Below are 143,733 nucleotides of genomic sequence, written 5' to 3'. Positions count from 1 at the left end.
GCTTAGTCCCAGTTTTGCTGTTAGTGGAGTTACAGTAGAGCATCACATGTGCATTGAGCACAGTAGTGGTCTCTGAGTTGTCTCAGTTTTCACTGTCAACATTAGTCATGACTCAGGTATAAACAATCTGGCATGTTTCCTGTCTGCACTTCTCCAAGCAGAGTCTTCTGCTTGCATGCCTCAAACCAGACTGTAACTGCATTTGCTGTGCTCTGAAATCCAGCCAGGCTTGCTATGGATGAATCAAACCCCGCAGTGCTCGGCGCGGCTGGGTTTCAGATGCTGCTGTGAGTGTGTGTAGGAAGGGCGAGTGAGTGCAGTGCTCCAGATCTACTACAGGAGGAGACTCAGGCTCCAGCAGGATGGGGAGCAGTCTTGCATTTATTGTTACTATTTGTTACTAATATTGTAGATCAATATATCTTATCTAATAAATATATAATTGTATCTAATGATTACCTATTAATTGTTATATTCTATATAAATACAAAGAGGAACTTCGGGGGGTTTTTAGCTCTGTTGTAAAACATTCAGCGGATCCCCATCTTGATGTGACCTTGCTCTCCAGTGGCTTTCTCTTAAAAAAAGAGCTCACTGAGTGGCCGTGGACAGGCCATCCCTGTGTTGGAGAAGCGCAGAGAAGGAGCAGCTTTCTTCTTTGATCTCACTTCTGCTGGAGTCTGTAGCAAAATTTTGGAGGACGTTGTGAACCAGGATCAGTCCCTCTAAAAATACTCCCAAGGCACTTGGAGAAAGCACTTGTGAGTAGGTGAGAAGCAGCCCATACGTGCCTGTGGCGGGGAAAGGAACACACCCTTAATAGCGGTTGCTTCATTTGAAACACGTTCCTTTTGGTGCATGTTATCAATAAGAAAGAAATTTCTGCAGCAGTAGTGTAACATGTAGTGCTGCTTGTTGCAGCAATAAGTTTTGGTCTGTTACTATAAAAAATGTGCCACTTTTTGTAAGAGAAGATCCAAAAGCCCTTTGCCTTGCTGCCTGTGAAAACCTGAAGGGTGTTTCATGTGTGTCTTGAGGATCTCTGAGCATATCTTTCCAGCAGAGTCTGGCTGAGTAATTGTGTCATTTGGATGAACTCCTGACTGTGTACATTAGTGTCACGCTAGCCCTGACCACTGGAGGTGGCAGTGAAAGCAGAGGTACAACCTGTAAGTTAAAAGTGTTTTAAAGCTGCCAGTGCCTGTCATAACGTACATAACCTTCGGGGATCCTGGAGAGGATTTTTGAGCATAGGAAGAAGATGACTGGGCACTCTGGGGGTCAGGTTTGCATCCCCTGGCATGTGGCGTGTGCCTATGGTGGTAGCACAGCCAGGCAAGAGGGGACAGTGGTGCACATCTCCGTTCCAGGCAGAGAACTGCTCCAATGTGTCCTTAAGCCTGAGGCCGACCAGGTAGGGAAAAAGAAATCCTGTGCTAAGGCCCCGAGACAGCCCCTGCACTGCTCTGCAGTTGTGGTGCATCTGGTCCATGCACAGCTGTGCACTCAGGGACATGATAAATGGAGAGGAGGGAGATGGTGACCTCCAAACAGCTGCTGTGGTGGCAACAGGGAGTGGTTTAGGTGCTCTTGGTTTTGATAGAGGAGTAGGTGATGCCGAAAGAGCATTTGAATAGCAAAACAAGTAGCAAGCTCTGGCTGAAAATGGGTATTTTTGAGGGTTTCATAAGCTGGCTACAAAAGAAATAAACACCAAAAGAAGTCATTTATAGGGGTGGTGAGTTTCTAGGCTGTAGAAGAATGGCTCCAAGCAGCACCCCTGGGTTAGAAGCACTGTGTAGCGCAGCGTTTATGGATGGAGCCATGTGATCATTCCAGTACGCTGGTTTGCTTCAGGCTCATAGAGGCTCAGCTCCATACCTGCTTCTTGCCCCTCTCTGCTTGTTTGGCTGTGCTCTCCTTGCTCAGGGCTTCCTGCATAGCAAACATTATTTAAAAAAAAAAAAAACAACAAACAAACCCAAACCAACAAACAACTAGTAGATTTAGCTGGTAGATTACCCCTGCAAATTGCAGTCCCTCTGTGCCTCTTTCTGATATCCGGCTTCTGCAACGTATCGCTTGTCTCCCAGCAAATACACAGCCATGCCCATAAGGTCTCTGGCCAGTCATAGATATGTGTTAAAAATGTTGCTTCCCCTCCTAAAAACCTCTGTGTTGTTACTGTGCTCTGGCATGTGTCAGTGGGACAGAGCACTGGGCTTAGGTGTCATGTCCTCTCTGGTGGCCGTCTGAAACGCGTGCGGGCAGACTTAGCAGCAGTAACATCAATGTAACGAGCTCTGAGTGATGTACGGCATTGATAGCACAATAGCTGCTGGAAAATTACAGAGGCCCTTTCCAAGACCCCTTCCCAACTCCCTGAGCACCAAGGTGATGCCATACCAACCACCTCCTGGCTATTGAAAGCCTCCCTTAAAACGTGCTGCTTTTGTGCTGCTTTCAAACCCCAGAATTTTGCAATAAATGATGATTTCAAAATGCATCAGTTCTTCCCTTCCTCCCCCGCGCCCGTGTCTGTGTCCTTGCCTGGTGTCGGCATAGTATCTGCTTGGGCAGAGGCTCCTGGGTCACGTTGAGTGTTACAGCATGCTCATGTTTTGTGGCATCGCTGTGACTGTCCAGCACCAGGTCTGTTTTGGGGGAGAAACCACCCTCTTTTGTGCAGCCCCATCAGTTACTATCAATCATTTTGCTTTGCTTTTCAGGAGGCTGTAGCAGGATTAGTCTTGCTGGCACCATCTGACACAGCTGTGCTCTTCCTCAAACATTCAGCTTTGAGATCTCTAAAAGGAGGGACAATCCCCAGTGTCACCTCTCAGGAAACACTGCCATTCAAAGAGTTCATGTAATTAGCTGTGGTTTTCTTTTTGGATAGCACCTCATCTATTTGAGGGAAGGAGCCAGCCGTCCCGTTTGCTTCACCAAGACTAGCCCGGGCATTGTGTAAAGACCTTGGTGTGTGTCCTGGCACTTTGCCTGGCTCTTCCCACTGGTGGGAGCTTCAGCTGGGATGGCAGTGCAGACCCAGATAACGTTTTTGCTGGGGTTTACGTATTCGCTGGTGTATTTGCTGGGGTTTACGTACCAGTGCTGTGTCAGACACCTCTATGAAATGCACGGAACTTCCGTTTTTTTTCCAGGACACTGAACTCCTGGGGGCCCCATTAAATTGTTTGGAGATTTGGGTACTGGATACATCTTAAAATTAGTCTGTGGATGGATTTTATTCCAGGCAATTGGAAGTGGGGGAAGGGGGAGCTTTGCATTCCTGTGAGTGACTTTGGTGGATTTTTTTTCTTACTTGTTCAAAAGGATGACTGATAGTATGGCTAGATTCATACACGCTGCCGGCCTGTGCGTCATTCCTGTGTGAATTACTGGGGGTGATGGTGTTCCTCTGCTGCTCCTTGTCCGAGCAGAAGAATACTCTTCTTGAGAGCCTCTGCCTCTTTGGCAGAGGCTCTGTGCCAAATTGCGCTCTGGACCTTCAGCACAGCACTGGTTAACTCAGTGAGCTGTGATTCATAGGAGGTCCAGGAGGGTGTTCCCCACTTCGAAAAGGTTGATGTCATTCTGTTGGACACCACTTGCTCTTTGCCCTCTGCAGGGTAGAAGCGTACTCAGCTCTTTGCCTTTGTTGGACTGAAGGGATTGAATAAAATTTGTCTGACTTCATGAGTCAAAATATGTTTGGTTTAACCTTAAAACTGATTTGCCTGCAAGGAGCTGTTGTCAGACAGTAACGCTTGGTGTTGCTTGTTATTCGTGAGCCACCATGTAGAGCATCTAGCTTATTGCTCAAAATGACTATTAGTATAAATGGTTAGTAGAGAGTTTTGAAGAGTATGTGTTGACTCATGGAGACAGCAATATTTAGCACTTTTTTTTTTTTTTATATACCTTCAAAGCAATTTACAGCTAATGATCCTCCTGACTTCCCTTTGAGCAGAAAAATAGTGCGTAGAGTCTTTGGGATGGGGATTGGGGCTTGTTTGGTTTTGTAGCACTGAAGCTGTGATTGGGAAAGAACTGTTGATCTGGGAAAACCTTCTTGCTGTAAAAATCCTGCCTAGTAATCATACAGAGAAACCACTTTACATGAATAGCTAAAAAATGCTGGAGAAGGTATTAGGACTGGGACATTTCTAGTGCTAACAGTTAAACCGTATCCGGGCTTTCTCAAATTTATGAAAAGCATTTTTATCTGTCTCAGGGGGGTTTCTTTTGTTGTTTAAAGTTCCATGAATCTACATGGGAGATCTAAAAATTGGATGAGGACTGTGTGACTGAGGCATTTCTGAGTTAAGTTGTAACTTGAAGCATAAGAAAATAAAGGTTCTTTTGGCTTGTTGCATTAGTAGGATATATTTGAACCAGTGTGTTGCATGTCATTAAACATGTGGTGAATCACATCTGACATACATGCCAAAAAGAGTCTGAGATAATGGGACCAAAATGTCATGCAGCAACAATATTCGCGTAACGGAGTAATTTCCTGGATTATAATCACCAGGGAATGTAAAATTAAATTTGAAAATGTATCCCCATTTCTATCTTGCCCCTTGTAAAGTAAAACCCTTGGAAATTGTTAACCCTTTGGTCGCTCCTACGTTAAACTTCTTGTTGGGTCTCAAGTGCCTTTTTTCCTACCCCAACTTCACCTGCCGAAGGGCAAAGTGAGTCTGTGCACCATCCATCTGTAACATCACTACATCCATGCTGCTTGTGCTGGAGGTTCCCCATAGAGATATGGATGTCTTCTGCTTTGTTCTTCACGTCTGCCAGCTGCTCTTCAGGTCTTCTGAAATGGTGACCGTTTTGAGTAACACTACTGCTGCATATAATGTAATGGATAGAAAAAGATTCTCTGGGCTTGTTTTGGGTTTATAGAATGTATTCAACTAATAGGCGTTGTGTGTAGTTAGAAATATTGCATACGGTTATGTGCGTAGCAAATCAGTGCTGACACAAACGTTGTTCTCCAGGGATCTTTTGCACCTTAAGAGAAAGTATAATCTAGTGTAATTATGGTAACCTATCCTAAAACTGTGGTAATTAAACTTAAGAGATTGCTAAAGTTGTAGGGTAGGGTAGGATTTTCTGAAAGCCAGCTTCCAAGTGCGCTCAGTCTATCCTTAGTCCATGTTTTCAGCGTTGACTTCGGCTTCTAGCTAACCCTCTTTAACTTCCATCATGTTAGTCAAGTGGCTAATTCACTGGGAACTCTTACGAGCCCCAGTCTGTTTACACAGTCCGTATTGAATTAGAATGGAAAAGCACTGTGGGATTTGGGGGCGGGGGGGAAGGCAGAATGTGGATTTGCGATCTTTTCCTTTCTTGTAGTCTTATTGAAGGAGGAAGCCTGGAGTGTATTCATGTATGTGTAGATACAAACAGCTAACGAAAATATAGCAAAAACCATATTTTATCATTGCTGCCTTGGACAATGTGTTGAGCCTTCAGAGCTGAGGTGGGCATGCCTGTCGGTTGGGGTAAGAATTGGGCAGGAGCAAGGGGACGTTGCAGCTCCTGTGCATTCAGCCTGAGAGAGGAAAGCCTGGAACCCCTGTCCGGGGCTCCACTGGTAGAGGAAAGGTGCTCCTGCAGGGCAGGATTTGGCAGCAGCAAGGCTGGCCTTTTGGCCACTTCAGCTGAATTCAGGAGGACTGTAAGAGGCTGAGGGCAAAGCTGTTTCTTACTTATTCTCTCTTTCCCTTCTCTCTAAACCCTTGTATCCCTTTGCAGCTGCCTATTCCTTTCTCTCCCTGTTTCCCTTGTCAGCAACCCAAAAACCAGTTGAGGTGCAGCCCAACATCTGTTTTTATCTGCCTACAAATCACCCTTCTTCCTCTCTGGAAAACTCTGTGCCATCATCCATGCAGTGATGTGCATATATATGTGTGTGTGTGTGTATATGCATGCGCGCACACACAAAATAAACTTGCAGCCCCACCATAAAATGCTGCATTAAAATCATGCATGTAACATCATCAAAGCTCTGGTTTAAGCAGGGCAGATGGAAAATGCCCTGCTGACCTAATGCCCATTAAAAAATATATATCTGTAGCTGGTGTCAATGGGCTGCTTGCTTCTTTTTCTTTCTTTCCTTTTCTTATCATTTCTGTGCTTTCTCTTCATAAGAACTTCAGTGCTGCATTAAAGAGATTACATGTGCGTTTCATCTTTACCTTTTTTTCCCCCCAATTTTGCTTCTTCCCAGCAAGCCTCAGGGTTTTTTGTTGTTTTTTATTTTATTTTAAAGTGATTGATTTATAGCTCTCCTACCTGCTGGGAAAGATTGGCCCACTACTGAGCATTTTCAGACAGCCCTTCTTTTGAATCACTCGGGACTGGAAGGAAACAGAGGGCCAAGTTCAAAGGTATTTCTTTCCTGGTTCTATTTACACCCTAAGGAAACAGTGATGGTGTGTGCTGGTTTTGTATAGCTTAATATGTCGTGTGTGTATGTGCCTATCTTGAAATGAGGTTGTCCAAGGAGGAAAGACTTTTTTTTTTTTCTCTCCCCCCCCACTAATACTCTCTTGATGTCTTACTTCAGAGCTGAATGAAATCTCATGGCCCTTTTTTCCCCCCACTCTTTCTCTCATAGTATGCTTTTGGTGGATTTTTGCTCTGTGGTTTTGGGGATGGTGATGGTGTTTTTGTTTACGCAAGCCTCAGGCAGTGCTGTAGTTCCTCTGAAACATGAGGCATGGATCCCATCTGAAGCCGCTTTCAGTGGGTCAAATAATTTGTGGTTCTCTTCCCACTTTGCTGCCACAGTCTTTGTCTGCATGTCTGGAGCAGGAGATACGAGGCAAGCAGCAGTGATGAGCCACCATGCCAAGAAGTGAACGGGGAAGGATGCCTTTCACTTCGGTTCACTGCAAGCTCGATGGACCACAGGGACTGTCCCATTGCTCAGCTCTTGAAGCCCTGAAAAGATATCTCGGGGCAGTCTGGAAAGAGATGTTTTTCAGTTCCCGCTATCTGATACCAACACTAAATTGTTTCACCTTCAAAGGGAAAACTTGATGTGCCAAGATGGCTGTTCTTCATCCTTTCTAAGGGATGAATCAGCCGGCACTGAATTTCCTCAGTCAGGTCTTCGGCTTTTATCTGTTGGTCTGAAAACACCAACCTCAGCAGTTAGGCTGATTTATTCCACAAAAGGAGTAAAATCTGTCTATTCTTGTTTTTAATTCTAGATCTTATTCTTTCAAAACTGAATTCAAACAAGTGACGAGAAGAAAACAGAGAGGCCTTTCTAAACTTGCCTTCCTAGACCTAATATTAAGGCTTCTTTTCTCACTTGCTCACACAACAGCTAAGACTGAGTCCCACGGACATCACCCTTGAACTCTTCTATTTAGTGCCACCTTTCATCATTAGGAAATGGCTGGAGATGCCATGTTTGAACCTTGGCAAGTGACAAAAGAGAACAGTGAAGGTTTAGACACCAGCCCCACTCTGAAGATGAATCAAACATGGGGTGACCCATCCTGTCTCATCTCTTCTGTCCCTTCTTGCCCAGGGGTGGTTTGGATGCAGTTAACGGATATGAACCACCAGTATTTGGAGAGGAGGGGTTTGGGAGCCAATTTCAGCAGCCGGATCCAATTTCTCAGCAGTGCTGTGTGCAATTGGGCTGTGTTTCATCATATTTGCTTTATTTTAATAAGTGTTACAAGAGGACTGCTTAGTGATTGAGTGAGGATTTTCCATTACAGGGTCTGCAGCTTTTTCACGCTCCCTGGCTGTCTTTCCTTCTCTTGCAGTACCTCGCATGGGATAACTTTGCTTTAGAAATGAATTTTTTTGAAAGGAGAGTGGATGCCCGTGGCCTGCATGAGCGGGATGGAATTTTAAGGGTTTCTTGTTTGTTCCCTCTCTGCCTCTGATTTTTACCCTTTAACTTACTGTTGTGAGGCCACAGGAGATACCAAGGGAGTTGAGTGCATTGGGTCATATCAGGCCTGATTCCTCCCCCAGCCAGAAGCAGTCCTCCTGTGCAGGGACTGCCACTCAGGAGCATTTCTAGAGGCCACATAAATCAGGAGCTATGTGAGCAGTTTGTCTGATTTCTTCTGCCCGAGCTTCCTTCACCCCCTTGACATTTTGGTGGGGGCAGAGAAGGCAAAAGGCATTGGAGAAGCAGCAGATCACTTCCACAAAACAGAGAAATCATGAAGAGGAACATGTGGGAGAAAAGACAAAAGTAATCAAATAATTCAGTTTTTCTTCTTGGGTTCCTCTTTCAGGTGTGGAGCATGCAGTAAGTCTTGATCTAGTTCCCTGAATATTACAAAATTCTTGAGACAGGAGTTGCTTCAGGAAACATTTCATGAGCAAGCATTTCCCCATCAGAAGGCAGCTGATGAAGCTCTTCACATAAATGTGTGATTTGCCAATGCTTTTGTCAGGAAAGAGGCCGAAGCCTAGGCTGGACTTGGGAGAGGTCTGATGAATGCTCCTCTGCAGTGTGGTTTCAGGTCTCTGCCATCCCCAACCTTATCCATGGGACTATTGTCTCTCCCCTTCTGCCTTTCTTATTTGGGTTTTGGGGTCGGGTGACTTCACATAATAGCATCAGCTTTTGCTGTAGAACGTGGGTTTTCCTAAACCTCAGAAACTGTTACGCAACTAAACTTTCATATAAAGCCTCAGGAGAAACAACCCTGTACCATTCCAGTCTGGGTAATCGTAGTGCTTAAGGCAGAGTATTGCAGGTGATAACACAGCGGGGGAATGCTGGTGGGAAGGAGGAGGGAATCCTTGGGAGCTGGCTTGTGTGTCACCTTTGGATCCTGAGTAGTTACATGAAGGGTTTGGCTACAGGGCTAGGTTGAAGAATAGCCAAAGACTAAATGTGCCTGGAGGTCTTAGCTCCCACCCATGTCTGGGGGTGCTGAATTTCTAAAGTATTCATCAAAGAGTGGGGGGGACAAGCTTGAGAGCATAGCCTGTGTTTAACTGATGCTGCAGCAACAGCAGGTTGGTGGTAGCAACAGCAGGTGCAACATCCCTCCGATAAGGCAGCGAGGGAGCTTGCGAGCACCCAGCCTGCCCTCCACACTGGCCTGGCTGCCCACGGCAGTGCTGAGCCCAGCGTGGTTGTCCTGCTGGTGCTAAAAGCAACACAGGCTTCTTCCGCCTGTCCTCCGAAAGGAGATATCCCCCAGCGAGCATCCTGCTGTTGCATGTTGAGACCTTCTGAGAGCATGGCCTAGTTGCTGTAATTCCACTGAATTCTGGTGCAGGGAATGACTTCGGGACTATGAAGGTAATTTTCCATGCTGTTTGGGACAGAGAATACATTAACTGTGCTTTACAAAGCAAGCAAAACAACCAGCCTGCAAATGACTGAGCAGCTGGTTAACAGTTGGAGCTAAGACGCGTTTCAGCAGTGAGGCTGTAGCAGTGTTGCCTTTCCCTGATGTCTTGGGTTCCCCAGCGTGGCCGGACTGCCAGGCTGCAGTCGACAGCCGGAGCTTTTCAGCAGGCTTGTTGCCTGCCCTCCTTCGTTGTGTAGCGAGGTCCGTGCTGAAAAGCAGGCTCGGTGCTGGTGAGTTGCCAAGGAAAGAGGTGCCACATTGCTCTGAGTTCGTAGTGGGGTGTTTGGTTATTTCTTTTTCTAGAGAGAAATTTTCACAAATGTTATAAAATCAGGAGACAAAATAAATTAATGCAAGCTGGTCACAAAATCAGTGGCTCTTGAAATTATATCATGAAGGATTTTTTTTTTTTCCCTTGAAAGGAGCACACGTGTTTGGCAAACAAATACTGAATATTAGTGTCGTGCTGCGTTTTGATGACTGGTTGGTTGGAGCCTGTTTTGCAGTGTGGAGGACAGAGGGGGAAGGAGGAGGGTTTGTTGGAGTGGGTGCGAGCAAGAGTAAGCCCTGGGCGCGTTGCTGCAGACCTGGCTGTGTGGTACACAGTGTTACAGGTTATTAGTGTAAGTGACAGAGGTGATGCGCCTTTTAACTCTTGTAAAACTTCTCTTAGTGCACACGAGATGAGTGGAGACAACTTCTGTGCCTGTGCCACACGATCGATCCCAAATTTTGGGACTCTCCTGGCGCTAAAATTTCCTGAGCTGTTCCTGAGTGTTCTCAGTGGTGACTACACTCAGGGGTTTACAGGATTTCCAGCTCCGTGGGGCTGGAGAAGCAGCATGGGCTGCCCAAATGATGGGATTTTTTCGGAAACAGTGAGACTTAACACTTCTGTAACACTTTACCTGGTGAGGTCCACAGAAGGAAATGAGAGGGGCCAGGGCCCGCACAGGTTGCAGGTATGGGTATAAAGAGGCTAACACTTTCCTTCCACCCTCCCTGTGGCCTTTCGGGAAGTAGTTTAGCAAGATGATCATCCACGAGACCAGCAGAGTTCTGGAGTTTAAAGCAGGAGGGGGAGACAGCATAGAAAGGGAACATGAATCATAGGAAATAAGAGAAAAACTGAACTAATGAGACGTATGGGATGTTACAGACTTAAGCTCAGGTCTTGCTTTCCTTCTGTTGACCTAGATAGTGGTGAGAGCAGCCACCTTCTGAGATGACTCGTGGTTTTGTGCTTCTGCCTTTCTGTGGCTTGTTCATGGGGTTGTGTTTCACTAGTTTGGATGTAATCTTTTGGGAGAGTAGCTATTCCATTTTTTGCTTTTGAAGGGGAATCAATTATATGTAAGAAACTCTTCGAAAATAATTTCTTCAGATACTTTTTAATGGAGCAAAATTGCCTAATGATAGATTTCTGACATACCAGAAGGCAACATGAAATAATCGATTGACCTCATGAGAGGCAACGAAGACGCGTTCCCCTAGGGAGATGTTTTTTATGTGTATAAACGAGCCTTTGCTTTTTCAAGAGAGATCCCTCCTACTCACCAGAAACGGGAGGAGAAGAAATGCAGTTTTTTTAAAAAAAAAAAAAAAAATTAGACAAATACCCTTCAGTGAAAAACTGTTTTAAGGAGCAGTTCTCCTTCTTTTCTGCATTTCTCAAGTATTGCTCAAGCATCATTGTTACAGTTTGTTCATCTGGACGTGCTATGAAGTCGCCCCAGGGGGAATCCAGGCACCAGGGAGACAAAGAGGCCGATGCCTACGATGACTTCAGCCTGCGCTGGGAATAGTGAGTACGCCTGGATTAAAATGCATAGGAGGAAACAGGAGGATGCAACCTCCAAGCATACTGTGTCACGCTTTAAGGTGTTCTGATGGCAAACATTTCTGCTGGTAAAAAAATAAATGAATGGGAGGTTTTGCCAATTCTTTTTTGTTTGTTTTGTTTTCCTTGGCAGTTTATTCTTCAGCATAGTAATAATCTGACTGGGTGAAATATGGTCCCTTTGTGGTTTGGGAGCATAAGGGTGTTCCAAGCAGATGCCATCCAAGCTTTGCATGGTCCAGATCAAACTCAGTTTTGGAAGTAGGGACTGGTTTGTTCTGCATTCCTTGATGTGTAAAATGAGAAGTGGAAGAAACAAAATGTGTCCTCCTTTGTGGCACGCTCTGTGGCAAAAGTCTGCAAAGGCATGGATTGTGCTAGCCTGATCGTATTTACAAGTGTGTCAGTTGTTATTTTTTTAATGCATAGTCAGGTCTTAATTTACTTCCAAAGATCCTTTTCACTCTCTTCCACTGCATATTTCCAAAAGAAGCACTGCTTCTTTTGAACTGGGATATTAAATAATTTGTGAATGATCCAGTAATCATCTCCTCTTTGTATTCTGTGGGTGAAATGAAAATGCAGAGACGTTTGCATCCCACTAAATCCCAGTCTTTTCCAGCAGAGTCATGTGAGGGTGTGCTCACCCTCTGTCCCCTGCCCCTCATATTGGCATCCTTTCCTGGAGCTCCTTGGCGCTGGCAGCTCCTATCCTGGCCCAGGGACCCTCGTTGCAAGGGTCAGTTGATGGAAAGTTGGGACAGGCTGGATTCAGAGCAGTGCTCTGGAGCTGCTGCACTGAAATAAACAAACCCCCACACACATAGGCTGGCAGATTAAACACAAATGGGGAAATGTGGCACAAAGGAATCGCATGTTGTTACATCAGATCTATCTGCCAAGTCTGTGGCCTCTTCAGGACAATAATATACCTGGAAATTGGAGAGCCTTATATTCAGGTAGTCTTGCAGAATACAGGTAGCAGAAGTCTTGCAAAGAGACTGAGGGCAGAGCTCTGGCAGTCCCTCGGACTCTTGCAGAGCTCCAGCAGTCACTCGGACCCACCTTTGCTGCAAGTCTGGTTGGAGTTTGTGGGAATTAATGCCCCAAAAAGCGGTGACTGCTCCCCTCTGTCTCCTCTGTGCTGGAGTACTTGACGTGGGAAGAAAGATCTCATGTTGTGGAGGGTGACGGTGTTTGGGTTTGTGGGTTGCAGTCACCGGGGAGCGTTTCTAACCCAGCTATGGAAACCCAACTCTGTGTGACAAGGGGGAAGGATTGCATTGTGTGCCCAACTTCTGGCAGGAACAAAGGTCCTTTGTGGCCGTGCCAAATTCTCCCAACAGCAAAACTGTTACTGTGCACAGAGGGCAGTGGCTCTGCCTTGTGACAAATCACAGCAGCCAGGGGTGCTTCGGGGAGGAAGAGGAAGCTCATTCAGTCTCGTGATCCCTGGGGCAAAATGCATTTGTTTGCTTGCCTAATAGGTGCCTGTAGGGACACTTAATAAACTGTACACACCCACCTGAAATCCCAGCGTACCGCATGGCAAGAAAGGCCTTTTCCCCATAAGTAAGCACAGTTTTGAAAGGCTTTCTAACTCTTTTTTTTTTTTTTCCCCTTCAAATTGTATGTACAATCTGTGATTTCCCCCCCCCCCAAGGAAGAGAAGTATTTGATTGGGAGCATATTTGCTGGATGACAGAAGAAATTAGAACAGTGTTACTTTGTGAATAACTTGAGCTCCAAACAACTATTAATTTCGAGCTTCAGATGGTGTAGACATCTGGAATATCAGTGATGCTTCAGCTGGCTTCTGGTTTCCAATGATGGACAATAGTTGGTGGGTTTTGGTCTTATGTTAGATGCCTTAAATGCCCAGTAAGCTAGGGGAAGTGTTTTGTGACCTGCAGTGAAGGGAGAGCATGCTGATGTTTCAAAGTATCTTGCTGGACTTGGACTGTTTACTGTCTCTTTCCCTCTTCTGCTGAATGTGTGGTAGGTCCTCCGTCACACAGTTTATAGGATTATACTAAAGCAAAGTGTTTTGTATGGGTGTGAGGTCTAAGTGCTTACTAAGAGAAGGAAAGATAATACAATATGCTTTGAAAACAAAGTGCTGAGATAAAATTTGAAGCCAATAAGGGGAAAATGATGTGCAGAGGTGATCTAAATGGGAATTGTGGGAGATGAAGTACAGCAGATGTAATGAAACAACTTCAACAGGCACAGCATGTCATTAGGATGAAAGAAAACAGAATACCTGAGCATCTTTTAGAGGGTCACTTTTTCAGTATTTGACCTCAGAGCTGGCCGAGGAACTGATGAAGGGATAATGTGATGCATGCTAGGAATGCTCAGTTTGTATTGCCAGCAGCAGGAAAAAATATGCTCTTGACTGAAGGAGGTGTGGGTCAACACTTCCAGGGCATCCAGGGCCAGAGAGAGAGGAGAGTAAGTACATTGATGGTGCCCACAGATTTTGGATGAGATGGGGTTGTCACGAGGAGGTGTTCATGACATGGGAACCCTCCTTAAAATACGAGATTTTTCCAGAATTTAGTTGAAAAAATGGAAAAGGGAAGAGTTCTTGAGCTGTAGCATTCAAGCAAAGGAAGACCAGGAGGAATCAGTGCGGCTTTGCTCGTAATGTGTTTTGCTGCAGAGAAAGGTAACTTTTAGCTTGTGTAGGGACAGAGGGAGGTTTGGCATTGTCAGAAGCAGACAGGCTTCTCTGCTGTGTACGGGCAGCTGGCCTGATGAGTGATTTCTGAGGGAAGGCAGGTAGTTCAGACCTTTGATCTTCAGACTTTTGCTTTTTCCCATGAGCCTGCTGGTGAGACTTGTGGTGGTGGTGTGACTTCGGTGCTTGTTTGCAGGGACCTAATCTAAGAGTACCAGCTCCTTTAGCAGGGACTGTTAAGTATTTTTCAATTTGCGAGCTGGGAGGATAACCTGAATGTACTGGAGGATGGAGCAGTAGCCTGTAGCATGGAAAACCTGGATGCACTTTCCAGCCCTGCTGATAGACCTTGGGTAAGGCATGATTTTTGCACTGTCGCTACCCCATCCCTTTTGGTGGCAGCAATTTGTAAATTGACTTGGCTGTTTAACGAAGCCTTGGCCGCACTCTCTTCATGCCTTAAATGCCCATCTGAGCAATGGGGATAATAGCAGTGCCTTAATTCCCAGGCCTGCTGTGAGGATAGGTGTCTTAACAGCTGTAAAGTCTCTGAAAACTGGGCTAGTGGAATCCTCTGATCGCCGCAGGTCATTAACTATCTAACGCAAACTCCTACACGAGGGGAAAGGGCCAGAAAAGACACCCATGTTACATAGTTGGCAGAAGTCATGTCACTGCTTGTAGAGAAGAAAAGCCTCCAAATGTCAAACTACGTTTTTCATGGTCAGATACAAGGCCCCTTTTGAAACAGTCTTTCCTTTAAGCAAGCAGAGCACAACGAAATTTAATGTAAAATGCAGCAAGATCAGAGTGAATGTTATTTATACCAAGATACTTGCAAAGCCCCTCAGCAGAACAAAATCTGTTTGTCAGCAGGGCCAGAGGGAGCCAAGGAGGTCAGACCCATGTGAAGCACTGCATAGGCAAGTACTCTTCTGAGCACCTCATTTGTCTTAACCAGCAGCAGCCACCTTTCCTGTGTGCTGGGACAGCAGAGATGTGGCCTGCTGACCTGATAAAGCTGCTTTTTGTCTCTGTCTTGGTTGGGAGAGTGGGCATCAGCTATCGTTAGGAAGAAATTGTGTCAGGTTTGAGGGAGGAGGTATATTTTACATGCAATACAGAGGTTCATCTGTATCACAGGAGTCTCCTGGAGATCTAGGTTGGGAAACACATGTGCGTCGTCTACCAGCAGTTTAAGGTCATTCATCTGAATTTGGCTAGCGAGCAGGAGACCCGACCTGGCTGTGGGCACAGGCAGTGTGGGTGTCTGCAGTGTGCTCCCCCAAGGTGGCAGTGGTACATGCATGGAGGTCTGTTTGCAACCCTAGACAAAAGCGTGGCATTTTGATGTGGGGCGCCTGAGGTTTGCCTCCCTGGTTCATCAGGGTATTCAGCCATGTGAGTTAGGCCAACGGCTGACTGTTCATGTGCTTAAAATTGGAGTTGTCCTGAAGTGCCTTGGACATCGGATTTGTTTGCTATCCTCTTCTTGAGTTTGGAGGACACTGGGTGTTCAGGTCCTCTGAAAATCCATCTGGCAGTTTCCAGGGGTGGTTTGGTTTCGAAGGAGGTGTGTTGAAATTCCTGCTTCTGGAAATGTTGAGGTGAATGTTTCCGTTGCATCACTGTCCAAGTATTCAGTGTGGTGGGCTCCAAGACACTGCTTTGTACCCCAGACCCTTCTTTTAGGCTCCTTTCGAAAGTGTCTGGCACCATAGCTCGAGAGTGTCCATTCAGGGAGTGACTATTTTTAGGAGTTACAATTATAAGCCAGACCTAATGTTTTAAAAGGGGAAATTATTGTGTACTGAAGCTTTTTCCTGGCAGAGCAAAGGTTCAGACTGCATAAGCAGTGTTTATCTGGATGGCTTGAAGCAGTAGCCATTGAGTTTACTGGAGCATAGATGAGTGGAGGGAGAAATGGGGGCAAGAGAGAATAGCAGCGTTTGAGGGGCATGATTAAAACAATCCTGTGGGAGGAAGATGTTACACTAGTCTGCTTGCAGTGTTTTATTATCCTCTCATCTGTACTCCTCATCGAGGAACGTGAAGATGGAACAGAGAAGCCCTTGGGGTGGGGGGGGTGGAAGGAAAGAGGTACAGTGACTCATCAGCGTTATAAATCACAAACCATCTGCGTTTTTCTAACAGATTGTGAATGAGTCAAAGGGGGAGATGTGCCGCTATAGACACACACACATTACTAATGTTTTGTGTTAATTACTGAGCTTTCTTTGGGAGCTCCGTAGACTCCTTCAGTGCTGCTGTTGTGTTGGATGAGGCTGATGCAAAGTCTGCTCCCCATATTGGACAAATAGAGTTGGCCAGGCATCCCATAAGTCTGTGTGTATTGCCTGTTGTGTTCAGATGTGACATCCTGGTGACATAGATTTCTTGTCCTTTCTCTTTCCTTCAAATCTAAACCCTTGTAAGAAGTGGTCACCAAATCATCTCCTGGTGTCAGCCTTCGCTCCTTCCCCTCCATCGAGTTCTCTGGGCTCTCTTGTTTTGTGCTGTGATGTGTGCCATGTACTGCCTGAGCCAAGAGGTACAGGGCTTTAGGGGCTACTTCTTGAGAAGTTAAAGATTTTTTTTTTTCCTTGCAGAAAGTTAAAGCTTACTTCTACTCTGCAGCCATGCAAGAGAGATCCCCAAAATGCACATGTAATTTTTATTTTGTTTTCCCTTTTGCAGTTCACCTGCAAAAGTGTTTGTGAGTGCCTTGATGATTTTACTTGAAAAAATTGATGCTCTGGTGCCAAAAAATTGGCACGGTGGTTCCCAGAGCTGAAAATTTGCCAAGGAAGACAAGCAGTGTGATAAGTACTAAACCAGGAAAACTTCTGTGCTGTTCCTTAAGTTTTGTAAGCACATGGAATAAAGAAATCAAATGTCTTGATTCTGTTATAACCCATCTTCTTCCTGTCTTGGAGGCATTTAACTGGTAGTGTCCCTATAATAACAAAAAATCTGAAGAGAGAATAAATAATAATATATAAAATACGTAGTAATATAGGAAACGTTACAGCTGTACCTGATATAGGTGGCAGTGTCATGGAATGATGACGTGAAGGAGAAAGGGGACCAGATGTTGCTGTTAAGATGTTTGATCTTAACAAATGGGAAACAATTACTAAAAGTTGCTTTAGCAAAAAATGCTTCTTTTAACATCCTTCCCTTCCTAGAAGAGGTCACTCTTTAAAAGCACACCTGAAAAGAAATGAAGCTGAATAATCAAACAGAATAAACCGGTTTTTTCCTGTGTAAAATCAAAGGTGGCTATATCCAGGTTTTACCCACGTAGCTGAAGACAGTGTCTACAGATAACTTTTGGTTTGTGTCTGTGAGTCTCTTGTCCTCCCACCACATGGTGCTGGATAAAAACTCAATATGAAGAATTACTTAAATCCAATGACTTTAATCCAGTCCAATGATGAGGATTCAGTGAGCTGCACAGACAAGTAATTAAACTAATTAGAATGAATGTTTTTATAGTGTTTCTAGTTTCTAGTTTTTCTCTCTTAAGAAATCTGTTGGTCTTTATTTCTCTCTTATGAACATGCAAGTACCCACCCTAGGAGTAAACACACCACTGATTAAAGGAGATAATTTTGACAGGGTACGTGACTAATCTTTGGATCTCGCTGCCCCTTGGAAGCCATTGGTGGAGGGTGTTGGACAGAGGTTCAGCCCCGCTGTGGGTGTTGAGAACATCTGCTGGTGTAGCTGGCTGTGACTTGTACGTGTGGTTCATACATCTTCTTGCTTGGAAAGGCCAGTTTATAATTTTCTTTCCCAAAGGAGAGAGCGGGGCCCTAGGAGTGCACCCACTAACACCTTTGGGTTTTGAGTGGGCACAGTCATAGGTGCCACTGGGACCTTGGGTCCCTTTCTGCCCCTGAGCATCTGCAGCTCCGGTGGAGGGCACCAGCTAAGCCCTGTGTTCAGCAGGACACCAGATCAGGTGCCTCTGGCAGGAGCCCACACTACAAGTGGAAAAACTTTTCCCCAACTGTGCCAACTTGAGAAACTGGTGGGGCCTGCAGCCCTTACGTGCCAATCACGGTTGCCCACGTGCCCTGTTTAGTGTGCAAGCTGTGGGTTGCTAGCCCTTTTTCCAGAGGAGACAGCAGTGTCCGGAAAGCAAGGAAACCTGGATTTTGTCCCCATCTCATTACAGTGGTGCTCTCCCTCCTGCTCATTGCTTGCTTGGTCCACGCAGGTGCGTGACCTCCTGCAGAGGGACTGTCTCCAGGTGGACCTGAGATTAAGGCCACTGTCTTGGGTGGGACAAGTGACCATTGCTACAATATAAATATTTGCTCAGGGCATGAGGTGATGTTTTTAATCCTGGGTAGATCATTCTGTTATTTTGGGGGGGAGGGGGTGTGTGTATGTGTAAAATTAGGCCTAATCTGGATTTTAGCAATTGAATTTAAGCATGCATTTAAAAAGGGGGGGTGGGGAAGGGTGGAATACAAGCCAGCAATTGTAGATGAGTACTTAAAACAGAAAATTCACAGCACACAATGTTCAGCTTCTCCTTTTCTGGGAAGGGTTTGTCCACAATGTGCAGCACAGAAAACCCACCATTTTTCCCGTGTCTTTGACTTTGCAGCAGCATGGATGAGAACATTTTAGTTCAAAAGAATAGCCCATGAGCAGTGTACTCTGAAATATGCCTGCTGTACGGTACTGCCTGACACAGCCTATTCTGGTAAAGCCTACAGAGGTGTGGGTTTTTTGTTTGGTTTTTTTTCCCCAGGATACCTGTGTTTTCAGAACAAGTTGCTGTGTCTCTACACAGTGGTCACATCGCAGCTGAGCTGTTACTGTAAAGCGATGGCTGTCACAGGGGTTGTCTTAGGCACCCAGTTTTCCAGGGTTTTCTGCTACTGTTGGTGCCTTTTGAAACCTTGTTTCGTCCTACCCTCAGCCCATCTCCACCAACAACCTTCATTTTTGTTTTATCTATGTATTTTTACAGTGTCTCAGTGGCCGTGCTGTAGGGTTGCAAAGCAGAGGCAGGATATGCGGTGGGTTTGCTTCTGCCCCCGTTCACAGACTGTTGACACCCAGTTTCACAGGACTCATTGTTGGGGGAGTCAGGAGTCCTGGAGGGCTTTGGTTTGCAGCTCGCCTTTGAAAGGTATGAGCCTCTGGTCTTTAGAAGAAAGAATATCAATTTCTCCTTCTCTGTAGACAACAATTCATGGCCATGGCACCCTGCTGCAAATGTCTACGTGGGGTTTTGTTTCTAAAATGTCTACACTGACATATGCGAATTGAAAACATATAGCACTTTCAAATTTATATTTTTATATGTCTGCAAAAATTATTGCTGTAACAATCTGTATGCCTCCCCATTAATTGTGTTTTATTCAGTTTACAGAGAACTGCAGAAGTGTCAGAGCTCTAGGCTGCTGTGACTTAAATGCTGTTTTAAAACCTCTGCTCTATAGTTCACAAAACCTGCCTTTCTTTCTGTGGTTTTCTCTTATAAATCATTACCGTTCCAATCCATCATGCAGGAATTATTTGCCCTGGTTTGCTTCTGCTTATTCTCCTGCATATAATTAAGCAATGTTTTTAAGTGTTTTATCACAGTGGAGAGCAACAGCACTTTTGCTGTGCAAGCTGATGTGCTTTTTGATATTGCTGTAGCAGCTGCGTGCTAAAAACAGTTGTAAGGAAGGAAAAACATCACCCTAGGCATATTCTTTTTTTGCACCATGAAATGTGTATCTCACCTCTCATCCTTGGATTTGTAGGAGAATGATATTACCACAACATTAATGAATGGGAGTTCAGGGTCTCCGGTAGGAAGCAGAATGATAGCTCTGCTCTGTGCTGCGTGTGTTCGCATCGCTGCAGCTTTCGTGGGCGAGGAGTAGATAGTCATGGAGGGGTTATGGTGCTGTCAAGTAATACCAATTCATTTCTGCTCTGCTCTATGGGCATGATTTCTGGGCAGCCATGCAAGTTGGAGTCTAGTGTTAAAAGCAGAGATGCTCATAGGGAACATGTGCTTTTGAGTCCTGGGGGAGCCAGGGCCCCCCAAGCTTGGAAGGTTACAAGAGGGAGAGGACTATCATTGAAGCTAGCCAGAAATGAACAGATCTGCTGAGGCTCATCATGGTGTGGTTGGTCGCACGTCCTGGAAGGATTGGCAAATTCTTCAGCTTGGGGAGAAAATCGGTGCAGGTGGTGTCTCTGCTTTAAAAGGAACCTGCGGTGTTTGCAAGGCAGTGGGCAGCAGGGCCTGGCTGGCATCTGAGAGCAGAATGTGGCATCTGAGTTGAGGTTTGCTGAGATCCACTTGCTGCATGATAAAGTGGGATAGCATCCCCAGAAAAATGAGGGACTGAAAAATGTCCAACAAGTCCTTTGTAGTGAGCTCTGGCTGGTCCTGTGCATCTCCTGTTACTCCAGCTGGGGAAGGGGCATGGGAAACCCGTAAGAAGGAGTTTGTGCCTTTGTGATACTAAACATCATGTTCAGACATGGGAGATGGTTTTTTGGGGGTCAGGGTGGTTGTTTATTTTTAAATTGCAAGGGCGTAATTTGCTGTTGCTTGTCCTGTGTAGCAGAGGGATGCTGTTCGTGGAGACTGAGCTCCTGAGCAACAAAACAATAAAATGCTTCCAGCCTCTTTAAACAGCAGCTAGCCCTTGCAAGTGAAACCCCCTATATTTCTGCACTGATTTGCAGGTATCCTCGCAGTGGTGGTTTTCCTGCTGTTCATTTTTAGGTGAGGCCAGGTGCTGGGAACTCTCTGCTAGCACAGAGCAGAGCAAACAATGCAGTGAGATGAAAAACAGGCAGATTTATTGGCAAATCAGACAAAGTCACTAAAGTGTCTGTCTGTGTGGTTTTGTTTTTAAAAAACTAAAAAAGCAAGGCGTATCTGTGAGAACTACAGATCCATTTGCACTGGGTGGGGGGTTCAGCCTGTTTCAGCCTCTGCTGTATTACTTTCTCACAGCCCTCGGCTGGAAGCAAGATGCAGCACGGAGTGGTGATGTATCTGGTGCACTTTTCCCTTTCTGCCGAAGTTACACTTTTCCCTGCTTTTTAATTTGACATCCCTTCAAATTTGGTTGTCTTTGAAGAGCCTTTTTCAGACTCACTTATGTTTTGGGGTATGAGAGAGGACATCTTGCCCCATCTCTCCACTGCCCTACCACCTCCCCAGCCATGGCTCGTGAGGTTTTGGTCGATGCTTTGTGCGACCAGGCTGTGTCCCAGCTGCCATGCAAAATACCTGCTCTGCCACCACTTCGGAGGAGCCGATGTGGGAGCAACACTGCAGAAAAGGAGTTCAGTCTCTACCCAAATATTTGCTTTTTTTGGGAAAAGGGGTTATAAAACTAGTTATGTGCACAAGGGAAAGATGGGAGAGAATGAAAAGATTTCAATGTTCAGCAAGAGAAAGCTTTTTGATTTACTTTCTTCCATCATATTGCTTGAAATCAACAGTTATCTTTGGCTGCTGGAAGCTGGCATTGCTACACAGGCAAACATTTTCCAGTGCCAGCCAGGCCTAAAAGCATGGTTTATTTTCCTTGTGCGGTTCTCCACCATTTCCCCAGTCTGGGGCCAGGTGACCAGGTAGGAAACGTGGTGTTTCCTCAGTCATGCACAGAGTTGCCAAATTAGGTCCCACTTCATTCTCACATTGGATGGTCTGGAGCCATTTTAAGAGGGGTTTGAAAGATCAGAGGGCTGTGGCTGGGTTGTTTTGTTAATTAAACAAATTTCAGAAATTAAACAAAACCAGACTAGGGCCTCACTCATAACTGCTGTGACACACTTTTGGGGAGATAGGTTTCAAAGAACATTGCTTCTGACCTGTATGCTCCCATCCTGGATGGCTTTGCTGAAGCAAAGCAAATCAAAAGCTCTTGTTACTGTACACGGGCTCTCTGTGGTTTGGTTGGACCTCATTCATGACTGCAGCTGTTTACTTGGGGCCAAGTGCTTTTGTGTTTTACCTGTTTGCCTTTTGCTGTTTTGTGTGTTTGCTCATTAAAAAAAAAAAAAAGTGGGTTTTTTGGGGTTTTTTTTTCCTCAACCTCTGATAGCATAGAAAAACAAGCAGATGTGGCAGGTGAGCTGGAGGGGCGAGGGCTGCCTTCTGCCCCCATATCTGGGGGGACTGGCTGCTTGCTGGGCAGCCACCAGCAGCACCCCTACACCCCATGCTTGTAGGCACCCCACAGCAGCAGCAGCCCAAAAAGGAGGTCAGTTGTTTAGGGTCCTGTCCATTACGAAACAAAGAGTGAACCAGGGTGGCTTTAGGGATAGAGGTTGACCTGTCCATGGTGTAGCCCTGTTCATCGAGCGTCAGATGAGAATTTTGTCCCTGGAAGGGATGCCTGTGCTGCAGACATGGCTAGAGTGATAAAGTGTAGCTCGGATTCTCATCAGGTTTTGCTGGTAGCTAAGCCTTGGCTGTTGCTGAGGGGTATCTTCTCTGCCCCCTCCCAAGTTTTGGTAACTGTTGCTGGCTGGAAGAAAGGCCATCTGCAGGTGAAATCTAGAGGTTTGTGGGGCCAGGCTTGCGTCTTCCCCTGCCCACTGAGCTCCAGTGGAGCAACAGCCCAGGAGAGCTGCCTTGCTCCCAAAGAGGAGGAGCTGAAGCAGCATCATTTAGCAGCTTTGTCAGGAGCAACACCGTGTATTTAAAGCCATCTGCTGTGGCTTTGGTGTGCTGGGCAGGGGAAGACGCAAGTGTCTGAAAGGTGTGAGGTGCTCCTGGTGCTTTCTTTGATGTCCTCAGATGAAATGTGGCAGCCCCGGCGAACATAAGTGATGCAGCTCCCGGAGGTGTGCCATGGGGGGGTCCGTGCTCCTTAACCAACTGTATATTGATTTATCCCAAATGACATCCTTACCAAGGTCCTGGAGAGGCCACGGCTTGGAGATACTGATAAACTCTTCTCGCTTATGCAGGTGTTGGGCCTCGTTTCCTCCCCCTCTTTCAGGGTGCAGGTTGAAGGGACAAAGATGGTCTCTGGCTGGTCATGAGCCCCCCAAATTGCACATTGTGGACTGAAACTTATTTTGTTACCGACCTCTAAAAAGAAGCACTTGACTTGGGCGTGATTCCCATGGTGGATAGTGATTCTCATGTGGCAAAAAAACCCTATTTGAAGTGTAGAGTTAGCAAACCAGCAATTAGACATGCAGAAAACCACTCTGTGGAATAGAAGGTGGAAGAAAAGCAACAATCTGTACAATTTTCTAGTAAAACTCCAGCAGACAGAATTTTTCATCTGTCCACTTATTTATGTATGTTTTGGAGGGATCTTGGCCCTTCCTCCGTATCAGAGCATCCTTGCTGGGGTCTGATCCTCATGAGAGGTGGGAGCTCAGCACAGCAACTCAGTGCAGCAGAGAGCTCACTGAGCTTCCAGAGACTGGGGAATTGAAACCATTTAGTCTGACTTTTAAGAAACATTGAATTGATTCAAAGTTGTAACCTAGATGTTTCTCATTCTCCACTCTTTCTCTTCCATCCCATTCCTTTATCTCTTTGTTCTTAGCTCTTTCTTCCTTTGTGTCTGGGAGTATTCAGTGAAATATAAATAAGCCTTACTCTGTCTTTGATGTCTTTTGAATTTTCTTCCTTTTGCTGATGTTGCCACATGAATTTTGCAGAAGGTCATACATCAGAAAAGGAGCAGGCCATTAGGTGCAGCTGTGTGGCCTGGGAGGGAGAGCGAGCCGCCGAGGAGCATCACAGGAGCCATGGCTCCATCCTCATCTCTACCACCCTGTCCCAGGGCACTGCCTTGCGCCTCCCTTCCCTCGTCTATGAAAGTCAATGTCACGAGCGCGGTAGGATCTGCAGGGCAGAGTGAGGTGACCCAATCACCTTCGCCCTGTTTCCAACAGCAGCCAGAGCTCATTCTGCCCCTATCTTTCACCTTTTAGCCTGTTTCAGCCAAACTGGGTACAAGGGAAGAAACTTCAAAGATAATTTATTTTCTGCAAGCACCATTAAAAATGGGTGGCCAGGAAGATGGGCAGTTGCATGTTTGTCTCTATAGCTTCTGATCCTGTCTGCAGTGGGATGCAACAAGCCACAGATCGCAGTCAAAATACTCTGCGGGAGGACGATTGTGAGGTTAAGAAGTGAATTTTGAAGGAATATGTGGAAATAATAGAGACTATTCAGTATAATCCGGTTTAAAGGTCAGTCAGCACAAATCTGTAGAAAACCAGGCATCATTTCTCGCACTGTTCATCTGCTTATTTATTATTAAAAGGGAGAAGGAAAAAAGGAAACAGGAGAGGAGTTGTAGACTCAGATGTGCTAATGCTTTGGGGAATGACAATGTTGGTGATTCCAGGTTAGAGGGAAAAGGTACTGTGTCATCCTAAGGCAGAGCCGTAAGCCTGTGGGCAGCCCCATTTCGGTTTCACGGAGCTGAGCAAAGATGGTCCATTTCCCAGGGGAGCACCCGGAGCTTAAATATGCCTTGAAATTCAGCCAGGTGCTCCAGTGCTTCACTGAATCGGAGCGAGTGAGCGGGAGCATCCCTGGTCTCTGTTGGGGCTGGGAGGTGCGGAGGCGGCGATGGCTGTGAATGCAGGCAGCGTGCAGTTATGCTGGGGCATCTGCAATACAACAAATAGCATCTCTGCACAGCATCTTCTCCTTGGTGCACGTTTAGCATTTCACAGCTGGCATTTCTTGAGAGCCTTATCTGTGAAGGTGGTCATGGAGAATCCACGTATGAAGTGCTTCGTGTATGGATAATTGCTTCACGCTGGGGTTTGAGTACATGGAGCTGGAAGTTGCTCTCCCTGCTCTTATCCCCAGCTGGAGCTGCTTCCTCTGACAGTATATGGAAACTCAAAATGATATATACAGGAGTGGTATGATCAGTGATGGACAGAGTAGCAGAAATATGCTCTAGAGACCTGCAAAGTATTCATCAGCTGCAAACGGAACTGGGAAGTTAGCAGCTGTTTTTACAGCAACTATTTCTGGCTCTCGTGACAATGCACAAAGTGAGAGGAGCAGGTTCAGGGACAGCAGTGAGGTGGTTATAAACGGTCTGCTAATGTTGGGTGTGTTCAGGTGTAACTGCAGTGGGATTTCAACTCATTTGATCTTCATGTCTGCTGGGTACTGGAGGCAGTTCATCATTTCCAGGCTTCACAATGAGAATATGTTGTATTTGGTTAGACTTAAGATCACAGAACCACAGAATAGTTTGGGTTGGAAGGGACCTTTAAAGATCACCTAGTCCACCCCCCCTGCCCTGCCATGACTAGGGACATCTTTCATTAAATCTCTAGTTCAGATTCTCCATTTAATACACTTCTACAAAAATCAGTGCAGGTCCTACCCACTCTGCAAATGTCCCCTTTCCATCCTCCTCTAGTTTGTAGACCCCGGTGCCTCCCTCACCCCATCCCAAGGAGTCCTTGACTGTAAAAGATGAGTTTTCTGTCAGGAAAAGTATTATGGAAATTCTGTTTGGAAGTATTACGAATCGAGAGCCCATCTGATCAGGAAGAATAGCAAATTGGATTCAAGGATTGAGTAGAAAAAGTATCTTGTCAAATAGGAGAGTGACCTTTTTTTCAATTAATGAAACTGTTTTGACAACTAAATTCCCCTCCTTCCCTCCACCCACTCCCAATGAGTGCAAGTAGATCCTAAGACAGCTGGTGTAGTTTTTGTTTGTGATCGTCCTGAGTGATGTTCACCTCAGATCCCTTTAAAAACATGTTTTACAGAATTCATGCATTTGAGAACTTCCAAAACTGCTTCAACATATGAGTCATGCTTAAAAATGGATTTTTTTCAATTCTGTAGGGAGTAAAGTGCACAAATTTGGGCTTGATGAGAGTATCAGCAAGGTCACAGGAAAGGACCCTGTTTAAAAGGTATCTAAGGGCTTCTGTGACCTTTGCTAGCTACCTCTGTCAATATTGAGTGAAAAGTGGTGTTTTAAGGAATTTTTTGTTCCAGAAAAGATTTGATAGGCCTCCATAGATCTGCTGCAGTTTCTTTGAACCCACCTCTCATCAAGATGCAGACCTTTGAAAGTCTGATTGGCATTAACTCTTCTTTCTGCCTTTACTTTTATAATCAAGGCAGGCCCTATAGCTTTATTTAGATATCACCCATCATTAGTAACCACAATCATTTAATAGACATATTTACAAGGTAAGTAACAGTGGGAAGTAATTAAATTTAACACGAATTGCACTCAATTTCAAATCTGCAGGCTTCAAAATAATAATTAATAGAAACTGCAGCTTCTATAAAAAGATACGGTATTTATAGCAGTATATTCTTTCTTTTCCAGCTAAACACATTTGAGTCTAGTGGAGATTAAAATCCCTTGTCTGTTCATCCTATTTGTTTCAAAGCCATTTTCTACCTGTGGCACATTTCATTGTGAATTATCCACTGTTTTATTCTTTGTAGGAAGATTTTTGGCTCTTAAATTGACGAGGGGGGCAGGGGGGAGGAGGAGTTCAACCTTGTCCAAAATGGCCTTGTAAATGCATGTATCTTGAGCTGTGGCTTTCTGCTAAATTTGTGTTTTATAGATCAGTGCCTAATGATGTGTGCTTTGTTTCACAGGTGTCATGCAGATGACAGGTCTGCTGGTGGAGCTGATGGTCACAGCCAGGGTGGAAATTCTTCATTAAACAGAACAGAGTGAAATAATCAAGGAAGGTTGGAGCTATTTGCAAGATCATCTGAGTTGATTGCTCACCCTGTGAAAAAAGTCACCATTTGGGACTACAGCCCGCTGCCAGCGGCTGCCATGGCTAGCAAAAGAAAGTCAACGACTCCCTGTATGGTGCGAACTTCTGAAGTTATGGAGCAGGAAGGTGCCGAGGGCGTAGAGGCTCCTAAAGAGAAGGGGGCTGGTGTGCTGCAGCAGGACTCTAAAAAAAATTGGCCTTCAGAAAATTCAGTCAAAGACTGTGAAGTGGTTGAGGCAAAGCCGCCAGCTGAAAATCAGTCTAAGAAACCTCAGGGTGGTTATGAGTGTAAATACTGCCCTTACTCAACGCAAAACTTAAACGAATTTACAGAGCATGTTGACACTCAGCATCCAAATGTCATTCTCAACCCCCTGTATGTCTGTGCTGAATGCAACTTCACAACCAAAAAATACGATTCTTTGTCTGACCACAACACAAAATACCACCCAGGAGAGACTAACTTTAAACTGAAATTAATTAAACGCAATAATCAGACTGTTCTAGAGCAGTCCATTGAGACCACTGCTAACGATGTCACTGTCACAAGCAGTGGGCTAGAAAATGCAGAGTGTGATGATTCACTACCTGGGGGAATTAGTGCAAGTCAAACACCAATGATGAAATTGGGAAAGCCTAAAGGGGAAACCAAGAAGGGTCCCAAAAAGCCAGAAGAGGGAGTTATGGAAAACCACGTGGATGGCACTCTCCCCCGCATCGTAACTGAAGCCACTGAAGCTATTGCTTGTATAAATGGAGACCTTCTCCATGATGTGTTAGCCCATGTTATGCCCTCTGTACAGCTGCCACCAAATATTAACCTTGTCCCCAAGGTCCCGGTGCCTCTGAACAGTACCAAATACAACTCTGCACTGGATACTAATGCAACCATGATCAACTCTTTTAATAAATTTCCTTACCCAACACAAGCAGAGCTGTCGTGGTTGACAGCAGCATCAAAACATCCAGAAGAACAAATCCGAATCTGGTTTGCCACACAACGTTTGAAGCATGGTATAAGTTGGTCTCCTGAAGAAGTGGAGGAGGCAAGAAAGAAGATGTTCAATGGTACTATCCAGGCAGTTCCCCAAACCATCACTGTCCTGCCAGCTCCTTTGACAACTGCAAAAATGCCCCAGCCCATCATTCAGACAGCTTTGCCTTGTCAGATACTGGGCCAGACCGGTCTGGTTTTGACTCCCGTGTCAAACGGTTCAACTGTTTCCTGTTCACCAATTACACTTGCTGTTGCCCCGAACCAGGGGCAAAAGAGGACCATACAGACCTTATCAAGTGCCCCAGAGGCCAAGCGTCCTCACATAGTTCAGGTACCTGAGATTCCTGCCAAGTTGACTTCTGTACCACTGACGCCAGCCAGTGAGCGAAAAAAGACAAAGGAGCAGATAGCAGAGCTGAAGGCCAGTTTCATGGCTAGCCAGTTTCCCAATGATGCAGAAATCTACCGGTTGATAGAGGCAACAGGTCTCTCCAGGAGCGAGATCAAGAAGTGGTTCAGTGACCACAGATACAGAAGTCAAAGGGGCATTGTACACATCCCTGGCGATGCTTTAGGGAAAGATCACATAGCACCTTCAGTTGTTCGGCATGGCCGTTCGTTTCACCCGTACACAGATTTTACTCCGCAGAGATTCAAAGAGAAAACCCAAGAGCAGCTTAGGGCCCTTGAGGAGAGTTTCCTAAGATGCTCTTTTCCTACCCAAGGAGAATTGGACAGGCTTCGAGTGGAGACTAAGCTGAGTAGGAGAGAGATAGATTCATGGTTCTCTGAGCGGAGAAAGATAAGGGACAGCATGGAGCAAGCTGTCTTGGACTCGATGGGATCATACAGAAAAAATAAAGAACAAGGAACTCCTAATGGTACAATAAGCCAGACAGAACTGCTTGGTAACTCTCAGCTCCCTGGTGCGTTATCTGGTTCCTCCACCACATTTAAGAAAACACAAGAGCAGATTCATCTACTGAAAAGCACATTTGCAAGGACCCAGTGGCCATCGCCCCAGGAGTATGATCAGTTAGCATCTCAGACTGGGCTCACAAGAACTGAAATAGTTCGCTGGTTCAAGGAAAACAGGTCTTCACTAAGAACGGGGTCACTTAAATGGATTGACCAGTACCAACAGCAGTACGTTGTTGATGGTCATAATGAGCAAAGCCAGAAAAAGGGATCAAAACACATCGAAAGTCCAAAGAATGGTAATGAGGCATCTCGGCAGCATTACCAGGAGCATAAAAAACTGAATGAAGAGAACGGGGGGAAGCTAGTGGTGAGAGCAAAGAGAGACTGTGAACCCCTGAAAGACTCTTTGTTGGGGAATCAAGCGGAGGGTACGGGCAGGTTGGAGTGCAACAGCCACGATGGCCATGGCAGCGAGGAGAACGAGGAGCCGGCGGAGGTCAACTGGGTGGAGGTGACGGTGGGCGAAGATGATGCTGCATCAGACTGTACGGACAGCTGGAGCCAAACGGCACCTGAAGGCCAGGCAGAGCTGGCAGACTTTGACTCTGAAAGTATATCTGGAGACAATTCCCACGTATAGACAGGTAATGCTGATGGTGCCCTGTTTCTCTGAGCCTGCCTCTGTTTGGGTGCTCTTCCAGCATCCTGTAGCCCCTCTTCAGTATAAATCCCTGGAGCCTACCCCTGCTGGATCCTTGTGCCTGCTGGATGCCTGAACAAAAGGGAGACCCATCCTGCTTGTAAATTAAAGCAACTGCATGGTAGGGGAGGGGTTAGTGCCATTTGCCTTCTTTCTTGTCTCCTTGTGGGTCAAGTTCTGGATACGGGAGCGTTGCAGGGGCAGGGGGGGAGTGTTTGGCAATAAGTGATTAAACCTTAAACTTTCTGCCTTTAAAAGACCTATGTAACCTCTGCAGTGCTTGATTTAAAACATATCGGCTGAGCCACGCAAAGAAATAGTAGGTAACACTAGTTGCTAATATCCCCCTTGCTAACAGATGATTGATCTCTAGTGAATAGAGGCTGTGCCTGTTTTTGCACCTTGGGTCCTTCCTTTGCAGCATCCTGCCCTGCTCAGAAAAAAAAAAGTCACTGGGGGAAGGGTCCAGGACAGAGATGCTTCTTTATGGAAGAGCAAGCAAAAACAAACAAACAAAAATGTTGTGGGGACTGAAGTGGCTCATGCAAATGTGCTCCTTTCCTCTTGCAGGTGAGAACTCTTTCCAGTCTCGCTTTGTTCTGCTTGCTCACTATAGAGGTTTAGGAAATGCCCCAGACTAAGCTGTGCAGGTGTTTTAGCAGCTCTTCTTCACAGGATCCTGAATTTAAAAGCAAGCGGCAGGGCCTTTTTTTAAGGCGGTCTTATACGATCTTTCACAACATGAAAGGACGTGTTATTTGGAGACCTGGAACCCATTTCTGATCACAGTTACACAGGTATAAAGCTTGAACAAGCACTGTCAGCATTTTTTGACTTGCATGTTGAATTGTGTTCACCGGAGCCTTTAACGTTCTGTGCTCGGTGTAACTGAGATCAGACTCTGTCTCTCTCAAGTTAGAGTCTCTCTCTAGAACTTACCCACAGAAAGCGCAGCACCATGCATTAACAATCGCAGTGAGAGAACACATATTTTAGAGTTAGTAGTTTTCTGGTGTCTAATAAGTATAATATACTTAAGCATTTTTTTGCACAAAAAAAGAGGAAATACAAAAGCCAGGACTTACAGAAGTCTTTCCATGCTTGCACTGAAGACTTTTTACTCTTGCAGATGGCAGTACTTGAACTACTATCTGCTGCAGAGGTGCAGTTTTTCTTAGCAAGCCCTGCTGGCTGGCCTAGAGCCCTCCACTTTCTTCTTGCGCAATACGTGTCCAGAAGTGTCTTGGACATTTTTTCTGAGTTGAAAAGGGAAACCATGCAGTGATTTTTATTTTGAACTACAAATTGTGTTAGGTAATTTTGAGAAATGTTATCACGGCATCTGTATTGCAAAGTATCTTAAAGCTCCAGACTGCAATGCAAGGCGCTGTCCTGCGTTATGCTTGTAGAAGTTGGTAATTAGGGCTGCAAGGAGCAGGTTGTGTTACCGGTGTGGCAAAGGCTGAGATTAAAGGAGGAAGTATATGGGAATATCAGTTGCAGGCACGCTGGGGTGCCACATAAGAAAGGAGAGTCAGGATCTGACTGCTTTTTAAAATCAAATGCACGATGAATAAATGCATTGTCGGATTTTTTTTTTTCAGGGTTGTTATTCCAGATCATTTCCCCCCTGGGAAAGTTCATACTGAGGAGAGGGAGCAGACCAGGGGCTAGGAGAGGGAATAGGGAGGAGAGCAGGGGGTTGCCTGAAACCACTATCTCTTACAAACCTCTTCTACCATGAAACCAAGCTCTGCAACAACCATCTTCCAGCAGCATAGGTTTGGTGCCTGCATTTTTGTGTTTGTGAGCAGTGTAGGGTATGTTAGGGTGAGCCTTTTCCCTTTGTGTCCTGGCACAGATGCTGACCATAAAGCTCCAGGGCTGTGGAGGTGTTTGAGTGTTATCAGAGAGGAATTTTAATAAGAACTTTGATCTCAGTTGAACTTGCACTGGCTTATGCTTTTGATGAGGAGCTTTCCAGTAGCTGGTTATAAAGCACACCTACTGAGAAGAGATGTACTGGAAGCAGGGCTTTTGCTGTGAAGACCTTGCAGTAGGATCAGAGGACCATTTTGCCCTCTGCTCTTTGCCCATTTCTCAGCGTGTTGGACTGGAGACTTGACAAAAGCCCAGAGTCTTTTTCTCTTTCCTTTACTCTCCCTGTAAGTCTCAGCCCAGAAATGCAAGTGCCTGATTTCCGGTGCCTGCATGGAGGCATTGTCACAGGCATTGTGACACGAAAGCTGGAAGCTTTATACCCCACACTGATGGGACCTGTTGAAAAATCCCAGCTACTGCTCCTTTTTACTTATCACTTGCACTCTTATCTTTGTGAAGCCTATCTTACATAATTCTTAACTAAAACTTCAGTGTTAAATTAACAAAGTGTTGTTATCTTAGGGGACATCCAGGGTATGACTCAAAAGCAAAGGCTGTGTAAGACCTGACAGAGAGCTTGTTTCTGCCTGTTGTCATATAAAAGTCTGATTTTTTCCTAACATCATACTCCTCGGTACCTTAGAGGGGTTGTGTCACTGTCCTGGCCACACGTAAGAGGTGGACTGAAGAGCTGACAAGGAACTTCCCCTTTTTGACACTCACACAGCCAGAGTCATGTGAAATTTTCACTGCTGAACCCTACATCAGGCATAAACATGCCCCTTTGATACTTACGATGTTGCTGTTTTCTAAACTTGCTGTGTGTAGTTTAAAGTGAACATTTCTTGGTGATCGATCTCCATACTCCTGTTGTCTGAATTTGTGTTCAGCTTCTGTAAAACCTGAGCCCTTCCAGACCATCTCAGTCACTTTCTGTTCCCATGTGTAGCTTTAGGAGTTTCTGAAATTATTAGTGAGTATTTGTGTTACAGCCTAGACAGACCTTATGCCTTAGAAAATTGAGTTGATCTGTGTTCGGCAGATTCTGCTCCTGCTGCAGCCAGCAGGAGTTTCACAAGTGCCTGGCCTCGGCGAGAGCAGGATTCACTCCAGGCTCTGAAATACCATCCCTGGGCTAAGAAAATGCTCTGTTGCCAATCCATATCTGAAGCTTTTGGCAAAACTGCATTAATTGCATGGAGCAGGTCAGGTTCCCCGAACAGTGAGGCTGGGATACCTGTCCCCATAAGGTACCAGGACCTTCAAGGTGTTGAGTGGCTGCTGTAGGGTGCACTGAAGCCATCACTGAAAATGCTCCAGATTCTGTGTAATGAAGGCTCTTGTAGCAAGGCCCAAGTGCTCTATCAAGAGAGTGCTTTAGTTCCCTTTCCATCAATGGAGATATTCCTGCCTTCCAAGAGATATTTCTGCTTTCCAACAGCACAGGGCAAAATTAGGTCTGTTGTCCCTATTTGCACAAGCCTGACAAACAGCAACTGGTCCTAAATTAAATACAGCAAATTGCAGCTCAGACGTGAGAGCAGGACCAGAGCGTGCCAGAGTGGTTGGCAGCTACTGCTGGATTTCATCACAGCATTGTCTCCCCATGTGGTTTTCCCAAGATCAGTATTTCCTCAGCCCCAGAGCTTTTGGTTTTTTGCTCAGAAGTGTACTTTTTTCCCCCTACCACCACCTTCACCACCGTAAACTTTCTTTTTTAGAGTTGGTTCATGACCTCCATTTTAAGCCCAAACCCTGCAAGATATAGGCACCAAAGTCCATGGCTCACGGTGGGAGCAAGGCAGGTGGACACCAGGATGTTTCCCATCCCTGGAAGCATTCAAGGTCAGGTTGGACAGGGCTCCGAGTAACCTGATCTAGTTAAAAATGTCCCTGCTCACTGCAGGGGGGTTGGACTAGATGACCTTTAAAGGTCCCTTTGAACCCAAAGATTCTATGATGACACCCCTGAAGATGTGTGCCCTCGTTCTTGATGGCTGTGTCCATTACTCTGTGGAGATGTGCCAAAGGAAAACCATGTCTGGGAGTTGCAAGCCAGAAGAAGAAGAAAAAAAAAAAAGTCCAAAGGAAGTCACCCCCTGCTTCTGCTGTATGCATTGTACTGGACATCGGAGGCGGTCTGGGTCCTCGTGGTGTCTCCAACCCCTTTTGCACTGCTGCAGCAGCTGAGATCACTCCGTTGCTAGTGGCCCAATGCGTTCTTCAGTGTCTGAAACTGGTAAAAGTGAATAGCACTGGGGTTTACTTCCATTTCTGTCCAAGTTCTTACTTTTCTTGTGGTTTAGGGCTTCATCCATAAAGCTAGCTATAGTGCTCGCTACTGGTGTTGGGCTCCAAGGCTCCCTGAAGTCAGTGTGGGATTGACCAGTGTTTTTTGCAGAACTTGCGTCACTGTAAAGCACGTCAGGGAGTGGGGCCGAAGTACGGGGGACTTGCCATTTCCCTTGAAACCACTGAGGTGCGTTGGAGACCCAAGCTGTAACACAATGAGGAGGAAGCAAAACCCAACGCAGCATTTAAAATTTTCCAGTGAGCGAGGAGGAGCAGGGGGCTATTTGAGGAAAGATCACAAGGACCAAAGGGAGGACTTTTGCCTTTGGTGTTGGTGCAAGCCTGTGCCCTTTTACTGGGCTCGACCGCATTGCTTTTTCATTGCAGGTGCCAGATAGAGTTCACTGCTTTTGTGGGAAGTAACAGACCTAGTAGCAACATTCATAAAAGGTGTGAAATAAGGGGTTAGCTGAGGTTTTGGTAAGCGCTGCTGCAGGGTGGGTGCAGGAAAGCCGCCTCGTGCTGCTGCCTGCAGCTCCAGCCTGAGTGGGTGCTTGCACTTCTTGCACATTTACACCTCATTGGGGAAAAACATGCTGAACACAGTCCCTGTTGTAGAGCCCTTGCTCTGTGCCAGGAACTGGGGATATGTGTAGGCGAGTGAGTATTTAAGGGTTGTTTTTTGGGGGGGGTTGTTTCTTTTAATCTCTGGTCCATGGTGCAGCCTTTATGTAGGTGCAGGAATTGTAGCAGAGGCCGTGTTATTTGACAGCTTAAATAGTTGCTCATAGTGCCTTCCAAAATAATATGCTGCTTTTATAATTTTTGCAGGGGTGCTCCTCAGCTGCACTGTCCTGACGGTGAAGGGGAAATGCTCTCTGAAAATAGAAGAAAAGTCTCTATTTTCCTGCCTGGGGTGAGATAGCGTGTTGCGACTCCAAGTCTCAAACCGCGCTTGCGGAGGCACAGCGAGAAATACTCTTGTGGAGCATCATCATGAGATCGTTTGTAGTGCCAAAGTCCTACTACTGGATTAAAAAAAGAAAAAGAAAGAGAAAAGGGTCCTTGTACATAGGTTTCTCCTTAGCTTCTCTCCCACCCTCTTTCCTGCCCAGCCTCTTCCTTTACTGGAACAGATTTGTACAACGTGGAAATTTTGTTAACTTTTTAACAGGTGCAAGTTACTCTTGCATGTAATGCCATTGCAAAATTTGGGGGTTGGTTTGGGGGAGGGAAGTGTCTTTTGTGAGGGAGGGAGAGGAGATTTTTTTTTTTTTTTTTTTTTGTTCTGAAGCATTTGAAGACAGATTTGCAGTCTCTTGGAGTCTTGTTGGCGCGGATCAACATCTGAGCCCAGATCCCCACCCCGGTTTACATTTCAGCCCATTTAAATGTGTTATGGGGTTGGGGAGGGTTGTTCTGGAGTGGTTGGGGTTTGGTTTTGGGTTTTTTTTTCTTGTTGTTTTGACTTTTTTGTTTTGTTTTATGGCCACCTGCTACTGATTGAAGTATTTAAATCTCTGCTTTTCTGTGCTCCTACAAGGCGAGTCTTCTCCAGCTCCTGTACTTCACTCTTCACAAGCCAGTCCCAGCTGTGGGTCTCTGAAGATCTGGCTAGAACACCTTTTTGTTGTTGTTGTTGGGGGGGGGGTTAGCACTTTTTGTTTAAACATGCAGTACAACCCCCAGAGGAGTTGGAGCAAGGAAATTAAGACGCTTCATAATTCGAACTTGTTTGTGTTTCTTTGGCTGGTACAACCATGGACACCATAACCAAGAGTCTGCCCTTCAGCTTTAGGTGTTGTAGCGCACAACAGAAATTTCTGATTAACTCTTGCCACTAAATTTTTAGATCAGTCCTAGGTTCCCGAGTGCACTTTTTGCAAATACTGCTCAGTTGGATTTGTGTGGAGGTGTCTGTCCGTGCACGTGTGAGGAGGAGGAGGAGGGAGAGCGGGAGCGTGGATGCGTAGGCGAGGGCGTGCGAGAGCCGTCTGGTGCATTCCTCTGACGAGCTGAGTTCAGAAAACTTACCCACCTTTCAGTACGCTGCAAAAATACGATGCTAGGGAGTTTGAATAAATCCAACTTTTCTAACTTGTTGCTCATTTGTTGTAACTCAATAAAACAAAGGCTAAACATTTTGGTAACCTTTTTCTTGTGTCTCTTTTTCCCCCCCCCGCCCCCTTCCATTTAAAATACAAACTCAGCCCCCACCAGCTCTCCTTGGTGCACAAGAGCTCAGTGTCTGTAGAGCTGCAATTAGGGTTTTAACTGGTTTTGCACTAATCGGCTTGGCAAACACCAACTGGATTAAAGTGAACTCGGTGAAGTACAGATGTTTATTTCGCCGCTGTTAGACAGCTCTTCCCTGCGCGAGGGTGTCAGATAGCGCCTGGGAACGGGGATTTGGGGGGAACCTTTATTTTGGTTGCAAACACAACCTGCATGAATGAATGAATGAAAGAAACTGTCCCCATGACTCACCCATACAGAGTTATTTTTATTAATCATCAGCACAACATTTTAAGTGCCAAGGGAGGTTGGCAGTGGGCGGCGGTGAGCACTCAGAGACTTTCCTTACAATGAAGTTATCTGGTTTGTTGCCGGAAGGGAATGACTGGATGGGGCAGCACTTGCGTTTGCCCTGTTTGCACATCACGGGCCAAGGGCAAGAGGTTGGGAACCAACTGCAGCTCCTCCATGGGCAAAGGCAGCCTGACAGCGAGCATGCACGTGTCCCATCGCACACGATGCTGAGCATCGTACTCCTGCCAGCGTGGAGGCCAACGCTGGCACAGTTACTTCCGTACCCCCACGCGGGTTGTCAAATGGATGGATGCAAGCGTCAGGTGGCCAAAATGAAAATGCCTCTGAGGATGCTCCTCCAGGACTCCAAAGTTCTAACTGAAACTAATTGCCACTTCTGTCTGCTTTGCTTACATGAAAGGATGCTAATATTTTAATTGCCCTTTGTGCATAGTTTTTAACAGCCACTTGGCGGCTTAATACTCCGGTTTGCGTCTCTCCTGTCTGATGTGCGCGTAAGTCTGCGTGTCTGGAGCGCTGACCTACTTTGCTTAACCAGCAGCGCTCCCAGGCAGCTTGGCAGGAGCTTTAGGAGCAACAAGACCCACCTGGGTTTTTGGTATTTGTACAGCCCCAGAACGGTGGGATCAGTGGCCGGGACCAGGGCTCTTTAAGATCTCTGCAATTCAAATAAAACAATAGCAGCGGCCCTGGAGTCTGTCATCGCGCGGATAACGAAGCTGAAGCTCTCCCGCAGCAAACAAACGGGCTTGCAAAAGACTGGCATGGCCTTTGCCGGCGTCGGGTGGGTTTGTGCGAGGAGGTTGTGGTGCGGTAGCGACCCTTCAGACGCCGGGTTTTGGCAGGGAAAGCCAAGCCGGTGGCCCCTTTTTTTTAGCTTAAAGCAACCCAGGTCCCCATGAAGATTGCTTCAGTGTGGCTGCCAGAATGGGTTCACAAACTGGGCATTGCAAGCAGGCTTTGTTTTTAATTAATACCGACGCAGTGACTGCGTTTCTAGGAGAGTCCAAGCAGCGAGGCACAATCGGGACGTTGTTTGTACGCGGCGGCCATTAGGGACGGCCTTGGCCGTGGGGCTTCGTTGCACACGGATGAAAATAGGCGGCTGATACCGCGTTTCCACACGCGCAGCCGAGCCTCCGGGCTAGGCTGGAGCCTGGCGCTTGCACCACGCTGCGGGGCTGAGCGCCGGGCCCCGCGCTGGCGAAGCCCCGCAGTGAGGAGCTGGCTGGGGACAGGCTTCCCTGGGCAGGGTCCCCCGGGACCAGCGGTGCCTGGTGCTCGGGTTTTGATTGGCATCTTTCACAATGTGCTTTAACCTAAGTCTCTTGAAATGTTCTAATCAGAAGAAATCTAGTTAATGCAAAAACACACACTAAAAAAAAAAAAAAAAAAAAAAAAATCATTTTTTTGCACTTGTGCAATACTTTTTTTTTTTTTTTTTTTTTTAATGTGGCTTGTAGAAAAACCCATCACTTGGAAACCAGGAATGACTTGAAGTAGGTGGCCTCTACTTTTTTAGAAGAGAATGAGTTTTCATTACATATACACTTTACTTCTCCTGCCTGGTCCGTAAGATGCTGGGAAGGGTGCTGCTCAGTAAGTCAGCTGGCGTTCGCTCCTCACTGCTGTTGGAGATCTGGGGACTCCAAGTGCATATCGACACAGGTACAACTTGGGACGGGTCAGACAGAAGCTTTATTAAATGTGGTCATGGCGAGAGACCACTCAGCATAGAATAATGGCATCACATAATGGCTTGGGTCAGAATGAACCATCAAGGATCATCTTATCCAACCCCACTGCCATGGGCAAGGACATATTTCACTCGATCAGGTTGCTCAAAGCCCCATCCAACCTGACCTTGGGAAATTTTAGGGCAGAAACTTCAGTGTACACGAACCTCTCTGCAATCTAAATTACTTGCTTTTCACAAATCCTATTTTTTGTTCGTTTAAGAAAAAAAAGCTCTTCACTTTTCAACTGCGGCGCTGTGGTGGCACCATTTCTAATCTCAAATCTCCAATGTTGACCTTTGGAAATTCCATTTAATGCGTTGCTTTGAGTGGTGCAGGGAGTCTGCGTCTGCAGGGTGAAGCCCAGCAGTTGCAAGGATCACTCTCAGAAGAAGGGATGTCCCAGCTCCACGTGGACCATCACAGGCTGGGGGGAAGTGCTGGGTTATGCAAGAAATCTGATTATGAGCATAATGATAATTATGTGATGATAACTTAATATCTAGAGAAATACACAGGTAAAACCGCAGCCAAGATAGATAAGTAATATTTATGCATTATATTTGCCATTAGCAGAAATTCAACCACTGAAACTTTCCCTATCATTGTTAGGTTGTAAAAAGACACATCCTGAAATCCTTATTAGCTCATAGGAGGGGGGAAAAGAATTAGTCACGAAGGCACGTAAGGTAACATTGTAGGGAAGTCTGTTCGGCATCCTGATAGCAAGGAAAGAGCACACCAGTAATGGAAAGGAACTTTTTTAATCATCTCCTGAAGAAAAAGCAGAGACCTGAGACCATTTAAATCAGTGAAAGGGAGGACTTCTGTGCTTCATGTCATCAGTAACTCATGGAAAGCAGTTATGAATGGGGCCTGTGGCTCTTGAGCACAATTCTGAAAATATTCGTAATACAGCAGGAAAAGGGAATGCACTGAGGGCAAGAGAATGTGAGATACCCAGCGAAGGAATGAAAAAGCAGCATTAAAACCAAGTGTTATGCAGCTGAACCATATCCCAATCAGATTATTGCAAGCTCTAGCGAAGATGGAGGTAAGAGCTGAGTGAGCAGGTAATTATCAGACCTAATCACCCAGCACATCCTAAGCACAGTCAGCAAAAGCAGGGTTTTTCCCTTGTTTTCTTATTTCCATCAGACCTGATGCTCCAAAATGGTAGTTCTAATTATATTACAATACTTATAATTTAAGTGTACCGTGAAAACCACACAGCCAGCAAATTGGCTTGGGCACGGTAAATGGGACACCTGTGAAGCTTCTTCGGTACACAAACTTGCCCTCTCCTTGCTCGCTCTTTTCACTTTCGTAAAAGTCTAGATCATCCCAGTGCAATAGACCGCGTAAAATTTAGTGTGCAGCTATCTTAATCTAAAAAATCATTGGTTTTGAAACACATCTATGAGACAGTTAAAGGAGTAATAGAATTAACCCGAGTTTACGGGCAGAAAAACTGAGACACGTAGGTAGTTATTCACAAGACTGCAGAATAAACATGCAAAAGGCAAGAGCTGGAGTCCAGCTTGGCCTTGCCTTGACTTCTCAGCAAGGAAGCGTCGTTTCAAATCACTGCTGTTTCATTGGCATTTCTTATTCTTTCACACAAAGCCTTTCCCTTTCCAAGAGGCAAAGACACAAGGGCAGAAATGAGCGGGCCAGGGCTGGGGCTCCTCAGGGACCTGCATCCCACACGACCCACTGGGATCACAGAATCACAGAATCATTAAGGTTGGAAAGGACCTTTAAGATCATCAGGTCCAACCATCAACTCAACACGACCGTGCCCACTAAACCATGTCCCGAAGTGCCACGTCTACACATTTTTTGAACACCTCCAGGGATGGTGACTCCACCACCACTCTGGGCAGCCTGTGCCAATGCTTGACTACTCTCTCACTAAAGAAATTTTTCCTAATATCCAATCTAAACCTCCCCTGGCGCAACTTGAGACCATTTCCTCTCCTCATATTGCTGGTTGCTTGGGAGAAGAGACCGACACCCTCGTCGCCACAACCCCCTTTCAGGTAGTTGTAGAGAGCAATAAGGTCTCCCCTCAGCCTCCTCTTCTCCACACTGAACAACCCCAGTTCCCTCAGCCGCTCCTCATAAGACTTGTGCTCCAGACCCCTCACCAGCTTCGTTGCCCTTCTCTGGACACGCTCCAGCACCTCAACATCCTTCTTGTAGCGAGGGGCCCAAAACTGAACACAGGATTCAAGCTGCGGCCTCACCAGTGCCGAGTACAGGGGCAAGATCACTCCCCTGCTCCTGCTGGCCACACTGTTGCTGATACAGGCCAGGACGCTGTTGGCCACCTTGGCCACCTGGGCACACAGCAGCACCCCCAGGTCCTTTTCCACCAGGCAACTTTCCAGCCGCTCCTCCCCAAGCCTGTAGCGTTGCATGGGGTTGTTGTGACCCAGGTGCAGGACCCGGCACTTGGCCTTGTCAAACCTCATAAAACTGACCTCAGACCCGATCCTGTCCCTCTTCCCCGGCGCAGCTCTCCAGGCAAAGCTTTTGCCTTTCTGCCTTAATTCCCCCCACCTTTAAGTCTCTCCCTAAACATCTTCCCTGTCTCCCATTTCCAGTGACCCTCCTTTTGGGGTGCCTGTGGGAGGTGCCGGGTGCTCCCCCCAGCCCGGCTGGTGTTTCTGGCCACTGCTGCAGCTGCTCTGTTTCTTCCCATGGAAGGGGAATTTGTTGTCCCTTTAAAGTAGGAGCTCCTGGTGTGCCCCGGGGTGCTTTATAACACATTAGCATGCACGTGTGATTAAATCCCTCTTGGTATTAAGAGCATCACTATCTCCTCAGCTTGAGAGTAACAACAGGGCCGTTCAGCCTTCCCGAACCACTCATGCAATGTCACTAATACCAAAAGGCATTTTGCCACATGGTGGCATCTAATATATATCTGTACCTAAAGGTTTTGCTTTTTTGTCGTCCTCTAACCCCAGCGGTCCCTCTCGTCTCGGCGCTGGTGCTGTCAGCTAATGCTGGTGAATGATGATGCAGTTCTCCGGCGTGGTGGAAATACTTGACTTGGCCTCCATGCGCTCCCAAGACATGCATTAAACAGCAGCATCGTGTCTTATCGCCCAACTGTTAAACCTCTTCATAAAGGGACCTTCCCCAGCACCTATTGATTGTAGTCAGGGTTTCACACAAATTCAGGCTTATTTGGCTGCTTTCTGATGGTCTGTTGCCTACAGCTGTGCTCCAGGTTCTCCCAAGGCACTTCTGAACACTTACCGTCACTTGGGTTGGCCATAGCTTCAATCATTGAGCCCCATGGGCTGCCGCCTCACCCGAAGGGCCATGTTCCCCCCATGCTCTTCCCCAAAACTGCCTCTGGGTGAGGGGGGGATGCTGAGCAGGGGCTGGCCTGGCAGGGAGGTTCCCTGCAACCAGGAATTTAAATCAGCGCTAAGATTTGATTGATTGAGGTAGTTATTAATTATTACTGGTGACATGTTTGGAGATAGAGGTAGGCCCTGCACACACTAAGAGTGAGGGACGCGTCTGGAGCAGCTATGACAGAAATAGGATGCCAGTGGTTTTGGCACCATCAGCCCCAACATGCAGAGGGAGAGCAGGAGGACCCCAGACTGAGGAAGCACAGCTCCAAACCCGCTCTCCAGCCCAAATTCAGCTACCACCAGGCTTCAACCACAGCTGAGCCAACAGCAGGCAGAGAGCACCCAGGTCCGGGTGGGAGGTCTGTGGGTTTGACCCACTCTCCAGGATGCTGACAGAGGCCAGGTGAAGAGCCCAGAGCCAGGAGCACAAGCCAAGCCCTCTCCCCACATCCGAAGGGCAGCATGCTCTAAGGCTCCCTATTAGGCATTTAAACAAAAGGAATTTTAAGCTTTTTTCTTTTTAATGCCAGCATTTGAATGTGGGGGGATGGAAATTTTAACATGAAGCCACATGCTGAAGGTCATGGAAAGGCAAGGCAGACATTGTCTTCAGAAAATATTAAAAGGAAAACCAACCCTGCTGTGTCAGAGCACAAAAATGAATACTTCTTTTGATTGGAAAGAAAGTTTCTCCATGCCCGGTTGCGGTGCAGCGTTGCACAACGGAGACTGCTGCGGCTGGGAGCAAAGAGAATTAATTACTTTGCTTTTTGAAGCATGGGCTGCTCTGCTGTGCCAGCTCCAAGAACGATAAGCGCTCACCCAAAGAGCAGGGTTTTGTCCTGCAGCACGGGAGTTTTGCCTGCCTAAATCACAGGAGGCTGCTGAGGTTTTGGTTTGTTTTCTTCATACTTGGCCTCCGCTTGAACCTGGGCTGCACCGCTCTCTTTTTGGACTCACAGACACCAATTTTGTGCCGTCTGAGGGAATGACACTGGACAGAACGTCAGCGTTGGCCACGAAGCGCCGCAGTGCAATTGCATTAAGCACCGTCCCAGAGGGCCGGCTGCCGTCACCGCGGCACGTTACAGCTCCGCCGCACAGACGGGGTTTTGCCAAACGCAAATTTATCTCCGAACCACCTCCTCCCTGCGGACTTCGCTCCCGAGGGCGTTTCAGCACCTAGACAAAGATGAAGCACACCTCTCCCCGAGCGAGCAGGCAGTGGGGTGATGGCACTGAAGGATGTTTTTGGTGCTTCGGCCTCAGCTGGGCAGCAGCAAGTGGTGCCGCAGAACAGGCTTATTGATTATGTGTTTGGCCTTTCAGGGGTCTGAGTTGTTTTCTTGAGTTTCTTACCCCCCTTATTCATTTAGAAGGAGATTTTTTCATACAAGTGCCTTGGGAACTGAAGTCAAACAGGTTGCTGAAGCTTTCCTCCTCTGCTCACAAATAACTTCCAGGTGGCCCTTGGCAGGAAAGAAATGGTTTTGCTCAGTGAAAACACTACCCACCTGCACTGGTTTTGGCTGGGATAGAGTTACGTTTCTTCATAGTAGCTGGTATGGGGCTGTCTTTTGGATTTGTGCTGGAAACTGTGTGGATAACACCGGGATGTTTTCATTATTGCTGAGCAGTGCTTACACAGAGTCGAGGCCTTTTCTGCTCCTCACCCCACCCCACCAGCGAGGAGGCTGGGGATGCACAAGAATTTGGGAGGGGACACAGCTGGGACAGCTGACCCCAGCTGACCAAAGAGATATTGCATACCGTGTGACATCATGCTCAGCATATAAAGCTGGGGGAAGGTTGGAGTGATGGCGTTTGTCTTCCCAAGAAACCGTTACACAAGATGGAGCCCTGCTTCCCTGGAGATGGGGAGCGGTGAATGAATTCCTTGTTTTGCTTTGCTTGTGTGCGTGGCTTTTGCTTTCCCTATTAAACTGTCTTTATCTCAACCCCCGAGTTTTCTCACTTGTACTCCCGATTCTCTCCCCCGTCCAACCGGGGGGAGCAAGCGAGCGGCTGCGTGGGGCTCGGTTGCTGCCTGGGGTTAAACCACACCACCACCAACTCAGGATAGCGGCAGACGCTACCACACTGACCTTCAACAAGCAAAAATCACACCGTGTTTAAATTTTCACTGTAGTGTTGACACCCCTTCTAAAAAAGACCGATTCCCACCTCTCCCAGAGCCACCGTTTGCGGCCATCTGCAGCCTCAGCCTGCCAGAGTCATAACTCCTGGCTCTCCTCCTAATCCTGACTTTTTGGCAAAAGCTGCTGATTTACCTAAATAGTTGCAAAAGAACTGAAGGACACGGGCATGGGGCAGCTTTTACATGAACAGCTCCTGCTGGCTTGTTAACAGACTCTTTCAGCAGTACTCAGCGAGACTCGTCCCAGTTCTCTGATGGTACAGCCAAAATCAATGCCTCCTCAGCATCTTGCACACCGAAATTCCTAATTCATTGTCACAACACTTTTTTTTTTTTTAAATGTAACAAGCATAAGACTAAATATAAGAGCTACTGAGAGCTTAGCAGGCTCTTACTTGACAAGAACTAGAACCGCCCTGTTTCCCATGCCTTGCATAACTGATTTTAATTTGCTACTCCTGAACCCCAGCCACCACTACCTAAGCAAGCCAAGAAACAAACTCATGGACAAGAAAGATCAGCACTTCTTTGGAATGATGTTCTTCCTGAATTATCATGTGCAGATAGCCATTTCTTAACTGACACTTACTCTTGTTCAGCACTAGATCAATGCTTCACATATGACCCAAACTACTAGTTTCTTAAAACCACCACCATTCAGGTCAGAAGACAGATGTACGAGGGTAGAGAATTAAAAAAAAGATATGCCCACATCCTATCTTTTGCAGCTGCTGTTTCAGAAAGAGGGCTCGCAGATCCAGGGCACCAATATACTGCTTTCTTCCGTCCTTCTCCTCTCCCGCCTCCGTGCACCAGCTCTTTACTGGGGCGACAGTACCAGTCAGTGGCTGTTTTCTGGCAAACACGTAGCAAAGCTGAAGCCTGACACACAGTGGCATAGTCAGAAATAAATGCAAGTCCACAGAATTGCCCTCATTTGGGCAACATACAGTTTACCATTCCCTCTGTGCCCAGCAAGGAACATCCAAGATTAAGTAAGCTTACCTTTTAGCATTTACTTTAACACAGCTTGCAGTTTTAAGATACTCCTCTTAAATGGGAAAAGATTAAAGCTTCATAGAATGGATAGCGAGTGAATTGGGAGCGCTGGCCCTACTGATTTGGCCCACGGATTGATTTAGCTTGGGTCAGAAAACTAGCAAGGTACGTATCCAGTGTGAGCCATCTTGGCAGTGGCAACAGCGCGGAGTTAAGGATCAGCAAACACGGAGATGCCATGTGCAGCCCTGCCCCTCGCTCTGGCCGGAGGGGGACCACAGTCCTGCCCCGCTGCTCCAGCCTTGGCTCCTTCAGGGCTCCTGGAATGTTTGAATGTTTCCAGGGATGGGGCATCTACCACCTCTCTAGCTCTCCTCCCGCGCTCCTCCGCTGCCCCTCAGTTCCACCGAAGCCCGCCGAGAGAGTCAGCAGGAACAAACCCATCTCTACACATTAAAAAACAAATCAAACCCATATGAATGGGACTGAATTCCCTCTGGCCTTTGAGCTATGGAGGCATCACGACAAAATTCCTCTTAGACAGCCTTCCCCAGGGTCAGGGTGCTGCCTTCACGGTCACAGAGGTGCAGTCGCTTTCCTGCTCCTCTTTTCCCTAGATTCGTCCTGCTCTCCCTCCCTCCTTCAGTAACATGCCCACGCAACCTCTTCGGGGTGGTTTTTGCTTTGAATAATGCAGCCAGGGGTCATGATTAATCACACGGTTTTCCATACTCCACTTCCCTGCTCATTGTCCCGTACCACTTGTTGAGAACCTTATCTTTATTAGCTGGTCTTATCAGGACTTGATTACACGTTAACAGAACCTCTCCTTACTCAGCAGGATTTCCTCAGGATTGCGTTGCTTTCGGCTTCAGAGCGCAGCTCTGTGGAGCGAGCCACTCCACTGGAGCCAGCCTCGGAAGTTATTGATCTAATTTAAGATGCATGAGGGGGACACAGAAAGCCGTAGGATGACTTTGAGGAACTGGCAAGAGCAGATTTAGAGCACAAAGCATTTCTATAGGGGAGCGAACGCATTAGCTTATGTTGTTTGTGTTGGCATTAAATTATACACTAATTATTTGGTCCCCATGAGCTGTGCTCTAATAGCAGCTAGAGCTCTCTGAGATCCTTCAGCACAGGGATTGCATCCGGCTAAAATTTCCCCCTACCCACTTAACTACTCAACCAAATATTACAGCTGTAGGGCCTATTGTTATCTGTCTGCTTTCAAGAAATTAGACTGATGCAGTTCTTAGAGATCTACTAGACGTTCAAGTGCAATATCACCACATCATGTACACCTCTGATAGAGAGCTTTTCCCCTTCAATACTACTATCACCTTGCCCAGGAAGGTTAAATTGCATCAACTTGTATCAACTGCTCTTGCTTTTTCTCCTTTTCTTAAGAAATGTATTATATGAAAGAATCTGTTTTTTGAGAAGGACAAAGTAGGTGGTGCAAGAGAGGTGGAAAACGCATTGTCAGAGATGAGAAAAGCTGCTTCTTAATGGGTGGCTCTGTGAACCCCAAAAGTCCATCTCTTGTGAAGGCAATTGTCCATCCAAGGACTCCACAGCCTGCTGAGAACCCCCAGTGCCAGAGAGTCCAGCAGCAGGCAGAGCTCACTGTTTGGTTAATGAGAGATACCTCTCCTTGGGAAGAGTGGTATGGCTGCAACAGCATGCCATTGCCATGGCCCTTCACACCCCCCTCTGCTCCCAAAATAGCCTACATGGGTCTTCATGGGGTGGCTCTGAGGAACAGAAACGAGGAGGAGGTTTGGAAAATTCATTAGACACTCAGTTAACACAGCTGGGGGAAAAAAAAAAAAAAAGGGTAAGACTGAAAGCACAAAAGCTCTTCTTCTGAAACAGCAGCAGCAAGCTCCAAAGAGCACGTATGGCATTTGAGGGCAATTACTCTGAGTTTAACTAATTACATTCATCAGACCATCTATATCTGGAAAACAGAGATGGATGTAAGCAAGGGCAGAGGTATTAAACTGGTTATGTCCTACCGGGGAGGGAAAACAAAAAAAAAAAACACTAAGGAGATTGGTAATTTACTGCCTGCATGACAGCCAACAGAGGAGACAAGAAAATATTATAAATTGCTATAAAACCAATATTGCTGCTGGGCACATGATTTTAAGTATCAAGACTCAACTTCTGAAAGTGGTTCGGAGTTCTTTACGTACGATGTCACGGTGGGCAATGAATGAAGAGTCCCTGTTACAGCCTGCTCAGGCTTTCTAAATCGATGAAGATTTACATTTTGCAGGTGCATCAGACAATTCCTGTAAGTAAGTCTTTCCTGCTTCTGCAGAACGCAGGCTCAGAGCAAGCAGAGGGAGCAGATGCAGGTACGATGCAGTACAGCTGAGAATATCCCCGCTCTTCCTCCTGTGCTATACCGAAATATTCAATTTGGACCTAATTCTTTGAGTGCAGTTTCAGATCAAAAAGGGCAAAGGGAGATTTGAATTACTGCCGTAACTAAAATATACAGGAAAACTAAAAATCAGATGGCAACTACCCCAATGAGAGCAGCAGCCGTGCCAGAAAGCTTTCAACCAGGAATGCAGAAACTCTCTGCCCAGAAGCTATAGGTTCTTAAACCTCTCCAGGTGCTCCCTCCTCACAGAGCAAAGGAGATAAAAACCTGTTGGCAATGATCCAAGTTAGGCCTTTTTCCAACATGCAACTCCTGTCTCAGGAAAGAGTCACAAATATTATTTTTTTGTTGTTTATTGCAATGACAAGCCACCACCACAACACTTCTGGAAACAAAGGCTGCAGAAGCGTTTTGCCTCAATCAAAATAGTAGGCTCTGATTTCAGCTTATAAGGGTTGATTTGAGCTCTATAAGCAAACAGAAAACCCATCGTATCTTCTCACCTAACTGAAAAGTCATTTTAGAAATAAAAACTTGAAGCATTTCATCCTCATCAGTATCATCTAAACGAAATATTCTCACATCCCAAAATCTCCCTTCACCACACACGCAATTTCTTTGTGATACTATTCCAGCTGCAAGCGCACACAAGTCTGCTCTCCAGCTAGGAGCCTTCCCTTCGCACACACCAAGGTTTTGCTCCTTTATTTTCGTATGAGGAGCTACCTTGACCTCTACAGCCTTCAGGAACAGCAGTTTACATCCCGAGACTTCTCTGAAACTACCTGGGAAAGGCTGTACCCCAGAGGTGCCAAACCAGGGCCGTCCCAAAACAATTCTGCCACATCTTCATCCTCGTCTGTCCTACAACCTTCTGGGTTGTGCAACCCCACAAGCTCAACACAGCCAACTAAGGAAAGTCAGATAAAGCACGCTGACTGTCAGGTCACACCTGACACTCTTCTCCTTCTCCAGATCTCAGTTCCCACAAATTATTTTTTTGTGTGTGTTTAGGTGCACTGGTCTCTCTAGGGAGCTGCTGCCCCAGCTATGTGCACCTTGGACTACTAAAGCCAAACCAGACGTTGACACTGCTAGAGAGGAGCACATCTACCCCTGTGAACAAGTGAAGACTGCGCTTAGGTTTGAATATTGCTAAAACAGAGCTGTAGAGTAGAAAAAAGGTAAATATTGTTGTACGGCATGATCCAGAGCATTTCTAATTTCAGCAAAAGTTTAAACTTCTGCAAAATTCGTGCTCTGCTGCTCGTAGATCCTGACCAGGACCTTCTAACAATATCAGTCCCTGCAAGATTCAATCTGCTTTCTTAATTTACGCAAGGGCTGAAAGAAAATAAAAGCTCTTTATTCCATCAGTTGCATAAAGCTCCGGGGTGTTCAAGCTTCTTGGTGCTGCCCCAGAATCTTGGCTGTACTTTTTCAACATTAATTGGGTTTTCATCTTAAATTACTTACCTTGGGGAAGAAAGGTGGGACAGGACAAGACTTTCTTACTCGCTTATACATTAAAAAAACCCAAACCCTCTAGCATCCGGGCTTTTGAATCAGCTTGTAAGAAAATTAATCTGTACATAAAAGCTCCTAAGTGAAAATACTGGAACATTAACATCAGTTACAGTTGGCTCCTTAGCCTGAGCCCCTAAAATAAACAAGGCCAATGCCCAAAGCACCCACAGTGCCATTTGCTTTTTTGCAATTGCTGAAATTTGTAACAGCAACAAGCACAGGCCGTTCAAAGTCAACAAACAACGGCTTAAAAAGACAGGTAAAGCAGCGTTACAGGCACGTGCTCAAGGCTTCCCACTAGTGAAAGGTTTATCATCTGCTGAGTCCAGCCGTGGGTACAAATACTAAATAGTGTCTCACCTTGCCCCTCCACCTGCTGTGGGGTAAAGGATTCGGTAGGTGAGGACAGAGACAAGCAGTGCTTTTCTTTGCAGCCTGAATGGAGACCACCACTTCCCAAGCCCAAACTGGGTAAAGCAGCACTCTGAAAAACATTCTTTGATCAGACAACGAATATAAGATGAGAAGCACACAGCCCCACTGCATGGGGAGGGACGGGCAAGAGGAAGACCCCTTAGTCTTCTTCCCTCTTGTGACTGTGACTAAACTTTGTACCCGATTGCCTGCTACAGTTTTTACAGCACTAACACTGGGCAGTGCCAGTTGAGTAAGTCTTAATGAAGACAAAGTGCTACCAAAAGCCCTTCCAGTTGGAGTAGGTGAGGGCTGTTTTGATTTTAAAACAGGCTGAGGGGTCCGTTAAGGTTAACTACAGCTAACCGATACACTAACTTTAAAGCAAAGGGAAACATCACTGCAAAGAAACCTTCTACATTTAACTAGCTACCGCAAGGCAACCTGAACTCAGTAGTGTGAAGAGATTTACCCAGCAGCTTGGCAAGCCCAAGGGTTGGTGCAGGCAAGCATCCCCACACCTCCGGTTACAGCGACAAGTGAGTGAAACCATTAATCCAGGGATCCACTCGCTGTCCTTTAATCCGTGGCCAGCCCAGGGACTAAATATACACACTCCTTTTAAGAAATAAATGTAAATACTCAGATGCGAGAAGGCGGCTTGTGGTGGGTTTGATTTTCAACGCTGCCTCCAGTTGCCGAGATCTTCATCATGGGAGACTTATGGCTAATTAGTGGTCCAGAGAAACTTGGCCATAAGAGCTGATCTGGCTTTTTGCAAGGGCTTTGTCCTTTGGGGGGTGTGGGGGAAGAAAATAAAAAACCCAAACCACCTCCAGGCACCAGAATTAAGGTTCCATCATCACTTTTCCCCTCCCCCCAACATCAACAAGATTCTGCAGAGGCCTTGGCAGCATCCCACAGTTGCAGCTCCTTTTATGCAACTTTTGCTCTCAAGTGTTGTAATCACTCCTCCTAGATCATGTTCCAGATGATAAAAGGGTGAGCCACTGCTGCGAACAGAACTCCTTTCATCACCAAAAAAAGTGCGCTTGAAAAATACAAGCAGCTGAAGTCTTTTCATCTTTTCAATCCTAGAAAACAGCACATCATCACCTTTTAGATGTAAGTACTTCTGCTTAATATGTACACATTATGTATTTAACTTAATAAAATCATGACAATATACTCAATTCTGAATTTCAAGTCACACTGTTACTATCATCCACGGCAAAACAAGAGTCTAGGGACACACGAAACAAGAAAAGCCATTTACTACTGCAGGCAATGGCAATGCTAAGAACATCTTCACCAAAATTAGTGCTCTGCCATACTACGGCAAGTACAAATTGATCCATCATCCTAAGCCTAGCACAGAACAAGGGAGAATATGAATCATCTTCAGTTTATGTACGCAGAACAGGATTACAAAGCCATTAGGTGACTTGTAATATCAGAAGCTTCAGAACGTAAATTAGTATGTCTCTCCCTCCAGCTCACTACCTTAACCATCAAGGCAAAGTGGTCTTCCTCCCTGATAAGGTACACAGTGATATATAAACACAGAAAGAATCTTACGTGCAAACAATATGCTATTCTGAAAAGTAAAGCCTCTCAGTATTCCTAACGCGACAATTAGATGACAAAATGAAACAACAGGTCCAGTTTCTCATTAAGTCACTGGCAACGCCACATCACTGAGTTGTGTTGAGAGAGGAGTTGTTGCCAAGACAAAGTTAGAGGAATGAAAGATGAAGCATTTTAGAAGCATTTGATTTTATATTCCTGGCTGTTCTGCTGACTGTTCATGCGGCTGGAGCAAAATCGAAAGGCACACACTTGCCACACTGTTCTGTCTGGTGTATTCAGTATGGACCAAGACTTCCAGTTCAAGGAGCACAACAAATTTACCCAGTGCCTTAGGTATCAAGTCCATAATCTTCTTTGATGCCTCTATGGTAACAAACAGGAACAGTGCAGTCAGATGAATGATGAAGACCAGAAGAGTCATTCAGAGGATGCTCAATGTGTCTCCAAATCAGTTAAGAACTTCAGAAGGAATTCTGACAGCTGTGCACTTCTGGCTGGACAGAGAGAGTGTATTGCAGAATTTCCAGCTTACTCCTAGAAAAGTAAGTGAACTCCATCAATCCCACAACATTTGAGGGTGAGTAGAAAGATACTTCCTCCCAGAGGACAATAAAGAATGAATCATCAAGTATAAAAAAAAAAAAAGCTGTAAAATGATAATAGCCCAGGAAGGACACAGACTGTCAAAACTCAGTGATAAACACAGACAAAGAAAATGCCTTTACGATTTTGCAAATGATCAGAGAAGACAAGACTCCCACCCAAAAGCAGGTCATTTTCTTGAGTACTTTTATCAACAGCAGGTATCACAGTGCAGCTGTCAGACATTTCCCAGGGACATGCAGATCACAAGGCTTGTCTTCAGCTGAAATTCGATTTAGTGAAACAGAGACAGTAAGAGATTAAAATTTTAATTTAAAACTTTGCCAACAAAAATTGATTACAAAAAGGGAAATTATCTGTACAAAATAAGAAAGGAGGTACCCATTTAGCAAGAGACTGTCGTTGTCAGTGTACACTGGAGGACAAACAGTGCTTCAGGTCAAGTGACAAGTGAGAGAAAAAACCAACTCAGCTTGTCATATGGAATTCTGAAGTGAATTTTCCACAAACCAAAGTAAATTGACTTGAAGCAGCTCAAAAGCTAATCAAGAGTTATCAGAAGTCTATCTTTTCCTCTTAATTTATAGAAGGAGGATGCACTAGAAAGCAGGACCCAGCACAGTGCACTGGGCCAGGACAATGACTTTTGCCATCCTTCCTCCCACTGAAGCCTCCTTCTGGCCTTCTGTACAAAGATGTTCTGCAATTTGAGTGTGCCAGGGTTTTAGCCGAGTCACCAACTATTGCATCTTCACTTAACAGTTAGGTCCTGACTCAAAATGAAGACAAATGCTTTGGAGACAGTGGTACAACTAGGACTAAACACCAACTGCATCATGACTCCTATAAAAATGATGGTTCTCAGACTTTTCAAATTAGTGTCAAGTAACAGCTGTCGGTTGGTCAACAATAGATTAGTATTTACAACACTGCAGTCCTCTTTTCTACCTACTGTTTTATACAAAGAAAGAGACAAGAGCATCTTTAAAACTTATCACTGAATGGACAAAAATGGCAGGTGATTTCTGAACTCCATGTTCCTGTAAAACCTAAGCAAACAATATAGTCATTACCAGTTTTCTACATTTTTCCACAAGTTGGATCAACATTTTCCTTCACCAAGTTGCAGTGAAGAAACGGAGTATGCATTTTTCTTTTTTTCCAAACAAGCCAGCTGAAAACTTCCAGTCCAACTGCTTGTTTTCCACCCAGTTTCACATTAAGTAGTATTTACAAGTTTTTAAACCTTCAGAACCCGGGTTTAGTGGAGAAACAAAATAGTAATAAAAATCTTTTGGCCCAGATTCACTTCACCTACTTATAGATACCTGAGATAGGACCTAAGTTGTGGCAGAACAGCCTTCTGTAACCAGACAAAAGCTAAAGGGAAATTCAGTCAAAGACTTGAATATCATCCTAGTGACGGTGCTCTTCTTCCTCCAACTACAAAACAAAAAGGAAGCAACTATATTCCTACTTAGAAGTCTTGGTTAAGCTAGGAACACAATTACTCTAAGCTTAAGTGTTGTCATTTATGTGAAACTAAGCCTTACCTTGCTCACTAGCAGCTCCCATCTAGAGGAGTCAGGGACAGCTACCTTTTAAGAATGCTGAGACATGCATGAGTCCTCCTTAAAGCTGGGGAAACCAAGATAAGTAGGAAGTTTGCTCAAGTCCGTGCGGTGAGTCAGTAACAAGCTAGCATTACAGCTTCCCGGATCTTAGCCCTATGCTCTGCCCACAGGAACCCAGGAAAGGAAAGGAAAACTAATGTACAGAATCATTCCCTTCTCCACATCAAGAAGTTTTACCAAAAAAAGTACAGATACTAATAAACACTGTACATAATTTCTTATTTGACAATGAAATAGTCCTGTAGTAAAGCAATCTGTACTATTGTATCTTGACCCTGGAAAAGTTTATTTCCAGCTTTGATTCTTTGACGTCTTAAAGCTTTTAAGATTCAGTTAATAAAGACAATGCTGCAGTCAGTACCCTTTACATTAACCACAACGTTATGTTACATCTTCTAGTTTAAGTAGTATTTGTGCTACCCAATTTTGCAATCAAAATAGAAACCTCAAAGACAAAAATTCACAGATGTCAGGGGGGAAAAAACCACCAAGCCAGTCAACTTCAGTTAAAACAGAGCAAGCCTTGTAACGTGCCATAAAGAGTTCAGAGACTTCAATTCTGTAAATATCTGTTATTGCCTTTTCAAATTAAAGCCCTCTTGTGCTTAGTCTTGCCCATCCCATGCTGTGGCAGGTAGGACAAATGCTGCAATGGCAAGAAAAAACACCCCTCAAAATACAGCTTAATAATGGAAATGAAACATTTGCACTTTGCTTTATGAATGCAGCAGAGAGATATCACTTAAATAGTATTTCCAAAGATGCTGGGACTTAAGCACAGCAATGGAAAAAGTCAGCTTCCTAAACTTTGGGCTTAGTTTGATCCATCTGCCTCACATTGGATTCTGACCTTACCACAGTCAACAAAGCTTTTAACACACCAGGTGAGACAGAACACCGTTAGCTTGTTCCATCACATTACAGAACAAGACAGCATAATGGATGCCCATTGTGACAGACAGACAATACTGTATAAAGAAGGCTTTTTTTTAATGGCAGAATCAAATTGGACACTACTGGCTAACTTCGAGCAAGATCTACATTTTTCCCTTCTGGAGTTTTTATTTTTTCTCTTCAACCAGAAACATTCTTTCTAATCCTTTAAATCCAACAGTACTACAGAGAGCTCAGTTCTTAAGCATGCTCTGCACCAGGAAAGGTCGGTCCTACGTCCAGTTAGAACCAAAGAGTTGCAGTTTTCCAAGGGAAGGAGTTCTTCACTGGTCACCTAGCCGGAAACCTTGGCCCCAGTTGTGTCTTCCACCACCCTGCTGATCTTCTGCAGCTCTTCTCATGCTAGCAGGTGGGACACCAAACCCCGACACACCTCCTCTCCTATTTGGCAGCCAGCGGTACCTAGGACAAGCCAGAAGAGAAGGAGAGAGTTTGAGAAACAGCTGTACCTTGGGGGTAAATGCCAGACTACTTTTGCAAGCAATTCCTTTTAGCTGCTAGACTTTTCAATAAAATTGGCTTTTCACAGCAGTATTTCACAGAATTCTTTCCAAATATAAGCCCTCAGGACACTAAGAAGTGGGAATTCTGGGGAACTTCCATCTCTGGGATATGGTTATATACAATAATCCAAACACAGAAAAAAACACATGGTAAGGGAGTCTCATTGTTGAGAATAAATGCTGTGATACAAACTTAATTCCCCTAACTTCTCTTCCTTTTTTCCTGGAGAAATAAGAATTTTAAAAAATTCCAAATCCCTTCTGAGCACCTGTCTGTCTCCAATAGTTACAAAGCTCCTGTTGTCACAGCATCCAACCATCTCACTGCTCTCCACGTAAACATTCCTGAGGAACTGAGGACCAAACAGACTAAGGGAAACAGGCTCAAGCAACTAGCTTGTCTGAAATAAAAGTTCAAGTGACCTGGCCAGAGCGAGTTAGAGCTGTAAGACCTCATCATCCAACTTGGGCTGCCATCTAAATAGACAGTGATCTAAAATACAGCTTCTGCATTTTGCAAGGGGTGCCATCGATGCAGTCATTTCTGCTCTACAATAGTTACTCTGAGCTCCTGCAAATCCCTTGTTGAATTTCACCATAAAAATCTGAGGCCCAGACATAAAACACAAATTCCTTTCTACAAGAAAAATGATCCTGTATAGAAAAAGTTTTTCATTATTATATTAAAGGTATCTGTAATTCATCACAGCTTTTTTTTAACACAACATTGCAGTGCAAAGACAGAATTTATCCCTCTTTAGAGATGTTTGCAGTACTTTGTATGAGGAATCAAGAGAATTGCACATAACCAACAAGACTGATGGCAGTTACAGAGCTGTTATTACCTTGAAAGACATAAAAAAAAAAAAAACAACGCCAAAAAAACCCCACACCCACATTTTGTCTTCTAGTCTTTATGGAAAATTAGGTTTATCAGAAGGTAAATATTATATATGTGGCAAACACAAATATAAAGCTTCCCTACCCATTAAAACTTGTACAGAAAGTGTAACTGTAATTCAACTATGCATCTTTTAATTAAGACTTCATGCTATAAAAAGGGTTAACTGAGTTGCTAACTAAAGGTTGGTAGAGAAAGAAGATTTACAACCCAAAAGGATGAGGACAACGGAACTTAAGCTACAAACTTTGGATTCTGATGATAGTATTTCAGCATCAAAACAATGAACAGGTTGCAAGAAAAAGCACTTCAAAAACCAAACCCTGCAGTCTCAGTCAAGGTGAGCAAAGCAGAATACATATTATAGTCCTGAACAAGTCTACAACTGACTCCTGTTATTGTTACGGGTTGCTGAACTGGTAGCTACTGTAATGATACATGGAAATACAGATAAAAGATCATACATGGGAGAAACCAATTTTTTTAATACCATCTGATAATTTTTAGGGAGTTCTCTTTACTACAGCTCAATTCACTAGCAGAACTATGGCTTTTACTCTCACTCTTAAAGAGTGGGTAAAGGACACAAGCCATCCATAGGGGTAACAAAGAACATGGGCCACTTAGAAGAAACTCAACATCTTTCATGACTCAGCAGCACAGTCACTATGACAGTCTGAAGCAGGCTGATTTAGCAAAATATTTTACACTTCACAATCCCAGCAAATGTAAGTTTGATGAACAATACAGAAAATTGGACCAAACAAACAGTGAGCTAAAGAATAAAGCCAGCTTACAGGAACTGAGGTGTGGACAGAAAATTCCTTCCTCCCAAATCCATTGGATATTTAAACATTAAGAAGAAATACAGGTGTCCAACCAGATTTCCTATCAGCTCATTGATGACTCTGCAAGGCAAAAGAAAAAAAAATTGTTTCACATGCTGTCTTCTCTGAAAGTAAATGAGTGAACACCTTCTGTCAGTTACTGCTGTTCACCTGCCACAGGCATTGGCAGGGCCACGAGCCACTGAAAATTTCCCTTCCCTCAGCATTTTGCAGACACTTCTTTAGAAAGGCCAGCCCTCAGTGCCAACACACCAACAGGCTGTTCCACCCTCCTTTCCAAGCCTTCTCTACATTCTGTACTGAAAATGCAATTAAATACTTGTTTACATCAGGGAATTAGACCGTGCAGCTATTAGTGGCTAAAATAATAGTCTGCCGAGCTTGAGAAGTTACTGCTGTTTTCACTGGACAACCTGTCTCCTGCTGTACTGAACTGTTTTATTCCCAGTTTTGCAAAAATACCGCTGAATGGAGGCCCTTGAGTATCTCCTGTCATGCATAGAAACAGCAGGTATCTAACAGCAAGCAGTTTTCTCAAGTGACGGATGAGTCAGTAGGAGGCACAGCCAGCAAAGGGAATTTGGTTTTGCTGTACTATGTTCTTCTTTTATAAATCTACCACATAACTTGTTATCGTCACTCATTGTGTTACAGCGTCACCAAGAGGCCCCAGCCAACGCAGGGCACCAATGGGAAAGACCGTGCACAGAGAGGATTTCTGCATCATGGAGTTTAGTCAAAGAAACCCAAGACAGACCAGCGAATTCAGCAGGTGCTAATATGGCACTCTGTGGGCTTGTTATTGCCATTTCCCCCTGCTTCACAAGCTGAAAAAAACATCACGCTGTGTGAGATTGTGAGGGAAAAGAAGTAACAGCGCTATCAGAGTCAAGCTAAGTTTGTTTCTAAAAACAGTAATGATGGCTGCTCATAAGGGATGACATCTTTCTTTACTGTGCATTACTTTTTTAGTAAGGAAAAGGCCTAATGAATAGATTTACTAGAAATAAACCAAATCCTTATTACTTTCTCCTCACCTACATTCTCTAATTCTCACATGCACATGTCCTCTTTGCTTTTATCTTAAATTACCACCACATGACACTGAGCAATACCAGTCAGATTATACAGTTTTAACCCTATTATATTGCTTCTAAATTCAGCAAGAAGTTCAAAAGCTGTAAAAGCTTTTGTAACTTCTAAATGGACATAATAAACAAATACGTACGATCCACCAATAATGTAGTTGAATCCCAGAATCACCCACGGAAGGTAACAAGCCTGAAAAAGAATGGGGACAGAGAAGCTGCTAAGTACAAGTTAAGGACATAAACCTGCTCAACTTCCCACTGCACTCATAAACATGATTATAATCTCAATGTTTTAGGCATTACACAAATCCTCATATATTAACTTAAGCAGATTCTACCTAACAAGGTAGGATACTTAAGAATAACTCAAAACTGAACGACCACTGTAATTCTTAGACAAATCACAATCATTTAAACGTTATAAAGTAGATGCATTTTTTGCACTCTATGTTCCAGAGCAAGCTTACATCTGAAACAAAGTCCTAATATTTCTGATTTTGAAAAGGTCTGAAAACAGTGATCAAGAGAGTTTTCGCTACAAGATCTGTCAGAAACAGATAAGGTTGCACAGGAAAGAACAATTTAAAATATCAACCTTTTGTCACTATGGTGTCCCTACATTCAACTTGTATCCAGGTTAATGTTTATCAGGATTTTTTTTCCTGTTTTCAGACCAATTAATTTCAGTTGCCAGGACACCTTCTCCGTAAAGCCACACCGAGTGACACCATATGGAAGACCATGACGAAATTGGTCTTTGCCGCGTCTCAAGGAGCATATAGCTATGTGAAAGCATGGGACATGCTTGAGAAGCGGGCCCATGTAAACCTCATGAGGTTCAACAAGGTCAAGTGCAAGGGTCCTGCACCCAGGTCAGGTCAACCCCTGGTATCAGTACAGGCTGGGGGATGAAGGGATTGAGAGCAGCCCTGCCAAGGAGGACTTGGGGGTCCTGGGGGATGAAAAGCTGGACATGAGCTGGCAATGGGAACCTGCAGCCCAGAAGGCCAACCGTCTCCTGGGCTGCATCCAAAGCAGCGTGGCCAGCAGGTCGAGGGAGGTGATTCTGCCCCTCTGCTCCACTCTGGGAGACCCCACCTGGAGTCCTGCGTCCAGCTCTGGAGCCCTCAGCACAGGAAAGACATGGACCTGTTGGAGCAGGTCCAGAGGAAGCCACAAAAATGCTCAGAGGGATGGAACACCTCTCCCACGAGGAAAGGCTGAGAGAGTTGGGGTTGTTCAGCGTGGAGAAGAGAAGGCTCTGGGGAGACCTTCTTGCAGCCTTCCAGTACTTAGAGGGAGCTTGTAAGAAAGATGGGAACAGACTTTTTAGCAGGGCTTGTAGTGATAGGACAAGGGGTAATGGTTTTAAACTAAAACAGGATAGATTTCGACTACATATAAGGAAGACTTTTTTTTTTTTTTTATGATGAGGGTGATGAAACAGTGGAACAAGTTGCCCAGAGAGGTGGTAGATGCCCCATCCCTGGCAACATTCCAGGTCAGGTTGGACAGCACTCTGAGCAACCTGAGTTGAAGATGTCCCTGCTCATTGCAGGGGGGTTGGACTAGATGACCTTTAAAGGTCCCTTTCAACCCAAACTATTCTATTATTCTATGACATCTTTAATAAGAGAAAATGTTTATATTTTTCTCCTCATCCCCTTCACGTGCATCTTCTGGGCAGAAACTCTTCAAGTATCCTGTCTGACATACCTTAAATCTTGTTCCAAACCAAAATGATACAATCATGTCTCTGTTCAGCTGGGCCCACACATAAAGCACTGACATGATGAGTGGAATCATCAGCAACTACAATGTTAAAAAAAGGAAAAAAAAAAAAAAAGGCAAAAAGTTACCATCAGTTTCACAGAAACTGGAGAAACTTAAACAGGCAGCAGGAGCTACAAGCTCCAAAAATGGCTTGTAAGCATGATACATCAGCAAAATCGTTAAAGATTTTCCCAGAATCTTTTCCACCATGTGTCATGGATCTGTTCAAAAGCTATTGAGAAAGGTAAGCAGGAGAACCTACTTGGTCATTCTCTCTTGCAAGACTGCCAAAGCAAAGGGCTCCAACTTGCATCAAGCAAAAGAGCAGCTGTGGTGAGCTCTCCTGTTCGGTACCACACCTACAGCACAGTTAGTGACGTATTTGTGCCACAATCATTTCCATTCACAACCCAGGGCACTAACCCAAACACAGGCATCTGGGTCTAAGCTAATATGCCAGATGAAGTGTTACTCCATCGACCTGCCAGCTATGTCCCCCTCAGAGCACCACAGAGGGAAGGTGCACCAGTAAATCACCATTTTAGAGTACCACAGCCAGCCTTGGCAAAACCACCTTGGTAGAGCTCGGAGTTAACCCCTGCTCCAAGCCAGGAGATGAGACTGTTTCAAATACCTCCTTACTGTGCCTGTATATGAGCTGATTGGACCAATTTCTAGTAAAGCAAATATAAAGCACTATTTTAGCTACCTGCTGATTTCTAAACTGAAGACAAACTGTAACAGCAACATTTTCATGAAATGCTATAAGCCAGCTCCTGCATTTGGAAAAAGAGGTTAAAACCCACCCCTTCCAGAGTGCCTCTATTCAACAGGTTCCACATTAAAGCTGGCACAACGGCATCAGTCCAGCCTTCCCCAAGCCTTACAGTGCACCAGCAGCCTGACTCATCACACAAGCACCTTAGGGTCTTTATTAAAACCATTTTTATTTTACTGGAAAAACAAAGTAGTTTCTAATTTCTGAAAGTATTTGACATGGGAATAGAAGTGCATCTATCCTACTCTATCTTCTCACTGTCAGGCAAACCACTCAACACAAGCAAAAAAACTTTATTTCCAAGAAAAACTCATTTGTACATCAAACCACTGGTTCTCTTTTAAACAATACTTTGTATGCAGATATAGAACAATTTTAAGTACCTTTTTAAAAAGATACAAATCAACATAAGCAGTCTAAAATTCATACAATGTATGGGTGACTTCAGCATGCTTTTGAAGAATTTTGTGGCATCTCCCCCACAGCAAAAAAAGTTGAAGTGTGAAGTTATGAATAGCCCTTTGCAGAACTCAGTCCTTGCTGCAGATGCGTGATCGCTACTTTTGTCTACCAGGGGAGCCTGATAAGTGATCTAATAAATGCTAAGATAATATTGCACAGAATATTAAAGATATTGGTGCAGGCTTTGGGTGATGGGGACAGAATAAGATGAGGAGACAACAGCAGAGGCAGGCTGAAGACATGCAGCTATCTGATACTCTGTTGTGTCGAAGAAACACTCCCCCGTTTCCCCCCTTAATATTTGGGGACATAAGAACTACCTCATTGAAACTGGTTCTTTAGACCACTATTTTAACCAGTCTTGTGAGGATTTTGCACTTCACAGTTCTGATCTGAATCTGAAGCTGCATTTTTCACAAGAAGTTCTGCTATTGGCAAGTAAAAGGCACGCTGAATTTGAGAAGACTAATGAACCCAAGAATCATTTTTAGATAAAAAAGTAAGAATGCAGATCCACATTCATCAGAGGAAACGGTGCGTAGGTGACATCTTGTGTCCATTTTAGTAAAAGGCTGAACAATTCCTGACTGCAAAGAGACAATTTTCACTCCTCGACTCCCTAACTAGGTTAGGAGTGGCCAAGTCAGATACAGACTTGTGACATTAGCTGAGGCTAACCCAAACTAAAAAATTAACGAAACATACAGAGCAGTCTATTTTGACATAAACTAAACCAGCCTGGTTTAACTATGTTCTAGTTATGCCGATAATGCTCTCTTCTATGAGGTCGTTAGGTAGCCAGAAAGTTCCATAAGATTATTATTTAAGAAACTGCACTGCACTTACCTGCATGTCCATTGCCAAGCCAGTTATCTGTCATTGCACCATTAAGGAAAACGCAGCAAAACCTGACAGACTAGAATGCCAAAAAGAAGCTGCACACACAGTGAACACAGAAGCAAAGGCCTTTAATGTTTACAATTAAAACAGCATTCCTGTGTAGTATTAAGTTAACCACTGGAAAAAATTAAAAATCTCCAATGATCTAGAGACACAGTTTCAATAATTGCTTTTCAGTAGTCTTTCAAGCTACCACCTCAAGTCATTACCCTGAGGGCTGATGGATGCACTGACCTTCCCTCCCTGATGAAACTGGCTAACTACAAACTCAATCAGTCCTTGTATAAAAGCATGTTACAAGTTTAACAGCTAGATTCTTTCACTAGTTTTTTAAAAACTAAAATGTTGTTTTTCTAACTAAAGAAATAATACATCATAAAAAAACAACAATATATTGCCACTGAGTCACAGAAAACAAATAATTTATTTAAGTGCATCAATGCAGGCTTTTAATACTACTCTCCTACCTTGGAACCCAAAGGATCTACTTGCCACAGTAACTGCTGAGTAGAAACAATTGCTGAAGAACTTTGCTATGATCAGAATGCTTTTAACAGTTCATGAATGTGTATAAAATGGCACCAAGCATCTTCCCAGATCATGCACCCATCTTATGTAAGGGAACAAGCAACTGGAAGCTTTTAAATGATCAGTTTGAAAGTCAAGTCACAATCAGATTCATCTAATAGCTCACAGCCAACAGCCTGCAACAACAATGAAGCTGAGGATTTTCTTAACAACGTAACTAAACCCACACTGTTTTCCTAGTTACTGCTGCGGCTCAACAGGACTAGCAGGAATGGCAAACCCTTTCATACAGTGGAATGCGACTTGAGATAGTTAATCTATTGACAAAGGTGGCAGCATTTCTACATGCTAGCTTCGCTGGCTGTATCTGGTTCACACTGATGTCACTACTCCCTTTTTTCCACATGCTGTGCCACTGCAAATTGCTACAAGGGGTAGCAACAGCACAAACAGAATGAGAGCATATCCAAGGATGGAGGTTACACAACCTCTCTTGGCAACCTGTGCCAGTGTTTGACTGCCCTTACAGTAAAAATGGTCTGTCTTACTTTTAAATGGAATTTCTGTGCTTCACTTTGTGCCTGTTCTCTCTTGTCCCTCCACTGAGCACCACTGAGAGAAGTCTGGCTCTGTTTCCTTTACTCCACCCGCCTACCACCATGTATTTATCCACACGGATAAGACATCCCTGATCCTCCTGTTCTCCAGGCTGCACAATCCCAGCTCTCTCAGCCTCTCCTCATGCAACAGATGCTCCAACCCTTTAATCATCTTCATGACCCTTCACTGAACTCACTCCAGTATGTCCATGTCCCTTGTACTTGGGAAACTGGAGCTGGATGCAGCCTCCCATATGTCTCAATGGCTGAGCAGTCAGTAGTCATCACCTCCCTCGACCTGCTGGCAGTGCTCTGCCCAATGCAGCCCAGGAGGCTGGTGGCCACTTCTGCCACAAAGGCACATTGCTGCCTCATGGTCAGCTTGGTGCCCAGCAGGACCCCAAGGGCCTTTTCTGCAACGATGCTTTGCAGACTGTCAGTCCCCAGCCTGTCCTGGTACCTGAGGCTGTTCCTCCCCAGGAGCACTTCCCTTTGCTGAGCTTCATGAGATTCCTGACCAGCTCACTTCTCCAACCTCTCAAGATCCCTCTAAATGGTAGCACAACCATCTGGACTATCAACAACTCCTCCCAGTTTTGTATCTAAGACCTAAAGAAAATTCAGGTAGAACAGCACAGCTCATGGAAAAACTGTTTCCCAACATTCCCAAACCAACAGGCCCAGCTTCTTCAGGAAGTTGGTTCAGTGTAGATATTGCAACACTGCTTTCGCAGACTCAGATGACTTGTACCCAGCAGGTAAAGGATCTCCCTATGAGGTACCCCTGAATTTCCAGCTCAGGGAATGGTAGAGATCAGACCTGTTTGTACATGACAGCCTAAACACACTAGATTCACTCTTAGCCCATGCAGCAATCCATAACAGTGGCTAAATGAAGCAATACAGCAAACACCACGGAAGCTCATGCAGCATGGGCTAAGTTTCATATGAGCAGAACTCTAGTCCCCAGATTACATACCTGTATCAGTACATTTATTAGTGTTCTCCCTGCAAGCTGCTCACTACCTTTCCAGGAAGGTTAAAAATTCACCTGTGAACATTTGCTACATTTGAAAAACGTTAGTTGCTAAAACTTGGTCTTCGAATGTATTTTAGGCAGAAATAGAAGAACCAAAATATTCTAAAACTTCGATGATGAGCAGAAGGATACAACAATGCAGATCCAATTAAACAGAAGCATGAACATGTAATCTGCTGGCCTTCCATCAAAAGCCCCTGTAAATAAGGTAAATAAAAAGAATTGTTAGGAAAGGTACTGAAATTTTGATAAATTAAGACTTTTTTTTCACTTTTAGGAGTCTAAGAAAAGCTCAGTTAATAACAGTTGTACTACATGCAGTCTGTGGTTTACGACTTTTTTTTAAAGGCCTTATTTTTCACTCCTATAGGTTGTTCTATTATAAAACATTCAGCCTATTGCATTAAGTGCACACACAGAGCAGCTCTACTCAAAGAACACACTGTAACTCTGGAGGTAAGTGATTTTAACTTCACAAGACTTCAAAATGGAGTTGGACCCCATCCTTCATAAGAAGCTGCCAGTCAGAAGCACACAATAAGGAAATATGCTTGCACAGAAAAAGCAGAGACACCAAGTTTAGTGATCGAGTCATGTGAAAACCAGCCCTTACTTAGGCAAATTGCATCTTCTTTGCATCATCTAGTCAGACTCATGAGATATGATAGTTTTTACACTCCAGAAAAATGAACATACATGACAAGGAGGGCACACAGTTTGCAAACTGTGGTAAAAGGCTGGGACGGACCTCAGCATTTGAGCAAGACTGCTATCAACTTTCATATAGCTCCAGGCAGGCAAGGAAAGCCTGAGAATACTCCTGAAACAGTATTCTGTATTCACACAAAGTGCCAAACAGTGCACCAAGAACAACCTGAATTACATACTAATAATTAAACATCAAAACGCCATCAGCACTATTTAGCTTCTTACAACTACTTTATAAGTCCCCAAATACTTAAAGAAAGAAAATCTATTTCTAAGCATTAGCTTTTTATAACAACTAGAGTAATTCAGCCTATGCAAAACAAAACTGATATTTTAGTGATTTTAAATTTAAGTTCAGCAATGCAAGTTACACAATGGGAAAAAAACAAAACCAAACAACTTTGAAAAACTATTTTGGAAAGTTTTAAAGTTGGAGAACTACAAAAACTGGAGTTTTCTCCTTACTGTTTCCATACAACAAATAGAAACAAATACAGAGAGGAAGCCGACTAACCCTATAGAAACTCCAGCACAGGAATTCCTCCAGAATAGGAAAAAATCAAAGATATTATTCCCTTCAAGTTTTTCACTTGTTATCTAGGAGATTACTAACAAGAATATTAGACAAACTATTTAAGTTGGCTTTCCAATTAATATCTAAGAAAACTGAGCTACAGAGTGACAAAAAGTTCAGCACAAGGTGAGAGGTGAGCCCACTGGGTCCTTTAGTAGGGCCCAGGGTATAATCCAGTCACTGGGGAAGACTCATAATCTCATCATTAGTACTGCTGGGGAGTGAACTCTGCATATTCGGCTTTCTCCGTTATGTTCTTCTCCAACAGAAACAAAACAAAAACACATCAATCTCCTTTTCCTCAGGAAGCTAGAGGTCAGTTTGTTAGGAAAGCACATGCACAGTACAAAATCATACGGGTATTTTTGACAGCTAAATTTGAAGCTAGCATGCAAGACCAGTGTATGCTCAAAAGCCATGTACAACCCTGAAAATAGAAGTTTCACTTCCTCAGTTTCACAGACAAAAGGAGGCATAGACCTACACTGATTTCCAACTGTAAATATATTATCAGCAATTTATACACCTTCCACTTTTAAAAGGATTCAAGCCTTTTTCGTAGAGAGGAAGGACCGGCCTAACAAAGAAATTCATTTATACCCACAAAAATGACTGTAATATAAAAGAAATACATTGATCCAAACACCACCACAGCTGACTTCCCAGTTTCAAAATCCAGATATGTTGTACAGCACAAATGTAAATTTACTGCTGAAAGAATTTACTCCCTTCCACGACACTTCTGCAACAGCACAAACAAGAGCATTTTGTAAGTATATGTACACGCAGAGACTTCTTATAATTTGCATACAGAATAGTTTGGGCTGGAAGGGACCTTTAAAGGTCACCCTGTCCAACCCCCCTGCAGTGAGCAGGGACTTCAACTACATCAGGTTGCTCAGAGCGCCATCCAACCTGACCTTGAAGGTTTCCAGGGACAAGGCATCTACCACCTCTCTGGGCAACCTGTGCCAATGTTTCACTACACTCATTGTGAAAAATTTCTTCCTTATATCTAATCTAAATCCACCCTCTTAGTTTAAAATCGTTATTAATCAGGAACTCTTACTACACATAGCTTTGCACAGTAGAATGTCATAACTGCCAGTACAACGGTTCATAATCTACTGCAGAAAGGCTCAAAGAGAAGGAGGAACTGTTTCTAGCTATTAAACTACTACTTACTTTCACTAAGAAAACAATCAAATACAATCTGACACCACTCCCTTGCTCTGCTACTCTTCTTACAACTTAAAAGGGATTCCACAATACTCTCTGGATGACAGATTTACTGGAGATCTGTTCTCTTGTTAGACTTCCCAAACATCACCTTGCAATGCATTTCCACTTACACCATCAGTTCTAAGACTCCATTAGAACTACACCGAAATTCTTGTTCATAAAGGATTTCAGGAGGAGCTTGGCTTTGCAAATACTTCAGTCGGAACAATTTTTGTCCAGCTTTAATGAACTGTGCAGTGCAAAATGAAACCAGTTTTGAAAGTACCTGTAACAACAATCTCTTTTTTGAGAGAAATGATCCACTTTCTCATCTCCTTTCTTCCACTCTTAATTTTTCTCCCTAACTGAAAATCCAGCTGGTTTCTTAACTTTTTCACATTTCTATTTGACAGAAGTGTACACTTCATTTGTACAAGGTATCTCCCTATTCAACATAATCGATAGAATAATACAGGGCAGCATCATTGCCTTTTAAAAATGGAAAAACTGATGTTATTTTCTCAAGATGGATATATCCATTATGACATATGCTCTATCATCCTTTCCTGTCAAAGGACATCAGACACAAGAAAACAGAGGTAACATCATCCTTTAGTCTCTATCCCTCATTTCCCAAAATCCAACAACTAAAAGCATCAGGCCCTCCTACTGAAAGAAGCATCAAGTTCAGATCCTAAATGAACAGGCTCCCTGCCAAAGGGAATGAGTCAGTCACAGAAAATTAGTTTTCAGAGCAGTTTCCCATTGACCAACATAAGTGGGCACAGAGATGAGCCATCTTTCTCACGATTCTGTCTGAACCGGCCACAACCCCATTGCCACAAACATTCCCAACAGAAGCTCTGAGAATGCTTAGTCTCTATCAACTCCGAGCAGAGTTCACCATGTGCACACAATTTAATGGATAACATACCTGTTTCTAATCGTGATGAATATTGATACAAGAAATACAAATTCACCAAGTAGAGAAATCCTGTTCCAGGTCCCACTGGGAAGAAGAAAGTTGCAGTAATTGGCCGCCAGATCTGTCCAGATCAAAAGAGAAAGATATATTTATATACTGAAGAATGAACCCATAAGCGTAGGCTTTTTTCTTTTTGTTTGTTATCAATTACTTGGAAAATCAAGGAGAAGATTAGAAATAGCCCCAAGTATCAATTACTGCTGCTTCAGCAGCCTTTACAGTTTTTTGTTTTTTTTTTAATCTGATAAGCAAAGCTATTAAGACTACAACAGAAATCACACATTACTTCCCAGATCGCTTCCATCACATCTTTGCAGTATTGAATCTTTAATACGGTGCAAAAGGGATATGCTTGCTAGGATGCTACCCTGTTTTAAAAGCATCCATACAGAACCCGTTTTACCTGTTGCACAGAGGCCAAGGAATTCATACAACGGCCTTTAGCATACCATTCCAGACAGCGCGTGCTGCTCTGAGCATTTTGCACCTGCTTTAGAGAGTCTCCCAACTATCAATACCGGGCACAGCCAACTGCATGGCAGCATGTAGCACGGACAGAAAATGAATTTTTGAACGAGCTCTTTAACCAGCAACATTTCCAAACAGAGTATTGGGATCCTGAACATCACAGTTCCAGAAGGAATAACAGAACTAGAGGAAAAAGCAGTCATTTAAGCTACTAAATTTTGAGGACAATACATGAAACAAACTACAGACAGAGCTACCTTTTTATCTTTATTTGCACTCGGTCTTCACTGAAGATATAATCAGCACATATAATAGAAATTTAAAGGTTAGGATCTTTTCTCTTCCTTTACTTTCATTTTCATGTTCATCCAAGGGACTCTCTACCCCTACACACCTGCATACCAAACCACTGAACCTGTAACCTCCCAGTGCAAGGGAAAAGACTGCGTACACTTTGTGACCACTTTTGATCTTGCTAACACATCGAGAAACACTGTACAACTAAAATCTCAGCATTTCAATTGTAAGCTTATGTCAACCATACTTAGGCATAGAAGTTGACAACCCCAAACAAGCTTCTTCAAATTCCAAGCAAGAAACGCTAAGAAGGTGTAAAAGATACAGTTCTCTAGTTCTGCCTTAATATCTCCAGAGCCACCTGCAGTTTAAGACAGTTGCACACCTGCCTGCAACCTCTGTTGCCAAAGTCACACAGGCACAACCGAGGCCAGGCAAGTCACCTGAAGCCACAGCCACAGGTGTTACGGTTACAGAGTGCCTTGGCACCACAACCGGTGCCAGCCAGAACGAAAAACAGAACCAGAATGAGATGCAAGATGAACCACAGGGCCTACCAGGGGCCGCAGCCCTCCTTGGCTCACCCAGCGGCCCTGGCAGGGCTAGGCACCACAGCCTGTGTCACCTTGGTGGGGAGCCCGGGGCCTGCGGCGGCAGAGCACTAGCTGCGCTCGGGGCCCAGCTCGCAGGCGTTGTATAGATTAAGCAGGAAGGTAGGCCCGGCTTCCCGCTCGCGGTGATCTGGGTCACTCCTAAGGGCTGTCTTGGTGTGCGGCTCCCCCGCAACGCGGCCACGGAGGGCAGGGAGGGGGGCAGCCCCCGTCCGGAGCCCTCAGCCCCGCAGCACGATCAGCCGCTTACTACAACTCCCAGAATGCCAAGCTCGCCCCGGACTGGGCTCTCTCATGGCGCGGGCGCCGCAGGGCACGCCGGGACCGGTAGTGTGGCCCGTACCTGGAAGCGATTAATGAAGGCGTCGGGCCAGAGGAAGAGGTATACGGGGCTGACGAGGCCCAGCTTGCCGATGAGCGGCACTGCGATGGAGCCGGCGAACCAGTAGCGGGTGATCAGCGGGATGCTCCGGAACCAGTCCCCCAGGTCCGACATGTCGTCGCCGCCGCCGCCACGCCCGGCCGCGGCCGAGGCCTCGCTACGAACCAGACGTTGAGGGAGAGGCGAAGGTCCGGCCGCGCTCCGCCCGCTGCTCCCGCCACCGCCCCAGGCAAGGAGGGAAGCCCCGAGCCAGACGTGGCGCCGCGGAATTCGGCCGAGCCTCCGCGACTTCCGACCCCGCCCCTTCGGCTGCCAGGGCAACGGCAGCGCCGGAAGTCCCGCCTCCGCGGGTGGGCGTGACGGCGACGCACACCCGCCGTTGCCGGGTGACGGTGCCGCCGCTCGCGGCTGTGCCGGCGTCCTCGCGGGCTGGGCCTGCAACCAGCCCCTTTCGCTGAAGCTGTATTCAGTAACGCGAGGGCGTTGGTAACAAGAGTGAACGGGCAGTAAGTCCTGCACTTGCGAAAGCCAGAAAAAGCGTGTGAAGTGTCCCATTGCATTGTTACAAAATTATTTTCCTCGTAGGACGTGTCATTATGTGAAAAAAAATATTTTCTTATAAGTCGTGGCCTCCACTTTGTTAATTATCCGACGCTGACTAAGTTCCGCTCCCCTGTTCCCGCCCTGCCCCCTCCGCGTGGGGCCCGCCAGGAAAACTACAACTCCCGGCAGGCCCCGGGGACGCCGGCCGGGGTCGTTCCATTGCCCAGGAGGCCGATAGCTGGGGGGGTGTCCGCCAGCCTCATTCCTACTGCCATCCATTGGTGAAGCGGGTGCGGGCTGTACCACGCGTGCGGCAGCCCCCGCCGCGGCGGCCGTTGGAGGAGCCCTGAGCAGAGGCGTCGAGCGCGGGAGCGGCGGTAACGGGTCGAGGATGGAGAGCTCCGACCTGGGCGGCCGCCAGCACGGCCCCATCTGGCACCGCAAGCCCGTCCCGGCGGCGCGGCGGGGGTAACGGCCGCCGAGGGGCGGGGGGCGGTGGGGCAGGGCCGGGCCCGCGCAGCGCTGCCGCCTGAACTTGCAGCCGGGGCTTAGTGCCGGGCCGGCGGCAGCCGTGGCCGTCCCCGGCTCTGCGCCGCGGAGGACAGGCCGAGGATGTGGCAGGCCGAGGGCACCGCGCTGCCCGCGTCGCCCGAGGGGAGGGGGCAGGGGAGGCAGGGCCAGCTGGAGCCCGTCTGAGCTTCTGGAGGTACGGCCCGGGGTTCCCGGTTAGATAATGGGGAGAAACGTTCCCGTTGAAGGTGGAGCAGGTCACCAAGGAGACCGTAAAACCCCCCTGCTCAGAGGTGCTCACAACTGGGCAGGACAACAGCCTGGACAACTCTCCCCGTTTAGCTTTTTTTTTTTTAATTGTATTGAGCAAAATACATAGGTGAATTCCTACGAGAGTTTAATTAAAATGTTGAATTCTAGGAAAATACTGTCTGGCCCAAGCTGAAGAGCAGCTGTGCTGAGAATGCTACTTTGGAGTACCTGTATAGCATTTGGCATGGAGAAGCTGGATGCAGTTCCGTGAATTCCTAACTTTATTTTCCAGGGTTAGTTTAGTGGTAAAGGAACTGTTGAAAGTCAGAGGGCAGTGTTAAGGAAGTCCTGGGAGGTGCTGTAACTACTCTGATAAGTACTCACATTTCAGGGTGTTTTTAGAATCAGAAGTCATAGCTTGTATCTTTTTTATGACCCTAAAGATCTTAGCATCACTAAATTTTAATTATAGTTTAAACAAATTAGCTTAGCATCTTTCTAATTTCATTTTTATGGCCCTTCCCTTTTACTGCAGGAAAGAGTGGGCTTAGCAGGATGAGGTAAAATTAATTTTGTCTCTAGTCTGTATGAGGACTCCCATGACCCTTCTTCTGATATTCCCTCACACTTTGTACATATGCCAACAGCTGCATCCAGGTGCTGGGTTGCTTATTCCACTCTTGGCCATTGGTGGCTCAGGTAGCCATCAGCATCTGGCTATACAGCAATGGTCACGGTCTTTTGCAAATGCCCTGTAGTCTTTAATCAGCCTGCCAATATCCTGTACAATTTTAGACTCTAAAGTTACATGTAACTGATGGTAGAAAATAATTAGTTGGCCCAGTGTTATCTGAGAAATCCAGGTGTAGCAGATCTCCCAAATCTTAATGTCCTGCTTCCTGGAAAAACCTTCCTCTTCTGGCTTATTCTGCACACGGGCTTTAGTTCTGCATCGGGCTCCATTCTGTGCTAACAGCACAGTACAAGGATAGAATGTGAAAAACCAGCAACTTTTGTTCCATAATATCTCAGATGAATAATGATAAAAACGGCTTGCTTCCTTGCTTTTGAAGACTGTGGAAAGAAGTGGTATTAAAGCTGTTTTTCTCCCCACCCCAATCTAATCTGAGTGGTTTCTGACTAATTCATAGTTTCTCAGTTTTCTAGTGTGTTTCTTTATGTTGATAATGAAGAGCCAGGTTCCTTGCTGAGTGCTGAATTGGGCTTTCAGATACATTGATAGGTGATACATCAGCATATGTGTTAGTGTTATTCATTAATATAATTGAAAGTCATGTAACTAGGAGCCACATAAAAGGATCATGAGTGGTAGATTTCCCCCACATGCTTTACATGTCTCCTAACTACTTTCCAACATAGTGAATGACTTCTTTTATTTAGTATATTTTTTTAATGTTAGAAATACTGATTTTTCATGGAAGAAGATTTTTCATAGAATACTGTGAATTATTAGAATTGTAAAACCATAACATAGGAACATTTTAATCCTAGGTCTTGGAGAAATACGTGATAATAAAACAGTTCTAAGCTTGGTTGTTTTGCTTGCTTTCTTCACAGACTTATAGTAAACATAATTCATAGTGTCAAAGGATACCATTCAAAGACAATACGTTTTCTGAATGTGGCTTTTGACAGTTCCGGAGATTCCCTACTCGCTGGAGACCACCAAGGAAATATGTATGTTTTTGACTTGATTGGAAACAGGTAAGAGTATTTCTATCAAGACACTTTAAGTGTCTTGACATCTGTAACATTCAGAGGCATGGAACTTGCCTGAACATGGTGCCACAGGTCTGGTTTTAACCCTCAGTTTTCTGTGAATGTGGAAATAGATAGCGGTTTTCTCAGAGCTGAAACTGCAAGCACCTGTGGGCTCCCTGAATATTATTTTATTAGTTTAGCTGCTCCAAAAGATCAGTAGCTTATAACTCTAAACTGAACAAACAGCAATTTCATAGAATGTAAGCAATTAAATACTACCACAAGAAATTATTCTTTGAATGGTACTGATCAATTAATAATATAAGCCATGAATTACAATATTATGTCTAGTTTATTGTCATTTGCAGAAATATATTAGTCAATCTTTTCAAATTTACACTACTGAGTTTTAATATTTTTATCATAATTGGATATGATTGCTCACTTTTGAGTTATTTTTTTGTCAGTGAAATATATTGAAACTGATTAAGTTATTACTCCACTTAATGTTATGAGCCAAAATTTCCTAATGCAATGAGAACACGTATTTTTAAATAGGTTCAACCTTGTTCAGCGGACAATGCAGGCTTGCACTGCTTTGGCATTTAATCTTCGCAGAAAGACAGAATTCCTGGTAGCTTTGGCAGATTATTCCATTAAGTGCTTTGATACAGGTAAGGAGAAATTTAAAGGCTTACTATCTGGATTGTTCTAAAAAACTATATAATTTTAGTTTCAATCTCAATTTCTTTAAGTTTTTTTTATGGAAATGTTACTATGTATTTCATGCCATCTGTTCTTCCAAAAAAAAGCCCCACAGTTTGGGCCTATTGGTGTTATAGTCCTGTGGGTAAATGAAGCTTTGCTTTGTCAAAGTCTCTTGTTCTCACAGAGTCATGCAGATGTTTGTTTAACTGAAGTCTAGCACAGGATCCCAATTATGTATGTTACCTTTGTTAAAGCAATTCTGTACGTTTGCTTAGAATGAGGTGTTGTATGTAAAATCAAACTAAAATCAGTTGACGATATGTTAGTTTGCAACTGAACTACTTGTTACCTATATCCACAGTAAAATATTTGAAGTGTGACAATATATACTAAAAGAACTATCAGTACTTTTGAGTATGTAAGTAGATCTGTATCCTTATTGAAAAGAGATATCTAAAATTAACATCACAGGCCAGCTGTGTGTCTGTCTTGGTTAGAAGTTAAAAGGTGGAAGGCATTGACAATTCATTCTTCAGAAATTAATCTTAACCTATCAAAAAGTGCAGCTGTAGTGTCTCTCATCATCTGGATTTAATTTTTTTTTCAAAAGCCATAGGAATGACTCATCTGCAATTTGAGGGTCTGATATTATTACTGAAGATTTTAATGTAACACACCATTTCTCAAAATAGAGGAAGAGTCATAGCTAAGGTCTGAAATCCTCTGCTTTCTCTCCTCCTTTCAACTACAGTAAGACCAAACTTAGATTTTGGATGCACTTAGAGAAATCTTCTTAATTATTTCACAGAGTCCTACATGTTTATATCGTTCTGTTTCCAGATACCAAATCATACTGAAGAATGTCTTAAAATATAAATATTATTCACATAAATGTTATTCACATGAGTCAGTATTGGGTAAACTATCCATGGAGGTATATTAGATAATACTTAGTTGGTGGGCTCCATCCCCTGCTTTAGAAGCCTTACTCTGTAATCCCATGTCATCTTCCCATGTGACAGTAGTTTTAAGCACTCAATTATCTGTAAGCGCAGCAGAAAGTTTGACTGTTAGGCTTCATGAGCTGCTTTATAGCCATTTCCCATCTTTGATGCCACAGGAGTAGGTCAGCTGGAACCACCCCGTGGGCTGTCAGGCAAACTACCCAGTGTAAATAGTGTAATTGCCACAAATAGAGTTTGGTGACCGAGGGAAGATTAGTGGTCATGCAGTCACAAGTGGGAGACAATGCAGTCAGAGGAATCAGTTCCTTAGTATGCAATACACAGCATAAAAATGTTTTGGACTCTGAAAGAATTAATGAGGTGTTGCTTTCTGACTGTGCCTTTCTGTAGTCATAGCCTGTTGTCATTAAACCTTTCTTCCTTGCACCTATGAATAGCTGCGTAATCATCCATACATATCGTGCACAAGTAAAAACAAGTGGAGGATTCTAACTAGACATTCAGCCACAACTTCTAGAGATTACTGCAGGTGTTCACATTGGATAATCTGCATCCTGAACTTACCTGATCATAGTGCTCATGACTTTCTAAGATTGATTCTTAGGCTAAATTAAACAAGTCTGTGCAAGTTAGCTTTCTGTGTAGAACTGAGAATAACTTATGAAATCTGTTACCTGGAGGTGAGGAGATGGTTATGTTTCTCTAAGGTATAATAACTATATAAAGACTGATACCTTTGTTTCTTGTTTGTTGGGCTGTGATGGTAAATAACCATATACTAGGTATGCATAAAAGTCTCTTTCATAGCATAGTGTTGGCAATAAAAAGTAAAGTAGTAGTTGTTTCACTTTGAGTGACTTTCGTATCCTTTTCCTCTTTTTCATCAACTCCTGCAGAAACCAAGGAGCTAGTTAGTTGGATGAGGGGACATGATTCTTCGGTGTCTTCCATCTCTGTCCATGGCTCGGGCAGGTATGCCATCACTACATCCGCTGACACAGCACAACTGTGGGACTTGGACACCTTTCAAAGGAAAAGAAAGCTGAATGTTCGTCAGTCTGTGGGTATACAGAAGGTGAGTAAAGAGCAATTGCTAAAGGGTGAACAAGCATACCTCAGTAGGAGTAACACCGCATGTTAAAATCACAGTACTTGAAAATATTTTTTACAATACAGCTGAATCTTTTCTGTGTTCTTTGGGTATATCTCCCTAACTGTCATCTTGTCACATCATCCAGACCACTGGCATCATGACTCAATAGTTACAATAGTTCAATCTGCTGGGAAGTTTTAAGGAACCTCCATCTTTAGAGGTACTCAAGACTTGGTTGAATATGACCTTGACTAACCCAATTTAACCTGGAAGTTGGAGCCATTTTCTAGATTGACCCGAGTTTGACCTGGGGGTGGACTCAGAGGACTTCCAGAGTTTGATTCCAACCTGAATGATACAGGGATTAAGGGTGGTGTTAAAAAAACAGTTTTGGTGTCATAATGGTAACTTCAAACAGTCACCACCACCTACCCTATTCAACTGCTTATTCCAAAGCTGTTTTTCTTTATATGCATGCTAAGCACTGAATGTGGGAACAACAAAGCTGAGAAGTAACTCAGCAAAAAGAAATTGCTGCTTTTCAGCCTAGTGGTTTCTTTGGTTTGGTTTGTTGCACAGACACTTACACTGGAACAACAGGGGATGAGAAGGATGACGTGTTCGTGTCAGGGAGTCGTTTAAATAGGTCTTCCTTAGCATTACACTGCTTTAAACAGGTCTGCCTGCGCCACCAAATGTCAAACTTTGTCATAAGTACTACAGAAAGTATTGACACAGTGCCTGAGCATTGCTTACACACGTGCTGCCCTGCAATGAGTAGTCTTACAAACACCACTTCAAACTAAAATTCTCATCAGGCTGGTCACTAAAAAGCCATGCTGATTTTGCAGAGAACAAGGCTATTCATTTGACTGTCTTCACTGTGTTCTAGGTCAGGCAGAAATTTTGTCAGCCTGAAATAGTCACCTAGCAATTACTGTGGAAGATCATGCATAAATTTTTGTTTGTTTGTTTTATTAAAACTGTTGTGTAGTGCAAGTTCCTAAAATGATTATCATGTCTTCCCTCCAAAGATGACTGTATTTCTTCAGTTGACAAGATTTTTCTACTGCTCAATATCTTTCTTACTGATAAATGGCTCTTGGAGTTTGGTAGGATCAGGATGTTACTGTATGGAGACAACCTTTAAATCCAAACAGTAGTGACTATGGTTGAATGAATAAATCACTTGTTTGGGTGTGGAATAAATCAAGCCTGCACTTTTGGTTTGGCTCTACCATTTCTCATGGGACATTATGCAAATAATCCAATGTATCTGGATATCCTGTCTTTAGAATAGAAATAATGATACTTACTCCCATGCTGCTGTTTAAGACATACAGATAAATGCTTTATTAAAGATCAGATTTATTATTAGACCACAGCCTTGACACTCATTGTCCAAAGTTGGATTCTTGCTTGCTGTCTGAGCCATCGTAGTAGTGTCACGCCAGTCACTGCAGTGTACTTTTTGGTGCCTCTTTACTTAAGTCCCATTGCACTCCAAGATACACCTTCTGTTGGTATGGGGCAAAGCTAATTTAAAAAGATACTGAGCTGCATGCTGTAAGAACAGCAGGTGAAAAAAAATGAGAAAGAACAACTAAGAGAAGACTTCTGTAATGACCATTTTCAAAGCATCACTGCTTATTCAACAGCTGCTTGTGACCATCTTGTGGTATTTTTCTAGGGCAAAGCAGAAAATGAGGAACTGTTCAGTATTCCAGTTTACCAAAATTTAATCTTCATCCATCTGTATGATGGGCACCTGCTCTCAATTCATTGCCTAGACTTCCTCAGGGTCCTTGAAGCAGGACAGGCAGCTCAGTCTGTCTGAAGGTAAATGATGCTGGTAGGTGAGGCGACTCTTTCCCCACAGGTAACTTCTGCTCACTGTCAAGTGACTAATTTGGCCTGAACATCCAACTTTCAGTTACTAACATTCAGCAAGTTGAATCCCATATCATGTATCCAGATTTAGAGATTTTCAAGGTCCCAAGAGACCATTCAGACCAAAGCTCTGAACTTCGTAGCGCGGACTCTAAATCTCAGCCAGTGAGTCCTTCAGTGTTCAGATGCCAGAAAACATTTTCAGTTTAACCTTCAAAATTATAGGTATAGGGAATTTACTGAAGCTGCATGTGGTGCTACCAAAATAGAACCTCTCATCTAAACCAATAATTTGTCATTAAGCAAGAATGTATCTGATGACATATAAAAATAGAAGTAACACATTTTTTTTTCTTACTGAAAGAGATTATATATAAACAATAAATACCTTCAGAATAATTGAAAAAATATATTTACAAGCTCTTTGGTTTTATCTTCATTCATCCTCACAGTAAAACCTGCATTTCATAGTTGGAGAATACATTGCTAAACTTTCTACAATATTTTTTACTTTTAATAGTTGTACATAAAACTAAGGAATTTAAGTCTAAAGATTGAATGCTTCACAGAGTGCATTTGCAGGCTCTTGGTACTATTTGAATGCTGAAGCTAGTGTGCAGAAGATGCAACAAGCAGCTGCTGAGTGAGCAGTTCTGTCTCACGTCTCCCATCCCGTACTGCTCCTGGGTTCATGTTCTCACCACTTATATCATGTCCTCTCTGGAACTCATCAGAAACCTCCACAAGACAGTTTAACAATCATAAAAATAACATAGATTGGTGTCATTTTGGTGAGTTAAACTGGCTGAGCAAAGGGTACAAGAAGTTCTGAACCAGTGCAAGGGAGAGCGGGCCTGCCTAGGCTCTAACAGGGAGGGGGACCTGCTGCCTGCGGGATCCAAGCCTTGCATTGCAGCTGTGTTACACAGTTATAGTAATAGCCATACTGTCCTGGTTTCTTGCTGTATTTTATTCTTCCATGCACTTTGGTCCAATTTAAAGGGTACTTCCTTGACAACATATTCCATATTTTTCTTTTCCATATTTTTCCAGGTTTTTTTTCTTCCACTGAGTAACACCATCCTCAGCTGTTTCAAAGATAATTCTGTTTTTGCATGGGAATTTGATACTCTTCACTGTAAATACCGGTTGCCAACTCCTGTAGAAGGTTCTGTTTTACTTTATAAGGTCTTTGCAGTTACCAGGTAAATTGCTGTTTTAAAGATGCTAAGGGTGGACTACAAAAATTGTAGTTTTAAAACGGGTTTTCTTTCCGTATCTGTAATGTTTTATGGAAGTATTGAGCTATGTACTATATACTTTGAACTCTGCTGTGACTGATACTTTCAGCAAGGATCAATAGCAGTTTTTATTACAGTCCCATAGCAGCTGAAATGAAGTGGATTTTAAACTAGATTAAGGTTTAAAGTATCCTTTACAAAAGCAAATTTTATGATTTTGCTCTTTCAGGAGGGTATGACAGGAATAATGACAGACTCAAAAGTTATTTGAGGGCATAGAAGGAAATGTATGGCGTCTCTCTTTAGCTAATACTAACTTAAATTATAGTATTCTGATGGAAACTTTACCTCATCTGTGATTCAGAGATGGACGGATCTTTGTAGCTGGTGGAAAATCAAATCATCTTCACTTATGGTGTTTAGAATCAAAGCAGTTGATAAGAATAATCCAGATGCCTGCAAAAGTACGAGCTGTTCGTCACCTGGAATTCCTCCCTGACAGTTTTGATGGGGGCTCCAACCAGGTCAGTTTTTTCACAAAGCTTAAGGCTGGAGTATTTGGTTAGTTGGTTCAACACATATACTTTTGAGGGCTTTTGGGGGACACTGGGGATATAGGCCCATACCATACAAAAGGAAAGTTACTGGGCTAAATATTTGCTCAGTTGTCCTTTTAGCTTAGTGCAATGTCATTGCTGTATTGGGTATTTCTCTTTGTTTTACATTGACAGTATTAATTGATGAATCCTTTTAACTTATAGGTCCTTGGAGTGTTAAGTCAAGATAATATTATGAGATTTATCAATATAGATACCTGCAAACTTCTTTTTGACATTGGGAGTCATGAAGAGGGAATAAGTACAGCAGTGATTAGCCCCAATGGGCGGTATATTGCATCAGTAATGGAAAATGGTAGCCTTAATTTATACAGTGTCCAGGCTTTGACTCAAGAAGGAAATAAGGTAGAGTGTTTTATATTTCTTAAAACAGTAGTAAATCTCATTAAAGTTGGTATTTGTCTACATAACTTTTGTATCAGCAGTAGTTTGCAGGCATGTGTTGCAGACATATTTAAGACTACAAATAAAGAAAAAGTGGTTTGTAGAGTTCTGTTCATAGTTACTCCAGCCTGCCAGGTAATATGATGTTTTTAAAGTATATATATCACTGTGTTTCTGGTGTTAGGAGGAGGGGGAGATGGTATTTCTTTCTCCAGCAGTTTGTATGGACCAGTTTCTCTTTGTAATGACATTTGGGGGGGAGGTAGAAACACCATAATTGTGCTGCTTCTGTTCCATTTCCTATAGGAAATGTTTTGCAACTGATGCTGCCTTAAACTGTGGGCATCAATGGTGTTTTTGTTACTGTGATTTTGTTGTTCTTACTGTGTTATTGGATACCAGCATCCATCATTATGGCACAATCATACTCCTAATCCTTCCTAAATAACAAACATTCTAAATGCCTGTTCTTATTTTATTAAAGTAATTTATTAATGAGAGTCAGGTTTCTAAATCCAGAATTCCATATATCTTTAATCACCATGTCTTTGAAGTAAACAGTAACCAGCTTTAGGTAATGACGGAGTTGGAGCTGAGGAAGGATGTGTAAAGATGTCACACATGCATTCCATTTGCACTTTTGCTGCCAGTTTGACATGACTGGGATGTCCACTTTGTTACTTGCTTTCCCAATCTCTAGCATTCAATTAATACCTCCCTGACACTGAAGACTAATTAAAGTTTGTAAAGGTCTTTTGTATTCTTTTTATCTGGTGCTATAGAAATGCAAAATATTTTTTTGTGAGAAACACACTAAAGTAAATAACCTGAACAGTACGTGATACACATTTATACTATCCCAATTATATTTTAGTGTTTGCTAACCATGTAATACTATGATGTTTTAGTTGGTTTGGAAGCTACATAAACCTTCCCACAGTCTTTCTAGTTTGTTACAGCAGTTTTATTCGCTGGCATACTTATTCAGGAGTATACAGTCCATCTATATTTATTTATGGTATAAATGTGTCTCTCTTCTTGCTATGGCCATCAAGCTCAAAAATATGGCATATAAAATAGAATAAACATCAAATTATAGTGTTATTTAGTCTGTCTTACAAGATGTTAACCCAGGTATTTTCACTTAATATTAGCATCCACCACCCATGTTCAAAGTAGTAGAAGATTGGTCCAAGTGCACATCAGAGGCAAATAAACTGACAATGAGAGTGACTTCAGGAAGGTCAGAGCAGCCTTGGAAATCGAAAGGAAGCAAAATTCAAACCAGATTGCTAAAACTGCAAGTGAACACGTCACTTGAAAATAAAGAGGTAGGAAAAAGTTACAAATACTTTGTTCTCCAGTCTGCAGCATTTAAATTTCATTGCAACAAAATATTTAGCCACTTACTTCAAAGAGTAAGTTCAGGTACTGATTCACTTGGATGTTTGAGCAGAGAGGGCATTGAGGGAGTTTTAGTTCCATTCCCTCTCTCTGTTTAGCCCATACTCCAGTATTATGTGACACAGCCAGAGCTGCCTCCAGTCAGCTTGGGGTACTTCTGAAGTTGTTCAAGCAACTTGTGACACATTTGGTATTTGCTGGATCTGATCTGCTTCCCTTCTAGCAAACTGTCACCTCTAAAATGTCTGCCTAGAAGCCATTTCATTTTTTGTTAATTATTTAGAAGATGCGTTACTGTTACATTTATTTCCCTTCCATCATCACTATGCCATCTTCTCTGTCTTTATCTTGCATCTCATATGTATATATATTCTCATATATATACACACGTGCATATATATATACACACACACATACCTGTATCTATATCCTCCTGTAACATTCGTCACAATATAATCTATTTCTTTTGTCAGTATTCTGCATAGTTTGGTCTGATTTTCTGCTGACTGAAATTAATGGCAGCTGTTCTTTGTCCAGTAGAGGATGAATGATCTTTTGTATTATCTTTTTTGTTGTTCAAATATCTAGGATTATGTAACAGATAGCAGTACTTTTTTTTTTTTTTTTTAGTATTATGTTAGGAACTTCAGTATTTAGCTACTATCATTGGTTAGAGTGCAAGGAAAGAGATTATGAAAGAGGAATCCTTACATTTATTGTTGATTCCTAATTTTGTAGAACGAATTGCCAGGTGGATTAAACAAGAAACGTCTGCAGGCCTTATTGAGAGGATTTGGAGAATATCCAGCGAAGTACAGGTATGTTTGTGTGCGTGTTCATGCTTGCACAAAATAAAATCGCTTGTGTTTACTGGCCTATGAAAGAGAAGTTGCTTGACTAAGTCTGCATTTTAATTGCAGGATGTTTGTTTGGCGTTCCTTATTACAACTTCCTGAAAACCACTTAGCATTCAGCAGCCTAATAGATAAGGGTACCCACAGTGCTTTTGTGAATATTCAAAATGAGTATCCCATCAAAAGTAGGAAACTGCTGAGAGTTTTACAAAGGTAAAATATATATTTATATTTATTTAAATACTATGGATTTTTAATTTCATTTAGTGATCTGAAATGTATCCAGTAGCTGGAATCATCTGTAAGGAAAATTCTAAAATGAAATAGTAGTGCCCTTATGCAATTTTGTTTTTATAACTCATGTAATCCTGCATCTATCTTGAGGTTTACGATCTTTCTACGTTGTGGTTCTAAAATGCATATTGTGTTTTTTGTTTAGTTTCGACTGATGTTTTCTACACCTTTGTTTGTCTTTGCATATAGGACCTTATCCGCTCTAGCTCACTGGTCTGCTATCTTTGCTGAGACGCCTTATATTCCTTTGCTAGCATTCCCATTTGTAAAATTATTCCAGAACAATCAGCTGATCTGCTTTGAAGTTGTTGCTACAGTAGTAGGTAAGCAACGATTTAAAAAACTCAGATATGCTGCAACATGTTTAAGGTTTCCCATGCAAAAGAACTTTTCCTGATGAAATGAATGAGGTATTTCCTAAGAGGTCACCAGGCTCTCTGCTAAAGGTGTTGCAAAGAGTTAATATGTGGCAACTGTATGCTTAAAACAAATACCTGCTTGTAAATAAAAACAAGATATTAGACTTCCTTTTGTAGTGTTTCTAGCAGAAAGTTAGCAGTTTAACAGTATTTGTAAAGTTTAATCAGTAAAAACAAATGTATCTAGCATAATTATATCACAATAATTAAAATCTCTGAGACATGACACAAGTAGTCACACAGACCCACCCCCTCCCTCACTCCCAGTCAAAAGGGAATAATCTCTTTTAAGTTTTTACTGTGTTTAGTTGTCCTAAGCATGTGGTAACTCAAAATTAGACATTTGGCTGAAAGCTGTCTTCTGAAGAAACATTCTAAATTGAAGTGCTTTACACTTAAATTAGTCGTTGCAGCTGCTGTTAGGTTCACAGAAGATATGTGCTGCCAAGCATACATACCCACTTTGCAAACAAGTGCTGTTAGTGAATAAGTATCCAAGTTATGGATATTATTCTTAGTATGTTAAAAATTACTTGATACAGGCTGTAGTTTCATGAGACAGAAATACCAGTTTTAAGTATTCCCATCTGCCTCCAACCATTTAGTCCCACAGCACACAGATTTTTTTTTTTTTGAGCCAGATTAGTTCCCCAGTCTGGTTCACAGTGTGTTGACACAAACAGTCATGCCAGTGCAGCTGGAGGAGCAGTGTACTGTGGGAATGGTTTAGCAATAAATGCTAGGAAAGAGGAGAGGTGGGAATATCTTAAATAGGTTTTGCTTGCCTAAAGCTACCTCTTAAATTCATAGGCTTTGTAACAAAACCTTAAGGTTGTCAAGAGTCTATCACTCTGGATTACAGTGGATTGTGTTGGGCTTTTTGTCTCTTTCAGTTAATTTTTGTCAGCACTGGTTTGAGTATTTTCCCAATCCTCCGGTTAATGTCCTTAGTATGATGGAAAATGTGTTGGCACATCATGACAAAGAACTACTTCAGCATTTAATAAAATACAATGTGACTTCACAGGTAATATTCTAGCCAACTTCTGTATATAAATGTCACTGCAGTGAATGATAGTGCACTAGTCTTTTATTTTGACATAATTCTTTGTGAGGGAGTTTTCATTAAATAACAGTGAATGATATGGGAGTGTAAAGAATATATCATTGCTTTCCTGCAGCTTTTCCTTTTCCATGATCATAATTTCACATGCGTGCTACTGTAGTTCTTAGAAGTCCTTTGGTTTCAAGTCCACATTGCTTGAAAATATACTCATCAAATTATAAATGTACTATTTTTTGAAGTGGACATAGGTTTTAATACGAATTAAAATTATTTAATTCATATGTTCGTTAATACGAATTAATTTTGTAAACTCTATTTATCATTAGAGATTATTTTAGCTTCACAAATCTAAATAGAAGATTTGGACATCCAGTGAAATAAGAAATTTATTTATAATCACCCCATATTAATTTTGAATATTTATAAAGGGTGATAGAACTATTCTGGTTTAGTTCCTGTTTCTTTCATAAATCAATAGATTCTTGGTATAAGGCAGGAAATTTCATATTATTTCTTTAAAAGGAATGGTAAAATTATACTAATAGATTATTTTGTCCATTTTCCCAAATAATGTAGGTTTATGCATGGCCTCTTCTAGAAACACTGTTCTCTGAGGTTCTAACAAGAGAAGAATGGCTGAAAGTCTTTGACAATATCTTCTCCAACCATCCTTCGTACTTCCTAATTATTGTTGTTGCCTATATTATATGTTCCAGAGTTCCCTTGCTTCACTGCAATCAAACAGCAGATTTTGAGGTAAATGTCTTCATATTTAAGTCAGTCATATGAAAGTGTACCTACAGAGACGTATAAAACATGGTATCTGTCGTTACGGAGGTTAGAAGCAGATGGTTCATTTTCATATTAATATATTATTACATATTTCTGAACACCATCATATAGTACATGACAAATACACAATAAATGAGTAAAATATTGAGCAATTTCCTGCAGTTACGTGCAATGAGAGCTTTCATAAGCTTTCTAATGCCACTAAAAGCCATTTTGTGAATGTCAGTAGTTCATCAACCACAAAACAATTCTGTTTTGGGGATCTAATATGGACTTCTGCCTGTGGAGGCAAGACACAGTCATTCTGTCATGTTGTTTCATTATTTTGCTTTCAGATTTGCAAAACTAGGCAGTAGCATTTGATATTCTCTTGAAGGTAAATGAAAATGTTTCCTTGTGTTTAACCTTACATGGGAGGAGGAGGTTTTTTCATATGAAAACATCTCTGTAGGCAGACAAAAGGGGTCCACCTTGAAAATGTGCCTGTGAAGCAATCAGTTTGACAGGCATCAGACAGACAACATTATTGCTACATTTAATAATAGCCAATTTAAAGATTTTTCTTGGTGAATAAGATCTTTGACAGGAAGAATAGTCCTGCATGAAGAGGAACTTCCAAACTTCATGTTTGAACACCAAAATCGAAGGAGGTTTATCCAGTGGTAGGAGTGTCTGTGTGGGCAGTTAGACACTCTAAATTCACACCTAGCTTTCCAGATCCCTTATTGAAATGGCCGTTTGAAGAGAAGGAAAAGAACCAGAGCATACTTTCACAACTTGAAGAGGTTTGGGTCAAGTCATTTGAGCCAGTGATATTTAACTAATTGGTCAGGCTAACTTAATGATCCCTTTTTAAATCAACTTTTGGAACATAAATCTTGCTAATTTACCTAATTATTTGCAAATAGGTATATTAAAAACTTGCTTAATCTTTTGTAGAATGTAAATGGAAGTATGTCTCTTACAGTATTTCTTTCATCATCGTAACAACCTGGACATTAACATTGTGATTAAGGAAGCTTATCATCTTATGGAGGCTACACCACTAGATATCCATCCACAACGTATGCTTGATGGCTTCATACCACTTACAAAAGGACAGTACCCTGTATTTAATAAATATCCTAAGTTCATTGTGGATTATCAAACTCGGGAATGGGAGAGGATCAAACAGGATGAAATTGAATACTTACGAGAGAGGTATTAGTGGGAAAGTTGAAGACAGTATCAGACTGGGAGGGACCAGTGGACACAATTGCCTTTTTCTGTTGTAATGTGTATGCCTGAGGAAAGAGACAATTAAGAAGATTCAGGAGGAGGACTTTAAATAGTTGCTAAAGGTTAAGAGTTATTTGGTTCGACACGTTTTTAAGTTAAATTGGCAGTCTTACGTTAAACAAAAAATGTTTGTTAATTTGCAGAAAATACTGGGCCACAAGTCTTCAAACTTGAAAGCTTATAAGTCAGAGCCTAAGCCTCTGCTGACCTTGTAGTGTCCAACTTTGTGAAGGGCCAGGAGTTCTTGGCTTGCTATTGAAATCAGTGGGTACCATGGTGCCAAGGCACCTTTAGAAACTAGTTTTTGTTAAGAATGTACAGAAGAAAATATCCGCACTCATCTGAAATGCCCTGTTGTCTCTAACAGTCAGTATTGTAACTCTTCCTTGTGTACTTCATCAGTACATAAAGGGGATGCCATACTCTTTCATGACATCTCATTTCAGCAGTTCTTTGCTAGTACAGTCATTGATTTCTAAGTAATCAAGTAATTTCTTGATACTTGGCTTGAATTAGTAACATGTGCTCTCCTTCCATGTAGACAGTTAGCACATGAATTAGAAGCGAAAACACAGGAACAGAAAGCAGAAGATGAAGCCTGGTATCGAAAGCAGGAATTGCTTCGAGAAGCTGAAGAACAGAGGCGAAAAACACTACTGGAAGAAGAAGAGAAGCTGGCGGAACAGAGGCAGAGGTATTACAGTATAAGAAGCATTAGGGGCCTGGCTACTGTATCCTGATATTACATTTTTAACCATGAGTAAAGGAGAAATAACCACTAATTTCTATAAATTGTAATGTGGGAAAACAGTGTGGTCTGGTGGGTCAGATTTTGGTGTGGGAATGAAGTGATCTGGGTTGTATTACTGCCTTGCCTGAGGGAATTCAGCAGATTAGAGGCCAAGTCACTTTGTATTTTTGTCTCAGCTCACAGCCTTTTGTCTGGTCTCTTCGGATTGTGAATGCTCTTAAGCAGTCAATTGCTGTGTGTTTGCACACTGAGACTGTGGGCAGACTCACACTGCAAATATGAAAGTCACTTATAGTATCAGTGACTGTACACATTCTTGTATTTCTAGTGGATTTAGAAAAAAGACTGCTTTATATATGAGTTGCTGAGCAAAGAGTTGTGATAGTACTGAAGCTGAACTGTTAGTTTGTACATTTTGCAGTTGTGACGCTTAAGAGAATTTCAACATCTCTGTAGTTTTTTAGATCAACTACAAGTAACCATAGAATCATAGAATCATTTAGGTTGGAAAAGACCCTTAAGATCATCAAGTCCAACCATTAACTTGACACTACCAAGTCCACCACTAAACCATGTCCCTAAGTGCCATGTCTATAGGTGCTTCTCTTAAACCTCTGCAACCTACACAGTAAGTTGTTCTTTTTTTAAAAGAGCGCAGTGAGCCTTTCTTTGCAGACTAATTCCTGAGTTTGTGGTTTTGTTCCTCAAAAGAGTTTGATATATTCTAAATAAACTTAGGACTAATTTTGTGCAGAAATAGGTACCAAGGCATTAGCAGTTATTCTAAGGAATAGTTTCCAGTTCTGGATCATTGCGATAGTAAACTAGTGCTTGTAAGAGTAGAACAGAAACAGGGAACAGGACTTCAAAGCTTAACTGGGGACGTTGCCATTAGAGGATGTCTGTGTGTCTGTGAATTTAATTTTGTCTTGTAAATGAAAACTAGACAATTTAGAAGAATGAAAGCAACTGTCCTAAGCTTTATAAGTTAGAGATGAGCCCATAGTAACTAACAGATAACTGCAGTGCAAGTTTGTGCTCTTTGGTACTGACCTTTCATATATACAAGTTCCCTTGTTTCTGTTTGTTTTGGCTTTAAAGATTAGCTGCTGTGAAAAGAGAACTGAAAGTAAAGGAACTACAATTTCTAGATGCTTCGAGAAGGCGTTTCCTGAAATACCTGCAAGATCAGCATCAAATGGAACTGGAACGTCTTGATGATGAAATTGCAAGAAAGGCTGAGTATTACTCAAGCAGTTCTTTTCTGGAAGGTTTATTAGTGGAAATAAACAAGGGAGAAATGCATAAGTAAAATTTCAGTTGATATACTGTGATTTGTGAGCCCAGAGGTGTATTTAGCATGAGATGGACTGCATTAAGTGGTAGATGCATAATTTAACAGTTTTGCTTGGCACTTACTGTGTTCCATTGGCTTGCTTTAACTGGCAAAATTCCTGAGAAAAGCCAGATTCATCTGTATATTGGCAGTGTTGAAAAATGTAATGAGCTCCTTAAAGGACTAATGAATTCTCAGCTGTCTGTGGGCTGTACGTCCAGATTGCAAATTAACTCTGCCATTGATTGAGAGGCTCCGCAGCAGTCTCTGGCCAAGCCAGGCTCTGCACCATGTTACTAGCTCAAGGACTGTTGCATGCAGATGCTGAGAATGGAAGCTTTTGAACCTTGTGGGCACAAATTGAGTCTTTCCAGGGCCATTCCTTGTGTCTCAGCACCACACTTTGCAGAGAGCAGTGCAGCTGGCGTTTGTTTCCGCAGTCAGGGCACTGTAAGATTCGTTAGCTCCAGCCCAGCACAGGTTTTGCAGGGTGCAGAGTGGCCACTTCACTATCTGTGTACTGTCCTCCACAGGGTTCTGGATTCAGAGACTCCTCATTTGATTTGGAGCTGCATCTGGCAGGTTATTAGTGCTAGATCAAGCCTGACATTTCCCTAATGTGCTTGGCTGGATGCAAAACTATTCCTGTGCCTCTTCCACCTTGCCCTGTTGTGTTGATATGCAATATTTTCCATTATTCATGGTATGACAGAAAGTTAACTAGAATTTAGAAGTAGGGTGTGGCTTGGAATTTTCAACATTGTTCTTGATACTGTTTTTTTTTAAGGGAGAAGAATTTCTCCTTTACTGTATGTTCATGTGTTTCTCTTCTGAAGGCATCCATGAGAGAGCAGGAAACGGCTGCTACTGTTCAAGATGTAGAAGTACGACGGATGGAACTTGAATCACAAAGACAGCTTCTTGAACAGGTAATTATTAGGAAACTATACAGATGTTTACATTTAATGGTTCTTCCTTTGCAGTTCTCAGATTTGGTTGTGTTCATTCAACCAGACTTTGTGTGGAAAAAGGGGGCCCTTTTTTTTTTTTCCGCTTTGCCTCTCTGATACCTTTTTTAGAATAAACCCTCTGTTGATAAAAGCATTGGTAGAACTCACTGTTATCTGTTTTTTCTGGGAGAAAATACCCACATCCTCCCCATTTTATTCTCCCGTGCAGAGTTATCATTTGGTTGCTGCAGGGTTTATCTGTGTGCTCAGCTGGTTGAGAGAAGCGAGGAATGTGTAAATAAGAAATAAGTCTGTAACAATACGTTCCTCATCCCAGAAACTCCCACCTTTTCATTTGTGGTATTCAGATATATCTACATTTTCTGGAGGGAACAGTGGAGCAGACTGGTGTAGTTGATGAAAAACGTCTAATTGCCAACAACATCATTAAGCAAAAAGGAATGGATGGTTTGTGGGGAATGTGCAGTGCCTTTCTCAAATGACTGACATAGTTCAGAAAGAGCACTATTCAGTAATAGAGGGTTTTAATCAATAATACTGTTTAAAGTTAAATATGAGCTAATTACCATAAATAATTAATGGCTGAAAAGCAAGGCTGCCAGTGGAAGGCTTTAGTAATGTCCGTTTTGGTTAGAAATAGTAAGTTAAGTGTTTAGAAATCACAGCTACATGTGCCCATCTTGCATACCCACAGATCCAATGCAATGCAAGCAGAAGTGGACATCCAGGTAGCTAACCTTTATTCTGAAGTGCGTATGCTTATATTTGGCTTTTTAAAACTTTTGGCCATAGACTTTGATAACCTATGCTGAGCATAACTGGGCTAAATTTCTTTTAGCATTTATTTATTAAATACACAGCCAGCTGTATTGTGGCTACATAACACCAACCAGGCTAAGCTCATTTGTATTCCAGTACATGTAGTCAGCTGTTTAAGGGAACTAATTCTACAGTGATCATCCTCTTTAGGCTAGAAAGGTAGCAATTATTTAACTAACGGAGGATATATGTCTGCCCACAAGAGTCTGTGTAGACGGGCTTTCCCTGCCCATGCCTTGAACTGACTGGTTTACTGCCGTCCGTGAGTGGCTATATTCAAGCTTAGACGGCCACATATGTTAACTTTGCTTCAGTACCCTGCTGACACAGCTCAGCAGATTCCCGCAAGCCTGGGAAGGGGTTATGTCTTCTTCAGAAAACTGTGTAAATGTGCCCTCGCGTATGTGAAGAAAAGGTGGTGAGAGTTAAAATTCTATTTCCAGATCTACTGCTGATTCGTACTACTTTGGCAAATCATCTCGGCATTCAAGCTGCAGATGTGTTTATTATAAGTTCCTATTCCATGAAACATGATTTATATTTGTGAAATGTTTTGAGGTTTTGGCTAAAATGTGCTGTAAAAGTGCAGAATGTTTTCATGATGAATCTAATTCATTTAAGTTGGAATTCTGCTTTTATGCTCCAGTGTAAACCAGGGAATGGAATTACATAAGTATTAACCTGCGAGACCACTGGAATGACTCAGACTTAGTGTAATTCCAAGTGGATAAAACCACAGGGACTATTGGTTTCTTGGACAGTTATGATATGTAGTGGGATGAGATGTGTGAATATATTAAAATACTAGTTTAATTAAGTGTTAATAAATGTTAAAGAGTGGGTTAGTAGCTTAGCAACAATAATTTATGTTTCTGTGTTTGGCAGCACCTAATCAAAGATCAAGAGGCAATTACAAAGGAGGTGCAAGAAGAGGTGGATGCCTGTCGAAGAAAGGTGAATCTGGAAGATCATCTTGTTCAGAGGTTGATGGAAGTAGAGGGAGAAGAAAAACGGAAAGCTCAGACAGTAAGATGATTGGATCTTAATATGTGTTTTGGAGAGTTAGTATGCTAACAAGTACAAGTAATACTAGTTAATTTTAGTATTTTAATTGCAATTAACTAGAAAGTATTTTCATATTAACTTGAACTACAGAAAGCTAATTTCTATATTAATAGACCATGATGGTACGTTTAAAGTTTTGAGGTTTTTCAAAAATCTGACTGAAGTGTCCAACAGTTATATAATACTGAAGTTCTCTGGGCCTACCATGAATATTAACTGTTATTTACCTCTCGGAACTTAGAAGGCACGTAAGACTCAGAAATGCTTTTTCAGAATAAGTCATCCTCCTGTTAAGGAACATGTTTTATTTGTAACCATAATAATACAAAAGTAAGTCTCAAAGGAACTTTCAGTTGGTAGTACTTGGCAGGAAATTCAGCTGTAGAAGTTGTCTTCTAGATCAGAGTAATGAATGTGTGTAGCTTGACATTAGGAGTTGTTCAGATTTTCAAGCTCAGAACTTGTAACTGCACAGTTGGAAAAATAGTTGCAGCTAACCCACTGCCCATATGCTTGGCATCTGCATTTATATTTTGTCTAGAAATAAACATATGGGTCTGAATTTTTGTAAACAGCCTTCGATTTTTGGAAGCAGATGGATGTGGGTGGAAGTATTGGCATCCAGGTATCAATTATGTAATTGCACCTGTAAATCATATTCAATCCATGCTAGGAAAGCAAAATCCCCAAAATAATGGAGAGAGTTCATGCCTCATTCCAAAAGATTAGAAAAAACCACAAAACCACAAAACAAAACAAAACAAAGACAGACCCTCAGTAAAGGAAGAGTAAGAAGGATGAAGAAGAAGCAGAAGAAAGCCCTGATTAGATGAGACAGCCTGCTGTAATGAGTGGAGGAGTGGCACTGCAGCTACAGTCTCCCAGCAGGGATGTCTAACAAGTGATACTGGAGAACACTTCAGTTCATCTTACCTTATCTGTATGTAAGGCTGTGTACTTGAAATAGAGGAATCAGATTCCTGGTAAGAAAGATGTTTTATTAGGTGGCTGAAGAAAATTTAGCCAGAGCAGAACAGAAACGCATTGACACCGACTGGAGATTGCAAACATTGCGTAAACTAAGGCGTGATGATCAGGACCGTGAGAAGCATTATGAAGAGATAGCCAAGCTCCTGCATGACAACAGGGTGAAAGAAGCTGAACTGCTGAAGGCCATGAGGAAAGCAGAAGAAAAAAAGGTATTTTCTTTATTTCTTTTTCTAAGTGGGACTGGCCCAAATGTAACTGCCCATGACATGGTAAAGCATAAAACTGAAAAGTATTGAAGAAGTATTTTGTTAGGAATCTCCTTTCCTGTTTTGACTGGAAGTTTCTGGAAGCACTAGAGCAAATTGATGAAGATATTTTAGGCTTAGGAAAGCTTATTCCTAATTCTGTAAATTCCTCATGTTTGTTTTTTTTTTTTGACCCAAGACTTTTACCTTTCTCCAAGGTGTTTGAATGAGAAATTTTTCAAAAAAGAAACATTCACTCAGCTTAATAACATACTGTCCTGGTGTTTGCTGGGATAGAGTTGGTTTTTTCTTCCTGATAGCTGGTATAGTGTCTTGAATTTGATATGAGAATAATGTTGATAACACACTGATGTTTTTAGTTGTTGCTGTACAGTTGTAGTGCTTATACTCAAAAAGTCAAGGACTTTTGAGCTCCCCATGCTCTGCCAGTGGGGAGGTGCAGAAGAAACTGGGAGGGGGCACAGCCAGGACAGCTGACCCAGACTGGTCAAAGGGATATTCCCCACCATATAACGTCATGCCCAGTATAGAAACTAGATTTGGCCGGGGGGGGAATTGCTGCTGTGGGACAAGCTGTTGATCAGTGGGTGGTGAGCAATTGTTGCACTGGGCATCACTTGTTCTTATATATTCCTTTGTCAGTAATATTATTGTTATTGTTATCATTGTTGTTTCCTTTTCTTTTGCTGTCCTGTTAAACTGTTTTTATTTCAACCCACAAAATTTTTTTCCCCAATTCCCTCCCTGTCCCACCTTGGGGGGGAGGTGAGCGAGCGGCTACGTGGTGCTTAGTTGCTGGCTGGGGCTAAACCACGACACACATATTTTGATTTAAGGGTGTAATCTGTAATAATCCAGATGGTTTTACTTGTTGCCTTTTCCTTGCAACACTTCTGTTGAAGACACATTTGATATCTCTGTTGCACAGTGGGAAGAAGTTACACAGAAAAAAGCTCAATTGGAGGAAGAGCAGAAGGCTGCTGCTGCTGCAGATGAGCGCAGGAAGCAGTTTTTAGAAGACAAAATGAATGAGGCATTAGAACTGGCTGAAAAGCTGCAAAGAGAAGAGGGCTATTTTGGTGAGCATATAGATGATGTAGTTCTGTGTGGATGTTGGCATGAAGCATTCAGCAACTGAATACAAACTAAGTGTCCAATATTAGGCATAAACTTAAGCTTAACTCCTTTACCTAAGTACTTTTTGGCAGTATTCTTTCATGAAACCAATGTATCAGGCCAGACTCAGAAAGGAATCTCTGTTTGATATCTATCAGATGCAGCAATATAAATGGCATTTTTTTAGATCAGCTTAAGCCAAACATAAAATCGCATCCCTTAGAAATTCTCGGTCAAATAATGTAAAGAACAGCAAACTCACTACCCAGAAGTGACTTTGCCAGGTGTTTGTTCACAGGAAAAAAAACATTTATGCGCTTCCAGAATTGGCCAGTACATCTTTCTGACATGCTGCTGCATTTGTGTGTTTTTGCAGATATTTCTCCCGTTCCCCCATCTCTGCAAAGCTTGCACAAGATTAGTGATTAGTGCTAAGATTTCGTGATTAGTGTTGCTTTGGGCGAACTTTTTCAGACTTTGCGTTATTTACGTAATGTTTTTAATATGGAGTAATTTGCAACTGCAAATTATTAAAACGGGTGTCTCCTTCTAAAACTGCAAGTATGAGTAGCTGTATTCCACATGATCTTAGTGGCCCATTTGTCAGAACATTAATTATATAGGAAGAAACGGCGCATGTGGAGCTGTAATTTCTTAAAATGAAATGCAGTGATGCATAGCTTTGACCCATTAGAGTAGAAACATTGACTTTTAATTCTGAGCAAATTGTACTTGCCATTAGCTGGAGTGAGTGATTGTTCCAGTTTTGCTTCCTGGAGAAAAACCGTTTCACCTCAAGCTAGAAAAATTCACTAGAAATGTAAACACTTTTAGTTTACAAAGAATCCTTCTCTCTGTTTCCCACAGAGAGACTGTGTGATTTAAAGGCTGGATGTGCAGAGAGAGGGGTAGAACTCCATCAGGTGCCAAGGTCTAGAAACATCTGTCTGAATGATTTGTCTGCATCAGAGTCATCATCACACAGTAAGTTTCTACGTTAGGACCCTGTTATATTTCATATTTAATTTCAGAAGCATTACTGGAACACCTCATTGTGCGATTGACTCATTATTAGTTGTGAGGGTGTTTAGTGGATAGTAAACCAGTTTATTGTTGTATTCTATTTCACACCTGAAAAAAATGTCTTTGCTACCAGGGTCAGCACAGCTAGGAAGTGCCTGAAGCGTGTCACATTATGAGAGTGGTCTATTAAACCTCAGCCTAGTTTAGTCCCATTCTGACCTGATCGTTTTACCTATGCTTTTTCTGTCTTCATAGTTATGTATGATTTGGGGATGTTGAGAAGATGCAGAACTGTCTTTCATCAAAATCTTACTGAGAGTTGTAGTCAGGAATTAGTCTGTAATCATTTCCTATGGGCTGTCCTAGCCTCTGTGGCTGGTGAAAGCACATTTTAAAATCACATCTATCTTACGTACAAAACTCTGCACGCACAGGGAAACACATATCTATGGACCCGCCACGGCGACCCGTCAGCATCTGACCTCTGTAACAAAACATAGGCACCACTTTCAAAGAACTTGCTTTTACAGGTCTTAGGGCTGTCGCGCGTACAGTGGCTCTAATAAAACATAGCATTTCTATGCCAGAGCGCGCTGTTTTCCAATAAGCATTCATAGTATTTACAGAAAACAATTAGTTGTAATATTAAGTCCGAGTTCCTTGTACTTAAGTGTCTTTAGACAGAAGACGAGAAGAACTGGCATGCCAAGAGAGGGAACTGATGGCAGAAGTCAGACGGCTCAGACAAAAGCTTACCTCCCAGGCTCGAGCCAGACATCCTCCAGCTCCTTTCCCAGCTACGGAGTGGACACCTTGAGATGGTTTGCTCTGGACCTCAGCTGTACTTCCAGATTATTAATCAGTGAAACACTAAATATGTACAGTGTGATTAAGGACTGATCATAGATTGTTTATTATAAAGGCCTTTGGAAATATTTTTATATAAAAATAAAATGCTACTAGAACAATGTGTGTGGTTTGTAATCTTCTCATTATTTTCCTAGTAACCGTAATGCTATTTTTAAAATAAACTCACTTTTTACCATTAAGTTGTTACACTTGCAGTATTTGTTTACTTGATTTGTTCTGGTGGATGCCATGACTTGAAGAAACTAACCACAGTTAAAATGTTGGTTTTATCAGTGATGAAAGTGGATTCTACAAGTTGCAGCAGGGAAATTTGCAGTTAGAGAAAAAAATCCTTTCCATTGAGAGCCAAACACTGAAAACAGGCCCAGAGAAGCTGTGGAGCCTCTGTTGCTGGAGATATACATAGTTGTTGTATATACTAGCAGGTTCCTTTCACAAGAAATAAGGGGAGAGAGGATCTAAGTAAATACACTGTTGTTCGTGCTCCTAGGCTGATTTTCACTGGTTAACGTTTTTGACCCACGAGTAGAACACTCTGTGGGGTTATAGTAAAAAAGCATGAAGCAAAGTAAAACAAAGTGAATCCTTCATAATTGCTGCACACAATGCTGATAGCGGAGTAGGCTTGGCTGTGTAAAAGTATGAGACCTGGAACTTACTTTGTTCTGCTTCCCATGATCTTTTGCTGACGCTCTTTGGAGCAGCAGTATGAGAGCAGGGCTGCTCGTGGTGCCCGGTGGGTGCCGAAGCACCGTGCGCAGGGCAGACCCGGATGATACCTGTAGACAGCAACGCTTTGTCACCTGGGCCTGAGAGCAGCCTCCCTGTTCCTCATTAATTACAGGAAGACCTAAATGCACAGAGGTACTTGGTTATCCTCACGTTAGTATCCTCTGGTCTGGAACCAGAAGCAGTCGCATTAGTAGCGGCTGGGATCCATAGAAATCTAGTCGCAGCCCGCAGCAGAGCGCGGGGAAGAAACATCGTTCCTTTTCAAAGGGAGAAAAATGTAACGGGCAAAGATCATCTCTGGGAGGGAGAAGGAGTAGATGAGAAAATTGCCTTTTTCTGTTGACTCTCTTAGAGTTTACATATGGTTATTTCTATATTTAAAGGGACAAATTAAACACACCAGGTTTTTGGCTAGCACCTTGGGCCATATGTGCACACTCTTACGGGTCGTCACAGCTGTAACTGCGTAACGCAGAGTGTTCCCCGCAGGTTGGAGCCCGGCCGTGCCGCCACTGCAGCTCCAAGTCCCTGCCCACTTCTGGGGGACCCCTCGGCCCTGCCCGCACCCCCAGCCCACCACAGAAGCGGGGCCCATTGCCCTATCCCCCAAAGTTGAAACGGGCTGGCACTGGCCACGGCTGCACAAAACCTGCCGTGGGGCACTTTTGACCAACATACTTTGTGGAAATTATACCCAGGAGACCACAACAGTGAGACACGGGCCCTTCCCCTGGAACTTCAGCTTCGGAAATCACGACAGCAACGACACAGCTGACGGGTTGGAGAGCAGTTTGGTACGGTTCTGTCGCAAGTAAAAGCGGGGAGGCAGCCGGAGCTGGAAAAGAAAAAGAGCTCTCCGCCTTTGCCCCGTGTGAGGATCGAACTCACGACCTTCAGATTATGAGACTGACGCGCTACCTACTGCGCTAACGAGGCGGCTGCTTAGAAGTGTCCCGCGCTGGCCCTCGACCCTGCCCCCGGCCCCGCCCGGCGGCCGCCCGCCAGGGCCGCTGAGGGCCCCGCCGCCGCCTCAGCCCGCGCCGCGGCAGGACGAGGGCGGGAGGGACGGCGGGCCTGGCCCGGCATGGCCCTTCCTCCGGCTGCACTAGCGGGCTCCGCGCCGGAGGGCCCCGCGGTGACCGAGTGGGGCCTCCGAGTCAGTGTGCAGAACCCCGCAGTGGCTGAGTGGGATCCCATGGAGGTGGTGTGGGGCTTTGTGGTGACTATGGAGCCTCAGGGTGACCGTGTGGGTCGTGTGGTGGCCGTGTGGGACGCTGGGTTACCGTGTGGGACCCGAGGTGACAGCGCCGGCCCTGGCCGGGGCGGGGGTGACCGCCTGGCTGGGCACGGGGAGGCCCCGATTGGCGTTGACAGGGCGCGATCTGGCACGTCAGGTTAATTAGGCGGCATCATTTTCAGCATAATTGCGCAGAACAGGTCAGTAGATAATTAGTGACTTTTGGCCGCGTCTGACAGCTGCGGGCGGATGTTGGGGGCGGGGGAGGGACGGTTTTTTAAATCACACCAGGAGCTCGGGGATGGGCTCCACCACCACCTCTCCTTGGCCCCTAGGTGGGTGTTTCCTGCCCTCCCTGGCTCCGGGATTAAAACCTGAACCATTTCACACGCTTTTCTCTTTTCATATATATATGTTTATGTCATGCTCACATTTTTTTTTTCCTCCATAAGGCATCTGACATAGACACTGAGCCAGAATCTGGTAAGATAGCCTGGAAAGACTGGGCCTTTGTCACTCTGAGTGGCCCTGAAGACGCCCGTGCTCCAGAGCACGTTGGTAAGCGCGCCAGGACCCTTTTCCTGCTCAGACGTGCCCTCAGCAGCCTGCACCCCAGTGCAAGACCCCAGGCTGGCGTGTCCCCTCCACCCTGCCCTCCGCTCCGGAGCCGTGGCACGCCAGTTTATGGATGCAGAGCTACGAAGGGCGAGGGCAAAGCCAGCCTGCATGAGAAAACTATGTCACACGTGCCTCTGTGTAAAAGCATGCACACAGGTATTTATGGCGTACCTCAGGCAAGGTGCCTTCCCACCCTGCCTCTCCTCACCCCCGCGCAGTTATACCAGTCGGCCTGGCTCCCCGGAGGCACTGCGCCTCTCACCCCGCTGCAAACCTGTGCCTGTGTCCTGCTAATGACACAGCAGCTGAGCTGCCACGGGGACAACGTGACTCCAGAAGCTGCAGCCTGGAAAAAAAAAAAAAGAAACCAACCAAACAGCCCTAAATGTGCCCAATCAAGTGATGAGTGTTTGTATTTCTGATGCTTTGAGGCCAGCTCACAACCCTCCCTCCACATAATATTCAGGATGTTTGGGAAGGGGTATTTTTCTTTTAATAGGATGGCGTAGTCACAAAGCTTTAAAGAAATAGATGAGTGAATCGTCTGTGGTAATAGCAACATTCTACGAACGGGGCACAGTGACGAAGTTCAAGTCTATTTTTAAGCCTGCCTGGCAGCATGTAGGTACAGACAAGAGACCGTGACCCTTTCTGCTGTTCTGAAGCTATGGACATGGCTGATGTCTCTGTCCCAGTTCAACGTCAGAGTTGTTTTTGCTCCCTAACGAATACTATGGGAAGACAGAGAAGCCTCAAGCTGTTTTGAAGATTGTGCAACGATGCTTGGGAGCCTACCTGCTTTTGCTTGAGTGCTTTCCTCGCTCACATTTCACAGGATGCGACAGGAAGGGAAATACAACCGAATCGGACGGCCCTGGTAATTGGACTCGAATCCTTCGTATGCCCTGGGGATGAGGTGGGTGCCTCTCAGATAAGCAATCTGATCAGCTTTGCACTTGTGTCCCATCTGGAAACAGGTTTTTGCTGAAGTACACCACCACCTGAGAAGCAAGCTTTGGGGTTTTTTTTGAAGATAATTGTATCAACGAAATCAGGGAGTGTGAATTTGCCTGAGGTAATAAGATCTCTTTATTTTTATTCATAGTTAATTTGTTCAGCCAAGGCGATTTCACGCCAGAATGCAGTCTCCAAACAAGAAGGACGATTGCGCTGCCTGTGCTGCGCATATGCATGGAGCCTGCCCGGCAGATCGACTGCTTCGACAAAGAGCCATGAGCCACTCCAGACACATGGGCAAGATAAGGAAAAGGCTGGAGGATATCAAGAACCAGTCCCCGAAGTTCACAAAAACGGATTTCAGCCACAACGAAAGCATAAGGTTGGCCACCGATGCCTTCCTGGATGGTGGGACAGACTCTTACCTCGAAACTTTAAGCAAAGAGGGGGAGGTGGATTTCCTCTCCTCGGTGGAAGCTCAGTACATCAAGGATAATGCCAGGGAGTCCTATTATGCGCAGGATTCCCTGGCCATCGACGGGGCAGCTGCGCCAAAGCAGAACGATGCTGGGTCGCTTCCTTCAGGGACCTACTTCCCCACCATTTCTGACAGCAGTGAGCCAGCTCTGCTGCACACATGGATTACAGCGGAGAAGCCCTATTTAAAGGAAAAATCCACCGCCACTGTGTATTTCCAAACAGAGAAGAACAGCAACATTAGAGACATCATACGCCGGTACATCAACAAGACCACTCAGGTACGGGGAGAGAATTGCTGTTCCCTCTGCACTTGGTTGTCTTCCTGCTCTTAAAAAGATCATGTAAACGTGGTGTTTGATCTGAGCCAGCCTTGTGCATTGCAGTGTAGCTTTGCTCTAGAAAGTGGCAGTAAAGAGCTAGTTGTTGAACACAGTGCTTTGCTTTTTTTGTACTCACACCAACACTTTTTTATGTTAATGACTTACTTTAAAAAAACAACATTCCTTCTTCTTTTAAATGCCCATTAACCCAACAGAGCAAATGTGACATAGAAAGGGCAGCTGGGCTCTGTCCCTTCTCGTGCATCACCAGCAGGATGGTTTGCCCCGTTTCAGACTATTTCACCAGTAACAAGAATTGAGCTAAGCAAGCTCTGAGCCATTTGCAATTGTTTTAGGGGGTCCATGGGAGATGGGGGTGAAGGGGAACCTGGAGAAGGGCGTGTGTGTCTGTCTGGTGTGCCAGCAGCAGAGGAGGAAATTATTCAGGAAAAAAAGACCCTAATACATTGTCAGTGACACTGAAAATGCCACGTGGGCTCCATACAGAGACTCTGCAGCGTAACCTGGCGCATGGGAAAGGTGCAGATGATGCCCCTGACAACAGACAAAGTGAACGGGGGGCCGCAGAGAGGTGCCAGCCGCAAGCCAGGCTGCCCACGCACTGGGAAACCAGAAGCTGAGCAGCTGGAGGGTGACAAAAAGCCTCTGTCATGTGTGTTCTGGCAGCTCTCCTGTTTTCCTGGAAAAAAATATTTGACATTTCAGGGCTGTGTTTCCCATCAGCCAGGAGTTTTCCCCTTGTATAAACTCGAGATGCCACTAGCAGTTTCACAGGGGAAAGGTCAGGAGCAAAACCAGGCTGTAGTGCCTGCTGTCCAGCACAGGCTGCAGAACCTGCTGGAGTTAAAGGCTTTTGCTTTATTATTCTCCTGCAAGGGCAAGTTGCTGGGTCTGATAATGCTGAGTGTAATGGCAGGGGAGAAGAATCCCCATTGGCAACTGCCCTGTCAAAGGCTACAAGGACTCAGCACCTCAGGGGAATTATAGATTAGTCATTTTAAGTTGGCAGCATCAGAAAGATACAGTAACAGAAGAAATGCCTCTGCAATAATAAAATAAGCACCTGGTAAGTATCAACCCAGGCCAATTTTCTGTCCCAAAAGGAGAAAATTTGTAGGAGAAAAAGTTGGGAATGTAATATAAATCCATGGTTCACATGTCCTTCTTAACCATCTAATTTACATTACAAGAGGGTGCTGGAGCAACACTTACAGTATAAATTTGGCAACTGCTTTTTGAGTAAAGTTTTTCAATGGCAGCATTTATTAGTATCTGATAAGGGTCCATCATGGATAGCCTAATACTTGATATTACCATTAATCACTTAACAGAAATAAAGGCTGTGTTTGTGGATGACATCAAACTGCAAGGGAGTGGCGAGCAGTACTACAATCTTAACACATTTGTGGACTAGGCATGAATCATGAATGAAATTTGGAGAAAAGAAGCAAGAAGTACTGCAAGTAAGAGAGGGAAGTCAGGGGCAGAAAGACAGATTGGGAACAGCTGGTGAAAAAGCAGTACTAGAGAGAGTGGTCTGGGGCTCCAGTGAGGCTGGATGCGGTATTGTGCCATTCAAAAAGACAAGGTGAGTTAACAGCAAGTGTGGATGTGAGAAATTGGACTAATTGTGCCACTTACCTTGTTTTAGCACCTCCTACCTACTTTGGCAGCAGGAGGAAGGTGTGGGATCCTCACTGCTCTGCAAATAATTTGGCTTGCCTGAACAGGATGCTGGCCGCACAGGATGTGCTTGGTCTTGTAGGATTTCCTCGTGGGGGTGAAGGGAATAGGCTTGCTGGCAGGTGTGGGCACAGGCTTTGGAGTAAGATTCAGTGCAGGTTGGAAGCAATTAGTAGTTTGCAGAGATACTGTAAAGTTTGTTTTGACTGAAGATGATATCCTGCGAGTGCAATTATCAAGGGTTCCCTTTCTAGTCAATGGAAAAATAGGCACCTTCTGAAGTCAGGTATTAGCTGGGCAGAATTTCCCTGCGGAGATGACCCTTTCCACGGACAATAGTAGATGTCAGTGAAGACCAGCACCTTCATGAGGCCATGCCCAATGCTGAGCTAGAGCATGGAAGTGGTTTTATATCACACGTACAGTTCCCTCAATCCATGCTGGCTGGAGACTGTGAATTTAAGTAGCTATTGGGGCTTTTATGCCCAGTCGTGAGACTTTTACACACTTGTAAGTTGTAATGCTTATGTTACACACCTCTACCAGTGTCATGCCAGTTGTGAATTGAGAAGCATGGATGTATGGTTAAATTGAAAGAGTTTATAAGTCATTATTAAAAAAAGAAAAGATGGAGCTGCTGCCGTCTGCTGCCCCACCACCAATGACAGAGCGAGGATTTAAAGCAAGGACCGTTCCAGGCGTAAGTCGTAACAGAGAAAGCGTCATCCAGTGATTCTTGCTAAATGCACGTGACTTACAAAAGCTAGTCAGCCAGTTGGCAAGGGCTACGGTCTCTTGTTTTAGCTACATCCTTATTATTCTCCGATTAGTCCTTCAATATATCTCCTAGTGGTGAAATCTCACCTACAAATTCATGGGCCATCTTGTGTTTTATGATTAAAAGAGCTTAACTGAAGTGCGTATGTTGTGTGTTATATTGGCTTTATATGAGCAATAAAACAATGAAGCAACTTGTCTCATCGATTTACAGATTCAGGCACTTAGGGAGAAAACTAGAAGAAATATCCACATATATCTCCTAAGATTTGTGTTTGCTGGATTTTTTTTTAAAACAAATAAACTACGTTTCAGTGGCCTCACAGGCAACCTTAAGTTATGTAAATTGACTCTGTCAATGCCTCTGCTTCTTTCCTCTAGGTGCTAGCTATCGTGATGGATGTGTTCACAGATACTGAGATTCTTTGTGACCTCCTGGAGGCAGCTAACAAGCGCATGGTGTTTGTCTACCTGTTGCTCGATCATGGCAATATAAACCTCTTCTCGGAGATGTGCGACAAGTTGCAAATTGCTGAGGACCTCTTCAAGGTACTGTGGCTCGCTGAAGCTCTTGGGCTCAGCTTCGTCTGCCTAACTTAAGGCACTCTGAGCTAGAAGCATGGTTGTGCTAGGGTCAGTCCACCTGCAATCAAAAGGGAACAAGAGATTTCCAGAGGTAGCATTAGTGCTTCTAAGTCCCCTCTTGAAGAGGCCTAAATTTTTCCATGAATTTTATGGGAAGTTGAGGCATTTCCACTGGGTCCTTAGATGAAACTAATCTGGGCTCTGAAGTCTTAAAACAGAGCTTAAGTTCCCTAGTAGAGGTGTGTAACATAAGCATTACCACTGCTTCTTTTTAATAGCTACAGCAGCTGTGGTCTGGCAGCCATGGGTGGCAGGCACACAAAACTCTTTTGCATGACAATACCTTGGTTGCACTAGGTGGTTTCTGATAAAACCGTGTTGTTAATGCTCTGTTTTCACATTTAGCTGGCTGTTAGCTTAGTCCACCTTCATCTTCACCACAGGGCACTGACCTTGAAAATAACCTTCTCGAGTCCATTTCAGTTGTTGCTTGGGATGCTGTAGGGCACCTGTGGCATCTTCATGGGGATGGCTGACACCGCAGAGGCAGCGGCCCTCTGGAACGGCAGCTGGAGGGCAAGCAAGAGACCTGAGGGCATCTTACGTGCGCCAGACACCTGTGTTCAACAGCTAAATTCCACCCCAAACATATAAAGAAACTGAAATTAATAAAACATGCTCATAACAGTGTTCGCATGTCTGTAAATCCCTACTCCTTAAGAAGAGCAAGCCTGTGCTATTTATTTTAGGTATGCTGCTACAATACACAGGCTTTGACAATGTGTGAGCCAAATCCTTGGTGCTACTCATTTACTCAGGCTTTGATTCTGCAAAGCGTGTGTACACAGAGCAGAGTCAGGTCTGAGTGTCTGTCCTGCCTTAAACGCACTTGGCTCGGGTACCAGGGCAGCGCAGAGCATCGCGTGGGCCAAACTGACCTGCTCCTCCACTCGCACGTGTACTTGCGTCTGGGCTGTGCTAGAAGAGCAGCATGTACGTTCTGGCAGGCCCAGGTGGATTGGAAGAGCGGAGGTTTTGCCCTGTGCCATAGCCAACGTAAAACAAGGGAGCTTACGGCTACAGCAGGTTGTTGCTGGGATGTCAGCAGGGGTCACAGACGGTTCTTGGCTCTGGACACATCTTGTACTCCTTTCGGTTATTGTTACACAGCATAGCTCCATCTGTGTGAATTTCCATGCAGGTTTATATCCCCATTGAAAAAGTAAACCTGTGGCAGGTGAGAGAGCTTGGCTAGGCTTCCTCTAGCCTCAAACCTTCAAATATAACACTAGAGAGTACATGAAGAAATCGTAACAGACACTGTGGAAGTGAAAAGCTAAAGGTAGTGGGGGAAAGGTTCCTCTCCTTCTGATTCTTAATTTTAAAAGCAAGGAATTCACTCCGTTCTTTTTTCTTTTTTTTTTCTTTACAGAATATTTCAGTCCGCAGTGTTACTGGAGAAGTTTATTGTGCAAAATCAGGCAGGAAATTTTCAGGCCAAATACAAGAAAAATTTCTTATCTCTGATTGGAGATATGTGCTCTCTGGATCTTACAGGTGAGCTAAGCCATTGCAGTTCATGTCTAGGTGCTCCTTTATGATTTTAATATTATTTCACAAAAAAAGTGCCATGGAAATTTTTCTACTGGTGAGAAGCTTTTTTAAACAAAAACACCTCATGTTTTCAAATATATGCCATTTTTCAATGATCTGTTTAACTTGCTTTGAAGCTGATGTTCTTTATGGAGCGTGGTATTTAATTTAAGTGTTCATAAACTAATGTAAACAACTTTGCTGGTACAGCCCTGGAGCAGAACTAGAAATGTGTATAGCTTAATATTATGCTTTCCTCATTGTTTGGGTCCTCAGATGCTGTGATCATGAGACATGATACATTTCCATCTCCCTCGGGATGCCTTAATGTAGCATATGTCACTCAGCTTATCTGAGGATTTGTTCTCCATATGACAAGTTCAGTGATTAAAGGGAAAACAGAAACACTTCAGAGACCTACTGTTTTTTCTTGTGTTTCATTAACGGGTAGGCAGTATGTATCTACGCAACTGTTGTACCTTCCCTTTCTTTTTCTCTTTTTTTTTTTTTGTGAGCTGAGTCTGTAACTCTCCACTTCTGTGCTGCTATAATTATTTCAGATAGAGGATGTAGCATCTCAACAACTGGGTTTGTAATTAAGATCCAAGATCCTCTAGTCAGGGAATTTCAGGAGACTCTGAGCTTGCATCAAATAAATAAAGTTCCTAAGCCTCATGGCTATGTAAATAAGCTTCACAAATGACCAAGTGTATCTTAGAAATCCAGATGCAAAAATACAAAAGATTATTATTTAATTAAAAGGATGAGATTGTTTTTCTTAATCCCAGTTTATGATTAGGAAGCTTAAATGCCTCTAGTCCGATAAAACTATGCCACCAGGAAGATTACATGGTTTAACCCCAGCCAGCCACCGAGAACCACGTAGCCATTCGCTCGCTCCCCCCAGTGGGATGGGTGAGTGAATCAGAAGAGTAAAAGTAAGAAAACTCGTGGGTTGAGATAAAGACAGTTTAATAGGTAAAGCAAAAGCCGTGCATGCAAGCAAAGGAAAACAGGGAATTCATTCAGTAGTTCCCATGGGCAGGCAGGTGTTCAGCCATCTCCAGGGAAGCAGGGCTCCATCACGCGTAATGGTTACTTGAGAAGACAAACGCTATAACCCCAAATGTCCCCCCCTTCCTTCTTCTTCCTAGCAGCTTTATATACTGAGCATGACGTCGTATGGTATGGAATATCCCTTTGGTCAGTTGGGGTCAGCTGTGATGGCTGTGTCCCCTTCCGGCTTCTTGTGCACCCCCAGCCTCCTCGCTGGGGGGGTGGGGTGAGGAGCAGAAAAGGCCTTGACCCTCTTATTCAGGCTGCAAGAGCTCAGCTGTCCACAGGGATGGGCATCCAGTTTTCATTCAGTTTCCAAATGAACCATCAGACAAAAATGAGTGAACACTCAGTGTGTTTTTTTCATTGGCTGTTCTTTTAGGGTTTTTTTAATCCCTCACCAGAGCTGTGTAGAAATGCAACAGCAGATTTACGTAGAGAGTAGACGTGAAGGATGTGTGGGAGAAGAGAGACAGAACAAGATCTATTTTCTTTAGCCAAGAAGCTTCCTTTTGGCTATTCTTTTAAATCCTAAAAAAAAAGAAAAACCCTCGAAGTCCTGTGTAGAGTCACTTCTGTCATTCTCTACTGTTGTTGCAATATCGTCTAATCTCATCTACATAATCCCCTATCCAGCAAGCAAGCAGAGAGGGTGATGAGGAACAAATCTATAAACTATTTAACTTCAACATGCTCAGCACTGGTTTGCAGATTCACATGGGTTATAGCTGGCTGTCAGTACATGGCATTTCTGTAGGCTTTCTAGTTCTCTCTTTATTAATCTGAAACTTTTCTGTTATCCCTAAACCTTATTCACCACCTCTGCAGGTACAAAGAAGAAGGATGTTGATTAAAACAGGCTCAAACTCTTCTGCAATGTGTTTGTTGGAAATCAGATTGGAATAGATCTTAAAACTAATACAAAAGACCTTAAAACTAATACAACAGCAAATTTCACCGAAGTGCTGTGCTCTGCCTGACTTTGTAATAGAGGCTGGGGAAATAAAATAACCCTTCAGGACATACTGGTCTAAAAGGGACCCTGGCTTACTGCTTCTAGCCAAAGCGTTTGGGGACAAAATATCTGACATCTAACACCGGGGTGCTTTGCCGAGAGCATCAGTTCAGGTGGGGCAGGTTTCTCATACAGAGGTTATCCCACCAGCAGGCAACACTAACACGTAAGTTAATTCAAACCTGAGCTCAGCTGAAAAACCCAGTCTTTCCATTTCGGATTAAATGCATGTAATGTTGCATGTTACTGTAGCACCGTAAGCGCGAGGCATGAGGGCATCCCTAATGAACTGCAGATGTAGTAATGCAGAGGGTACACTCAGAAAAAAAACCAAGTCCAGTGCAAATGAAGGTTGGATAGGAGAGGTGGGGTTTGACTCAGACAATCATAAATGAGAGGATCCGAAACAGGACATAGGTTTTGTGACAAAGCCCTGGAAAGACGGCTGAGAAGCACCTATTAATGGCTGGATTTGTGATACAGCTTTGGCCCCAAGCTGGGCAGTATTTCTTTGTCCTTTCTCTTCTTTCTGATGTGCTTCACTCAAAGAGGCCTGGTAAAAAAATGATCCTTCTGGGCAGATAGTGACAATGACAGACTTCTCTGAGCCTTTCCTAAAAGAGCACTCAGAATTGTAAACTAAGGAGCAAAACAGGGCCTAAAACGTAAACAATTAATTTCCGCTTAGAAGGAAGCCAATGAAATCCTGTTAAGTCTTTATGTCAAGTTCTGCTTTGTTCTTCAGCAAAGTGCACCGAATGTAAATTGCTGTGACTCACTACCTGAAGTCCAAAATCACTCAGGTCTCACCTTGTTACTTGTTGCAGCTGACCCATTTGCCATCAGTCCATGGAGGATCTTTGGGATGTTAATTGAATCCAACTTTCTCTGCTTACAAGGGTTACAGATAAGATTGATGAGCCACAAATGAGTATCTGTCTGTCAGGTACTCCAGGAAGTTACATGTGGGAGTAAATTATCAAAATTAGATGCAACACTTTTTTCCTCTGATTTTGTTGTTTTTTTTTAAAGCCATTTATAAGTGTTACTGATTTTTATTTCTCTCTTAAATTTTCTTTTATAAACTAGATATCTCTCTAGCACGTGAAGTATAAACCTGCCACCCCACACCTCAGCCCTTTCATGAGTCTGTAACTTTCAGCGTAGATATCCCAGACTAATTGCATGTGTTTTTGTATTTGTTTCTGGTTTATTACCTCCTTAAAGGTTAGACAAGGATATGCAGAGGTTTAGAGAGTGCTTCTTTCTTAGTGAATAAAGCCAATGTTGAGCTAGCACAGAGATGTTACCCACACAGTGAGGGGTGAGCTTGCTGTGCTGTTTACCTTGGCTCCCAAGTATTTTAGAATGATTTGAACAAAGTGGATGAGAAGTACCTGTATTCTAGTAACTTAGTGTATATTTTCATACCCAATCATAAAACTTACAGTATATTTTGTAGGGTTGCCCAGTGGCATTCATTTCTTCACTCTTCCCCTTGCTCCTGAAGCAACAGCATAAAACCACGGTATGCTCCAAACCCACCCCTGCTTAAGAATGCTCTGAACGGGCAGATGTAAATCATCTATCTTTATTCCCTTAGCCTTGGCTCGGGCTGTCAGTTCCACTGAGTTTCACAGGAGTTTTGTCAAAACATGACAAGAACAAGGTTTAAAGTGCACACACCTACAGCCAAATCTGGCTCTCAGCAATCCTTGTGCAAATCCAGTGTAGCTGATAGAGTCACGCAGGAATAACTGGGGCAGAGTTTTGCCAACACAGGATAACCTCAGGTTCGAATCCAACACTGCTCTGTATCCTCTGCTGCACAGCTTGAGCCCGGTCCGCTCAGGGACTAATTACATTTCATTCTCTCAAGTACACTCATTTTATTGATGCTGCTGCTGCTCAGACAAGGCAGCCTGCACAGCACAATCAAGCTGCCTTGTGGTTTTGTAAAAGAGCACATATTTATGTTTGCCGAGTGGATTAGGGAACCACATAAAAGAAAAATCATGTAAAAGCTATGGGCTATCCTAAGGTCTCTGGACTACCAGAATGAAAACTATTGCGGTGTTTCTCCCTCACTTTATAGTAAGGTAGTAGGGGTTTTTTTGGAAAGGCTGTAGGAAATATTTGTAATTTCATTTTCCCTGTAGTGAGGAAAATAAGCATTTGTCAGGTGTGGCAGTTTGTTTTGTGCGAGTGGGATGTGACAGGGAGGCTGGGTTTTTATGTGTTTCTCTTGACCAATGCAGAAAAAGTATGGCAAAATGAAAACAAAGGATGGTTATTTTTCGCTAGTCTTTCTAATGTCAGTTTTGAGTGGGCGAGAGTTACCAACTGGCACAGCATCCTGCAGGGCATGTACAATTCATGTGTGTGCAGACAAGACATGGTAAGACCTTAACTTAAGCATTGTGTGTGGAAGAGAGGTACCCAAAATAGGCGTCTAAATGCCTTTCCATGGAACAGACACCCAAACCTTGGACATTATATCTGACATGTAGTCCTGCAGTGGATCTGGATCACCACTCCCTTTAGGAGGTTGTATAACTTTACAAGGTTTCTTGAAGGTTTTAGAGGCAGCTGCAATAACAAAGCTTAATACAAGTCAAAGAGCACTGATGTGAACTGACCTGAAATTCAACTGCGACACCATCTTCATCCTGTGTTTAGACAAGAAGCTTCAGTAGTAAAACACATTTGCCTTTCGCACCACCCCTGCGGGGATCTCCAGTTCCTAATGGCTGACGTTAACGCTAACCCTTACCTTGTCTGTCCTTCCAGCTTCACCTGGTTATGCGGCCAGGTTCACCGCAACCTCCTCTCCAAGTTCACAGGTCAAGTTGTGGAGCTGTTTGATGAAGAGTTCCGACACCTTTACGCGCTGTCCAAGCCAGTGAGGGGACCGAAGTCTCCACCACGCACCATGCCCTTCCTGTTCAGCAAGAGCTGGGCCCCCCAGCGCAGCCTCCCTGACAGCAACGAGGGAAGCACTAACACTCTTTCTGATCCCTTCAGCAGCCTCTCAGCTGGCAGCACCCACCAGACCAAGCAAATGCCAAGAACTCTCGTATTTAGCAGCAACTTCAACCCCCAGTCACCTCTCCATAGAGTTAATTCCTTCCACAGCTATGTCTCATTCACACCCCCACCACCACAGAAGGCCATCCAGGCTAACTACTATCAGCCGCACTACGTGGCCGATAACACCACAGTTCTGTATAACAACATGAACGTTTACAGACCTGTAAGACTTAGACAAGAGGAACCAAACAGGACAGGGTTAAGCTCACCCTGGAGATGCCTCCACAAAGCTAACCTGTTTGCATAATAACCACCTTGTTTTGAATTGCAAGTAAACGTAGTGACAACCTGTTTAGCAATCGCTTGTGTACTGATGAATACAGAAATTCTGTATTATACAAAATGAAGATGATTTCAAGCCTCTTGTTTTGTTTTGCTGCTTATGGATGCTTCGTTTCCCTAATTAAAAAGCCAAGCCTGCTAACATGTAAACCTTGGGCGCATCACAAACCCAGGAAGAAGACATCTAAATAATGCTGCTCACAGCGCAACACTGGTGCTGCCTATCACCTCTCCTCGGTAGCATATTTGTGTAGCAGTAGGTTTAGGTGGTTAACTGTTTTTCATATGGCTAGGCACCTGAAAGTGGGGTAAGTCACAGTTTATTACTACGCATTTTATGCACTTTCATAAGGAGACTGAAGGCTGCTATTTACGTGTCAAACCAAGGCAATGCTGGCAGCAGCAGTCTACCTTCGTGATGTCAACACACCTGAATCTTGATTTAGGAGGACTCCTTTAGGGCTGATGGGGAAGGACAGTTCCTGCCACCACGCTGTCTCCAAGCTGACTGCTTGAAGCACACAGCAAGGAGGTCTGTTCTCTGGGTTTCTAGGAAGGGGCCTTCTAACATGACATGGACCAAGACCAACAATTAGGGTTACAGAGGACATCTTGCAGCCACCGTATGCTCATTTCCACTCATTAGCAACACGGGTGCGTTCCAGCACACTTTGTTACAAACCTCCAATCCCACCAGCTCAGAGCAATTTTCCTCATTGCAGAGCAGCTGTGTAGATTCAAACTGGAAAATGAAGCTGAGTAAAGAAGCAGAGTCCTACTAGTAACACACCAGGACTGAGTTCCAATTCATTTAATAGCACGTGGATCTTAGAAATCATCTAAGTGGTCATTTGATTGAACATTAAGTTAGAGATAATGATGCTTTATTTCATAGTTCTTCAAGGTTTCTAATTTTTAAAGAGAAACTGTGTGTCTGTAGTGCCCATTGAATACAGAGGGAGTTATAGAAGTTCAGCAGCTTGAACCAAAAGCAGAAAAACTTTCTGCCAAATAATCCATGAAAATTATGGATACTTCTGTAAGTAAGTGAAAGGCAAAAAATACTAAGAAAATTAATGAAACAGAGGATTTCCATACAAATCCCAAAGTTACTAGATGCCTAACATCTATTGATTTATCAGTAGATTATTTTTTTACACCTGCTTTATATCATCTTTCATCTGACTGCAACAGAAAACAGAAACCTAAACACATTTGCACATCTGGCCTATTTTGCCTGACCTCTCACCTGCTCAAAAAGGAATACAATTTAATTATTTGGGCTGTGGATGATGAAAATTGTCTGCAGCAGCAAGATCTCCGGTGAGAAAAGTTTATCATCCTTGGAAGAGCAATCATTTTGAAAGCATACCAGTAAAGATTACGGAACATTATGAAAGGTACAGGATGGACACATCCTGCTCTAGCTTTGGTGTGGACATTTTTACCTGTGCTATCAAATTTTTGAGTCCAGAATGACAATAAACTCCTGCATATAATTGTAAATTCTGTAAATAGCAACATTTTTCGGACTCCTTGGGAAGATGGGAAAGTTGATTTTCATTCCTATGACAATTCTACTAAATTATCTAAATATGGAAACCATTCAAATAAAAGAGAAGACTTTCATTAAAGTCCCTTTGAGAATCATTTTGTTTCTTCATATACTCTTGACTTGTGCATGTTACTATCTTCTCTTCCAAAAGTTAAATGAGTTCCATAAGCACACGTGAAAAGGAAACACATTTTGTATCATCTTCTGAAGTCAATAGGAACAGAATTAAACATACGTGTGTCCCCAGCCGAATTAAGATTTTTCTTCTAAATTTGGTTCAGTACCCTGATCCTGTTGTAGCCCAATGGTGGGTGGCACAGAGAGGAATATGGGGAGAAGTTTGTAGATCACTGCCTCTGAAGCCTTCATTTCCTCAGGCCGTGGCCCATGAAATCAATGAAGGAGCTCTTACCGTCTCTGTGGGGCAAGACAGTTTGCCTACAGAAGTTTTGGAGAACGCAGCTAATGCAAAGTAGGTAAGGGACAAACTAATAACCAGAACGAGCGCTGTGGGTTAAGAAGAGCTGATGTCGGCCCTGGATCAGGGATACAGCTTGTGCTAGTTCAGACAACAGCTGAACTTGAATGTCAAATGAATCAAATTACAGTTTTGATGGAAAACAATCAGAGTTTACAATTCAGCAATAAGTTATGCCAAAAATCCTAACAAGCCCCCACAAGTTTGATCACTCAGTGATGAGGGGAACATGTGGTTACAGGCAGCTGCAGAAAATACCTGTCAGGAAGGTCACGGCAGGATGCTGACATACCTTGTCCATCTGCTGCAAGGGAAGGGCTTAAAAAAACACTGCTACCATACATTGCACCCTCAGCAAGTTTGCAGATGACACCAAGCTGAGTGGTGTGGTTGACACGCCTGAGGGACAGGATGCCATCCAGAGGGACCTGGACAAGCTCAAGGAATGGGCCCATGTGAACCTCATGAGGTTCAACAAGGCCAAGTGCAGGGTCCTGCACCTGGGTCAGGGCAACCCCCGGTATCAGTACAGGCTGGGGGATGAAGGGATTGAGAGCAGCCCTGCTGAGAAGGACCTGGGTGTCCTGGGGGATGAAAAGCTGGACATGAGCCAGCAATGGGTGCTTACAGCACAGAAGGCCAACTGTATCCTGGGCTGCATCCAAAGCAGTGTGTCCAGCAGGGCGAGGGAGGGGATTCTGCCCCTCTGCTCTGCTCTGGTGAGACCCCACCTGGAGTCCTGCGTCCAGCTCTGGGGACGCACCCTGCAAAGGCCGCCTGGGGCCTTACCCAGGCTCTGCAGGGGTCTGTGCAGGGCCCTAATTACCCTCCAGAGTGCCCCAGGGCCTCATCCGGGCTTTGCTGGGGACCATCGGAGGCCCCTGTTGCCCTCCAGAGGCCCCCCATTCTACAGAAATCTAAAAGTCTAAAAAAAAAACTTTCAAGTACAAATTCACTTCTGTAAGTATTCTGGAGCTTTGTATAGGCTACGTTTATTTCTGCTTTTCAGCCCCCATCACTCACAACTAGATCCTCTTCATCTTCCTCCAAAATAGGTGAGAGAGACAAAATATAGTAACGAGGATCATTCCAGTTTTCCTTGCCAAGGTCGGCATCTGAATCGTCTTGCACAAAATTAGAGGGGAGGAATCTGCTTATGCCGTCTGCCAGCTCTCCCACAGACCAACTGTCGTCATCCACCTGTCCAAAGAGGTAAACAAACTGTCCAGCAGTTAGAGGAAGCTCTACTTCAGGCTGCTCACTGGGACCATCAAGAGGATCATAGCTGTATCGAGCTATGAATGCTCGAAGCTTTCCCCGTTGTTGTCCCCGAGCCTGCAGGATGATGGCCTGTTTGTCTGCTAGTGGTTCTTCTGTCTGACTTGTGGGATGTTCCTCTGAGAGAAGGCAGGACCCAGGACTGTCCTCTGCCCAAGTTGGCTCTAAAGCGTTCTGAAACCCAGTGTCCGGTTCACTCACCTGGGCTTGAAGCAGTTGCCTGACTTCTCCGTGGTCCCTTTTTACTTCTCTCTGAGCCCTTTCTGCCATTTCTCTGATGGCTTTCAGTTTGTGCTCTGCAGCTCCCAGTCGGCTTTGAAGACAGCCGATGGCTTGGATGACAGAATTTCGCTCCTCTGCCACTCATGTCAGTCGGCCCTTCGGGACAGCACTTTCAGCATGCACCTTTTCTGCCGAATGCATCAGCCCACAGAGGCGAGAATTTTCTCCAGCCAGTCTGGTGTTTTCATCCGTCACCTCCAGAAGCTGCATCTCTAAAGCCTCGCACCTATGAGCCCTCGTCACCTGCAGCCACTTGGGCCTGGAGCTCCTCAGCCACCTTCTGCGAGGCTTCGTTCCACTGGGCCTGTGCCAGCAGAGCTCCGGCAGGTTCTCTCCTTCCTCCGGCCCGTTTCCGCTGAGGAAACGATTTCTTGCACGGTTCCTCAGCGGAGCGTTGGATGGGCCATGGCACTGGAGTGTGGTGCCCGATGGTGGTGATGGATCACCAGGTGCCCGATGGTCTCCTGCAGATGCCTGCATCTTCCTTTCAGCCGCTCAGTGAGGGCAGCTAGCTGAGCATTTTTCTGCAGGAGCCAGTCCTCCTCCTTGCATGCTTCTGGAGAGCTTCTCTTTCTCAGGAGGCGGTTCTCCATCTCAAAGGCACCGCGTTGCCTCTCCAGCCCTTCCAGGGCCCACTGCAGGTGACCGTTCTGCTCCAGCAGCCAGCCGCAGGTGCTGCCAGGAAGGACCAAGTCTTCCCCCGCGGCCCCCGGCAGCTGGAGCAGAACATCCATCACAGCCTGGCATGTCGTCTGCTGCCCAGCGCCGTGGCTTTTGTCGGGGCTCTCTACAGGAGAGGCGCAACTTGGAAAGACCAAGGCTCGGTCTGGCAGCAGGCCAGCTTCCGCCAGCACTGCTCCTCCTGCGCAGGGCGGTTGGGGGCCAAAACGAGCAGCCAAAACACTGGTGTGTGTGTGGTCAACACCTTCCTAGCGACAAACACAAAGCACAGCACTCTGGGGGCTGCTATGAGGAAAGTTAACTCCATCCCAGCCAGACCCAATACAGTCTCCACCCCTTATTCCATACCATTTGTGTCATGCTCAGGTCCCACGTTATTTAATACATTTATACATCTGCTAGCCATCCATTTGTATCTAATTCTCATTACTGAAATCCCTTCTTACCAACACAAGTTATACTTAAACCCTCTTTATACCCAAGAGAACAGGCTGAATCATTCTCGTTAACTACTGTCCCTTAACAGATAGATACTACTTTCCTATTCCATGGGCTTCCTCCACTCCTCCAAATATCCATAAGTACAGGCTATGACTTGGGGCCCATCTGTCAAGATGGGTGCTCAGGACAGGAGAAGCAGCATGGTCAAGTGTTGGGCAAAAAGACCCAGGCCCCTGAGTGAAGACAGTCCCACCATCGGGTTTGCCTTTTGCCAAAGGAGGAGCAACCCACATTGCCTTCCCCAGCCACTTCCCTGTGTGCACTATGGGGACCTTATCTCCTGCCACAGTATGTAGGGGTTTGGTTTGGGCAGGACCAGGACACTTAGCAGATCCTCTGGTGTTAACCAGCCAAGTGGCTTCTGCTAAATTTATCTCCCAGTGCTTCCATGCCCCATTGCCCAACACTCTCAACATAGTCTTTAGCAGTCCATTACATCACTCAGCCTTTCCAAAGGCATGTGGGTGATAGGGGATGTGATACACCCACTCAGTGGCCCAGGAGTTTATTTGGGTTATTTTGGAAATGAGACCCATTGTCAGATTTAATTCCTTCTGGCATACCATATTGCCACAAAATTTGCCTTTCAAGGCCTAAGATGGCATTTTGGGCAGTGGCATGGTTTACCAGGTATGTTTCTAGCCAATTGGTACTTGCTTCCACCACAGTGAGTATGTAGCACTTGCCCCGGCGTGTTGGCGGCAGCGGTCCGATATAGTCAATTTGCCAGGTCTCGCCACATGGAGAACCCAACCTCCGCTTTCTATTCCAGGGAGACTTTACTCGTGTGGCTCGCTTGATGGAGGCATGTTTCACATTCATGAGTGACCTGTGTGATGGCCTCCATGGTCAGGTTCACCCCTTGATATTGCATTTCTCCCTAGATGTCCAGATGTTTTGTGGGCCCATCGAACTATAAACAGCTCACCTGTACACTCCCAGCCCAGGTCCACCTGAGCTACTTCAATTTTGACAGCCTTCTCTACCTGTTGCTTGTTTTGATGTTCCTCTGTAGCGTGACTTCTGGGCAAGTAGCATCTACAGGACCTACCTTTAGAGTGACAATTTATACCCAGGCAGCAGTAGAGCAGAGAGAAGCGAAACAGTGTGTGGAACCGCCCAAGGGACCGTCCGTACAGGTGTCGCTCACATGCCACGAAAGGATGTTTGCAGGGCACCTCAAACCCACTGCTGCCCCTGCGTTCGCGCCTTGCGAGTAAGATGAATGACTAGGCTGGGCTTGGCCAGGGGTTTCCAGAGTGTCCCTGCATCACTTCCCCAGCTCAAATTGGCCATGCAGGTGTTTTGGCTCAGAGGTGCTTCTGCTGGAGTCCTGCAAGTGTTACCCATTAAAGCACTTCTGAGTGTGAAGCCCAATGCCTGGCTGTATGGCTGCTAATGGAGCATACCTCATGCGCAGGTGTGTGCCTGTGCAATTGCTGCTCACACACAAAGCACCCAGAGGAGCATGTGCTTGAGGACATCCACTGTGCTTGCTGCTCCTCAGGAGCATTTCACTGACTGCTGCTGCTTAATCATAGAACAGTTTACGTTGGAAGGGACCTTCAAAGGTCATCTAGTCCAACCCCCCCTGCAATGAGCAGGGACATCTCCAACTACATCAGGTTGCTCAGAGCCCCATCCAACCTGACCTGGAATGTTTCCCTGGATGGGGCATCTACCATCTCTCTGGACAACCTGGGCCAGTGTTTCACCACCCTCATTGTGAAAAATATCTTCCTTATCTCTAGTCGAAATCTACCCTCTTTTAGTTAAAACCATTGCCCCTTGTCCTATTGCAACAGGCCCTGCTGAAAAGTCTGTCCCCATCTCTCTTATAAGCCCCCTTAAAGTACAGAAAAGCTGCAGTAAAGTCTCCCCGGTGCCTTCTCTTCTCCACGCTGAACACCCATAACTCAGCCTGTCCCCATAGGAAAGGTGTTCCATCCCTCGGATCATTTTTGTGGCCTCCTCTGCACCCACTCCAACAGGTCCATGTCTTTCCTGTGCTGAGGGCTCCAGAGCTGGACATAGGACTCCAGGTGGGATCTCACCAGAGCACAGTAGAGGGGCAGAATCCCCCCCCTCGACCTGCTGGCCACTGCTGGATGCAGTCCAGCACCTTGCAATCAGCAAGGTTGGCCTTCTGGGCTGCGAGCGCCCATTGCTGGCTCATGTCCAGCTTTTCATCCCCCAGGACCCCCAAGTCCTTCTCAGCAGGGCTGCTCTCAATCCCTTCATCCCCCAGCCTGCACTGATACCAAGGGGTTGCCCCAGCCCAAGTGCAGGACCCTGCACTTGGCCTTGTTGAACCTCATGAGGTTCACATGGGCCCATTCCTTGAGCTTGTCCAGGTCCCTCTGGATGGCATCCCAGTTCCTCAGCACCACTCAGTTTGGTGTCATCTGCAAACTTGCTGAGGGTGCACTCAATCCCACTATGTCACTGATGAAGTTCTTAAAGAGTACTGGTCCCAACATGGACCGTGGAGGGACACCACTTGTCACCCATCTCCATCTGGACATTGAGCTGTTGACCACTACCCTCTGGGTGCGACCATCCAACCAATTCCCCATCCACCTAACAGTCCATCCATCAAATCCATCTCTCTCCAATTGAGAGGGAAGGATGTTGTGGGGGACCATGTCAAAGCCCTTACAGAAGTCCAGACAGACAACATCGGTAGCTCTTGCCTTGTCCACTGATATGGTCACTCCATCCTAGAAGGCCACTAAGTTGGTCAGGCAGGACTTGCCCTTGGTGAAGCCATGCTGGCTGTCTCAATGCTGCCCTCCATGTGCCTTAGCTTCTGGGAGGATCTGCTCTATGATCTTCCCAGGCAGAGTTGAAGCTGACAGGTCAGTAGTTCCCAGGGTCCTCTTTTTGACCCTTTTTAAAAATGGGTGCAATGTTTCCCTTTTTCCAGTCTCCAGGGGCTTCACCTGACTGCCAGGACTTTTCAAATCTCATGGAGAGTGGCCTGGCAACTACATCATCCAATTCCCTCAGGACTCTGGGATGCATCTCATCAGGCCCCATAGACTTCTGTATGTTCAGGTTCCTCAGGTGGTCTCAAACCTGATCTTCTCTTACAGTGGGAAGGACTTTGCTCCTCCAGTCCCCATCTTGCAGTCTGTCCCCTCGAAAGGTGTGGGAAGAGACGCTGCCAGTGAAGACTGAGGCAAAGAAATCGTTCAGTACCTCAGCCTTCTCATCTGTTATTACCAGCTTGCCAGTTCTTCCACAGGCTGCTTTTTTTTTTTTTTAAAAAAAAAAAAAAAAAAAAAAGAAAAAGAAAAGAGTGTGCCCTGGTCTGCTGTTACTCTTTTTCAAAAATAAAAAGCATCCACGCTTTCCTCCTTCCTGGACCATTGCACACCATACTCCCTTCCATGACCCTCACTAGGCCTGCCAGCTGCACCTCCACCTCTTGGGGAGGTGATGGAGCAACAGATCCTGGAAAAAACTTCCAACTCGTCCTGTGAAGAACAAGAAGGTGATGGGGAGTGGTCAGCAGGGACTGACATATGAGGCAAATTCTGCCTTATCCCATATCATACATGAGGCAGGAAGGTCAGCTTACTCCTATCAAATGAACCTCCCAGTGGCCAGTGCTCAGAGGGTGTCCCCTCCTGAGTTCCAGCTAGCCACTCACCCAACAGAAAACTGCAGCTCAAGCTTTACTGAGTTCTGTAGTACCATCCATTTTCTTCCAGTTTCTCAGAATCTCTGCCAGCAGCAAACCCCATTTTACCTTACCCTACATTACCTATTGAACTCCCCATGGCTGATGCAGCCCCTGGTTTTAGTACCTTCCCGCAAGGACAACCAGGTGAACCCACCCAGTACCGGCTGCACCATATGCCGTCGCCACGCTCAACAGGTCAGAAAGCCATAGTCCCACCTGGGTCACCCCACTGTTACCAAAATGGATTTGCTTGCATTTTTCTTTTCTTCTCGTTTGTGTGTGGGTACCGGAAAGAGGGCAGCAGAATTATGCACTACCTGAAACCCCTATTTTATTGCCAGCAACAAAGGTGGCTCTTGGCTAGGAGCATGAGTACGACCCCATGTTATAACTCTTGATTCCTTATAAGCAATCTTAAGACTATTCACATATGCATTTTTACACTGACATCACCTGCTGACGATGCCAGTTGACGAAAATTTTTTTTCCTCTGCTTCCACGTGCAGCCTTTGATTTTTCTTTATTAAACTGCCTTTATCTCTACCCACAAGTTTTTTTTTCTTCCCATCTTATTTTCTCCTCCCCTGTGGTGCTGAGGAGGGCGAATGACAGAACAGCTGGGTGGGCACCTAGCAGCCAGCCAAGGTCAACCCAACACACAGTGACAGGAAAAGTGGCAACGCTTTTCAACCAAAAGAGGGTAGATTTAGATTGGACACAAGGAAGAAATTTTTTTATGATGAAGGTGGTGAAACACTGGAACAGGTTGCCCAGAGAAGCTGCCATCATTGGCAGTGTTCAAGGTCAGGTTGGCTGGGGCTTTGAGCAACCTGGTCTAGTGGAAGGTATCCCTGCCCATGGCAAGGGGTTTGGACTTGAGGGTCTTTGAAGGTCCCTTCCAACCCAAACCATTCTATGACTCTCTGATGACGAAAACTGTGTTAATGTCACTAGTTACAGCTCTAACACATTCATTCACCTCAAAGTCAGCGGCATTCAAACACTCAACAGGGAGACACACAGTCAGATTGCGTTTGTACACAAACATCATTTCAGAAGCATCATAACCAGCATCAGTCCTTCCCAAAGTGTCTGTAACATAAGCAATTGTTAAAATAACAAAAATCAAGCCTCAGTTTGAAGAAAACTGTTAACAGATTCTCACTTGCAGTTTGCAATACTAAAATTTGCTATTTAATTCAGCGTGGAGTACTGGTGCATGTACTAATACCAATAATAATATCATAATAGCCAAAATGTGAAGAAATCTATTACAGGCAGATGTAGAATTACGCAGAACGTAGAAGCAACAATGAAGCATTCAAATGCAAGATGGAAATGCAAAGCCCCTTGTGACATGATCAGAAACAGAAAACTGGAGTTAGAAATCGCATGCCAAAAAAGTGAGGAGCAGGCCAAAAAAGGAGGAATTGAAGTAGCTGAGGTGAGAGAGAGCGAGGCACAAGTGGGACAACGGAATATTTCATAGCCCCAGTGCAATCAACACTGGTTATTTGGAATAGTAACTATGCAACATGTTCAGAACAACATTCATGTTGTTTTCTTTGCAGTAGTTAAAACCAACAGTTTTGCCTCATTGTTATGTTTGAGAAAATACTGCCTGTTCTTAAGAATTGCCACTTGCCTTCCACTCTCGAAGCAAGTGGGGAGTTAACTGTCGTGTTGCCAGTCTTAAGATACAACCTCAAGTCAAACAATCTGCATGCACACCAAAAAGTCTCCAAATCACCTTGGCTAGCTGCTGTGCATTTTGGACATCTCAGTCACAAAATGACAACATTTGGCAAGTATTTAATTTGCTGCTAAAACAGCTCCAAAGCTACTTCCACCTTCTAAACTGCAAAGCCAAATCATCTGGTGAGTTCCCATGAAATATCTACACAGACCTGGTTCCACAAAAGCTGTGTTCTGGTGTCCTAACTACTGAACCTACTTGAGAGCTGTGGCAAAACAAATTATAGCCTTTTTAAGTGGCTACTCATGACTGTAAGTTTAAGTAGAAACTGGGAGAAGTCCCTGTTCCAGTTTTTTGCTGACATATTTGGCATCAAGCTCTCCATGTTTGCTCCATCTTTGCTGTAAGACATTCAACTGTTGATGCCAACATCATAATTAATTTACAGCACGTTATGGACAGTCTCTACTGAAAACTTATGACATCAGTTGGTCTTAAAAGCAACCCCAGCCCTTCAAGGGGGCTTCACTGCCATCCGAATATAGTGCTTTACACACGCACACAAAAATTTTCACCTAGCAAAGCACACGCATGAGTAAACCAAATATCCTCTGATACATTATGAGTGCATTAATGCTTACCCAAGTATACTTGCCAAGTCATCATCTTTCATAACAAGCTGACCAGGATGTGGTTTAATCGCATTAAGATAATTTGACATGGTTAAAGGCAATGTTGCATTTTTCCAGAGAGGTTTCACAGTCAACTTAGCAGAGGGCTATGCCATATGAAGGGTTAGTAACAGGTTCCCTAACCAGTATCTTAGAGCTTTAAAATTCACCTGAAAGTAGCAGATACAAAGTGTGTCCACATATGGTGAATTACCATTCAATTGAGAGTTATTTTGTTTCAGAAGTCTTTAGTACTTCAGGAAGAAAACATGGGAAAACATGAAGAAAAGTCACAGCAAATTATGTCTTGGAGATTCCTGGTTTTAAACTATATCCATGAAAGAACACTTTTACAAAAAGCTACAAAGAATTTAAGACTCTCAGTTTAAGAGAAGATGGGGGAAGAGAACACCTTGTTTGCCTCAAATGTAAATTACTTCAAGCAAAAGAAACTACAGGATAATCTCTGCCTTTTTCTGTGGAAGCCCAAAGCACGCACCATCCACGCTTCAGAAAGTAAAGCAAAGTGGTGTCATTATCAGCTGAAAGTGTAACATAAGGAGCTGTATGATGCAGAAACAATACTGTCAGTTTTTACTGCAAAGATCTTCTTCCTTGCAGGGTTTTACAAAGGATATGATCTGACTAAACACTCTTCAGTACATATAAACAACCTTGACAGTTTTTCTCCTTCCTTGTCTAAGCACACTGAAGACGACAGCTAGTTCTATGCCTGCAAAAACCACTTAACTTCGAACAAAGAAAATATCCTTCCAGTTCTAAGTTAAATATTTACCATTTAGATTTTTTTTTTTCTAAAAGATATGGAATTATTCTTGTTCACAGTTTCTCAGCACAAATACGTAATAAGATTTATAGCTATCCACTCTGAACAGGAAATCACTATAGTATAATGTTAATTAATCAAGAAATATTAAAAAAATTAAGAAAGCAGCTAATTCCATGGCTCTAAATGCAACAACATAGAATTTCATACCAAGAAACTTTCAAACTGGACATAGTAACAGAAGACTTCCATCCCACCAGCCCTGCAGGCCTCAAAAAATCACAGGGACTTCAAGCACAGCACAGCGAGGTTTATGATGGAAAGCTACCTCTGAAAGCTGAAATGAAAGCTCGATTTTATACTGGATTCCTTCTTATTTTAAATACAAACAAATCAGTGAACAAAGAAAACTGTGAGATGTTAAGAGTTTAAATGCAGAGATTTATATGTATTCTTAAAAGATATACAATAAGAATCCTTTAAAAATGTAATATGAGCTTTATTGCATATATCATTCCATAATCATTTGGAGATATGAGAATAAATACAATAAAACCTTTAAGTTGCAGAAGGTGGGAGATACATATCTGAATAGAATTGTCTGTCAAAGTGACATAATTCATCTTGGAGATTACCAAACCATTTGATTTCAAATTCTGTGGCTGATGCAGTTACCAATGATGACAGCGCTGAAGGGCCTATGCATTTTACCTCACCTTGAAATTCCTCTTTTAGTTTTTCTGGTATAAGATCCTGCCCCATAATCTGCAAACAGAGTAAAAAAGATGGGATACAAGAAAATAACTTGCAGAGAAAACAGCAAATATAACACTAATAACAGATCTTTACAAGAAAAGCCCTTGACACGTGAACCACACACCATCCAGGAGAAGTCTCCAAGTCAAGATCAAGTTGCCTGCCTGTTGCACTCTGCAATAAACACAGAGAACTGAGCGCCCAAGCTTCACAGCTGCACAACCCCGCCCAGCTTCCGGCTACGCTTGTACAGGGGGATTTTTAGTCTCTGAGTAGCAGCGGAAATCTCAATGCCAACTCTGCATCCAATGCTAACCTTGCAGCAGCACCAACGCTCTGATCTCTTCCTGGGGAATGTCGGACCAAAGGAAGCAAGGAGAGAATTTTCTTTTCCCAACCTTTTCAAAATCTGAGATAGTCTGCATACTACTGCCCTCTTATGGATGAAATCCCACAAGACTTCCTGCCAACCCAGCAATGGCTTGGCTTTTACTAACTTAAAGCTGTTAATACTGACAGCAAAGTTAGAAACTTGCTGGCTTCCTTTTGTTCCTTAGGATAAAAGTCGGAATCTCTATAAATAGCACTAAAAATGTTTACTCTCTAGGAATAAAGTCATGCAATGTTACTCTCCTCCTTTCTATTTCTTTAAAACTAGAACCCAGTACTTCAAACAGGATGAAGAAATCATGTAAAAGGATGTCTCTGGAGTTTTCTGAAAATGTTTAATGCTTTTTCTGGAAGTGTTTAATACTACTGTGGCCATCAAAGTAACCTCCACTTCCAGTTCATACTTGTGATTCACTTTGTGGCATCTGAAATTCCTAAGAGAAAATCTGCACCCCTGTGCTGCAACACACAGCAATAATGCAATCTGCAAATACAAGTCTGATGAGAAACTTAACAACCCTGAACATTCCAAAAAGTAGAGTCTCAGCAGAACAGAGATACACCTGCATGACACAAGCCAGCACTATACAGGTATCACTGTCAGTTCCAGATAACACACTACCAGGGCAACCCGCCCCAGCTAATTGATCTTGCTTTCTGGCACAGTTAATTAGCTCAGGGGAGTGTCACGCTCGCAGGACTTTCTGCCGGAACTGGCTCGGGTACCTCAACCAGCCTACGTATAGCTGAGAACTTGCATACAATGAAACATCCCCTTACCTTGGTCATCAACAGCAAGGAGTTTTCATGGAAACCAAGTTGTGCCACCTTGTCATCAATTTCTTTTTGACCTTTTATGTTATTCTCTAGTGCAAAGGATGATTGTTGCAACTGGGTAAGTTGAAGTAAAAGCCTGAAATTATAAAGGCATTTAAAAAAAAGGCACAGCTGGCAAACAAGTACCTAAAACCAAACAAAATACAATACTTTAAAACCAGCTCTTCTTCCTGACTTGGACCAACTGCAAAAACTGCAAAGAAATTAATACATCCATATCATTCTACTATGGGTATGGTATAGCCATGCTGTGACAGAAAAACAATATGCCAAGTATCTCTAGTTGCTCTGTGCAAACATTTTTCTCCCCATGTATTCGTCACACAATTCACAAAGTGAAGCTCGGATCTGCTAGCATTAACTGCAGTGCATCAGGTGTCCCACATCCTTATTAAGGCCTAGCAAGACAGCAGAGCATTTTTGCCTATGGCAGTGATTACCTTTGTAACCTGAAAAGCTAGAAATTTGGGGGGTTTAGACAAATGTCAAACATCCTCACCACACAGGCCAACCCTTGAATATTTTCTAAAATCTTTCATCACAGTTTTATGTTCAAGGCAGTGCCCCAGAAGTCACCACCACAGTTTGGTGAAGATTAGACGTTGTGCTCACAACGTGGCTTCACGTCACAGAGGGATCCCATCACCAACTGCTTGACCAGAGAGCGCAGCAGCAGTTACCAGAGTCCTCCTCACATAAAGACTGTAAAACATGTCAGCAGAGGAAATATCTAAGTATATTCAACGAAGGAACCGCTGGCACTTAGTAGTACCACTACTGAAACGATGTTTAATTCAAGCTTTATGTATAAAGAACAACAATTTTTTTATCGCATTTACCAAAGTTAAATGAAGCAGGCGTTATAGTAAAGGTGTATATTTTTATGAAGAGAAAGCTTAAGATCTTAGATGAAAGTTTTCATTTGGGCATTATAAACATCAAAATTTGCAAGTCTGAGCCAACAAACTATTTGTAAATTCAGTGAAGTTCTGACTGGGAAATTCAAAGTAAAAATGGAAAGTATTTTTAATTTGTAAAGCATTTTTGCTTCACAATTTGCATCAACATAATGTAAGAAAGAATGAAAATTAAACAAAATAATTTCTCCAATATTTTTTTGTTGACAAAACTAGACGAGTCAATTATTCATGATGCTTTAACACAGAACCTTATTTCCTACAAAAAGCAATACTAACATCCCTTTTCCAGGTGCAATTTACCCTGCACAGGTGTTTATGCAACATCCACATCTCACTTAAAACCCAACAAACCTAAAAATATTAGACAACCTATTTAATGCATAAGCCCTGGGCAGGGGAAAAGCTTACCCTGGACAAGTGTATCTGCAAATATAAACCACAGTAACACTTTGTGAAACTGTGCAATCTTCCAATTTATAATTGTCCATACGCACTGAAACAAGCAACACAGATTATTTTAATATGAATGTAGCTTTAATATTCAGTATCAGTACTAAATCTTTTAACTTCTCCCAAGCAGCCACTGGAAGTCACCGTGTCTTAGTCTGAGTACAGTTAAAAGCTACTGCACCTTTTTTTACATTTCTTAAATCTTGCCCTAATGGGGCAGTTATAAAGTGTTCTCTGTAAACATTTTTAGAAGTTCATAAAATGGCTTTAAATACATTCGGTGACTTACACATTACGGAGAGACAAGAGGGGGAAAAAAAATCCAAGACTATTTTAACAAAGCCAATTCCTAATTATCTCTTTGAAAGATTAAGATTATGTTTTGAGGATTTTTGTTGCGTGCAAGAGTTTTCAGAAGAGAGGGAAGAAAAGGAAAAAGCATTTTAATGCAGCCCTGCCAATCAGCTGTCACAGAGTTCATTTTTCAACCTCATCCATTATGCAGATTGGGGTATTATTATAAAATACATGTTCACTCAAGCATGAGGCTTCAAGCAAACAAGACAGGTGGCACTTGCAGAAGGAAGACTGGCTGGCCTTCCCTTTGGGGCACTTCTGCTGCTGCAACTTTAATACCAAACCAGGAAACAGTCATGCTCTAACAGAAGCATTTGTTGAAGAAAAAACCCTTTTGTATATAATTACTTGAAAAGATTCATACAACAAGGTCATTAAAAACCCGTTTACTTTGCAACAGTGCAGGACACTGGTTTACTCTTTCCATTCAGATTTAGGTTGTTCACAGCTACGATGCTAGTGGATTTTGCTTTTTAGATCTGAAGCAATAGCAGGGTGCTTCTAAATTAGCATTGCCAATGCTGAAACAAACATTTAAACTGAAAATTTAAACTGAAAATATTAAGGCTGGGAAAAATATGCTTTAAATTGTTCTCGACTGGGAGAAGTTAATATTATTCTAAGAATACGTTTTGTTACCGTGCTCTAATAAACGAGGCACACGCCTTTACCCCAACTTTCTTCAACGTGTTCTGCTCCCAGGACTCAGAGGCTGCGCATTTCCCTTCATCCATCCTTTCCAGTTCTTCTGAAGTGCAGAGGAATTCTTTTACAGCTCGGCTGCTGCTACAAGTCACTGCATTCTTCCTCCTTGTTTCTGTAGCAAGGATGGACCAAGGGTCTTCTCTCTGGCTGCCTGATCTGTGAGACTGCAAATTAATCTCTCTTTCAGTTGATGTTTTGAAACTACTATCATTTACACTAACCTCTTCAGACTGATTTAGATTTGTTTCTGGAGTGATTAATGGCGACAAACTCTGTATAAGGCTCATATAAGCTTCAGCAAGTAACTTCCAGTAGCAAGGGTTGAAAGGATGTAAGCAGATCAGTTGCTGCAGACACGTGATCTTTTTTCCTACATTTTCCAGACCCTGGTAAATGGCAAACTGCAGGCTGAGAACCGTTGTTAAGTGATCTGTGTTAGTAGCGCCGTTTCTCTAGAAACAAAAGATAATAGATTAAAAACTGGAGTAGAACAGAATCAACCTTCAGAGCCTAAGAAAACGTCTCCCTGAATAATGACACACAAATATCCCTAAAGGTAATTTTTAAATTGTACAAAACTCTGCTCTTAATTTTAAATGATACAACATGGTACAGATCATGCACAATCAAGCTGGCAGCATTCCCTCTAGCTGCCTCGTCCCAGTCTGAAAGGCAAGAAGGCCCCAAATGCTGTCATTTATTTGCCTTTGGAATTTTATCCAGTTGCCCTTTTTTGTAGTATAAACACCTTTTATATAAAATAAACAGGAGTAAAATTGTATCAGACTTCAGAGCCTCTGGACTTTTTCCTTTATGGGAAAAACTCCATTTGTGGTTAGATACTCTTCTTGGTGGCAGTTTGGCAGCGAGTACATGGAAATAAAAGGGAGTTCTGAACCATCACTTTCACAGTGGAAAGATTTAAGCACTCATTTATCCCCTTTCTTATAATTCCTATTACATTACATTAATTCTGCCTGGCAGAGCATGATATTTAGTCCCTTCCAGGACTACCAGCCTCCCTGCACAGGGAGCTCACTGTGGTACAGGGTGTTCTGATTTCTAAAGAGTGATTATATCTGCAGTGACAGTTACCCTCTGTTTACCAAATACTCTGAGCACTGAACATCCTGAAGGATTATACACATGGAGATTATTTTTTCAGAAAATGGTCCATATAAAAGAACTACTGGCAATATTTTCATGTTCAAAGCCTAAAAGAAAGATTGCATTATTTACCATTCTTTCTGCAATATCCAGAGCCTCCTTGTGCCTTCCTAGGCGAGACAAACACCGAGCCTGGCCCTCTTGGACATCTCTTCTCATTGCAATGTTACCAGGAGGTAAGAGTAGTAAGCAGTTCGAGTATTCATATAGGGCTTTCTAGTAGTGTTGACAAAAAGAAAAGCCAAACAAAACAGTGAGATTTTCATTTAAAGGTAAGCCTGACATATGTTTTGTTTATGACTACGTTCACAAAGGGAATTCAGGAGCTGAAGTCCACATTTTCCTTTCTCTGGACTCAGCCACCACCTATGCCAGCCACACACGAGCGCCCTGGTACTACACAGCCAAGTCTAGACAGTGATGAGCAATCTCAACCCTAACTCATGTTTAAGCCTTGGCAGGACTCACCACACATCTGTCCACCTCTCCCCCCACCAGGCCTGATCCAGAAGCGATCACCTACCAACCTGGGCAATACGTGACACACGGCGTCTTTCCGCCAGCTACAAACTTGATGATCTCAGCACTCATCCTAAATTTGGGGCACCTTGTTTCAAATCCATGACATTCTCCACAGGAAGGTTTGAACCTGCAGTACTTCACCTCCCATGAATAATCAGCAAGTCGGAGAATACTGCAGGGAAGGTAAATCTTCATCGATCCTGTAGGGTGGTTCTAATTTACATGAAATAATTAAATATTAATTGGGCTAAGGAAAAAGACAAGAATGAGCAACATTTCTGTAGCTTAATGCTCAGGGCACTCACCAGGACTCCAATTAACATTTAAATACATTAACTATTCAGTGAAGCTAAGACTGGAATCTTGGTTCCTCCCTCTCCATGTGAGTGCTCAGACCAGAAGACTAAAGAACAGTGTTCATTCTTTCATCTCTCAAAATGAATATTTAATTATTCCTTGCAAAACTGAATGGTTCTAACACAAAGACCATCCAGGTGACATACCCTAAATACTTCTTAGCAAAACGACTGAAATATTTTTCTTCCCTGGTGTTAAGTTCGCATTCCTTCTCAAGCAAATGAGGGAGCTCCTCTCTGCCCAGTGAGTGCAGCAGCCACTTGTGTAAATGTAATGTTGTGTGCAGTCTAGTTCTGGTTCTGTCACAGTGATCCAGGTTAGCAGTAAGACTGAAGACTAGATGTTTTTAACATGCATTACTGTGACAGAAAAGGTTTAGGAAGCAATGGTCTGTTCCACTAGCAGATCTGAGGGGGTGTCATCCTCTCCCAAGAAGGCACCACAACACACAGCAAGGAGCAGTCTGCTCTTCCTGAGGGTCAGCAGCCATGTCTGACTGCAGCCTGAGGCATCTCTCTTCTCAGCACATTTTTATGAATCCCTTCAGGGCATTTCAGATGAGACTGGAACGAATATCAGGTATAGACAAGGCAGCAGCAGTGCTGGAATAACACTGACAAGCAGAAGTCAGTGCCAACTGAGGTACAAAAAGATACACGAATCCAATGGGCATGGAGAAAGGAGTGGAGTCAGAAGTTGGCCTGAGGGCTTTTAAATCAGGGACCCTGTAACACAAACCCAAAGCCTGGAACAAGATGCTATTACAGTTGAAACAAAGACAGAAGCAGCTGATTTCAACACGGAAACAAGTCAACAAAAGACTGGACCCTGCAACTAGGTCTGTAGAGGCAGGACAGAGTCGATAATCAGGAACGCAGCTCAGGAAGTAGGCAGTGAGAGCAGGGTGTAAGGGCTACAGCAGGTAGGAACTGAAATGGGGAACATAAATGCACCCCAAAGGCATAACCAGCCATCCAGAGAGAGGGGAGGCAGCATAGAGGTAGGGCTTATGATGAAGCTCATAAAGCCGAATGTCAGGAGACCGACAACTACAGTCAGCTTTCACCTGACAGCGGGGGGGGGCCTCTGAGAAAGGTGAGCAGCAGTGAGGTGGGTGCCAGCAATCTGACAACCTTTATGGGACGTGGTATTATCCTCAGGAGCAGAAAAAGCCACATGCTTAACTCTGCCTGATCATGACTTCCATGGCCACAAACAGCACCTCTGCTCACTACTGAACCACTCGGATGTACAAGCCTGATCTGGATCAGATGTGGGTGCAGAGCAACATTTCTGGCCAGTTCACAGGGACTTCGTGCTGACTCTTGGACAGATGGCATCTGGCTGGGGCAGCCTGCCAGAACACAGTTACCCATCGTGGCCTGACGCAACTCAGCCAGCAGGATGGCTCCTCACCAGGCCACCGCGACTGCCCGTGGGGCGCTCATGCTTTCAGCCCAAACGAGGTGCCATCAAGCTGTATGTGGCTCAGCCGGCATGCTTTTATACAAATATACATACAGAGTCACTCAGCACACCGGGCACTATAGGATCACCCCAGTTTGTATCCCCACAACTTCCACCGACCAGGCAAATTACCTCAAACTCCTGCTGCCGGTAGGCCCAGTCCGCCCGGAACTTGCCGGCTGTTAGCCCGCCGCCGCCATCCCCGCCGTCCGCCTCGCTGTGAAACCACTGCGGGCACAGCGCAAACCCGTCAAGGGGGGGCTGAGGCCGCCCCCGCCGTACCCAGGCCGCACCTTCGGCCGCTCCCGCCGGGCCCGCCCGCCACCCCCCGCCGTCCCCAGCTCCTCACACGGGGCTCGCAGTGCTTCGCGCCCCAGAGCGGCCCAGCCCCGCCGCCCGGGCCCCGCTCCCGGCTCGGGGCGAAGAGAGAGTCCTCGAACTGCCAGCCCAGCAGTGGCTCCATCCCGCCGCTCCGCCTGGAGCGGTCCCCCGCCGCGCGGCGGCAGCGCGCCCCCTGTCGGGTCGCCGCTCCGGGAGGACCACCGAGAGCCGCGGGGGCAGCGAGTTAGGGGCGGTGCGGGCTAGAGGGGACACGGCGAGCAGCGGCCATTTTAGGCAGGGCGGTGTGAGGCGTTAAGGCGCGCGGCCCGCCGGGAGCTGTAGTCCCGAGTGCCGCGCCCCGGGCTGCGGCTGCCTCCGGCCCTGCCCACCGGGTGCCTGAGGCGAGCGGCCCCAGGAGGCCTCGCCTCCTCCTCCGCTATACGTGTGGGGAGACGAGAGCCGGCCGCGGTTGGGCTGCCCTTGCGCCAAACCGCCCCCTGCCAGGCCGGGGCGCTGGCTGGACACAGGGGCGGTGGCAGCCTGGGCCCTGCAGGCCTTGCCACGGGCGAGACCGCCGAGCGAGGCGAGAGTAGAGGAGAGCCCTGCCTGAGGGCATCTTGTGACTCCTCGTTTCTGGCGTTTGCCCGTCGGTTTTAGGAGGTGGGTGGTGAACAGTGACTTGCACTCCCCGACGGGCAGCAGGGCTGTCGCAGCTCCCGAGCTCTGGCAAGGAGTTTGGTCACAAGTCACTGCAATGGAAATGTCGTAAGATCTTGTAACAAATAGTTGAACCGAAGTGTCTCATGCTTTGATAAATTAATTGCATAATTGTAGGGTTTTTCTCGTATGTTGGCCTGGTGCCTGTGTGGGGGTGGGTGGGAGGGAATGTATTTTGGTAACTTTTTCAATTTGATTTCAGTTCTGCCCCAAAGCAGAATGGGAAACTTGCGAAATCTCAGGCTTTCTGAGACAGGATTTCCCAAAGCCCCCCTACACTGTTCTCTGGGAAGTGGGGCCACGACAAAGTGAAGACTGATCCTAGAGCTTCTTCAAGGCATAAAGATTCTCAGGCACACCCTTGCTCATTAACAGCACCTAGGGGAAGTTGCAGCTACTCCAGCTGTCCGCCCTGCCTCATGACACTACCATGCACAGCATGAGCTGTGTTTTAAGTGCATTGCAACACTATTTCCTCTCCCCACCGTGCCAGTCTGTCTGTTCAGCAAGGTCCATTTCATCGCATCTAATCACCATACAGGTTTGGAAAAGTTGAACTGAAAAGTCATCCTTGTATTTCCTTAACCTGGAAAATGGAGTAGTGAACCTGTCTATACCAGAACAGCTTTTGAGGCCAAAGCACTGCTCTTATGGATAATTTTAAAGGTTTCCTTCTAGTAGATATGTAAAATACAGGTTCTAGGTTTGGGGTTTTTTTGTTCTTTCGAAGTGGATACATACTCAAAATACCCTTCCATACCAGCATAGCTATGACTGGATGTAGCATCAGCTGCCATAAATCCCTGTGTGGAAACTCACCTTTAACTGTTAGATTTCATCAGAAAAATAAAACAGGATTGAGGTTTCTTTTGCTTTTAAACTTGCTGTTTGGCAAACAAGCCCTCCTGAACATTGGAAACTGCTTAGCAAGTAAGTCTGGTGAGAATCAGGAATTTGCTCGACATGCTTCAGTCTTTTTGTTACAAGCGTCAAGGTAGGCGAACACAGTCAGAGCTGCTTGTACGTGCAGACCAAAACCATCTGGCCTCCCCCTGCCAGCTGACCAGTGTGATGAGCTGCTGCAGGACAGAGCGCACAGGAGTCAGGCTGCAGAGATTAGCACCAGTGTCTCAACAGTTACAGCATCTGCACTTCTCCTCACGTGCACTGGAGACAGGCGTTCCTTTCCCGCTCCTCCAGGACTGCCACTCATGCTGCAACACACCAGTCTAATAAGTAAAGCACAAAAATCCAGCAAGATGATTAAGAACAAATCAAAAAGAAGAAAAACCAAAAAAGCAACATGAGTAATCAAAGTGAAATGTGGCCCCAGCTCAAAGTAAAACACAAAGAGCAAGGCACTCCCAGGGGCAAATCCCAGAGCAGCCGGCTGGCTGCCAGCTTGGATTGCGGAGTTCTCTAGGGCTGGGGGTTTCAGCCATCATTGCCTCCGAGGATACCAACGTGGTCTGCAAAGGCTCTGTGTTGCAATGCAGAGAATGCTTTTGTCTGGTAAATCAGCGACAGGAGAGCAGTGATTCCTGAGCACCACACAGGGGGCCTAGCAGCTGACTGCATGGTTTTAGTCATAAGTCATGGGCATAATATTGCCTCTCTTCTTCCTTCCTCCCTTGCCTGGCTCTCCCATTCCCCTGCCTCCCCTCAGACATTTAAAAGGCTCCTTGTGTATTAGTTACAGAAATAAAAAAATGCAACTTTAGGAAATTCCTGTGCCTTGTCAGCACCAGAGATTTACTCAATTTCTCCCCTAAGTCCGGAGTCATCAATGTAGCTGCCAGAATACAAACTCCCACTGTACTTAAGTAAAGCTGTTTGCCTGAGTTTGCATGGCATGATTTGCCATGGTGCTGTTAGCCTTGGCTTCACGCAGGAGAAAGCAACGTCTCTGGAAGAGGCAGCTTTGAGGGGGCTCAGAGATACACGAGCTCTACGAGAGCCTGTGCTGCTGCAGCTGCTCTGCGTAAGCAGCCTGGGGTATAAAAAGAAGCCATAGATGAATCTCCTCCTGAAGGCAGCCGAGGTCTTACTCCACTGCCAGCCTAAACCACCAGCTCGGCACATGGACATCAGACTAATAAAATAAACAGGCTCCAGTAAGTTGCAGTCACTGAGCAAGTTCCTGCACATCAGCAAAACTATTGTAGCTGTTCGCATCAGCACGCCTCGTTATGCCAGTGGTGAGGAGCTGTGACCCAGCTTCAGCCTCGGTGAACGGGAGGCAGGCTAGCCTGCTTCATCTTGCAGTCAGGGTGAGCCCAGAGAGAGCCTGGGCAGTGAAGACAACTCAAGTGATAGGCTGGAATTTGTCACGCTGCCCTATTGCTTGAGCCTTTTGGCCAGGAAAAGAAAATACAGCGTGGCAGATGGAGCTTGTCTAGATCCCAACAGCCCTTCTCCCTGCTTCCCAGTCTACTCTGAGGCAAAATTAATTCAGAAGAATTCTCCCCCAGTGTTTCTTTAATTACTGATGTTATAATTTGTATTGTGATAGCCTCCATGGGTCCTTGCCACAGCCCGGCACTCTTGTGCCAGGAGAATGCACACCACAGAGGTTTCAGAGACCATCAAGCACACACAGGAGAAACAAGAAACCTCAGTCGGCAACTAGGGCCCTATCTTGGTAGACACTACCCACACACGTTGGCTAAAGGATAATGTAGCTCTCATGCGGTTTACAGCTTTATTAAAATATGCTGGAAAGGCACTGCCCTTGGAAGAAAGCAAAAGAGAGACTAGCTCCCTCCTCCAAGCAAGACAGCTGCCTGCAGTGAAGAGGGCAGTAAGGCCCACAGGCAGCATTCCTCAAAGGATGGGTGGCTCCTGGATCGTTAAGTGGATTCTTCCAGACACTGTGAAATATTCATACCTTGAGGGAGGATTAGTTTTCTTGTTTGACAGTCATAACATAGGCTCTTCCCTAAACATGTTCATGAAAAGACAAGAGGAGCAGCTCTATTTGCTGACACTGTCTCGCTGTGTCCTTGATTCTTGCCTTTCATTTAGATTGCAAATTCTTTACAGCAGAAACCATCTTTCGTCTTCTTTGCATGGTGTCACACGTAAGGGGCTATTGTCCATGAATAACATGTGAGGGTAATACAAATAACAACATTTCATGGCTAGGAGCATACAGAAGTTATCACTACTAAAAACTGCAAACAAAACTGGTTAAAGCTCTGACGAACTCAGATGAGCTCCTGCAAATCTTACTACAATGGTTTGAGATGCAACTGCAGAGCTCAAGACCAATCCTCCTTGAACAGTAAGTGGTCACACTGAAGGCAGCAAACTGAGGTCTTGAACTCAGTAAATCTTTAAGGAAGTGCTAGCAGAATCGGGATGAACCTCCATCCATCTCAAGCTAACTGAGAAACCATTTCAGCCACATGTGACCAAGAGGAAGCTACATTTGCTAAATCCAGATCTGTCCTTGAGGCAGGTAAAACCAGGACTAAGAAAATGCAAATGCAGGAACTAAAACGACTCCTTACCCCTAAAGGGGAAAAGTGCTCTGGACCCTCACGCACTACAGAAGGAGGAGAGTAAATTGAAACCAGGGCAGTATTAATGTGAGAACACAGAAGTGGCTGAGCAGAAGAGCATCAGGCAAGAAACCAGGCAGGAAGAGGTGCCTGGGGAGGTGGAGATGGCCAGAGCAGCAGCACTGCTCCAACCAGCTGCTGAGTCCAGCAGGCAGGGAATTTCCTTTTGCTTTCTCATCTCTGCAGAAGAGTAAAACCATAGAATCTAGTTTCTCTGTAAATTATCAAGCCACCCCACAGTTCTAGTAAGATACAACAGAAATGAGTGGGGAGAGGACACACCCCCGAAAAGACGGCGGGGGGGATGCCTGCTCTACCTTAAGCCAGTGCAACCTTTCAAACCCCTGGCAAGTCATATTAACTAGGCCATAATCCTTCCCCCTCAGCCATCACAAAACCCAATAAAGTTGTTATTGCCAAAAGGGTGCATTACACACAGATGTGTTCAGCTATTAATGGGTTTTGCAATTATTTTCTGTCTAGTAAGATAAATGATGAACTGAATGAGCATGCCCTTGGGTTTGACCAGAATGCTGTTAAAATGAGGAAAAAAGCTTTCTGGAAAGAAAGGTGGTGAGCAGGTGCCAGGCAGAATCCTAAAGCAGTGATCTTCCTGTGCAAGCCTGCACGTTTCCAGTACTGATGCGAATCACGTGTCTGAATCGCTTCACTCAGCCGCGTAGCACAAGCACCTCTAGCTTGATGGTCTGTGGATACAAGCTTGATGCAGAAGGGCAGCATCTCTGATCTACTGCTCTGGCAGCAAAAAATACCCAACAGACTCACTGTCAGGTGCAGCGAAGTTTGTATGCCTCCTCCTATGCCCTTTTTCCAGTTTTATCAGTTTGTCTGAAAACTCATTAACTTCCCCTGGCTACCATTATGCTTGTTGCTTAATTGCTACTCATGATGAAACCAGGCCGTGGAGAGCACAGCGGATTCATTAGCTTACTAGGTTAAAACTTCACTACCGTGAAGTATTCAGGACTGGGCAGGACTACATAGCGCTGGTAGCAACTCCTCCAAGACACCATTTAAGCAGCCTTGGCTGCTATAGACCTCTTTTGTAATAACATCCATTAAACTGAGCCGACTTCCTACAATATTGCTGTCTTGCAGGAATGAAGAGAAACAAATCTAATGAATTAGAAAAAAATATCCTACATTGAAGAAACATACCCAGGGCTCCGGGACTGCCCTTGAGCAACCCTCACAACTTTTCTAGTCCTGCTCTCCTTTTCCACATGGAGGCTGGCAGGGGAGGCTGCCTCCACCAGGGAAACATCCAAACTGTTGATTCTCCAGTGGAAATGCCTATTAAATTTAGCTTTTATGGCTTCATACTTGCTTTGTACAAGTATCGGGGCCTGCAGAAAGCATGAGGTGAAGCAGGGGGAAAGCACTGCTCAATGAACAAATGCAAACAAAATGCAGAAATCAAGAATGGACTTTACCCACAATTGCTGCCTTCCCCACATCATTGCAATTGAAATTGATTTAGAGCCAAGAACACCGTAAAACATGTCAGCAATGCAGTTAACTTTGTGGTGTCGCTAAGAACAATGATAAGCCACTTCCATCACAGGGATTCCATGGGCCTCTCTTTCTGTACTTCGTGGGTACTGGATGCGATGCTTGCACGGAAATCCTCACAGCAGGACTTCCACCTGGCAGCTCTGGCCCAGCTGCTGGAGTGAAACTGCAGGACTGAGACCAGTTACAACTGCAGTATCATTTGTACCACCTCTTTTAGTTCAGAACATGTCATTTATATAAGAGGCTGTTTTGTGGGCCCTCCCTCTTCCACCTTAGTCCCTTAAAACAGGCTTCACTGCAATTATGTTTTTTCCTACTCGGCTTTCATTTAGGAAAACTGGAAATCACTAAGAGGAGAATTACTGACAACACTGACCTTTATTTTCACCCAAAGACACAAATCAACTAGGTGTGACACACAATTTCATTCCCTTTTTCTGTCTTTTCTTTCTTCTACCAAGTAAGTATTTTAAGGTAATGAACATCAGCTCAGCACTGAGCCTGTAAAGAAACACACATGGGAGAGGAATTAGTCACAATGCTAATAATTCAACATTATTGCAATAGAAACATGTAAATGTATTCAAAGGTTTCATTTTACAGTATTTGAAGTGCAACAAGTCATTTAACAACAAAAAATGTTAGAAACCATCATCCGACAGACTGAAGACCACCACCAGCAGCGTTTCAAAGCAACGCCAAGCCCGCAGGGAACAACTGAACACTGTTCTGGAGGGGACTTTCTGGCGTAAAAAGAAAAATAAGGCAGTGCACAAAGTGGCTTGGTATTTTAAATTCTTAAAAATAGTAGTTGACAGTATTGTTATGAAAACAAATGGAAGATGGAAGGGGCTGGGAAGAGGAGGCTGAGAGAGGGGAAACAACCCACAAGGCCAGCTGGTCTCTTGTGAAAATATCGACTGAATTGCAGCATTTTGGAATCGCTGATAACACTGTAAACAAAAAAGGTAACTGTTTAAAAAAAGGTGACTGCGTGCATAATCCAGGGCTTTTCATAACTCCATCAGCTGACAGATTCTTGAATAAGCATTCTTCCCTTCCCTCCCCCCCCCCCCCCCCCCCGTTTTTTCACTGAACAGAGTAAAACTATTTGGCCAAACACCAAGCTGTACTGATTACTAGCACTCATCTCCAGGCCTGTGCACAGGTCACTACTTCAGCCAGGCATGTAGTTTCTGGACTGACATGAGCTACAGCACAGAAACGATTCTATCGCCTTAACCATCTTTTTCTCAGGTGGGGATAGGTCTGTAGGCATGATGCTGGGTCCTGCAGGGAAGACCAGGTCTCAAGCCCCTCCGGTTGCGGCGCAACAGTTGAAGTAGATGGGTGTGATGAGTCACGCTGATGCACAATGGCGGCACTGCCTCCGGCGGGGAGCTTCCATGAGTGACAGCAAGTCAGAGCACAACAGCAAATGCTCACCCCGGACCCTCCTCTGAGGAAAAGGCACATGTTAAGAGCAGCCACAAAGCGTGACGTCCAACTGACAGGGGCTTCAGCACGGAGGTGGTTCTTCCTGGCCCCTAAGTCCTCCCACCCCAAATATTTTAAACGTGATAATAAAGAGCATCTGCCTTAATAAGGGAAGTCACGTGAACGTCCCTGGTCTGCTGACACTGCAGAACAGTTCAGCAACCAGCAGCTGTACCGACTCGCATGTGAAGCTGACCTCACGCTGGCTGTTCAGCCAAGCCAGTTCTCCAAATTCAATGCATCTGAGGAATTGGTGAAATTCAATTTTGTGTTAACAAGAAAAAAAGACATTTGAGAAGATCTGGTTTGTGACATTTTCATACAGACATCGTTCCTGGTTTCCACACCACCTCTTAAAACCACACGCACTCAGTAAGGAGACATTTAATCCATTATTTCTGTTTTCAAATTTTTGGTACAAAGTTTATTTTCAGAAGTTCCCACACGATCCTTTCTTCTATCAGCATCTTTTAGGATTTTTCTATCTCTGATTTATTTTCTTTATCTGTTGAAGCAAAAGCAATTGCTACAGAAAGCAATAATGGCAATATTACAAATATTTTACAGCAGCATCCATTCGTCTCTTTGCCTCAAAAAAATAACAAAAATAAATCCAAAGACAAGATCCGTACTGCCACAAAGGCTTAGGTTTGTAATATCCAGAAGTATGCTGTGTTCCCATATATGAGTTGTACAAGTCCAGCACAACTTTCCAAGTTTGTGCAGAGCCTGATAAATAAGACACAGAAATATCAGTTACTTTATACTGTTTCTAAGAACTTTTACTCTGTAAAATGTTTGGTCACTCAAAGCTATAAGCTTAATCACATGTCAAAGAACACAGGCAATAAAGCCCATCTTACTAGAACATATAGTATTAGGCCAAACAAAATATAAGAGGACAAAAGCTAGTGGTCACTGAAGCCTCTTTTCAAAAAAGGTCTAAAACAGAATGTTTCCATCATGTATCAGAATAAAAATGTACTGTATTAAAATTTGAATTTTTTTCTTTTTTTTTTTTTTTTTTTTAACAAGCTGTCTTTTAATCAGTCTTCTATTTACAGTGCAGAACTTCTGCCAACTGCAGTAGTTTAACTTTGGCACAACACTAAGTTCCAATCCTTTTGAGTATTCAAGTCCTGTGTGTGTCCAAAAATTTTCTTGGTTTCACGAAAGATTAGGCCCATTCACAGTTAACCAGTTATCTTGAACTTTTTCAAGAATTGCTTCCCCTTCACCACATTGGGCAGCTACAAAGGAAAGACACTGTAAGCTATTGCATCATTCAAAAGAAACTCTTCATTCTAAACAGTGACAGTATTGTTGCTTCCTTTAACATCACATACACCAGACAGATCACACAGACGGCTACGTACTGGACACCTTCTAAAAACCTTGCTGGTCGTTAGTGAATCGTCTTCCTCATACTTCAAATACTTAACAATGCATTAAATTAATTTCATTTCACATGTCAAACAGGACATTTAAATATATTGCAATATATTATAGAAAATTGCAAAGCGCCATCATTTCTGTAAACGAGATCGACACCTGTTAACTCTCCTGTGCACGTGAAGAGCAGTACCTAGTGCCACGTTTTCTATACAATATAAAGCCTTCCCAGGTAGGGCAATTCATTTTAGTGCATTTCTGTACAGACTGTAAGCATACATGCAGATAGCAAACTATGAAAAATTGGAAACACTTTTCTAAGCTTGAACTGGAGGCAGGGGAACATTTTGAAATCATAATGGAGCTCTTGTGGTTGATCGTTTCGTATCACAGATGAAGACTTGAATCTTCTGTCTTTCTAGCAGATTCTTTAGGGAAAGTTTCATGATAGGTATCTAGTATTGAATAAGCATAAGGAAATACTTTCATCAACGGGAACACAAATATTATGTGTCTTAACACATTCTAAGTTATGCACAGTCCAATGTTCATACAGCAACCTTATCTCTAAAATACTTGAGAAACCCCAAATCATTTTTATGCCACAGTATTATAACCAAGGATCAGTTACTTTATCCACCAACATAGTGCTACCTGCTCTAGAATAAAAGAAAAAAACCAAACCAAAACAAAGGCCTCACACTTCCCAACAAGCGTCAAGTCGGAAGCAGAGGTAAGTACTGTTGCCAACTACAACACAAAGATCAGCGCTGCAATCCAGCCAGCACGCTCCCAGGCCAAGTCCATCTCGCCTCATTTCAGGTGTCTGTAACATCAGTGTCTGCCTGCAAGCCACCTCCAACAGTCAAGAGAGATCAGGGTGCAGCTCATCTGACCAACTCCAGGTATGCAGGATGAGCAGGCTTGCATTCACCAGGAGTACTGACTAGCTAGGGTGTCCTACTCAAATGCAGACACCAACATGCAATCAGACAAATCCCACCTTAATTCATGAAAAGTGCTATGGGATCCTCAGTTGCCACTCTACATTTTACAATGTTGTGTAAGTCGTTTTTCCAATGACTATCCACTGAAAAAGTGCTGATGCTCTTCACCGCAGGAGAAAAACTCCCAAGAGCTCCAACCATTAAACTTGAAAACACTGGCTCTAATTCACCTGTGCATCAAAATCTCCCTTTTTAAAAGTGGGAAAACCGTAACAGAAAGTTGAGCTATTGAGTGTGTATAAGTAGCTATTGAGAGGTTTTTTCACTTTCTGTTACAACTTTGCTTTTAAAATCTTTTCCCACAGGATTTTAATACATCACCAAACCTCAAGTAACTTGACCTGGTAAGTTTGTGTCATGCTATCTGGTAAATCTACTTATCCTAAGATATCATAAGCTTGATGGAGAATACAGGTGTAACCCAGCCCTGTTCAGTGTAGGCATCCGAGCCCTCTACTAGCCCGTCTCATCTCTAATTCACACGATCATCCTAGTATTATGAACAACTCTCAACAGTTTTAATCTTCTCTGATCATTGATACTATCTTTTCATTACTACTGAAGGTAGGCAAAATCATTTTCAAAGAAAAAATAAATTAAATCAAAGAAAGTAGCTATATTTCATTGCACTCTACTTTTCTGCATTTAGGTTAGGGCAGGGATATTTAATATGACAGAAGCTTAAAGATTATCTTCTCTCCTTGGGAGATATTCATATAGACAGATACGGGACTCAGGTGGAGGACATAAATCGATACTGTCGTATTTACAGAAGCAAATACTGATATCCAGCCTGAATACACAGTACTCTGTTAAGTGCAAAAGGGAAAATGCTCCCCACCTTAAACTACAGCCTGGTTACTCAGCAGTCAGAGACTAGTTGTCAGAGTTACTGCTGTGCTTTCATTTCAGAGGAAAACGGAGGAGGAAGAGAGTGTCTGCATCTTTGGGCTTTTTCTGGCCTATGGGGACTGCATAAGGCCATGAATCACTTTGTAAGGGCTCCAGAAATGCTTTCTCTGCTCTGTAGAGAAAAAGGGAGTGCATTTGCCTGCCTCAAGAGTTCCTTGGTGAGCAGGAAGAAAATAGGCTTTTGCCCAAAGTCAGCAAATCATGCATTAGAAAAATTATTTCATGTCATGTGCAGACATTGCATGAGTTTCCTTCCCAATAATCAAGGTTACAGCCAGACACCATATTGCATATAATGTTATGAAAAAACAGGTTTTAAAATGCTAGTGAACAAGATTAAAAAAGGGGAATGGTCTCATTTTCTATAGTGTGTTAGAGAGAGTCCACTAAATTCTAAGGATGAGGATATCTTTCCTCTCCTTTGCTTTCAAAACAGAGATTTTGATGTGCTAAATATGAGTGATAGCACTACTTTGTTCTGTCAGAAGAGCGACAGTAAAACTTGCATTCCTTATCAACTTTTAGGTAAGTAATTCTGCAGGGCAAGAAGTAGTCAAGAGCCTTCAAGCTTCTGTATTTTCCCTACCTTCCACTTCTTACAAGCTAGCACTCTGTTAGTTCGTTCAAACCTCCAGGGAGATATCGGTCTGACTTTAAAACAAACACTAACCTTGGGGTCATTAAGAGATTGATCCCAGGAAGACCGCACTGTTTAAGATGGAACCATGCTCCTTCATTGTACTGAGAAGCAAGAGCAAAACATGCCATGAAGCAGCACGATACAGTGACAGTGGATGTCTCCCCTGGTTGTGACACTGCTTGCTTTCTTTTAGACCTTCTCCCTCTCCACTCTGGCACAGGATTCTTTCTTCTCTCTTTAGCTGAATTCCAGAGACAGCAGTAACTAGCATCACCAGATCAGGTACTCCTGGCAGAAACAACAGATGAAGAAGAAAGCTCTACCTTAGCTCTAAAGGAACTGATGCTCACAGCTGAATTCTGAAACAGTGCTCCCAACGAAGCAACAGAAAACAAACCAGCTATCTAGAGGTAAGATCTAAGCAAGATCAAAGTTTCTTCATCTCCCTGTCAATGACATTCACTGAAGCCTGACTCATAACTAGCCCAAACCTAAGAGGTGAAGCTCCACAGAAATACAGAAAACATACCACAGGCTCATCTATACAGAGTTCTTCACCAAGCAGGGAAATCAACAAAAACCCAGATGGACACTCACCCAGGGTAGACATACTTTCTTGCCCCTTCCCTCCCCACTGTCAAGGTAGCTCAGACCAAATGGTTTCCAGAACACCATGTCGGTGTACATAAGCTACAGGAGGAAGACAGGCTGGTGGGGTGCGCTGCTGATGAGCACAGTGATGCTCAGATTCATCATAAATCGACACTTGCTAAGGTTCAGGTTCAAGTTTCCTGTATGTAACTGGTAGAATGAGAAGGCGCTGTACCTTCTCCACCTGCTAGGTGACCTCTGCTTCTCTCAGGTGACTACATAGTGTGCCCTGGGCACCTAGGTAAGAAGCGCAGCAGCTTAAGGTTGGATGAGATGAATCTGGGCTAAACTGCTGTTACCAGTAGCTCTGAGTTCCCACCAGCCACAACGACAATTCACAGATAAAACAGACCCGCATGCTGACAGCTCTTTCCAATGCTTCTCCTGTCAGTCCTGATGCGGAAGGCCTCCAGAAGGAGTTTCCCTCTCTGCCAGTATGCAGTGCAAATATACACATGCTGTAAACATTAAATAAATTGATAATTAATGGACTCTGTTGAAACAGAAATAAGATATTATGAGCGATAATGAATGCATACAACTACTCTCTTCAGGCTGAACCCAGATTTTTCTCATCCTTGGCACAACTGAAAGGCTTACAATGTGCATGTAGCAAGGAAAGATGGGTACTCTGCATCTCTCATTCTCTCATTAGCTGACACATAGCACATAGTTTAATTTACATTTTATATTCTGCAAAGAGATGATGTTCCTCAATGGGCTGTAAATAGTATTATAACCACTGTAACATCTACAGCAACTGAAAATCTGGCCCAGTATACATCAGCCACCACCTCTGACCATTTTACCGGAAGACATCCAAACCAACTATATTTAGTCTGATAAACAATGTATTTCCTCTTCCTGTGTTTTTCAGACCAGATGTGCTAAGGCCTACCATTGTAGCTGAGTGTTATTTAACAGAACATTGCCAAAATGGAAAATCTCCCAGTTTAATCATATAATTAACTTGGATCTTTTTCTCCCCCCATATTTTAAAGAAGGTCAGATTTAATGCTAACCTAAATGCAGCCTCTGCTAACAAAAAAAATTGAGATGTTTATTTAGACAGGTTGCTTTGGGTGGGTTTTGGTTTTTGCTTTGAAAGAAAATTAATTCTGGGTCAACCTTAAGGATTAAGGCAACTCCAGATTTTCCTTGCTAGAGGCATATTTCCAAGGATTTTAAGGATTTGCTTTAATATTTTTGCACACTTAAAAATAGCATCTCTTTCCACATACTAGCTTTGTCCTTTCCCACTCAGCAAGCACTGATTTTTTGACCCTGTATTCCCAGCGGAGCTTGAAGCCAACACGGGTCCTTCTTGTATCTGCTGGCATCTACAAGAGCCCCATCCATACCATTACGAGCCAAACCAGAATACCTCCCAACCACGTGTAGCAGTCAATGCTGAAAAGGTCAGATTCTGATCTCTCTTACACCACCTCACACCCAGAGTCATAAGCACTCCAATCAAATAAGCTGACAACACGGTTTTGCTTCTCCCTCACCACAAAATTAAACTGAGGGACTCTTGGCTAGTCCTCTCTAGCACCACTGGCCACTTTGTGCCTCACCAGTTTGAGTCTCGGAAACCAGGAAATAGTTTCATCATCAAATTTGTGTCACGCACCAAAAGTCATTGGCTTTTTGTTTCTACGAATCTCAAATATTCAGAAGAGCTCACCCCGGTAAATGGCTTTCTCACTGAACATCTTCCTGCAACTCAGGCAGCCTGTTCATCTGGAACAGAAGGGCAGCTACAAGTGTCCAGAGAGGAAGGTGAGTTAACAGTATTTTTTTTTGTCAGACATTATTCCCTTTCTTGGTTTGACTTGGGTTTCAGCCACAATCAGGTATGAAAAACAGATCTAACAGAGACTCCTCTGCTTCAGAAAATCATGACTAGAAGGACTTTCTTGGTCTTTTGACAGTTATCACGGCAAGGAAGAAAGAGTAACTCCAGATTAGGTTCTTGGAAACGTGGAAACATTAGGACACATTTTCTCTGCACTAATCCATCTCTCATTGGTCATCAGATGCAGAAGTCTGCAGAGAAGATGCTGACAGATGTGCAAAAGGAGATTGCTAGTATCCCTTTCATTAGTGCCAACATAAAAGCAGGCAATGCTGACAACAGCAGCACCAATTCATCACCATCTTCTGACATCTAAATATAAAGTAACTTATCCCTAAAAAATGCAGATCGACAGTAGCAAGGACACAAACTACTCCTTGGAGTACCAGTTCTCTAGGATTCCAGACATCTGCCTAAACTAACTTCTGTGAATTTGGCCCATTGTTTTTATGTTGGTAATTCAAACTCTACTATGATTCAATGTCTTAAATGGCCTTTTAAAAAAATTTTTTTTTCCTGCTTTGAAGACACTTATTCAAGAAGTAGGTGTTTCGCATCAGATTAACCAATTTCTGGAGCTCAGTTCAGTTAGATCAAAGCACCTCTAAAAATAAGTGCATTCACCCAGCAGCCCCTAAGGACAATCAGCATAGTGGTGAGCTCAATCCATCAGGATGAACTGAAGTTAAACTTGCACGCAAATGATTCAACTGGGCTATCGCTAAAGAACAATTAAACACCAGCATGTTTCTCTTTCCCAAGCATCTAAAAGCCATATAGCTTCATTTTGTTTGAGAATTAAACAGCATGTCATCGCCACAACTTACTTGAAAACCTTTCCTACTAGCACCCGAAGATGCTTTTTGTCTCTCTGTGTATTCTTGCAAACCCCTAAGCAACTATGAATGACTTCTGGGCAGTTTCCGCCTCACGTTTACCTTAAAATTCAGTGTAAGATTTCAAGCAATTATTCTTTTTAGCTAGAAATACACATACTTTTCTTACCATTTCCAACAAAGGAAAGAATGCACAAGCTAAAAATGAATGTTACTATCAACTGCATCAAGTCTGTCAGGCATTTAAATTAAATTGATGTAGGATACACTGATTAAATGTAACGAAAAGCATCTTCTAGACTCATTCAGTTAGCTCATAATTATCAACAAGGAACATTTCAGCACAAGTTCTGTAAACCCAAAACACTCTGAAGATATGCAAAAGGTGACAGCATCACCTCATTTTCTTAAACCAAGCAATCCTCACCCCTAGGTTCATTGATTCCTTTGTCACACTTTTCTCCTTCTCTTTTGTTTTGTACTCTTTCCTTAAGAAATAAACACAGGCCTTGAAACCTTTCAGGTGAAGCGATGTTTGCAAAAAGACATCTTAGGTTTTTGTATTTTCCTCCTTCATGAGCAGGCAATGTTCTCCTATATCAACCAAAAAAAAGGTGTCTCTGTTTTTTTGGAATTAAACAACATAAGGCAATTAAATATTGAGAAGCAGTCACGTGAATGATGAACCTTCCCATCAGTAATGTGGAAGAGGAGGAGCTGAACTGGATCTGATTTATAACCCCATGTCCTAGGCTAGGCCTGAGGATGTCCATGTCTTGTAGCAAGGAAGCAAATAGTTGTTGCCTGCACAGGTGGTAGCATCTTGCCCATGTTCTCTTAGGTGGAAGGAAGATGCTAAGCAGGTGCTTGCTAAACTGAAGGCCATGAAAAATCAGTTGGCTCTTCACCATAACATCAAACCTAATTTTTAGGTTTTTGGCCCCCGAATCCCGAATTGCACATCAATCTGATTTTGAAAGTTTACGCTTAACATGTCGGGGGGGTTCCCAAGTATCACTATCATCTGTTTCTTCCTCATCTTCCTGATCTTCCAGCATTTCGTCTTCCTCCTCGTTCTCATCAAACAGCTCTATTCCGAGTTCTAATCTTCTTTGCCTTTCTGCAAACCACTCTCTGACCTGCTCATATCCCATGTGAGATTTGGCTACCAGTTCATCGAGGTCTTGCTCATTAAGGAATTTGTGCTTCATATAGTAGTCCTTCAGAATTGCTGTTCCAGTTTTGAATTTTATGACAGACACACCTCTGTCCCAGCAATTTAACCTCTTGCTTCCCCGAGGCCTCCCCCGAGGCCTCCCTCTCCCCCTCCCTTTTGGTCTTCCTCTCCCTCTCTTCTTTGCAAAGCCTTGGCCATTCAGACTGTTTGCATTGGCACTCTGGTAATAATAATACCATTTCAATCCACCATTTTTCCAGGCATAGCGAGTATCTCCAAACCAGCTCACAATTTCTGATCTTGGGAGCCCAGTTTCTTCTGCCAGCTTGTTGTATTCTTGTGGAGACGGCCACTGAGTACGGACAAAGGAA

The 143,733-nt window shown here is 44.0% G+C and overlaps 6 protein-coding genes across 7 annotated transcripts in view; 3 read left to right on the top strand and 3 right to left on the bottom strand.

The window, feature by feature from the left end:
* Positions 1 to 26,685: 26,685 nt before the first annotated feature.
* On the top strand, positions 26,686 to 29,184 carry ZHX2 (zinc fingers and homeoboxes 2; the record flags this gene model as incomplete). The annotated part of the gene is made up of 1 exon (XM_081996746.1): positions 26,686 to 29,184. The coding sequence occupies one exon, from the start codon at positions 26,686 to 26,688 to the stop codon at positions 29,182 to 29,184; it is 2,499 nt and encodes an 832-aa protein (XP_081852872.1).
* A 24,219-nt stretch (positions 29,185 to 53,403) lies between these two features.
* DERL1 (derlin 1) lies at positions 53,404 to 68,258 on the bottom strand. Of its 2 annotated transcripts, none has more exons than XM_082014873.1 (8): positions 67,987 to 68,258; positions 66,217 to 66,328; positions 62,912 to 62,976; positions 60,560 to 60,586; positions 58,417 to 58,512; positions 56,834 to 56,890; positions 55,559 to 55,605; positions 53,404 to 53,759 (listed from the first exon to the last, which is right to left on the bottom strand). In XM_082014873.1, the coding sequence occupies exons 1-8, from the start codon at positions 68,137 to 68,139 to the stop codon at positions 53,621 to 53,623; spliced, it is 696 nt and encodes a 231-aa protein (XP_081870999.1). In that variant the 5' UTR covers positions 68,140 to 68,258; the 3' UTR covers positions 53,404 to 53,620. The 2 variants fall into 2 exon arrangements, with proteins under 2 accessions (XP_081870999.1, XP_081870998.1); XM_082014872.1 differs by having other exon boundaries at positions 55,559 to 55,669; positions 56,838 to 56,890.
* Positions 68,259 to 68,959: 701 nt separating this feature from the next.
* Positions 68,960 to 93,211, top strand: TBC1D31 (TBC1 domain family member 31; the record flags this gene model as incomplete). Its single annotated transcript, XM_082014871.1, has 22 exons — positions 68,960 to 69,036; positions 70,909 to 71,055; positions 71,611 to 71,726; positions 73,622 to 73,800; positions 76,762 to 76,913; positions 77,314 to 77,473; positions 77,711 to 77,911; positions 79,105 to 79,281; positions 80,093 to 80,172; positions 80,275 to 80,421; positions 80,692 to 80,825; positions 81,815 to 81,948; positions 82,564 to 82,743; positions 83,747 to 83,979; positions 84,599 to 84,751; positions 85,910 to 86,045; positions 86,981 to 87,073; positions 88,820 to 88,960; positions 90,004 to 90,198; positions 91,184 to 91,334; positions 92,239 to 92,355; positions 93,066 to 93,211. 22 exons carry the CDS (start codon positions 68,960 to 68,962, stop codon positions 93,209 to 93,211), a joined length of 3,249 nt encoding a protein of 1,082 aa, XP_081870997.1.
* A 3,838-nt stretch (positions 93,212 to 97,049) lies between these two features.
* On the top strand, positions 97,050 to 107,675 carry FAM83A (family with sequence similarity 83 member A; the record flags this gene model as incomplete). The annotated part of the gene is made up of 4 exons (XM_081996668.1): positions 97,050 to 97,566; positions 100,471 to 100,638; positions 102,107 to 102,231; positions 107,129 to 107,675. The coding sequence occupies exons 1-4, from the start codon at positions 97,084 to 97,086 to the stop codon at positions 107,673 to 107,675; spliced, it is 1,323 nt and encodes a 440-aa protein (XP_081852794.1). The 5' UTR covers positions 97,050 to 97,083.
* Positions 107,676 to 119,885: 12,210 nt separating this feature from the next.
* On the bottom strand, positions 119,886 to 127,718 carry LOC309417468 (uncharacterized protein C8orf76-like; the record flags this gene model as incomplete). Its single annotated transcript, XM_082014973.1, has 6 exons — positions 119,886 to 120,092; positions 121,254 to 121,386; positions 123,677 to 124,194; positions 124,982 to 125,125; positions 127,388 to 127,483; positions 127,605 to 127,718. 6 exons carry the CDS (start codon positions 127,716 to 127,718, stop codon positions 119,886 to 119,888), a joined length of 1,212 nt encoding a protein of 403 aa, XP_081871099.1.
* A 15,275-nt stretch (positions 127,719 to 142,993) lies between these two features.
* Positions 142,994 to 143,733, bottom strand: part of ZHX1 (zinc fingers and homeoboxes 1) — a gene marked incomplete at its 5' end in the record, with an annotated part of 2,779 nt that continues 2,039 nt past the window's right edge. Inside the window, one exon of the mRNA XM_081996311.1 lies at positions 142,994 to 143,733. This exon is cut by the window's right edge and continues 2,039 nt beyond it. Coding sequence (XP_081852437.1) covers positions 143,148 to 143,733 — 586 coding nt within the window. The 3' untranslated portion in view covers positions 142,994 to 143,147.

This window comes from Phaethon aethereus (assembly GCF_964289735.1).
Source record: "Phaethon aethereus genome assembly, chromosome: 2".
NCBI classification, from domain to species: Eukaryota; Metazoa; Chordata; class Aves; order Phaethontiformes; family Phaethontidae; genus Phaethon; species Phaethon aethereus.
This window is presented reverse-complemented; position numbering and strand designations above follow the sequence as displayed.

Bases quoted from the DNA above. Each gene is read 5' to 3' on its own strand.
- DERL1 (XM_082014872.1), bottom strand. From the start codon at position 68,139: ATGTCGGACCTGGGGGACTGGTTCCGGAGCATCCCGCTGATCACCCGC. The intron at 58,513-60,559 runs GTAAGTGCAGTG...TTAACATTGTAG, and splicing joins GCTTGGCAATGGACATGCAG to TTGCTGATGATTCCACTCAT. The intron at 53,760-55,558 runs GTAAGCTGGCTT...GGCTTGTCCTAG, and splicing joins CTGTCCACACCTCAGTTCCT to GTACCGCTGGCTGCCAAATA.